This window comes from Nomia melanderi, chromosome 1 (genome assembly GCF_051020985.1).
Source record: "Nomia melanderi isolate GNS246 chromosome 1, iyNomMela1, whole genome shotgun sequence".
In the NCBI taxonomy this organism is placed as follows: Eukaryota; Metazoa; Arthropoda; class Insecta; order Hymenoptera; family Halictidae; genus Nomia; species Nomia melanderi.
The window spans coordinates 29542184-29686362 of record NC_134999.1 but is presented as its reverse complement, the minus strand read 5'-3'; the positions used below and the strand labels follow the sequence as shown (position 1 = coordinate 29686362).

Sequence of the window (144179 nt, the reverse complement as noted above, 5' to 3'; positions counted from 1 at the left end):
AATCAACTCTTCATCTAAAAGTTCCTTCATCCCACAATCCAGCAACCACTTTCCATCTTCTATTCCACATTCTAATTCTAGATCGTTCGCAAATTTGGATGTCTTCTCCAATCACTGCTAGCTCCTCTTCAAATTCTTCAATTGCATAACATATCAAACACTTCTTCCAAACTCCTGATACATTCTTCTTTGACATGCATTCCCAAGCGGTCGGAATGTTCTTGATATACTAAAGAATATCGTACTACCTCCGAAAAGCTCGTACAAATAAATCTGTATCAAAGTCGATTGCTTCGGTGGTTTGTGTGAATGTTGTTTTGAAGTCATGAGTCTCAAATGCTAAAATAGCACCCTGATCCATGGATTGGATGATAGCAGTTGTGTTAGGTGGCATAAAAACCACTGAAATATCCAGATGAAGGTCGCCCAGGTGAGGGGGGGTGGCTAGGGGCATTGTCCATAATCAATAAAATCTGGAAAGGGATACCTCTCTCCGCACAATATTCACGAGCCTGGGGAATGAAGCGGTCCATGAACCAGTCCTCGAACAATGCTTGAGTCATTCGAGCTTTAGGGTTTGTATGGTAGTAAACCAGCAGCGCATGCTTGTCGATGTGCTTAAATGCACGAGGGTTTTCCGAGTGATAAATTAGAAAAGGCTTCAGCTTAACCCTTTTAGTGCCGACCGAAAGAATTGCATCTAAGTGAAGAATACCGAAGCAATTTGACGTAATTTAGTAAGGATTGAAAAAAATCATGATATGTAGAAAATTCAAAATGGATCACATTATGAAATAAAGGAAGAATGAATTAACCCTTTGCACTCGGAAGTTTCTCACTAGAAATATTTAACATTTTTTGATAAGATAAAGATGGCATTCTTTGAAACTAACTCAAAAGGAAATCGTTGAAACTAACTCGAAAGGAAAGTACGTTGAGGAACAATGCTATTTTATTCCAATATTTCACGTATCGGGGTATTATACAAAGTTCAACATTAAGTATCAGATTTTATAGCTTTACTGCGTCGAATCAAGTGGTGACTGAGAGTCACCTCCCGAGTGCAAAGGGTTAATGTCAATTGTATTTCAATATTTGTTGCAAATCATGCTAATAATATCCATTCAAAGTCATCAGAATAAATGAAAGAATTAGTTTTTTTGTACAAACAATATTTGCAAATAAGAATTATTAGTTTGATGTAGGTCACGTAGTATACAGCATAAATATTGCATTTTCAATATTATAAAATTACTTACAGAAATAACTACAAAATGATTTGTAGCAAATCAGCATGTGTCGAATTTCTACTTTATCGCTCTAGCGTATACACAATCTCGGTGTCAATCATCGCGAAATATAATGAAAAGTTAAAGTCAAATACTTTTTCCAATTCGTGGAGTATCTCACATAGGGCTTCTGAAGAGAAATTCAACCATTTATAACGTTTTATAAATTTATTTTAAGACAGAGTTCTCTAGTGATGCAAATAGTGAAGCGCCATCGCATACGCAACGATATATCGTCGTTGACACTTTACGCAAGTGTTGCTGATAACGACATATCGTTGCTCGGCGTCCTTTGCCAACTGTTCGATCCTTCGAAGATTGTTGAAAGTGTACAAAACCTTCTGCAGATTCTGCTAAGTTAAACAATGAATGCTTAAATCATAGAGTATAAGGAAGCTGTGTACTAATTACTTGCTGTTCGAATAGTCAAATCATTAATTCGCAGCTTCGTATTGCAAACATGAAAGTTTGATCTCAGCAAAATGCTGACATTCGTTCGCAAACGGTTAAAACCCGAACCGTTAACGCCAAGTAACAAAGTGAACCTATTCCTAAAAGCCTTGTTTCCATAAGAAGCCGGTTTTGCCTACGTTAAAAATCTGTTCTGGCAAATTACTTTCTTCTTCGGGCTCCATATTCATCTACATTTCCTGCTTCTCCTGTGACGCAGATTATGCAAAGCAAATCTTCTTTTAAAACGCATAAAACACCTTAAACCACGCTATCATGAAAATCTTGAACGTAATCGTCTCCGGAGCGTGATGTTAAGGTCTGAAAGAGACATCTAGCCTTTGCTCGCACCGCGAGAAAGCTCATGGGAATTTTTGCCTGCATTAAATCTTCCATTCACGCGAATAACAATTACTCCATTTCGTGAATGGATCCCAGTCGTTGCTTGGTTAGCCCTTTCAGTCACCAATTGATTTCATGAAGGAAAACTATAAAATTTGATATTCAATATTAAACTGTATATACTGCATCGGTGTGTGAAATATTCAGATAAAAATGCTTTGTTTCTCAATTCACTTGCGATTTCTCTTTGAGTTACTTTCAAAAAATATCGTCTGTGCCTAGTTGGAAACTGTTAAAATTTAACAGTTACATTATATATATTTATTTATATATACTTAATATTTCTAACGAAATACTTGCGAATGTAAAGGGTGAAAATCATAGACTGCATAGGCGCAGAACCATACACAGCTTCACGAATTTCATCTTTGTCCTTGAGTATCGGCGAAACTGTTGAATGCGACAACTTCAAAGTAACGCGCTATTGTATTAACCTTCTTCCGCATTCGTGCTACCGGATAATCTTCATTTTACAGGTTAAATCCATCACATTCCCCGACTTGTTACCTGTCGCATCTACCGATGAACGTGTTTTCCTTCTACCTCTTATTTCAGGGGTAAGTAAGTATGTCAGATACAATTGCAGCAAATCCACACGCAACCGATGCTTGCAACCGACTAACAAGTTGCAGACAGCGCCAGCCAGTGTTATCGGATCTGAATTTTTGTTTATTTATTTTTCGTGGCCGCAAGTTGAGGATTAACCTTTTAGCTACTATACACGGCTACAATGTCTTTCGTATATATCGTCTTTTTGAACGATACGCCACTATAGCGGCACAATTCTCTCTCCGTAATCGATAGCTGTGCACGTTATAGTCCAATCTAACGTAATTTCACTGTAGAAAATTCTATCAGTCTCAAATCGCAGTGCTATATTCATAAGTCGCTCAGAAGCTAATGCGGTTAAGTCTATTTTCAGATATTTTCTAACTTTCGTCAATTTTAATGGAATGAATAATATTCTCCTTAGTTATTAAAGGATGTACTCGTCTCTTCGTCTTTTCTAGGTCAGAAAGCTCTTCTATCTACAGCTTCCGAATATGTTGTATAATAATATCAGAAGCCAAAACATTAATTTTCTCAATTTTTCTTTCCTACATTGTACCGCATTAGCTCTGAGCAAATCATACGCAAACCGCGTCGAACCTCGCCATACAAAGTATAGCTTCGCTAGTCCACAGTAACCAAAAACATTAAATAAGAAACACCTCGCGTAAAATTTCACGTTTCGCTCGCAGAACACAAAGTAGCCAGGACAAGTACGAGACAGGTAAAAACGGAACGAACAAACAGAAAGTAATTTCTGAAAGCAACAGTCGATCGATAGACCGAGGAAAGTGGTTCCCGGCGCGAGACGAGCGAGAGAGAGGGGCGACTCTATGGCGTAGAATTTATTGCGGGTACGACGGTGGACCACATTAAAGGAAGAGAGGGGCGCCGGTACGGGAGTGCATAATTTATACTCTCATTATGCGACAACCAAGATTCATTACGGCCAACAAGCATTGTCGCGCCGATTCGGAGATCGATCGCAGCTCGCTAAATAAATGCACGAACGATGATGATCGGATACCAGCTCCGGGAAGGAATGAGAATAACAAGAGAAGGATCGGGAAGGGTTGCGAAGGGGAGAGGGGTGAAAAGAATTTACAAAACGCGGTCTTATTACCGTCTGCAAAAAGAACGGAATATATTACGGGAATGAGGGATCGACGATAAGTCGAAACGGTGATTAAACGGTCTCGCTCTGCTCTTTTTGTCCCGTTTCGAGGGCGTAATGACGCGTTCGGTCCTCGACAACGACGACGTCGCGCGTATCGGAGCCGCAATTTTCACTTCCCGCCGCATTCCACGCACATGTACGCCGATTTATTTCTCACTTGGCCCGGCGTCCCTGCCGGCGACGCAACGCGGACGGAATATATTTAATTTATCCGATGGCTCGGAAAGACGCATTCAATTATCAGCTCCGGATTATTCGCGTGTTAAATGTTTTATCTCGATGGGCCGCGGCCTCGGTAACGCAGTTATTTTCATATCGCCGCGGAACGACCGTCTAAAATTGTGATGTTCGAGCCGCGGGAATGCGGCGTTACGTTTATTCCGTTTACCAGTGAATTCTTCGAGCAATCGACGGTGAGTAGCTTTTGGTACTTATTATAGGACGCTTCTTAAACTCTTTTCATTCGTGAGCCGTCTTTGTCATCGATATCATTTCGCCACCCCAGATTTAACCCTTTGCACTCGATTTATTTTCTATGCTGTTGGGTGTAAATTTGTATTTATTTTTAGGAGAATGAAATGAAGTAATTTACAGCCCTACAATCCGTTTTATGTTTATTTTATTTATTATTATTATAATAATGTTTAGTTTTGTTAAGCTTGTAAAGTGTGGTATTTTTTAAAATAGTTTCCAAGGTTCTCTAACAAATTTGTGTCGTCTCTAGCATGACATATGAGTGCAAAGCGTCAAAATGACCCATTTCTGGTTTCTTCATTTGCGATTGTTGAAAAGATAACAGGTGCTTCTCTGAGGAATTACGGAAGAAATTGATTTAGCAATACGCAAGCCGAATTGTAAATCAATTGAAATCTCAATAGATGCGCTGTTGGAGTTTCTATAGGAACATTTTCGAAAGTCAATTTGACTGCCTGGTAGTTCCAGTGTTAAATATAAAATAAAGATATAAAAATAAATATTTTCCGAACGAAAGCTGATCCTGAACTTTAACATTAGGAATGATCTTTAGAGGCCGCTGTTTATTATCACCAGACTAAAATCTCTTTCAAAATCTCTTACAATTTGTTTCTTACATTGACTATCTACAAAAGTAATCTATATATTTTAGTTTAACAATAGAACTACAGTACCTGTAAAATGGCAGTTTTCAGTTTTCCTATTTTTAATTACATAAGTTCCACTTAAATACTATAATGAATATATGAAAAAACCGAAAGAAATCTATTCTTATTATTTGCATAAGGATTATATATTAATCAGGTTAAACGCTCAGTAGTTTTAGTGTTAATAAAGCACCCGGTAGTCATGTATACATAACCTCACTTATTTCATATACTGCCTTTATCGATAACACGAAATATGTTGTACATAGTTAATATGAAATCAAATGGTATTGATTGTTCCGTAATTTAATACGTAGGAACAATTTGAACATATCGAGTTCTTATACTACACATTTCGCATGTGTGCAGTTATAACTCTATGATGTCGGCGACGGCGCCATGCCACGCATTGAAATCACCCGAATGACGATCGATATTATACAATACTACACGCATTCCCGATTTTATGCTGCAAAAATCGTTCCCGTTCTTTCCCCGGCAAATGTTGAAATCTTTGGCTTTCCGTTTGCGTAATAAAAATTTTTTTAGCAGCCCGAGAGCTATTGTAGTGGAGATGGAGAACTATTTCGTATCAGGTTCGCCATGTTAAAAGCAAGTAGTTCAACGTTATAACGTCTCGCGCAATGTGAAGCACAACGTTCTTGAATCTAATATTAGCATACGCCGCTAAACAAAAGTATCGGCGCACCGTGATTGTTCAGATATAAATCTTTATAGCTGCTAAAGAAACTGAATTGAAGCACACGTTTTTTTTAACGTGTTTATTATCCGGCAAGAAGCTGTAACGTAAATACAGTGATAGACAAAATAAGAACGCTATTGTACTTTCAAATTATTTGTAAACTATTAAATATTCTATAACCATCGAAACTTTTGGATAAAAATTCACTAAAGATTCACGAAGATAAATAAAATTATATATACAATATCAAATTTTGTATAATGCGTTAACACATAGAACATTAAAATAAAACGACTCTGTTCCTTAACACTAAAACCAGCATACAGGTTCAAAATGAACCATTCTCGATTTCTTCATTCTACAGTTATTAAAAAGATAACAGATGTTTTCCAGAGAAATTATTAAAGAATTAGTTTCATTAATACGCAAACTGATAAATCAAATGAAGTTTGGATAAATACACTCTTGAAGTTTCTACAGAGGAATTTCAAAAAGTCGATTTAACTGCTCGGTAGTTTTAGTATTAATTCATGCATGGTTTCTTTGTCTCAACTTTCAACGTTAGTGACATTTCATTAGTGGGCCTCGTATATTTATAATAAGAAAATTTGTCAAGTACGAAGGTTAAAAAAAAACATTACAAAAATGCGGACAAAATGTTTCTTATTATAAATGATTTATTCTAATTAGAACAAGCACAATTAGAAACTAATTTATTTTAACAGTATGCACGTTGAATTTATTTTTCGCGTGTCTCATATATTGATTAAACAATTCTGATCTGGCCGTGATGAAAGAGAACTATGTAATTCCATATATTACACGATCCATAATTTTCCAAACGAGTCCTTGCTTTCGAACATAACCATTATCGATAATCGTAATCGTGCCTGATTAGTTGATACGGGGGTGTTAACCGAAGTCGTTTACATTCATTCAAGATGGAAAGTAATATCGCGTGTTTGATACCTGCCGATTGCAAAGCTACCCGGGACGATTAATCTCTTTCGTCTTTATCCGTCTCGCGGCGCCGTGTATCTCATCTCTGCATCGAAAGAAGGTTAGTCCCTTCTCCGCTCGAAAATTCCCACTTATCGCCTCAACCCTTTAACCAGTGATTAATTCCCTCGTGTCTATACTTAACGGAGTATTGAACAGGTCTTTTTCTGATGTCTCTTAAATTACAATTAAAAAATAGTAAACCTAGAAATTTCGGAATACGCGTGCATATATTTATATTTCAAAAGTATGTAGTAAAATTGCAGCCATTTTTATGAACTTTCAAGACCAAAGAAGATTTTGTAAATTTTTGTATGTTTTAAATACAAATTTACTTTTGCCGTTACAAACTAAGGGAAATGTATTCTTCGTTTTGGAAAACTGTTTACGTCCTGTGTAACAACGAAAATGAAATTTGTAAATGTTAATTTTTGATATTTTTCACAATGGTCATACTATTTTTGAAAATTATTGTAATTCATTTGGCTCTGTTGCTAAGTGTACGCGAGCAACGAAAATATTTAGTCGTTACAAAATCGTTGTAATAATAATTAAATGTAGATGTGCACAATTGTATCTTGGCATTAGATATTTGTCATGCAGGAGAGCATCTGTCGCACACCTTGTTCAGCTAATAAAACACTTATAATAGGGGTCGAATATTATTCCACGTACATAATATTAATTGCTATACTGGTTCTTATTCATTAGGTAGTAAACATTTTCGTTTCCCTAACTTTAGGCTGTTTGCTGAAATATTTCGAATTACATTTTTCTCGTAAGCATAATCAGCCCCTATGTAGGCAACCGGGTATCCGTATACCCATTCCTTCCTTAATAAGTGCTCATGCCTTTCTGCAAACATACAGTACATATTATTATATCGATTCATATTTTCAAAATGGAAATTTATGTAAAATATTCATTGTGTACGCAAAATATTGGTTTCACGAAAACCAGCAAATTCCATTAAAAGGTGCATATATATAACCAAGTATGGACGAGTTAACTTATTTTCCTTTGCTGACAGATGAAAAGGACGTATTAAAAGAAAAACAAAATTAATTATTATTATATATAATTGGAACATATGCTCCGTTTCTTCATTTCATTTTGTTCGTACATGCAGTTCGTTCTATTAAACGGAATAAAAAATTATCGAAATTCACAAATGTCACCAAAATTCGATTAAAATAGATGAAAACGAGTATATTCCGACATATTATGTTCCTTAATATGTTTGCATATTGCTAAATATTTTAAAAATTTTATTGCATATATACACCATGAATGCAACTTGTTTCAATAAACAGCAATATACGGTATAGGATTATTTTAATGGCAATTTATTTCCTACCGTGCTGTTCAAGTACTTGTATTCCTAACTATGAATTTAAATAAATATAAATAATTGCAGTAATTTGGGACATTTGTGAAATAAGGAATTGTTCCGAAGATAATAATCACATTCGTCGATCAAAATGATTAACCTTCAGTTTTCCCTGAACGTTTTAACGTTGAATCGCCAAAAATAGCTTTCGAAGTCTATAAAAATGTGTAGTGATAATGATGCACGAGTCGACAAGCACGGTTTATTTATTCTGTTTTCTCAAGCTTCCTTTTGCATCTTATTACCTTGCCGTAGACACGTTCACTGGTCTTTCTCCCTGCCCTTTCTAACAACCTTGTCCTGCAAGAATGTAATCGATCCCAAGGATGCGGCGAAGCTGAAGAGGAAGAGGTCGATAGGTTAAGAAGGTTAAGAACGATAGAACTAATTGCTCGCCGAGCAATATCTCACAGAAATACGTACAGTGTGCCGACAAGAAACTAATAAAACTCGCGTAGTCCGTTTGCGCAAAACCGTGCAGGCAAAAACCTCGAAAGGTATTGACTCAATCATGTTTTCTATCGTTTAATCCGTGCTTCAGACGCGGCGTGTTGCTCATTAAAATTCGTTAGACGTAGCAAAAATAATTATTTATCGTTGCACGTTTCGATGCGCTATTTTGATCTACGAGTGATCTACGATAAATATCTTTATTAATCCTTATCAAGAAACGAATGAAAAAAGAAATTCATGAAACTATTGCAAGTGAGAAAAAATTAATTAAATCTAAGTGTTGCATTTGCAAAAAAAAGAAATTAAATGTATATAATGCAATTGCAAAAGAGAAATAATTAATGGCAAATATTGCAATAGCAAAAAATAAAAGATTAATTGCAAATATAAAGTATATGCAAAATTAAGTTTCAAGGAATCACAGCTGTTGAAATAAATATACCTAAGAATGGTACACTGAAGATACAAGAATTCGAGCGATTTCAAACATTGTTAAAACACAATGAAATATTCCTGGCCATTTTTCCGTTCCACGAAAGAATATTCATTTGATAAATGAAGTGATTTTAGAATGCCTATCACGCTTCCACTTGTCAATTCATATTCAGAAATGTCCACTAATCGTTCCGAATTCGAAAAGTCTCTTCCATAAATCTCCTACGTTTTCAATTGCGATCGTTGTTTTCGAAGGACCAGATTAATGCATAAATAAAAATAGAACGATCCTCTTGATGCGTTAAAACCCAGCTGGAACCGAGTTCATATTTTATGCATCGACTTTTCGAAGATCAAAGGAACCCACCACGTGTTTCCTGTTCGTGCAAGGCAGCGAGAAAAAAAAATTAGTTTCATATCGTTAAGCGAAATTTACGGTACGGTTTCTATAATAGTTCCAAAAGGCAGCTTCTACCTGAGTTGATAAAACTGCGGCGAATTTGAATTGTAGATGAAGCAGCTACCGGTATCAATACACCGTTTTCAGAAATGGTATTCGCATAACGCCGACGTTTATGGTACTCCTAATATGTTTGGTCGCAATTTCAGAAATCCGTAAATAAAGCGGCGCTCGCCAACTTGGAAATCATTGTCGTCGTAACTTCTCCTTATTACACAGTCGATTACATTTTATATTACAGCCTACACCATACGCATTACGGTGTAAAACAGTGTAATTATTAAATGACATTCTGCAGAATTATTTTGAAGGCAAACTGTACTGTTTCTATATTTCTGTAACCCACGTATCGATATTTACAAGTTTAACACTTAGTTTAAGAAAGTTATTCTCTTGTAACATTTAACTATTGCTACAAATACCTTCAATAGTTACAGTAAATATAATAAATACAAGAAATTATGAAAAATCATTGCGACATGATATTAAGGAATTCAATATGATGTATAGATATAAATAGAATATTTAAGTGATTGATAAGGGTTAATAAATCTGAAATAAGTTTGTTTCTTTTCCGTCAGTTTAAACCTGTTTAATATATAGCAGCGTTGGGCAAAAGTTATTCGAAATAACGAATAGAGAATGGCGAATAAATTCGATCTGATTGTTACTTGAGAATAACGAATAATATATTTATCATTCATATATAATAAATAAATTGAATTTAATTTTTATTTTTTATTCGTTGTTTTGAAGACCTTTCAATCAACGCTGCATATAATAATATAAAAAACGTGAATGGTATTCCCTTGCTATCGACCGAATCTATAAATTAAAATAAGAAATAGCAAATAGTAAATAACGAATAAAAGTTTCCTACACGAGTAACAAATAACTTGAATAACAAATAATCGAATAACGATTGTGTATTCGTTTTATTCGTTTTTAGATTCAATTTATTCGTTGTTGTTACTCGAATAAATTTTTATTTGAATAATACCCAAGATTGATCGTGAAATTCAGCGAAGTGTAGAAAACTGAAATAAGAGGCGAACTTGGTGCTCGTGTTCGCTGGTTCCTCGTGTCGATCGCTGAACGCGTAAACTGTGAACCGCGAGGCAATTAGTTTTTGCTTTCTTATTCCATTTAACCTTACGACCTCCTCTTCTTCGGCATAGTTTCAGGAAAAAGTTGAGAGGAAAGGTCAATACGCGCGCAACGGTGAACCTGTTCCAGCCGAAACACTGCTCGCAACACTCTCCATCACTTCACTGCGCTAATTAGCCTAATGAAAGCCTGAAAAAATTCCGAAAATAAAAGCTGCTTATTTATTTCGCGTGAAACTGGATAAATTAACATATAATCAGCTATTTAATATAATCGAATAAACCTTTGACGTTTCGAGATTTTCAAAATTAAATTTTTAATACCATTAAGAGGAAGGGAGAAATAAGCAAAACTGATTTTCCAATTTTAAATATCGTTAATTTACTAAAAAGATGCCTTTTGTCATTTTCAAAGATTAGCCTACGACAAAATTCTCAATAATTCAATTTTGTTTCATATCCCAAATTAACATTTCAAAACACATCCAATTCAACGACTCCACGATACCACTTGTAAACTACTTTCATACTTAACATCCCTAATAAAAGAACTCACATTAATCCCTTACACTCGATTTATTTTCAATATCATTGGATGTAAACTTGTATTTATTTTTAGAGAAATGAATTGAAGTAATTTACAGCGGTAGAATTCAACGTTTCATATTTATTTCATCTATTATTATTATAAAATTTTTATTTTTATAATCTTGTAAAGTGTAATACTTTTTAAGACAATTTCCAACGTTCTATAACATATTTTTATTGTTATCCACACGACACACGTATTATTGTATTGTCATGACACACGAGTGCAAAGGGTTAAATTATCTGCCACAGCTTTATCTCTATAAATTCGAAAACTGTTCTAGTTCTCCTGTTTCTGGACCCGAATCGCCCATAACTTCGAGATCACGGGACAACGGATTAAGGTAAAAATATTAATTTATTACCGCTGCGACGGTATTGTCCATGGTTGGGTAATCTTATACGAAGCCCGCATCTAAACGACGCGAAGGGGGTAACTCAGTACGAAAATTGCGCGGCATCGACGACAAGAAAATGGCGCACAGGCGGGGGCGGCGCGAAAAAATCGAAAATCTGATCCGGACGGCACCGTGGTAGCGAAGGCACGGTCGAGGTCGTCATTACCCGTCATTATCATGGCTTGGCCAACCACTGTAATCCGTATTTCATTTTCTGCCGGTTTTTTCTTCCCCGCCCTCCTGCGACGATGTGGTTACGGTGCTAGATTACAGGCGTTGCAGGACGACGACCGATAGTTTCCGCGATAGAAGTTATCCTCGGATATACTCGGCGGTTTGCACCTTCCACCCTTTCTTCCTAACTTCTTCCACGACTTGTCGTCTTCCAGTCTCTGCGAGAGGATGTTTCATTGAAAGCTCCGATGAACGAAAAACGATGCGCCGTTCGAGGAGATGTAGGAAAGCGTCCAGTCGAAGTAAGTTCACTCTGATGTCTGCAGCGTATGTCCTTTTCCTACACCTTGTATCGTACGGTATACTTTTCTGTAATTAAATATACTTCTAGTATACCTTTCTGTAACTAAATATACCCCTAGTATGCTTTCCTGCAATTAACACGTTGAACGCCGCATAATTTCATAGAGCAAAATACACATAATGGAAAAAGATATAATACTAAATCATTTGATTGAATTGCGTTATTATTATTGCACGTTCATCAAGCTGAATGTCACTGTATTAGGTAGAATTATTTATAACATAGAAATGTTTCCAATTAATCATTGTTTCATTGAGTGAACATAGTAACTGGATTTGATTGGGGGTCACCGGTGATCCCCATTGCGTTCAACGTGTTAAATATACTTCTAATATACTTTTCTATATTTAGTATACTTCTAGTATAGTTTTCTATATCTAGTGTACTTCTATTATTATACTTTTCTATATCTAATAACCTTCCAGTACACTTTTCTATATCTATATAGTAAACGTCTACATAGTATAAGTCACTACTAGTATACTTCAGTATATTACACCGATATATACTACATTTTAACTGGCAACCGAGTGGTAAATTTATTAATTTCAATGAGTGGTAATATGAATTAACCCTTTACAATTGAGAGGTCACCGCTTGATTTGATATTTAAATTGCAGTCGTATATCTAATATTAAGGTTTCTACAATGCATCAGTATGTGCAATAATGTGAAATAAAATAACATTATTTCTTAATTTATGTATACTTTCTCATTAGTCAGTTTCAAAGAATGTCGATTTTCACTATTCTTTATAATAATTTATTGGTATACTAATATCTATTCTTTAATAAAGACGAATGATATTGAAAATAATTATTAATAATTTGGTATCACAGTACTCATATTATACTATTATCTAGCTACTCGTGTTACTAAATATTTCCATTTAAAATCAATTTTTTTACTATAATTCAACAATTTAAAAGCCCCGGTCATCGGTGATCACTGTGGTAGTCAACACGTTAACTTTAAAACTACAAAAATCAAACAAGTTTCGACAAAGAAATTTCCGATGGTATCCCATTGTGGAACGCGATTCCTTTGTTGCCGTCGCATCAGGTGTATCCCGCGATTCCCCGATACCCGCTTCGAAACGGTCAACGGGCCGCTAAATTTTCTGCAAAACGTGGAAAAAGGGGGGCGGCGATCGGAGATCGGACGGTGTCGGAGGCGGCGCGAAGCGTCGGGAGACGGGACACGACGTGCGAATGCGAACATAAATCCAAATTAGCGGCAACATAACGCAACCGTGGCTCTATCGGTGCTACGATTCAGAGGGTTCTATCTCGGTGCTGCGCTGTTTCTCGCCGAGCCGATCCGCGAATGACAGTAAATTGTAAGCGGGATTATCGGTGCGCTCGATCGGCCAAAGACGAACGCTCGTTTCGCTGTTCCCGGTGTCGGTGTTCCCCGTTAAGAAAACCGTCTCGATACCGCCGCGATATCACCGTGTTTCTTTGATTGCACGAGATTCTTCCTGGTTCCCCGCCGTCAGATATATTAGTTTTTGTCAGGCTTGCTATCGTGTATCAAAAGGAGTTCCGATGAAAGCGTGCACTATCCACGAAGAGCGAAAGATATTGCCACACACGTTGATAGATTGCCTCTTGATACTTTTCGTCTATTCTCTTGCAAGATACCTATTGCCAACCGAACTTCTTCTATTTGTCGTGGCGAGGCTTGCTTCTGATTTGATTCCAGGAGGCTGGATGATCGTGATTGAAGTGGACTATTAGAATTTTACATTTTGTTGTTGAGAAGCTTATCGAATTCATTAAAAGGAAGAGTTAAGGATGAAATCGGCAATAGTAATAGTAATAAATGGTGATTGGAAATTTAATTTAATTTAAAATTATTAACTTAATGATGTATTAACATCGAATAGCTTTTGTAAGAATGGAAATTCTGATTGATTTTGTTTGTATATCGTTCTTTCAAACGTAAATATTTCGTAATTGTGTAGGTAATTTGATATTTAAGAAATGGAACAGTCTCAGGAAAGTTGGGACATTAATCTAAACTCAATGGAAGGTATTATTGGATGGTTAAGAAATTCTTAATAATGCTTTATGACAAAATACAATAAAATAACAATTTCTTTTTGCAACGAATTTTTAACTTCCAATCGACCATCTTTAGCGAAACTTTTTAAAATCTATCGATCCAATTGGGTTGAAATTTTTCGACAGCTTCATTTTGCATAAAAGCAATAATTACAAAAATAACAAAAATCTTGAACATTTTGTGTCCTAACTTCTAAGTTGCTAAAAGTCCTTCTGGTAAAAATTGTCCCCATGCAAAATGAAGCTGTGGGTAAAAAAGAGGAATCCAATCATAATATACATATTTTCAAAATTACAAGATGTGATACTAAAATGATAAGACGCTTTTTTGCATAATTTTGCATCTTATTAACTGCTGCATCACCACGAATTGCTCTCGCAAAAATTGTTTTTATTTGCAAAATTTTGTCTCCATCGAATTTGTAAAGTTTTCGGAAATACAGACACACTTTTTTCTGTTATTGTAAGTATATTTTCCTACTTCTTAGTATACCTTTTAATTAAAGCAATCAAAACCACGGACTTAAGAATACAGACTATGCAAATAAACACCTACAATGTATTTTTCTGTTTACTGTTCTGAAATACCGACGCTGTCAAAAATGCCCTAATACACTAGCGGACTCTGCCTGTCTCAAACGGTCAACTACTGAACTATATAACACCACAACATGAAAAGTGTATCTTAGGAGACTAATTTTTACAGTATTACCGGTTCTAAAAATTACGTTGTTTTCGACTCTGGCAACGAAAACGTTCGAGTGACTTGCTTCTTCAATCAGCTTGCCTCTTAAGGCCATTAACACGTTAACTGTCAAGAGAATTTCAAACGTTTTCTGTAACAATACATATTCTTTTATAACAAAGGCAAATGGTATTAGAAATAATTATTAATGACTTGATATCACAGAACACGTGTTACACTATCATCTAGCTGTTTGTGTTACTAAGTATTTTTATTCGACGTCAGTTTTCTTATTGTAATTGTATTTAAGCAATTTTGAATACTGCAATTTATTTAATTAATTTATTTATATTTACTTATACTCGGTTGGTAACTTTGTAAGTGATATGGAAATAGTAAGGGGTTCATATAACTTCTGACCGTGGGACAAAAATTTACATTGCATGACCAGTCGACCTCATATCTCGTCGGTGATACAAATCTAACACGATAAAACAGTGTTAACATTTTGGGTCGGTAAGGCAAATAACTTGAGCTGTACAAACACATTAGGTGTTCAATCTATTCTTATACGGTATCTGTGCTTGTACGTTGTGTAGTTTACTGTAGATGACGTTACGAGTATATTCAACTGTATTTATTATTATATATGAAATAAACAGAATCGTTAGATTTGAGTAAAAATTTATTATTATTCCAATTCGTAAAATTAAATAATCTGTTATCATTATACATAAAAATTAGGAAATTACTATAATTAGTTTTAATTGTATACTCATATTGTATTTTAAATATAACCTTATACCTCAAAAAGTCTATGTAATAAACATTGGTTTTTATTGTGCTTTCGAAAACATTCTAACACGTGTTTTAATACATTTCTCCAGTGCAACTCTCACGTCTTTTGTCTTGAGTCTCAGGACGTAAGCAAGAACTGCACTCTATGCATATAAACATAGTCAGAATGATACATTATAAATGTAGACAAAGTTTTTATGCTTCTAGTAACGTAAAACGGTTCGAAGTACCTGACAGCAAAGTGCCATGGAATGTCGAATTTTTAAATTATAAACCAGTAAAATATACCGCTTCGGTACTTGTAGGTAAACCTTGGGCGGATCCGGAAATTGGAGAAAGTTCATTCGAACCAAAATGGAATTCTCTTGATGGTGAGACATTATTGCAAACATATTATATTTATGTATAATGTATTTTGTTTTCTCTTTTAAATTCTTCCAAGAAATTAAACCTAACCCAAAAATTTTTCAATAAAATTCAGGTTCTATATTTTATTTATTTAATATGTCAAAGTTATTGTCAACACTACACATTTAATGTTATAATATATTTTTGTCAACATACTCCTCTGACAAATTTATGAAAATATAGTTAATACAAAACCTTAAAATTCGTAATGAAAAAGAAAGAGTTTTTATAAAATATTATGATGAAATTAAATAATTTTTCTGAAACATTTAGTACTTTATAATTACACTATTCCATTTTGTAATATTTTCCACCAGTTGTTCAAAAAATAAATTTTAATTTTTTAGATATTAGTTATTTCATACGTAAATATTACGTAATAATCATATCCGATTATTAAATATGCATAATCATTCCATAACATTGCGTTATGTACTAAAGTTAAAACATAACCACTTCTCTTATATTTCCTAATCCACCTCAATATTCGTAGTGAGAAATAAACTGAATGCCGTGAAGCTTTTGTATGTAAATTTCCTGTTAATAGGTCATGTCAATCGTAAAAGTTTCACTGGCAATTACATTATAAATGAAGAGGGTTATCCTTTAAATCCTATCGGTCGTACCGGTATTATTGGACGCGGCCTCTTAGGACGATGGGGTCCAAATCATGCAGCAGATCCAATTGTAACACGTTGGAAACGAAATATTTCCGAAGCGTTGGAAATAAACAAATGTTCAAACAAACCGATTTTGCAATTTGTTGCAATACAAAGACGAGATTCTGGAGAATGGGCTATACCTGGTGGTATGGTTGATCCAGGAGAAACTATATCGACCACTCTTAAGAGAGAATTTATGGAAGAAGCCATGAATTCTATGGAAAAAGATAAACCATCGAGAGAAGAATTGGAAAGATCCCTCAAAGGTTTTTTTGAGAAAGGGGAAGAAATCTATACAGGATATGTAGATGACCCTAGAAATACAGACAACGCATGGATGGAAACTGTAGCTTCAAATTTTCATGACAAAGATGGTAGTATTCTTGGACAGTTAACTTTAATTGCTGGAGATGATGCACGTAATGTTAAATGGATGGATATTGATAGCAAGTTAAATCTGTATGCTAGTCATAATGACTTTATACAGAAGACAGTACAAAAACATAACGCACATTGGTGAAAATACTTAGTATTTTACTTTCATTAACAAAACGTGAACTTTGTTATTTATTTTAGATGAATTTATTTTTATACTTGTATTTACAAAGATTAATAAAAAATGATAATACTCAAAAAGTAATATTATGGATGAAAAATGATTTTTATATTTAATGGAAAAACAATGCAATCAGTAAAAGATAGATTAACTTTCAATGTCATATAATACATTTCATTAATTGTACAAGTTATATTTGTAGATTACATGAAACATAAGCATTCAATGACTCATTTTATGATAAATATATATCTATATACATACTCTATGTACTTATTTAATCACAGACAACAATCCCATTCCCAATGGAATTATATAACTTGAAGTCATCATTAAAATATAGATACCTTTGCATCAAATTATATGTATTTGAACAAAGATAATATGTCAAAGGCATGACAAATATGTTTATGAAAACAATCTAAATGAGTTTGTCTCTTTTTATCGAATGTAAAAATCAAATACTTTTTTACATGTATGTTACGTTTACAGCATGATTCTGTTTTGTAAATATTTTTAAAAACGAATATTTACAAGGAAACTATAACAGATAATAAATAATTCTATAGAAATACTGTATATTTTATGTATAGATCTTATCATAGAATTAGTACTTATGGAAGTAAAAATACGAAATACAATTTTGTTTTTAAATTCTCGTTATCGTATAACTCGTATAATTGACAAAATTCATAAAAAAATATTTCATAACGTATAGATTGTAACTTATTTGTTATCGTATTTTCACTTACTATTTCTTATGTTTTAACATGGCACACTAAACTTATCTCTTTCCAATGAAACAGGTAATATATTTGATTCACTTATACCCAGCAGATCTAAAAATATGTCTGTTGAATTCTTAGCTTTTGCTCCATTTTGCTTGTAATCAGAATTTTCTACAGTTTCCATATGTAAATGCGTATTTAACACATTACTATAATTAGTCAATTTCTTAAGAATATGATTTATATCCTTAGTATTTTGCAAACATTTAACGGTATTTTCACTTTCGTTTCCATATATTTTATTAGATTCATTTTGAACTGACTGATAATGGCGTTTCTCTAAATCTAGAGCATGCTGTGCCTGACTTTGTCCTAATTTAGCTGCTCTAATGAAATAATTACGAGCTTTATCAGAATCTACTGGAAAATTGCCTCTACCTTGTGCATAGAAAACCCCTAAATTATATATAGCATCTGCATGGTCTTGTTCTGCTGCATCATTGTAATATTTTGCAGCCTACAGAAATAAATAAAATGTATTTAGTTGATACATAGAAGTTGCAATAATCTTAAAAATATGTTTAATAGCTGATATTAATATAAATTAAGAATATTGTACCTTTGTTTGATCAGCTAATGTTCCAAGGCCTAGTTCATAACATAAACCCAAATTAAACATACTAGCAGCAGACGATAACTTTGCACCAGCAGCAAAATGCTTCATTGCATCTTTGTAACGTTTTTCTTCTAAAGCTTTAAGTCCATAAAAAAGTTCGAATTCACCAGTAACTACTTTGTGAGTATTAGCAAATTCTTCAGTGGCTTTTTTGAGGGCCTGAGAATAGGTATAAAAAATAAACACTCCATAAAAAATATTACCAAAATCATAGCATTTATTTAAATAAAATGAATTATATTAATTTTCAATATTGCACAATTAAGTAACTTGCATCAAAGCAATGTTTTCTTCTAATTATTGTCTTATCAATTTACAATTTGAAATACTTTTAGATGAAAATATTTAGAACACAATATATTTTACTATTCTAGAAAATATTTCTTAATTTCATATTTATGATAATAAATTAGAAGTGATTGGACAGAGATTAATTTTGGGAAGGAGATGGAAGAAGAAAATTTTGAATTTTATATACCATTCTTTTTTACCATTTTACACGAATATATTGTGCAATCAATTTAAACATTTACAATACAACATTTAGAGTTACATAAAATTTCTATCCCAAGAGAAATACTAGAAGCTACAAAAGTGTAATGAAATACACCTGACCCTCTATTTATACGGACTTTTTTTACATGGTGAATTAGAACACTATTTTCACTTTACTTTTTATGTGTAATCTGAATTTAATAACACAGAATAAAATGTACTTTTCTTTTCTGAAGTGTCATTATTATTATTTCTTTTCTTTGGCTATGTGAAATAAATATGTATTTCTAAAACTTACATGAGTTGTTTTTTCTAATATTTTGTTTTCTCTTATACCAACATTAAATCAAGAGTCAGGTGTAATAAAATCAATGTATTTTCTATTATTATGGGATATAAACTATATTATCAATTACTAATTTCTTTTTCATTATAAATTATAATGCCTACAGAACAGCATTCTCACCTCTTCAATGGTAATCGGTCCAAATGGTTTATCTGTTTCCCATTCTGTCTGTGTTTCTTCTTGAACATATTTCTTTTTATTGTCTCCAGCACAGTTAACAGGTAGAATATGTTTTGGTCTTAAATTTAGTACTTGATCAAGTAGATATGAAACGCGTGTTTCTGAGTACTGATATAGCTTGTTTTTTATAGGATCTGTTTCCTTCTCAAAAAATCTTCTACGAAGACATAATGCTTCGCATACCACCCATCCAATAGCTAAAACGCTGGACTGTTAACAAATTATTTATTTAATGTATTAAGTACAATTAATATTATATTTATAACATAAGCATTTACATTTATTTTGAGACTAATCTGATTACTCACATTTATATGAAGATGAGAAAAGTATACAGTAATAAGAAAAACTGAATTAATCACATTACTGATATCTAATATTTGACTAACAAATACAGTTCCATTACTTTTTTACAGACGATTATTTAAGTTAATTTTTAAACTTAACAATAGATTTTTCCTTATGAAAATAACTTTTAAAATAATAAGCTGTAGTTTTACCTCATCTTACAAAAGTAACTATAAATTCAAAATAATATGATGCAATAGTTTTTAAAATTGGATTTCAATATAATGGAAACAAAAATAAATAATCAAATTTTAAAAATATTATTGAAGCACTATTCTTAATGTATATTAATTCTTCTCAGTGATTTTTGTTTCTAGTTTCATGAAGATTATAGTTGCCTTTTTATGTGATTCTCTATTTTCCGAAAACATTTTAAAAAATGTCATCTTCAAGCGTCAAAATGTATTGTTAATTTGAAATTATTGTACTCTTTTCGAGAAACTTTCTACTTTTAAATTTATTTGTGTAAGCACTCATTGAATATTTATAGAAAAACTCTGAAGATTAACAATACATAACAAGTTTTAAGATATTCTATGTACTGAAGTTTATAAATTTAATTGACTTTGAAATCATAATTTATACTTTATACTTTATATGATAAAACATGAGCAATCAATCAAATCAAAAATAAAGATAAACAAACGAAACGCAATTTACCCATCCTACAGCTTCGGTCCAAGTATGTTTTGGATTCCACTTGGAATCTTCATTTTTGTCCTTAAAATCATTGGCTTTAGTGGATCCGCAAAATCGTTTACTAAAAACCGAAATGGTTGGTGTAAAAAACTTGTGATTGCACGTCAAATTGGTTTTAACCTCATTCTTTGTATTATCTTGCGATGTTTGTGAATAAACATTCGTACGGCATGCACGACGTTCGAAAGTTTCGCGAATTCCACGAGTAACGAATTTCCACATTTTGTAAACAAATTAACCGAAGATGTTCAAATTTAAAAATAACTATGTTCAATTTCACCGCGATCTTACTAACGCCTACATGCGCCCGCCTGCACCTCACGAAACAAAGCGGCACACTGAATCTCGAACGCACAGTAGTAGAATTTCAAAATTTGTCCAGCAAATCATGCGCAATCGCCTTTGATGTTAATTCAAATGTTATTCGTTATTATTAGTATTCATTTTATAACGTTAATTTTAACATACGACATTGATGAATCACATATTCGATAATTGAAATTATTTATAAATAAACTAGTGCAACCAAAATGTTGAATAATATTATCTTTATTATTCAATAAATAATAGTATAGTTACTTAAAAGTTACTTATAAATATTCGTTGTTTACATTTATAAAATATTTGATGGAAATGAAGAAAATGAAATAAAAAAATGTATTTTCAAAAAGTAAAAATATATTATACTCCCTTAAGGAAATTACATACCATAACAAGTATTGTAATACAATTCTGTTTTTGTGTTCTACTATAACTAGGTTGTCTTCATTATTCAGATGTTATGAATACACAGTTGGATACAAAAAGTGACAGAAGTTTATCTTTGCAGCTTAAACATATCGTAAATATCTATAATAAAATTTTTACTACAATGTACTATAAAAGATACATTTGTATTTCTTCTTAAAAGTATAAACAATGCATTTATATTTAAATAGATTAACAATTAAAATTTTGTATGCAGAAATTACTGTATAATGCCGTATAGTGTCGTGTACGGTTTAAATAATTGCATCTTTGATATTTAAAAACTGAATGCTTCATAGATATTTGCACCAAGTGTTTTAAGTTCATTATTTGCTACTAAACGATGTAACAGATCTGTTTGGAAAGCTTTTGGCATTGATTTGTCTGGTACTTGTCCATTTATGATTGGTATTATTTTAGCCATTGGCATTGACACTTTATTGATGTTAACAAATGTATTGGGATTCATTTCTGTGTTACTCTTTTCCCTCCAACCCATATGGTTTTGGTTTGATGTTCCCGGTACTGAAATACCATTTGGAGTTTTGCCATTTTCCTTTGCAGGGGGACCAGTGAAAAATTCAGACATATGATCTATTAACAAACTAAATCCACTTCTGATATTACTTTGCGTTATGTTTTGTACTTCTTCAGTTTCCAAAAGATCTAAAGTTTCATTAATCAATTTCAAAAACATAGGATCTTCTTCACCATTGTATTCTGTTTGAAACATATATGTAGTGAGATTCTTCACAGGGTCCCTCGAACTATCCGTAGATATAGAGGACGTAATGGCCCAATATATTTCTTCCACATCTCTTAGAGTTAATTCATCTTTCAATGAAATCGAAGTTGTTATTTCTACAACCTTGTCTTTAATAAGTGTACACAATTTTTGTATGCCATCACACCTAAAATGACTTGAAAGAGACATATATTTTGTCTGTACAATATTTTCCGCAGATGCACCATTGGAGTTTTGAATATCCTTATACATATGACCGCCTATTATGTTAAACTGAATCCTTATTAAAGTAGCTGCCATTGCATACGAATATATTATAACAGCTGATTTGGCAATCGCTAAAACTTTCAACTCATTCCAACATGCTACTTTATCGGTACAACCATTTCTGAGTTTATTTACAATAATTTCAGTGTCTAAGATTTTAATTACAGTATCTCTTAACGTTGACGCGAGTGTCAGTATCATCTGACCACATGTTCTTTCAATACATTCAAAGTACTGTTGCCTCTTTGTTCTTTCAAGCATTTCTCTGATCTCTTTTTCTTGCCATTCTCGAAGCTTACGCTGTGTATATCTTATGAAAATAACACTGCCAATAACAATACCTCCCACTATGAACTTTCGCCTATGACGGCTTACAAATCCTCTGATTCTTGATAACATTTTTCAATATAAGATATTTAACACGCTGTACGTCTATAAAATGCTACATACTTCGTATCGTAAACGCTTACAATAGCTTCTCTTAGATTTTACGAAGTTTTCCTGATTATGGAGTGATTTATTCCATATCTAGTTCTGAAGAACTATTTACAACTACACGTTCTAATCTATTTGTAATAAAATTTGTTGTATCAATAAATCTTTCTACACAGTTTACAAGACACTTTTCTATCTTAGCACTCAAACGAGGAGAAGGTTCATCGACACAGATGTCCCAACAGATGTCAGTTAAATTATATACCAATTCCTGGAAAAAAACAATTACATCTAAATACATATTTAAATACATGTATCTTTTATGACACATGTAATGAATACATAACGTGGCATATTTTAAAAGATGCATTTATTACTTCTAAATTTAATTAAGGAGATTGTATAAAACACTGTTAAAAGGTACGGTTTCGAATACTAATTCTCATTTACAGCTGAAAAATTATGATTAATGTAACACTGGAAGCAAAGTCAATGAGTACTTTTTACATTTCCTTTAGTCGTAATATCATATTGTACTAAAACTGTGTATTCTATTTAGTGTTAACGAACTAATAAATAATTTGATTAGAAGACATTTTCACATGATCGAAAACAATGTAAAAAAAATACCGATAACAATTCGCGAGCTAACCTGAAACTGTTGTTTCTTAGCTTCAGTCTCTATGAAGGCCTGAAATCGCTCATCGACCGCACCTTGCGACCTTTGCTCCTCCATAAAACTCATTCTTTAATTCCCACCGTACTTTTAACACTGAAATAATGGAAACATTTGACCTTTAGACCATTATCACTCTTACCTTATTTCAACTTTATATGCGCTACCGGCCACTGAATAGTGGTCTAAACTATGTACGCATTATTTGTTTTTATTATAAAAGATGAAGTTAATGAGAAAAATTCTACAATAATAATACTTTACATTAGTATGATATATTCTATAATTTTAACTTGAATATTAAAATTATTCCACAGAAAGTAAGATGTAATTTGTGATCATACACTACCGACCTCTTCAGGTTAATATTGGATACCGTATAAAATGCAGTGTTCTTATAGTCGATAAAATGGTCTTATCATTGTACACGTGGAAAGGATTCAAAGTTCAATTTACGATATACTTGTTTTGAAAATTTTCAATACGAGAACTGGCAAAAGAGTATGTCAAACTTTTATGAATCTATAAAACTGTATATCGAATAATTCAAAAACTTTTATTATTATTTATAAATATCTTTTTTATGGTGTCACAGATGATACACTATAAAATAGAAATTGAAAGCTTACGAGACTCGATGTCATATGTTCTGAATTATCGACCGTGTGAAAAATCAGAAATTTTGCTCTGCCCTCTACACCTAGAGAATGGTTAATAGGAAAACTACATCAAGCAAAATGATCGAAGTTGACCAAGTAGTAAATATGGTAAACTAGCATACAAACGTATCCATTATAACGTGTTATATCTTTAAACTCTCTCTTTCTCAGGATCTTTGTGTCACAGATAAGAGGTGATGACTAGATATTTCAATGGAATTATTAAAAATTATTCGCATAAACGTTTTTCCTATATAAAATAATACTATCAGTATATTTACAAATTAGAACACAAATAACAGAGTGTGACACTAAAATGATAAAACACTTTTTTGTAAAATTTTGCATCTTAACCTTCGTATTGCCGAAAATCTCTCTCGTAAACATTGTTTTTATGTAAAATGAAGCTAATTGAAAAATTTCAACCCCATTAGATTTTTCAGATTTTCAGAAGTTTCGCCGAAAATGCAGATGTCTTAATATATCTTCTACAAGCAAGGTCGTAACAGTATAGTTTTTACACGATCGGTATTTCAGACTATCGAATACAAAGTCCATTCTACTTTGCGGCTGTGGTTATATTAAGTACTTATAGTACAATTGAAGTATGCAGTATACTTTATTTATACTAATAAGTTTAATGTTTGTTTTGTCGATAATATCAGTCGTGATACTAAAATGTCACGACGATAGTAGAAATCCTCCGAGTCCTAGACAGAAAATGCTATCACATAGGATATTTGTATGAACTTCAAAATTGTATATTAGAATAACGAAAGAAATTAATTAAAAGTATAGGAAAAAATGTCTATAATAATTCATGAGATTAAAAGTTTATTTTAAAAAATGTACCATAAGTATAACAATAAAAAACATAATATTTCTTTATACTATTAAACATGTACACGTTTATTGTCTAATTTATGTAAATTAAAGTAAAATAGAAATTTCATTACCTCCTTTCTTAATATTTATATCAAGTTTCCCATAAAATAAAAATCTACATCTTATTAAGCTTTCTAGTTGTAATATAAATTCATAACATTTTTTTTTATACCAAAATCAGTATAAGATGAACTAGCAAGGCGTTTTTACTATTTGACTCGATAGTAAATTATCTGTCACAATTACTTCAAATTTTTGTGTGATTCACACGTGTACCACGGTTACAGGATATTAAAATGAATTCCAATTAAGAATGCTTTAAACCAATTAAACAATGTATGCAGAAAATTGCCAGTTTAGCACGCGCTGGGTGTGTGCATATGCATCGATTACGCGATAGGAGCCACGTGGAGACATTGCAAACGACCCTGATTGGTTGCAGGTCATCGTGATCTTTGTTGGAGAGGGGAACAATGTGACGGCCGAAAGAGGTCGGAGGACTAGAAGGGTTGGGAGGATTGGTGAAGGACGCTCCTTTCAACCGAGAGACCAGCCAAGAGTGGGGAAGTTGGCTACACGTGCGACTTCCTTCCCCTTCTTTTTTCTGAACTTCTCTCTCCTTCCCGATTGTGACGCCAATGTTTCTTTTTCGTTCCTGCCTTAATTTGCTACACGCAACCCAAAACCATTATGCACTTCCCCCTGTTGCCTTTGTGGAACACACTGAATTCATTTAACCAGTTAACGTTTCAACAATTATTTATTTATTTCTTCAAATGAACTTATAATTCTCAATAATTTTGTTAGAATAGAAAAAATATATACATACGTATCAGGTGCCATTTATCCTGTGTTCGAAGCATATGTTCGTTTTTAGTTGATTTTATTACATATCCCACGAGATTTTTAAAACTAAATATTACAGTTAAATGGTTAAAAGGTCCCAATGTTTTGCGATGGCTGTTATGAGAAAAGGGTTTTACAATTAGAAATATTTCGATTAATATGTTGACTGCCACGAAAAATTTCAATGTTTTACGTAACACTTATTCTTTTGTAGTGAAGGATAATATTCTAAATGTGTTATTTGATTGAAACTAAATTGGCTCTTTCTTAAGATTTCTGTATATCCTCCTCGCGTATTGTTCCACAGCATTGTCTCCAGTCGCACAAATGACACAATGAAATTTCTTGTTACGCAACACCGGTATCTTCCATGAAACGGGGAAGAGAAGAGCAAGAAGGAAATGGTTATTTTAATTTCTATTTTACTTTTCGTAACGTGTGAGATCTTTCGGCTGAACTATTAGCCGCGTCAGTCAAAGAGAAAACATTTAAATTCTATTGTAAAAAGAATATAGCACTTCAATGTTGTTTCTAAGAATAACTAAAGACACATACGATGTGTCGGAAGAAAATCTAAGGGAAGAATCATTTTCTTATTATTGCTTCATAATGGGTTGCAAATAAACTGTTTTTTATTCATCCTGAGTTTCAGACATTCTTTTAAAAAGGAAAAAACAATAATATGTTTTGAATTTTAACTATTTATAGCATAATGCTATTACAATATTTACAATACCAAAAGTTTCGATGTATAATTGAGTTTTTTATACAAAAAGTTTTTAGAAGTTCAAAAAATTCTTGTCTGAAAATAGTTAATAATTTTACTAGTTTATCAATTTATTTTTAATTATTTAAAGGATTAATAATGTCCATAAAAAGTTAATAATGTCACCAATTTATTAAAATTACTTGAATTAACAGTTTCATTGAAAATCTAAAATTAAAAAATAATTTTGTATGTAAAAGGTTAATAACGTTAATAACTTATCAAAACGAATAATATATTACAAATAAAAACATATAATAATGAGTATACAACCTATAAAATGAAGTATGCAAAAGTAACGGTTGAGGAACATTGTAGGTAATGTTCATGGTTTTTAAAGACAGCTGGTTTGTGGTATGGTCAGGTGCGTATTAACGTTGATCGTCTCGGAAATAACAGGAAAACCTGTCGACAGTTGATTGCTATAGTCTGTTTTCCTAAAAGAAGATACACCGACAGTCACAATAGGCCACTTCAGTTGGAGCATGTAAATGATATTAATTTAGAATATTTGTGGTAGAGTGGGCAGTTATTCTGGCCATTGATACATCTTAGGGCACTTCTTTCGAAAAAACAGACTATAATTTACATTTAGAAAAGGAAGCCTGCACAGCGACAGATCCATCTGCCTTAAACGGCCTTTTCCGTGCGTCATCGGAATTATACAGTAAATCTCACTATAATACCCGTAACTATTTCATACCACGTGTCCGTGGTGAAACTCTATTCCTTTGCTCGCTTTGACATAGATTTCGCGTCTGATTTAGAAATCATTCGATGACATTTATAACGATTTATGAGATCGACCAGTAACGATTGCCGTAAGTCGTTACAGACTTACTAGTTTCTGTTTTATCTTACAGGTTTATTGTTTAAATTAATATAATTTAGCTCCGTGTAAAACTATTTTATGTATCAAATTTGAATGTCTAATATAAATTTAAATAAACGCTTGTTGCCTTAAATTCCTTTCATTTGACGGTTGATTATATTTACCAAAGTTTGACCCTTTTTGTTTTTCTCAGACTGTAAACTTATTCGTACCGCCATACGGGTATTTTAATATTTATCTTGGCATTTGTAGCTCTTCAAAATCCTTAGGGAACATTAAAACATCAAGTTTAAAAGAATTTACTATAATTCTATTTTATTTTTGACCTGTGACCTAGAAAGAATAAAATTTTATTAGATTCTACTTTCTCTAAGATTGCTTATAACAGTATTTATATTTATAAATTTCAGCTGTATTGTAATTAGGAGACTATAAAATGTATAGAATTTTATCAAATTTCGCATGATCAAAGCTTTCATATATTTTAAAAAGTTTCTTATAAGTACATAATCATTCGCATTTTTGCAACTAAAAAATTCAATAGAACAGGATTCATTTTACGCGATTATAAATCACATACTTTCTCAATACAAAAGAAAACAGAATATTTAAAAAACAGCTAGTATATGTTTTAAAAACACATATTTATTTCACATAGCTTAACAGAAAAATAACAATAATAACATCTCTGAAAACAAAAAGTAAAGTTTATTCGATATCGCTAAATTCACATCGCGTGAATCGATATCACGTGTAAACAGTAATTAACACTAGAACTACCGAACAAAATTAATAAATATCCACATATGGCTACGAATTGACAATGTATTCAATAGTTTCAATAATTTCATCAAACGAATATATTTTGTAACTTTCAAGTTACAATGACGTTAAACTTTCACGCCTGAGCGTATAAAAGTTTAAGTTAACTGATTACTTAATTTTATTGACCACTTCGAGTGCAAAATGAAATAAATCAACAAGATGCCAATATACTAATATGCGACTTTAAAGTTACATGGGCCTGCAGAGGGTTAAAGCGGAAAACTTACTCCGAAATTATGACACATACTTTTATTACCACCTCGCAGCTATGTACTGACTCTGTGGTGTACGGTGCGAAGAGAACAAGAAAGAAATTCCACGAAGCACGTTTCGCTTCGTTTTCCCGCGGAATCTTTTACGGTATCCCATTCGAGGTGGGGATACACGTGCCGCGGCTTTTGTTATCGGGATTGTCGTAATATCGAAGTTGAACGCGGGTATAACGAGAATCGTGCATCTACGCACGCGTGACCATGTTCCGCGCGACCACGAGGGGGGATAACATGGCGGCACCGGATCGCAGTTAGTTGACGTACAGACGCCGGTGGATTTAGATCATCATTCCAAGTCGTCACGGCGACCAATCGTCGTGACTGGAAGTAAACACTTTTGTTCAGGCGGTTGTAACTTCGCACACTGACATGCTTGGAAACGTGTGGTTCTGTTAAGAAGAAAGGCAATTTCACGAAACCGTACGATCGCTTTCGATTCACGTGCGTTTACATGCGACAAGTGACATTTATAAAATTCCGCTGATACGGACTTAAAGCTATCGAGATTCGATCAGCGAAAACGTTTCGACGGTGATTCGCGCGACAGTACGTTTCTGCGATTGATCGACTTTTTCGTAGACATCAGAGTGATTGACAACTGAAACAGAGAAGACGGCATAACTCTGTGAATTTATTTCGAGAGCTGTGCTGGTTGCTCGTGCACGTAGCCTGCGAACCGGTAAGTCACATTGCGATATGGTTTACTGTTATATACTTATATTTTTGAACGAATCTGTGTATTATTTATCCAATAACTGAACATTGATTGTTCATTGAATGTATCGATTTTTTATTTGATATTTGAATGTGATCAAAAGCTTCGTTTCCAGAATCAATTTTGTAACACAATTTTCCATATATTATTTGCATAATTGTTTCAACTGTAGCAAAATTTTAAAATATTTTATGAATACTCGTTGACGATGTTTTATGAATTTAAGTATAGTGTTTTTAGAAATTAAGCGTGCATATAAAACCACGTTGCGTTATTTATTTCTTTCGTAACACAAAACGGGAATGCAGATATCACATGTGTTCGTTTATTATTTGAACATAGGCATTGCATTAGAATCGCGTATGCAGATTGTTGCAAATCAATTTAATACTGAATAAATGGACAATTAGCGAACATCGTTATTTCGTCTGATGTTGCGCACGTGTTTCATTTGCATCGGTTTCTTATTGCAAATAACCATTCTGCACGCTCTAATTACTTATCAAGCATTACGACATTATTAAGCAATAATTTTTTGCGGTGCATGTTCATCCATCATTAAACGTAATGCTTGACGTATTAACGAGTTTTGCAAGTTACAAGTTTTAGTTGCAATCGCTGGAAATTTATAAAATAATAATTTATCTATTCAGAATACTTAATTAAACAGTAATAACTAATCGAAAAATGACAATTTCATTTCATTTGGCCAGGTGGCGTGTGATTTAAAAGAAAGTTTTCAGTATACGAATTGTTACAAATTTCAATCTTCTGAAACATCACTATTGTCTTATTTATTAATAACAATTTTGTCATTTGTTTAAATTATACATTTTTTTACTGTACTTTGTGACCACTCATTTTACAAAATTCTGTAAATTTAAAGCTTATTGTTAACAAATCCTTGAATTTACAATACACTCACTTTCACAAATTATCGCAAACCATCTTTATTATACATAAAACACAACATAACCTAAAATTATTAGTCTTTAATATTTAACAATTATTTGTCGGTTAATTACTCAATTATTTTATTTCACAACATGCTCTAATATTACATATAAAAATAAAATAATGTTTAATGAATTATACTCGTCAGAGTTTGTAATAGCAATCATTTTTGCAAAAGAACGATCTTCATCCTTGTTCCCGGAAGTGCAGTTCGTCCGAGGTAGCTTATCAAGAAATATTAATTGCCAAACCTTATCGAACTACTATATGATCTTATCGGAATTTATTCGTTAATTGTGCAAGGAATCGGCAAACTATATATGTATGTAGGATAATTTATAAATGCATGTTTATACATACACACTTGAAAATATTAATACATGTCTTATATATCTTATTTTTGGAATTATACATTTTTAAAGAAAACGTTCACACTTTCTGCTTCGTGCCTGAACACACTGGACGCTTTAAAATTGATGAGCCTACACTTTGAAAAATACCAGGTATTCCTCGAATATCTTTGATGCATATTGTTTACAAACATTGGATAAGTGGTAAACATATAATATTGTCGTAGTATTAATAATGTAGAATATATATAGGTTGTCTGATCTTAATCTATAAATACAATCTATTTTTACTTTAAAATCTAATCATGTAATTCTTTTTGCATCAATCGATGCAACAGATCACACAAACAAGTGTTAGTCTATTTGCATCGAAGACCCATAAAATAGAAAAATTCCATTTAAAATAATTTTCAACGTTATATTTACAACCACTTATTGTACAATTAGTACTTTATATATATTCTGCAATTCTATACTATATTAATACTATATTCTACACCTTAAAAATTAGAGGTCCAAAAATAGACAATTAGGATACACATCCACATATTCGTTCTAGTGGTAAACTAATTCTAGTTGAACGTAGTATTAAATAAATAATGCATTTATAAATTAAAATAGGACATCGTGTACAGTACACGAATTTATAACACTTGTTTCACTTATTCTCACGTGTAGGTTCATCGCCCAAAGTATGGGCATGCATTTCTGAATCACCCTGTATAATTTCCGCTCTAAACTTACCACACACGTTCTACTGGCCTATACATCGATCAAACGACGGCCGAACGTTCTGAAAGGCGAAGCCCACGCCTGATTTCACCTAAGTACTTATTTTAGCCCTGACTTGTAAAATGTGTGCCGATATATACGTGTTTCGCACGTGGACGACATTTACACGTGGAAGACAACGAGGGCTGGAATAGGTACTTACGGGAAGGTCAACGAGATTTTCAATCCGCGGGGTACGCCGATCTCTTTCCGTAACGCGACAAGGCGTCCACGGCGCGCAGTGAGGACACTCGGCCGCTTTGGCGTCGAAATCGAACAACTTTTAACGCTTTGCACTCGGAAGTTTTTCACTAGAAATATTTTAACATTTTCTGATGAGATAAAGACGATATTTTGTGGAACTAACTCGCAGAGAAATTATTTGTCATTGATTTTTGTTAAATTAATTAATTTAAAAAAGGTTCGTTGCTGTGTTTTAATTGTATCAAAAGTTCTTCGATTCATTTCAAATTCTTTAATTAAAAGAAAAGCTAAAGTATCGTGGAATAAGGGGAACAAGCGTAAAAAGCATGATGAATGGTTTTGGTAAAGATTGTTGAGATAATTGCTGAGAGATTTGAATTGATTAAAAAACGTTTGTAAAATATTATCAGAAAAAATGTTTATGTGTATATCTGGACTTTCTGAAAATGTATATCTGGATGTTCTGAAAATCTTCCGGTGCAATATCGGGATGTACTTATTATTATGAATTTATTTCTGATACGATGTTTGGTAAAGCTGAATGATCATTCAAATTGTTTATTGCCCCAAATATTGCTTTCGCGGTTATAAACATTAGATTCTTTAATATGCCTATATGAATTCAATAAGTTTTCAAGTTTTAGTAATATTTTACCATACGATTAGTTAAACTTGCTTGTCACATTTCTTGTAATCGTGCCTTTTTTTGCATATCACTGTCGTTGGAAATGAACTTAGAGATAAGGTTTTGTGCTGTTTTAAACATTATCGGATAGGTTTAAGCGAGCCATAAACCGACGTTTCAATATATCATATTTTTGGTGATGTCAAAAAATGAACTTCTACTATTTTGAAATGCGGTTCAGATTTTTTTAATTCCACTAGGTTGCATTGCAGAATGCACTACGAATTAATAATTCTATAAAATTAATATTATATTTCTAATTTTGACATTTTATAATAAGAATATTAACAATAATAGTAATAATAATAATGGTAATAATAATATAGAAAACTTAAAACTGGTAATATTGAAAGATTATTGGGAAGATACAATACAATGTAAAACGTTCGATCCTCCAACCTGCTCCAATGAGAGGCGTCGAGAAGCAAATCTGAAGATACCTGCACTCGGTGAACCATGCCCAAGGACTCCCGGTCCCAAGATTACTAGCCAAGATCAAGGATCTCGATTCTCGGGTTCAAGATCCTCAGATTTAGGTTCCTATGTCTGGGGAGTCTGTATCGTGGATTTATGGGTCCATCAGTCCGCAGACTTGGGTCACTAATTGAAGGGTTAGATGCAAAACTAGTCATCTCCATTTCCATTAGTTTTAGATGACTGAGAAAGAACTATTTAGAAGTAATTAGAAAATTAAGAAAATGATAATATATTCTTTATAAATGCCTTAAACATTGCAGAAAAAATTGCAATTTTCAATACTTATATAACAATACATGTGCTTTGGAGCCACCTGGTTCTTGAATCAAACTTTAAATTAATAAAGTTTTTTGTTTTTTGTTGCTGTACTTTCAATAGAAATATATTTTTGTAAACAAAACGTTTAATCAATGTTTTGAATGGTGTAAATATGAAAATAACGAAGGAAGAATAATCATTATTATAATTACAAAAATATTTTTAAAAAGTATGAAGTTTATATATTGTACTTCCTTTCTTGTGGATTGTTTAATGCTATATCCAAATGATTCCATTTTGACCATAACACGAAAGATAATTATTAGAAACCCATGGTTCTTGCACCGTAATGTGGGATAATTTTTTTCTTGAGCATATAATACAATCTCAATATTGACAAAATATGGAGTTGCCTGGTTCTTATGTACAACCTTTTAGTTGTAAGTTTTTAGCATTTCTATTTTGGGTAAATACTTAAGCTTGAGAATTTCGAGATTTGATATTTTATAATATTTTTCGGTTTAACTTCATGAATCTCGAATTCCTGCCGTTTGAATTGTTTCCAGCTTATTTGGCTTCAACTGAAATTGAGATTTATGCAGATTGAACTTATAACAGAGTTCAAACTTCAATTGCTCAAAAACTTATTAAGATTCGCGTACGCGATAGATTTTATCGCAAAAAATTCGAGAAATAATTGGAGGAATATCGTTGCATCGTTGTACACGTGTAGTTTGGCTAATTAATTACTCAGATTTTCTGAGATTTTAATAATATGCAAATGCTGATACATTACGGAATTAGGTATTCTAAAAAACATATTCTACAGAACTTTCTAAAATGTGCATAATTATAAGATAAAATATTGAAATTTTTAGCAATTATAAGGTGATTATTATTATAATTGTTGACAGTTATTCCACTATAATTATCCTAAACGATTCTTATTAAATTCTTTAATCGCATTCCTTTTAATTGATATTCGATGTAATATCATCCAAAATGAATTACGAATTTTGTAAAAGCTTATTCTGTTGCTGCTTTTCTATTTCATAACATTAAGAGAAAGATAATTGAGAAGCAATCTTACCGATAACATATATCATACGCATAATTGACATTTAATCAGACAATCTTCATTATCTTCACATAAATTCTAATAAACATTTTTGCAAGCCAAATAGATTGCCTCTAATTACTAAAATCATCACATCCGAATCTCTTATTCATTTTCCTAATTAATTTAGGTTAATTGAATTAAAGAACACGTAAAGTTAATCGATTCTCATTGCTTTGCGACTTCTGTTTGACTTCTCTGGCATAATTAATATAATACCATTAATCTAAACGAACATTGCGCGTGTATCACAGTTTCATAATTGGCAAGAAAAATATAATTCTTGTTTCTGAAGTGTTCCCAATCTCTTTTTCATTATGGTTTCAAATCATATTCGCACTTATCGCTGTTGCAGTGAATCATCATGTGACGTTGAATCACTCGTACGAGAGACACGCGCACGCTGTACGTGTCATAAACTATGCACGCCACGTGTAGGTATCTGTTGCATCAGAAGGTATAAATTGGATGCGTTCTAACCAGTTTCAACAGGGCAGCTATAATCGATATTAATTATCGTCACTGCAACATTTATCAAAATTGCAAGCAAGCAGAGTGAAAGTGAGTCACGTACTCACTTATGTGCCTGTAAAAGATTCTGATAATTGTATTTACATTGCTAATGAGGATTCCGACATTTTTGTTTTATAAAAGTTCCACGTGTACATCTACTTTATATTTTTGTTTATCAAGACCACGCACAAGTCACTTATATTATATGCGCTTTGTTTTTTAATACAAAGCACAAGGATGAAAGATCAAATTATGTTGATATATTTTTTGGATGAAATTAACTTCAAAATCAGATATTGAAATCATTGATGGTTTGTTTATAATATAAGATACGTATATAATTGAATGATACAAAATTGATGTGTAATTAATGTACAGGGTGTTCTATATTAATCGATACAAACGAATATTAATAATATTTTCGAAATTATTAGTAATATTAAAAAATGTATCAGGCAAAAGCTAAACGGTTCCGAAAGGTATTATCTGTTACGAGTGAAGTTTTCCTATGTGGAGGCGCAGAAAACTTATGAAAATTAACTTTATCTTTTTTTAATGAAATTATATATTTTTCAATATTTTTTCATACTAAGATATTTTAATTTCATAAGAATTTATTAATTTTATTAATTCTTTTGCTGCAATAGAAACATAAAGTAGATTAGAAAACCATAATTTTCTAGAAAACGAGTTGGAAAGTTTCAAATCAGTATGCTACGAAAACATCTTCTTATATTATTCAATTTTAACCAAATTTTCTTAGGAAAAAGTGAATTATGAAATCCAAAAATTTACTTCAGACCGACTAAATCTTCAAACATATCTACTTCGAAATTTCTTATTAAAACAACGTGTATTTTCGACTTCTGTTGATAATAAACAATAAAGAACGATTATACTACACATTCCAACTATAACATCACCATTCCTTGATGTCTAACAATCAAAGGACCTGAGAACTGGGTTGTTCTTATAGCTCGAATACAATTGTTCCAACCGAGTCAATCCCCTCCCGTTTAAATGTCAAGATGTATTACCGGGATTCGAGGAAGTTGAGAAATCTCCGCGATTCTCCGTCGCCGTTTCTTCTTCCTCGTCCTTTTCCTTTTTCTTTATCTCGGCGTGCCGTGGTGGCTGGCGATACGCAAACCGTGCAGACCCACGTGACCGAGCGTCGTGTGATCGCAATTGTGACCAACGTGAGTCGGAACGTAACCGCTCCGTCAGATATCACACGCAAAACCCAGCACGTTCCTATCGCTTTAATTTCGTTAAGTGCTTGAAGCATGTAACCGGCTGATGCCACCGTATCCGGGCATCACGTGTACCTCTTTGTTGCCGGAAATTCGATCACGTTTCATTTTCGGGCCGGTCACCGTGATTAAGCTTATTCCTGGTGTACGAGACGAAAATTAATATTCTTGGCCTGATTTCACGAACAGAGACACACGAATGGCAGTCCACGTTCCGTTGCTCGGTTTTCCAAATTGAAATCTGTTAACCCATTACTTGCCGGCAGCGGATCGATAGACGTCAGTGTTCGACGATTGGGCAACTAGAAATCTCCCTATATTCTTGAACGTTCATTGTTGTATTTGTTTAATGTTTTACAAATCTTAATACTAGAACTGCTGGACAGTCGAATTGACTTTTTCAGATTCTTCTGTAGATACTACAAGGGTAATATTGAGATTTCTATTGATATTATTCAGTTTGACGATTGGTAAATCAATTTCTGTAGTAGTTTCTCAGAGAATCATTTGTTATCTTTTCAATAATTGTAAAAAGAAGAAATAGGGGAATGTGTCATTTTGATTTTTTTGGTAGTTCTGGTGTTGATATTGTCTAATTCAGGCTTAATATTTTTGCTTACTCTGGGTCTAACACCTTGCACTCTAGAGATGCCTCTAGATTTGACTGCAGCAAAATTGTAAAGTTTGATATTTAATATTAAACTTTGTGCAATGCATATTCGGTCCACAGAGAGCTAAATTACCTTTTGTACTATCAATACTATGATTACCGCGAAAAAAGTGGCGTAAAAACTATGGTGGCACTAATTCTTTGATCAGGGATTGTAATTCTTGCAACAAAGCTAACCCACACCTCGGAGATAAGTATTTAACGTGACAGTGATTATGAACTTCAAAAGAATCATGAGCAACTTCAGAATATTTTACGCAAAAGCGATGAATGGTTACTATGTAAGCATGATTAGGAAAAAGATGTTTAATATGTAATGTGTTAATTATGAATTAACTAATTGTTTAATTTCAACTTCGATTCCCAGTAATTCTTCGTCTTCGTATTATTTGTTAGTATCGATACAAAGTAATAGGCAAAGTAATTGGCAACTAAAATGTCTGCACTTACCCCAATTTGGCGCTACAATATTTTTATGTGATTTTCTCTATTTTCGAAGCAAGAATTTGAGGTAAAAATATTGAAAAAATGGAAATCTAACATAATTTTGTCAAACTTCCGCGAGAACAAATGAAAATATCATAAAAGGAAGTTTCAAAATGAGTACTTAGTTGTTGATATAAGCATTAATGCAATCATGTGATAGTTAATCAATACCGTGATTAAAATATATAGCTAAAGAAAGGGAAATATTCACCATCTAAATATTAGAAGAGTAAAATATGATTTGAAATATTTCGACGAAAATTGTGACAAATTAAAAATGATAGACTTCAAATCATCTTAATGAGTTTGCAAATGATTTGTACCAAACAAACCTGATAAGGAAAATGCGAAGAAAAAGTTCATATAATCTAGTTTTAATGGTAAAGTATAGACTAATAAGAAAATATCTCCACGTGTTCTACATTTCTAAACATATTAGAAAAATTCACTAAATATATTCAAAAAAATTATGAATTAAATGAAGAAATCTATCAAAAAAGAATCTTCTTAAAAATTCAAATCAGAATTTTTTTTGCAAATACGTTTCTATATCTGTCGATGCCATCAAAGATTTTGGGTTTTCTCGAACTGTATCAAACTGATAGGATGTGGTTTATTCATTGATATTAAAAATGACAGTAAAATGTTGGAAAGAATTGAAATGAAATAAGGTACTTCACTGTTACGATACTGCTAAACCACGCATAGACCATAAAATATCTACAAATTTTATGTGAATTTAATTGGACATTTTCATGGTACTGACCGTCTTACGTAACTACTTATCTTGCTTCCTTATGATCGCATACTTTTCTTGTGTTATCTATTTTTTGTACATTTTATACACGAAAAGATCTATTGACAGGAAATGTGTACTTCAAGTTAGGGAACTTCAGAATATTTTGACGAAAACGATAAAAAAAATGTTAATACTAACCTTACGATGGTTTTGTATAAGAGCGGTATGCTGATAATGTTTTTTAACCACTTCCGTCAAAATAAATATAACTTATTACTCGCGTATATATAATAAGTGAGAGATAAATAACTACACTTAGTAGTATTTGTATTAAGAAAGAAAACAATAAGATTAAGAAATAGTAACAGTAAATAGTCCCAAATTAACGTTCACAAAACTCATTAATATATTTATTCGAATTTTATTGAAAAATTGCAATCTTCAAGCTGAACGAAACTGAATATCTAATTTTGAAAGTTACAGTAAACTTTTATTCATTCTAGTGTATTATATTCCGTTGAAATATATTAATACGAGAACAATTACAAGAAAAAAATAATGATTTAAAAGTGAATCGCTATGAATATTATTTTGTCGAATAATATCATTGTATCTAATGTATTCACATATCAATAATTAATTTACAAAAATAGAATTTTATTTTATAAATTTTTCCTAACATTATTATGAAATATAAACAGTTAATACAAATAAATAACTATAGAAGTAATCGTACTATCTTCTCGTTAAGTTGTTTTACTATTAATTAAATATCATTAAATATTAAAAGAACAAAGCTCAAGTGGATTTCAAAACTATGTTGCTATTACATTGAACATTTTAAATACTATTCTGATAATGGGTGTGTAATTCATCGGACTAAAAAATAAGTATACCTCCTGCAGATGTTTGTTTATTTTGGTACCACACGGGAAGTCCTAGTCGAACGTTCTAAAAACAAGTGATCGTAAACGCAGCATTTTCAGGGAACTGGTGTTCCATTTGATGGCCCACATTATGACACACGAATATAAATTCTAGGAAGTTACCATTAACCTCGGATTGAACGATGAGGACCAAACTTGTATACAATCTTATCAGAAAGAGTAACACGCGTTTAATATACGATATATACTCGGTTGATGCAGAAGTTTCGACGTTTTTTTATAAGAAATAAAAACAAGAGTTTTTAAAATATTTTTATTGACTTAATCTATTATATAATTTCCATTGGTTTCTATTACCCTCTCCCATTTTCCTATAAGTTTATTTATTCCATCATTTAAAAAAGATTGTGATTTTAAAAAAAAGCGATTCCAGTGATATTTTCAAAAAATGTAAAAGTTTTTGCATCAGCCCAATACTTAATTACGTGACGAAGACTGTATCATTTCGTTTATTAAAATGCTGTTTACCCTTTGTGGTCGGCAGTATTCTCGATTTTTTACTTTCAACGTTACTTTATTTAATTACTGTTTAACCCAATTTTTACTGCTCTTTTGTATATTTATTTTTACCAAGAGGTATTGTAGTAATATCTACTAAATCACTTAATATAATCTAACAAATACTTTCATATAAACTAAGAATAACGTATAATATACAAAACAGAGTCAATTGAGAAAAAATAATTTTAAGTCATCATATATCAGTTAATACTAGAACTTAATGATTTATAAATTACTTATAATTTGTATGATAACATTTAGAAAACGCTAAAATTGAATATACTTATATTTAATACGATTATATTAATTATAAGTAAATTATCATCCAGATTGATTAGTTTGTTTCCTTCATACAAATGATAATAATACATTTATCGATATTTATTTACATTTTAGTTTATTTCCTTCATTTACAGTTTAATATGCGAATGCACAAATTAACGTTTTTTTTCATAGTATTCAAGAAACGTATTTTTATCTTTATAAAACTCGTAGACAAAAAATTCCAAGAAAGGTAATTTTGATATATCTGATGATTCTAACACTGATATACTTGAGAAGAAATAGCAAGTAAAAGATATAAGTTTGTTGGGAAGTTCCACATGCTTCAACACGTGTTCCCGTTTACGTCATCGAGCAGCGAAATTCTTATTTACGCGCTGGCGCACATGCAGTATATAGATACATTCGTCTGCACGTTACCGCGGGTCCACGTTTCTGCTATTGCTGCCTATTATTATTATATAACGCGATAATTATAGGTCAAGAGGTTAATTTTATTAGACGTTAACATACTTTGATTCCTCTGTTACCTAATTTGCGTTTCTATTATTCACTGATTTGTCGCTCTTTGTTGTGATAAACGAATCATTCTTACATATTTTATACCTAAGGTGTACAAACAGTGTAGGATGCCCGGAATTTGCATATACTCTTCACACAAATGTGGACTATTAACATATTCTGATTTTAAATTAAATATTTATTTTATTTTTTAGTGCTTTTAAATAATGAATTTTTAAAGTTTAATTAGTACTGTTAAGAATCGTTTGATTAAAAAACTGAATTTTTACGTATCAACTAAACTTTCGATAACATGTATGTGTAGTTGAATGTTTTGTATGTTATATATTTATATATAACTGTGGATATAGATAGACATAGTTCTTACAGAAAAACTGGTTTGATTATCTCAATTAAAAACCAGAGCACAGAAAATTAATAATCCAAGTAAAAGGAAATTCAAAAGAGGTAGATAAGACTACCCATTTAGTTATATAATTTCTGTTTAAACTCGCAAAACGACTGATAACGTATTTCAATTTCAAATTTCATTCATTTTGCAGATACATAATTCATTTCCCTAATCTCTCGCATTTTGATTTCAATATATTTATATGCAATACTATTACACAACGCAAATTACAAAACACGAAAGACAATAAGGAATGCAGGACAATTGTGTAATTTGAATTGCGACAGCGCATGCAATATATCATTTTTTTTTTGTAACGAGAAGTATGCCTACGTGCCGGCACTGGACATTACTCAATGAAACCCGATATAAAGATTCGCCACTATCTCGATATCGTTGTTTTGCTACGAGAACAAAAATAAACAGTCTGCGACTAAAAGAACACTGAAAATAGTTTATTGCAAAACGTTGAGAAATAGTTAAATTAAAAATAATAAAAACTTAACGCTTTATCCTATGATTCCTTTCACAACTGGGTTTCATGAAACTACTTTATCATTAACAATTTAGTAGAAAAAGAAAAGAATTTGGTACTTGTTCTGTGCTATGTTTATTCTAATGGTGACAATTAATGTTTCATTTATATTGAAAATAGATAAATAACATTTATATAGATCTGTCGAATTCGATTGTAAATGTTCATCACGAGTCTGGCACGATATTACAGGAGAAGGGGTTGATAAAAGCAAGTTCAACCAAAACATGATAATTTAAATCTAAACGAGTTGAAATGATTCTTATGCTCACGACATTGCACTCGATAGGAGATCGAAGTTTGCTCGAGCACCGATATACTTATTCTCTTAAGTGATTATCTCACACAAGATGAACTGGATAGACACTTATGGGAAGTGATAACATCTTTTGAGGAGAAGAGTCCACTTTGCGTGGATATGTTATATGTATTGAGGAAGTGGCTGGTTCCATAGAAAAACGAAGAAAACCACGTAAATGTTGCCAAAATGGTAACAAGTTAATATGCGACGAGCGCGTGCAAACGATTACAAGATGTAATAAATGTAGGTTATTAGTCCAATAACTAAATGTAATTTATATAATACAAAATTCATTTATATGTAAATAAATAATTAATATGTTAATTAGCAAAAAGCAACTTTTTTGTTTATCAATATTCGACTTTCGTCATTATCATTCGTCCAATAGGTACTCGTTAGTAGAGGATATGTTTCCTTTAAATTCTTTAACTTTTCATTTTTTACAAGAATCTTTATTTATTACACGTGTGTCAACTGAAAAATGAACAAAGAAAGAGTATCTAAAAGGATTTTCAAATATTCTAACCAGAACATAATCACTTTCCACTTTAAAGTGGAAATGGGCACATGCGTTATTGACGTGAGCCAGTCGGCTTGCGGCTCAAAAATAAAGAGGGGCAAGGAGACTCAGTCAGTAACAAACACGTGTCGAAACTAATTCTGTCATTATTATCGGGTTGAGCGCCGCAAGTTGGACGTCTCCCCTTGCCCTTCTTCACTTTTAAACCACAGGCCGGCTGGGTTCACGTCAGTAACGCACTGCACCCGGATACCTGTTCGTGAGTAGAACATACGTTTAATTTGAACTCTCTAAATTTTTATTCTTTACCAGAATCTTTATTTATTAAATACGTCTCAACTCAAAAATATCCGAGGAAATAATATCTAAAAGGATTTACAAATATTCCAACCAGAACATAATCAATTTTCACGTTAAAGTGGAAATTGGTGCCTGGGTACCCGATCGTGAGTAGAGCATATATTTCGTTTAAACTCTGTAAACTATTATCTCATACCAGAATCTTTATTTATTAAACGTGTCCCACTTCAAAAATGCCCAAGGAAGTAATATCTAAAAAGATGTTCAAATATTCCAACCAGAACATAATCAATTTTTACGTTAAAGTGGAAATAGGTGCCCGGGTACGCACATAAGGGTGAAGCGGTCACCACGATCAAAGTGTGCATTATGCACCGGTGATCCTTTCTTTTTTCCACGCTTGTTTCCCCATCAAGAATCGAAAGTAAGGTTCAAAAAGGATGAAGGAAACTGCGCGCAAAAATAGTTACGACGATAGGACCGCGGGTAAGCGGACGGATGGAGAAAGGGGAGAGACGGGAGGAGAATAAGATCGTTGATTGCAAACTGCAAGGTCCTGCTTGGGTTTGACGGTAGTAATGGGACTAAGCTTATCGAGACGGTCTTTAGTGAACGTTTTAGATAAAAATTTATTATATATAACTATAAAAGTTACATAAAATGAAAGTGGTTATACCTTCTAACCCTTTGCGGACGAATATCGACGTCTCGGCGAGATCAAATTTTCATATTCAGAGTACTAAGTCACAAACAAATGAATTAATTAGTCAAATAGCAGGAGATCAGTATGTAGTTTCACTTTTTTAAAATTATTTAAGCAACCGATATATAATTTAGCTTTATCTGCTGAACGTTTTGTATATTTTAAAGAATCTTCGTTCGCAAAGGGTCAAATTACTGTACATACGTTTAACCCTTAGTACGATGTCTTTTTTGTTGCACTTATAAACATTCTTATTGATGTACTTTTGTTCGCATGTTACTATAAAAATATGTAAACTATTCCTAACAATGTTTTATTGAAATGGACAAATTTGAATATAACGTTAGTGTTATGTCATGTTGAAAATGTGTTATAATGTTAAGTCATTACACGTTCTTCATATAATTTTACTGTTATTTACTATTAAATATATAGCTATCGTAAAGTTTCCTAACAGTTAAATCAATAGCGAATGACTGGAATGAAGAACCTTCAATTACAGCACCAAGAAGTTGTAATAATCGTACAATCCAATAAAAACACTTGAGTACTTAGAATAGGGTGGATTGCTATGATAACTCTCTGATATACCTCGGAAGTTTCCTCTCGATAAATAAGGTATAACACGGTCGAGAAAATTTAGTAGAAACAGTGAACCATGTGCAGACATATTATCTTTCATAGGCATGCGCAACCATATAAGTTTCATACTTAAAAGTTTTATTGCATATTTTAGATTTAAACTTATACAATGAATAATTCTCTTTACGATTGTACTAAAAACTTTTTATTATTCTTTGCATACTCAGTTTATACATAAATATAGATATGCTTGTTAAATTAACAACTTTGGAAATATCGATTAATAACGTCCTACTTGCAAAGATTTATTGTTCAAAATTTGTTAAAATTGAATATTACAAATGCAAATTGAAGAAATCGAAGATCTGTGAATAAAATAATATTAAAGTTAAAGAAAGATTCAAAATAAAAATACAATTTAATATGAATTTTTTACGATATAGTAAAAAGAAATTAATAATAATTTAAAATGTAAAATTACCGTGATATTAAACTGAATAATAATAGTCATGTAACGAGTTGTGTACGTATGCATGTACAGCCGTGGTACACATAACTTATTGTAATTATGAAATGACGTAACATTATCATAACGACAATCAGCTAGAGATATGAAAATGACTAAAAAATACGTTAGCTGCAGTTAGGTATGAAGTTATAAAACTTAAAATGATGTAGACTACAAGTGCTGCTAATGTGTTATTAATGAAAATGCAGTTTGGGGTGACGTATAAAAAAATCGACAGGCATACATTAAAAGTATAACTCTTGAAAAATGTACTTCTAAAATTTCTGAATGACAATAAAAAAAAATTGTTGACTGATGTCGAATAAAAATGTTTAATGGCGTAAATAAATAATAATGTAACTTATGGACTGTGGTACCAAACAATTAATAACTAATTCGAATACGATTTGTCTTGGTTACGAAAAAATAAATAATACCATTAAAAATGTTGTCTTCCTAAAAGTTAACAAAATAACTTTAATTTGAATACAAAACGCTAACGATTCTCGTGGCAGTCAACGTGCTAACCTTTAAATGCTGCAGTCGGTTTCTCAGACCAATGAATTTTAAATTACCGCTAAAGCATACATAGAAAATTACCCATAATTTCAATGATCAAACGTTACAGTGTAATCGATAGGTATATGAAGTTTCAACATTGCAAGTCACGCATGAAAGAAACAGGAGATGAATAAATATTTTGTGTAATATGACAAACCTACTGCGGCAGTTAACACATTATATACCAGCAGTTATTGAACAATTTAGCAAAGACTAATAATAATCAATGTCTAAAGATTCCTTAATAAATCTTCCAGTACCAATAGCGATTGCAATCCCGGCTCAATGAAATCATCTTGGATAACATCACTTCAGCATTTTTCGTTGAAAATATTATTCCAAACAAGAAATACTAATATACTATACAGTCATCAATCACAGTTATTAATTACAACAAAGAACTGATGTCAAATCGAAATGAAAAATTCTCGCACCAGTTAACATGTTAACGCTAACACTACCAAGCAATTCAAGTGACTTATTTCTAATTCTCCATAAAAATTAGAACAATAAGATGTACACAAATACATAAATTTATTTTACAATTTGTCGCAAAAGTGATTTATAATTTAAATATTTGCAAAATAAGCATTTTGAAATGGCTCAATTTTACTTGCTTAGTAGTTCCATTGTTAATACGTCCCATGCCACCGTAAATTTCAGTTATATTTTCCTTATAAAGAGTATTAAATAAAATGTTAAGTTCTATTTAAGTTTTCGTTAACTTTCATATATTTCAATTTCATTTCTTTACGCTCCACCTGTTTTATAACGCATACCGCTATTCGTCGCCGCGTGTCTTAAAAATATTTTTTTAGAAAAATTGGCATGTAGCGTACAGGATATTAATTTCAACTCGAGCACCTAAATGATTCCCGCCATTATTGAAAGTAAGAAAAAATGATTAAATAGGATGACCATCGCAGGATTTCTTTTATCACCATCAGATGCACGCCTTAAAACCATGTACACCCTATTTAGTCATTTTTCCTTACTATCAATAACAGTGGAAATAGTTTAGGTGCTCTAGTTTGAATTAACACCCTTTGTATGGTACACGCAGCACTGAACAGCGTTACTCTGTTACACAGTAAGCGCCACGAGAATCTTGAACGATTATTAATTATTTGGCATCAGAATTCTTACATCACACTGTTGTTAACTTATTTATGTTATTAAATATTTTTAATCGACAGCAGTCATCTTGCATATTGTAATTTTCTTCAAGCAACTCAGAAGCGTTGACCATCGCTGACCGACAGGGCATTTAACGTGTTAACCCTTTGCGGTCCAACGTCGAGTGTGGCTCGAAATAGATGTTAAATTCAAGAATTATAGTTAGTTTAATTATTTCTGCACGCCAAACAGCGATTGTCGTATTAACGAGATCACTGTACATCGTTGTACAGTTTTAGAGTTTGTGTGTTTTTATTAAAATTACTTGTTTAAAACTGAGACAAAGTTCTTAGGTATATAACAAATTGATAAAAGTACAAATTTTATTCGGACCACACCACTAGGAATAGGAAAAATTCATTAAGACCGCAGAGGGTTAACCCTACGGACGAAGACTCGTTAAAGTACACAAAACTTGCAGCATACGAAGCTGAATTATACATCGAACGTTTAAACAATAGAAAACAACGAAACTATACACTGATCTCTTGCCGTTCAAGTAATGAAATCATTCGTTTACAAGATAGTATTCCAAATATCAAAATTTCATTTCGCCAAAATGTCGACATTCAGACCACAGAACGTTAACCCTGCGGACGAAGATTCTTTGAAATATACTAAATGTTCAGCAGATCAAGTTAAATTATATATCGATTGCTTAAATAATAGAAAGAAAGGAAATTATACACTGATCTCTTGCTGTTCGAGTAATTAAATCATTTGTCCGCGGCTTACTCTTCTCAATATGGAAATTTGATCTCGCCAAAATATCGACATTCGTCCGCAGATGGTTAACCCTGCGGGCGCAGACTCGTTAAAGTACACAAAACTTGCGGCATACGAAGCTGAATTATACATCGAACTCTTAAACAATAGAAAAGAAGGAAACTATACACTGATCTCTTGCCGCCTGACTAATGAAATCGTTCGTTTGCAACAAAGTATTTCAAATATCAATGCCTCATCTCGCCAAAATGTCGACATTCAAACCGCAGAGGGTTAAAGGATAAAAAGAGCCGATTTGCTCGAGCACTCGCGACCGACGAGCGTCGAGTAGCCATCACTACTCCAGGGAAACGTTGCCAGACGGCAGGGTCGGTACCTTTTGGTCGGTGGGTTGAGGTGGGGTGGGCAGCGGAGGTGAAGAGGAACAAGGGGACATCGTACGCATCCCCCACCGGTACATCACCGAAAAGCAGCGCTGCGTGAGGACGCACAGCCGAGAGGTCGTCGAACCCGGCAGCGGTGGCCACGTGTATCCACGGGGAATATCCCATCCTTTTACCGCGAAGGGCGTGCGTAGCGTGAGATGCGATCGGGCTGAGTAGTGGGGAACAATAGGCGCGCATTGGCGAGCCACCAAGACGGAGAACGCCGGTGGAGGAACGGCTGCACGTGGCCGCTCCGTTTCCAATCGTAAATCACTGAATGCAATGACCTGCAATTCGCCACTCTTTTCGTTCTGTTACGTTCTCCTTTTTTTTTCTCATTTTTTTTCTCTCCTTTTTTTCATTCTTGTGTTCTTTTTTTTATTGATACGGACCCCCTCGCATGCGAACACCCGTTATACGGTTGCCTTAACGCTAGGTTTACGGAACGCGTCACTTTGACGCAGATTGAATTTTATAAATGTTGCTTGCTCGATGTTTACATCGATTTGACATGCAATTGCACGAATACGCATCCTGATTGCCTATTTTTGAATCTCTGACGAGGTCTAAATGAAGGAACATTAATTGTTCTAGGAAGAGTAGAATAAACTGTAGAATAAATGTCCTTAAAGATAGTGCTAATGTCTGGACATTTGTTCTTCGACTAAAGTGTCTCGTAATAATAGATGGTGGTAATGAGTGTTGGTTAACTGTGAATATTGCTATTTATGAAATTTAGTTTTGGGCGTTTTGGAAATGTTTTAAATTGTTGGTGAATGGTTGGAATATATTTTAATTGTACTGTTTGTGACTATAAATTGTATTTTATTTGTACTGATTTCCTTATTTCGTTTTTCTGTTGAGAAACTCTTATGCTGCAAGCTTTTGGTTGTTTAAAAATTAATGATACTATAAATATTCTAATGTAAATCATAAGAAATTTCTTATATTTTAGTTCTATAGTTTGTCTCTGTAACAACGTCAAAGGTCTGATACGTTTTGTCCTGAATTTATATAAAAGAGAAAATATAGTCTTAACCCTTTGCACTCGATAGTTTTTCACCAGAAATATTCAACATTTTCGGTCCAGATGTCCAAACGATATTGTTTGAAACTAATTTAACGATAATTCACAGATAAATTATGCAACAAAGCTATTTTATTTAAATATTTCACATAGCAATACGAAATTTCATTTAAAATACTAAATATTCAACTTCGTAATTTTGCTACGGTTCAGTTTGCAATCAATAATTGCACACGGGTCATCAGGTTTCATTTGAAACAAACGTTTTAGTAACCCGAGCCCATTGTAATTATTGAAGACATAGCAGGATCGTTTTATTACTTGCGGACGGTTCCCTTTCAGATTCGTATTTATCAGTGCCGGTGTGAATGAACTTATTATATGTTTGGTGTGAGTGACAAGTGTTTGGGAGAATTCGAACGAGACCGAGTGACTGTGTGCAATCGAGGTACAGTTTCGGTTGAAATAGTATCTGGATGGATTCTGAGGTGGCACGTGATGTGTCAAGCTTTGAAAATACATTAACCCTTTACCTATTATTTTCTTTTGCTACCAAGCTCGCGTAACTTTTTATTATCAACGATTATATATAACAAATTATCATATAACAAAGAATTTTTCATGTTATTGTAAGTGCAAATTTACTTTGAACATAATGCATTGATAACAGCAAAATAATTTTTACCTTGATCCATGCACAATGAACAAATAATTTGTTTTTTATTTAGTTATGATATCGCAAATACAAATACTCGTATATTTATTTAGCAAAAGGTATACGATATTACTGCATTCCATGTGTAAATTTTTAAATATGTACGAATCTTGGAAGTCTTTAACATTAAATAAAATGATAAGGGACAAAATTTGGACAATGTGGATTGATTTGTCCATTCAGTAGCAGCATTTGATATTTTACACGTGTTTCAGTTACAAAAGCAATTGACACCGGGCGTCACTGCGACCTATGCAGTTAAAATGATATTGGAAAATAGAAAATTGAATACTGGTAACGATTTTCTTGTTAATTCACGAAGCATAAATTAAAAATGAAAAAGATCTTCAAAAAAACAAGATGTATCGAAATAGAAAAAAGTTGAATAAACATGTTGATACTCAAAAATTGAAAACGTGATTGTACTGGAAAAAGAATGCAGTAGTGTCAAAAGAAGAGTAATGTGTATTGCGAAAACACGCGAAAAGTATGTTTATAAATATTTATAAAAACAAGTTATTCTCTTTTGAGTTGTTACTGTCAGAATTCTGACTTGTCTTGTAACTAAACCGCAAATATTTATGCAAACTTACATTCTTAGAAAGGTATTGGTCAAAGAAAGGATTAAACAGAGATTTACACCTTCCGGTGGAAAATTTGATTAGGATGAGAATAAAATTTGAAAATTATTAAATTTTACCTAAAATTTCACTTTTATTGTTTCGCATGTTTAACATTACTTATTTTATATATTCGTTTATTTATTTAACATTAGTTTTTTTACATGTTCCACGTGTAATATTATTACAACGAAGTAATGAAAGGCATCATTGTTATTATTTATAAAATCTATTTATTAAAAAGAATATTTCCTACGTTCTTTACTTAATTGATATTACAGAATAGATGTACACACATAAGTGATGAAACAAAATGCATTAATATAAAAGCATTATTAACTTTTATTGAAATTGATATTGCATTTCTATATTTATAAATACTTCGTTTAAATCTTTTGTAATATCTCAGCCTTCAAAGAACGCAATTTAACCCTGTGAATGAACCCTTTTCTATGTACAATTGTTTTTGTCAATTCTTCTGAACTTATTTCTTATTTTGTTACTAATAAAAAACTAATAAAAATTTCATTAACTTTAATTCAAAGTTGCAAGTGTTATCACTGAAATATACATATTTTTCAGCAACCACAAGTTTTGTTTAAAATTCTCTATCAGCACTTTTCGTGAGCATAGAAAAATACCCAGTGGCACTCAAGGGGTCGATAAATGGGAACATTAATAGATTCTAGATTAAACAAGTTTGACAAGACATTGGGCAGAAATGCAACTTTCGCAGATACTAATTTCGCTATTTCTACATTCTCTGTCTACCATTTACGCCCTAGAATTCTATTTCGCCCTACTACTGATCTAACCGTTACTCATATTTACACCGATAGACCACGTAGACCGCTGTAGACGTGTTAAGCACACCTAACGATAATTTTTAAGTGAACACGTGGACGCCAGTATCTGCGCCGTATTTATTATATAAAATCTCTCTTTATCTTGATCCGTTGCGTACACATTGAGGTCGCAAAATTTTGCTGTCCTAGTTTATCCGCTTTACCTTCTTTGTGGAAACTTGACTCGACCGAAAGTAATAAGTCCACGAGAAAGTTTTATTGCCTTTTGAAATGATAACTATCGTTTTCTACGGTGATAGTCTATTCCTCTGATTACTTATCGCTGGAAGCTCTTTCATTTATTAGTGACAATTAAATGAGGATGGAAATGAATTTTGTTATTGTAAAATCTAATAGACGATTCTTTAATATAAATAAATATTAACTAATAATAGAAAACAAAAAGTTTATAGTTTTTATAGGTGTTTTCACATCTTATGATGAAAATTATATTTTTTAGAGATTCTAGCGAATATGATGTATTTCATGTAGATATGTATATTTCTTAAGTAATTTTAATGATTGCAAATTTATCTTATGAATACTTTTTTCATTATTTTTTAACATTTCTATCTAAATTTGAGAACCGAACGTGCAACTTTTTGTATTCGTGTCAAACTAGAATACAAATTGTACAAAAAGTCCTAGCAATAATGAACCAAAGATACGAAGCTACGTCAATCGTTTCCTATCAGACTAGTATATTTTAGATGTTCATTATCTGTACATTACAAAATTGGAATTTCTCGTTTGAACTTGCCAACCTCCTTTTTTCACGCGGCAAGATCAAAGGCGGCGAAGTAGCCGCGTTGCTAAAGACGATGTTGATAAATGAAGCGAGTGTACACACACGTGGTCTAATTTTCTTCAATTTAACCTACATATATACAAACTCTATTTATGGCTCGTAAATGTTATTAACTCTGTTAATGTATTCAGTAGATTATTCAGAAAAATACTTTCAGTCGCCGCTTGGTTCGTTATAACAAAATTATTAAGTTCGATATTTAATATTAAATATAACGCATCGATTCGTAAAATATTGAAACGAAATAGCCTTGGTCCTTAACACATTCATAACCGGAAAATTTTTCGCTTTTCTAAAGGGCTCCCATACACGCTAAAATTTGCGACGATGCAGGCATCGCAACAAGCGATGGGTTCGAGCTTTTTTCATTTTCTGTTTGAGTGCAACATGTATCATGAAACCTTGGAAAACTCAAACCCATCACTTGTAGCAATACCTGCATCGCTGCAAGTTTCAACGTGTATGGGCCCTTAATACTCATTGTCAATGAAAATGAAGAAAATCTTAAGCCAATTAACACAAATTCCTGACGTTGAAAAAAGGACAAAAATAAGAAAATTTTATTTGGAATATTAGTCTTGTGACAGTCTGTTATTTTGCCAATGAAAACGAAGAAACTATTAAGCCAATTGACGCAAATTCCTGACGTTGAAAAAAAGGACAAAAATAAGAAAATTTAATTTGAAATATTAGTCTTGTGACAGTCTGTTATTTTGCCAATAAAAATAAAGAACATCTTAAGCCAACTGGCACAAATTCCTGACGTTGAAAAAAGGACAAAAATAAGAAAATTTTATTTGAAATATTAGTCTTGCGACAGCCTGTTAGTTAGAATGAAAGACTTCCCGTTAAAGAAGTCTCAAATGAAAAAGAGCAGAATAATAAAATGTTTTGAAAATTATTATATTTGAAAAGATAGGAATTCGCACCAGTCTTTCGCTCTCTCTCGCTCTATTCTTTTGATTGCTCTTAGTCAGTTAGTCATGAGTCAATCAGTCGATCAGTCAGTCAATCAGTCCAGTCAATCAGTCCAGTCCAGTTAGTCACAATTTACACTTGTTCATAGTTGTTTACATGTATATCTTCCCAAGCTAAAAAAATCAATACCTAAATAGCATATAGCACTGATTTATAAGTGTCTCAAGGACTGTGCATACTCGTCGCATCAGAGACTTTTTTGTTTCTTACTGAAACTGTCGATACAAACTCTGCAGAAGATAAGAACGTCCCGAACAATCTAATGTCTCAAAAAAGTCTCATGTCCGTCAATACATAAGATTATTCATAGTCGATACTATAATCTACTATACCATAGACAGTCCATAATATTGAGCAACACGAATATCTCCTCTTTTTAAAACTAGAATTTGTCTAAAAATAATATTAGTAAACTAAAATTAATATGTAATGGTTACTATCCAAACTAAATTTCGGTATACAGGTTTCATATACAATCTTGTCTGTTTACGTAGCAGAAAATTAGAAATCATTGAGATTTTTCTAAATTCCAATTTTTTCATCGACAGTTTCTTTAATAAAATTTAATTCACGAACTCTTTGTGACCGAGTATTTTTAAAATGGCTACAAATCTGTTACATGTAAAAGCAAATTCAATGTCGAATTACTATATTACTATAATAATACGTAATTAATATTAAAATAGAAATTACTATAATACTAATCTTTGTTCATTTGAATAATCAATTTTTCAACTGTAACTTTCGATTCTGGATATGTAAACCTAATATGGTTTATACATGGATATAATTAATATAATACCGACTTCCAAAGGGTTAAAGGATAAAACATGAAGACTCGGAATGGAAGCCCACGATTTTAGTTCAGCGAAGAGATTACGTATGATTGTCATACGATCGTTTCAAGAATGATAAATATAGAATGTGTCTCGTGTAAGTTTTTGAACAGCTCGTGAAACGGTAATAAACGATCGATAATGTTGTCACGTGGCCAATCTAGTAATTCTTATGAGCTTCTGATATCGACAGCCTCAACAGGCTTGAACGGAATAATAAAATTCTTTTTCTCAAAGCGTTCGACACGTGGCACGGCACATTGCGTGTACTAGGCCGTTGCAGATGTCTTGATATAATTTTCATAAGGTTAAAATAAATGGTATTATTATGCAACGTAGCTTGCTTTATCGGTCGCAATCTATCTTGTTCTCACTCTTGATATTTCGTTACGATGATATCTTTGAAATTTATTGTAAACTCTTTGTAATACATTGCCGTTGCAACGACGAAATATTTGTAGAATCGTTTATGAAACGGTTTGTTCATCGCTGATAAAATGGATTGAGTGAAATAGAGAAATATACATTTGATTTAATTTTTGTAGAAGATCACTAATTGGTAAATAGCAATTTAAAGTAATATTTTGTATAAATTCATGAAAGTTAATTAACGTTTTTGGGTGGCTTTAAATTAAAACTAAACTAAAATTAATGAATACTTCTACCGAAGGTATCAAAAGACACTTTTCGAAATTTTAACTGAGAATTATCCTCCAGGTTTAATCGTATCCTTTAAATGAACTTTTCGACATTTCCAATAACGATTATAATATTATCTATAAAAAGTATCCAAAATTCAACCAGGAAAAAACTATTAAACTGAGAAAATAATTCAGTTAAGATTTCAAAAAGTGTGTTTTTACGTGTTCGGTAGAAACAGTGTTAAAAAAAAACATAAACTAGCAAATCGATTCACACTGAACACGGAACATTGAACAAATTTATAAGTCGGATTTTTAACAATTAACATACATTTAATAAGTGCCGTTGATCAGGTCCCGTTTCCAGCGAAAAGTGCGTGCGTTCGTATCCTCACGCAATCATTATCGTAATAATGTTATTTTTAACTGATAGTTTTTCAGAACGGCGACACGTGTGAGCGTCGCGATCGCCGATAACAGAACGAAGAATCGTGATCGTTCGCACGAAAGTTGCATTCCACGTGTAGCGATCTGGGAAGGCCGCGAATAGCCGGGCGTCGATAAATATAACCAACTATGCCAGTGAACTGTAAGCTCAGCACGTGTATCGGTGAAATTTTTATATTCTGCAGCAACTCGATCGAACTGTTATCCCGCATGCATCGGTTCCCATTTCAGTCACGCGAAAACCGGCGGTTGCCAATGCTCGCGGCCGCTGAGCGTTGCTGATTCGTCATTCCAGTCATCGACAGAAAAATATTTCGAAACGACACGTGGACAATGTGGGAATAAATTGTGTACAGATATCTTGGAACGCGTTGTTTGCAATTATAATTGTTTAATACTTTGACTGCCAATGTCACCGATCACCGGAGCTTTCAAATTACAAGAAAATAATTATAACTTGATAATTGATTTCGAATACAAATTTTCAGTAACGTAAATAACTAGATGATAGGGTGATATAAGAATTTTCGTACCAAAGAATTAACCTTTAGCACTCCAGATGGTTTTGTAATTTATCAGCAACTGTAACTAATTTTTATGGTATCTCTAGTGAAAATGGAAAATGCTATAACATTCCTTCGATATTTTATTTTCCTTCTCAGCACAAAATTTGGAAGCGTGGAAAATCTAATAATTTTAGGGTAGATTTGATTCATTAAAATATTTGATTTATAACTGGTGCAATATTGGAGCCTACAGAGTTCAAAGGGTTAATAATTCTTGCTTTGCATGTTTACTATAGAAAGGTTAAGTGATACATAAAACGCTGATGTTTTTCGTGGCAGTCAACGTGTTAAGGGATGAGGTTTGGAAATACTAGATAGTGATGATTTTGTAATGAATAATTCATTGAATTGAGAAGATGAATTAAAATGAAATTTTTAATTCAATAAAAATTGAATTATTTTTACGTATATTATAATTGTAATTTATATATTATATGTAAATCAATATAATATTGTATTAACTTAAATATTATTTGTTTTATCATTTATAATTTAATTTATGAATTATAATTTATGTATATAATGTATTTATTACAATTAATCGTTTCATTTTTATTTTTAACATATAATTTTTTTCGAAGCTTTATTTTCAAATAAATCAATGCCAACATTTGGCATACTGCACGTGTATGCTTGCCGAAAATAGATATAATGAAGTAGAAACAGATTCAGTAGCCAAGTTCTGTCTAATAACACAGGTACCTTGCTAATATTGAAACTCAATTATTTTCAACATATACCTGCAACGAAGAATATTCTACTGTTTCGATTTACCTTTTTTAGGTAGATTCAGTAGTTTTCTTATAATAAGGAAACACTGCTATATTTCAAATTCGACAAAGGAAATTGCAATGAAGAGTGGCTTTTCCTAAGAAATATCATAAAAATCATTATGTTTTAGTTATCTTACAAATTTCTTCTTATCTTAGAGCATTCTGTGCAATTGTGCACTTTCATATTCCCCAAAACGCATAAAAATCGATAATCTAGTAAAAAGAGTCCCTTCAAATCTCTTCTAATTAATATACCCTTAATGCACTTTTTCAACTAATATACTTTCCCAATAAACCCTTTGCATTCTAAAACTTAAAATTTGATACTTAATATTAAACCTCGTGCGATGCATCGATTTGAGAAATATTCAAACAAAATAGCTTTGTCCCTCAATGTAAGTGTGATTTCTCGTCGAGTTAGTTTCACAAACTGTCCTCTCTATCTCATCAGAAAATGTTAAAATATATATACTTTCTTATAAAAATTGGAAGAGTATATTAACCCTTTGCACTCGGAAGTTTCTCATTAGAAATATTTTAACATTTTCTGACGAGAAGTCGTGTCGACTACTCGATAATTCCAGTGTCAATTTTCTTTCTATCTATCGCGATTTTATTTATAGCATTATACATTATGTATACGTGGACAGAGTAGAAAAAATTTATTCGAGTCTTAATCCGCTCGGTTAGCAGACGGTGCAGTGTAGATGAATCGAATGTATAACGGCACGTGCGCCCTTACTCAAGGCCACTCGACCCCCCTCACCCCCCTTCTTCTTCCCTCAGTGCAACCCCTCTGCAATTCCAGAGTTCCTGGTTTGGTCTTCGTCCCCACCGCGGCAAGTTATTCCTGACGGATGTCTGTATTGTTCAGCCACCGCTTTGACTGGGTGCGAATATATCGACACATATCTGACACCTACGATATATCACGGTCGCTCCCCTCGTGAATTATTGCGGCGCATCCGTCGCGAGTTAAAATTACCGTTGGGTCGCCATTGTTCCACGCGACACGTGCATCGGTGGGATGCATTAAATGTGGAAAATTACACGAGTAAATAATAGATTATCTCGGAAATGTCCGTTGAATGGAACATTATCTTGTCATGTATTATTTATGTACACCTCTGTGCAATATAAACAGAAAATATTATGCTCGGTTAAATGACTATTCTGAAGCTGTAGAATGCTTCTGTTATTTCGAATATAAATTATATTACATGTTTTATATTAGATTATATAATAAATTGTATTATATAAAATTATATTATATTGTGCAAGTTATATTATATAATATCTTCGTTGTCTTTCCTCCCCTATCAATATGATAAAATTGGATCATTCGTCACGCGAAATTACCAAATTTTTCGCGCTAGGTTTAATTAACCCCTTGTCCTGCAATATCGTGTCAGGCTCGCGATGAAGATTTCAGATAGAATTCAACAAAGATGAGTATTATTCAATTACTTTGAATGCCAATTACATATTGTTCCTCTGTTATTAATGATTATACCGTAGAGCACACGTCGACATACATTAATATCTATATCGCATAGATTGACACACAATTTTCTTCTTTTCTAGTGCTCAACACTAGTGAAACTATTTATTCTCAAGATCATTTCGAATATTCAATGCTTCAAAGATATCTATAATTGCGAAACAAAAAAGCGAAACCAGTCATTTTGACTGGTACGGTTGTTCTAGTGTTAAGAGCTCGATGGATTTTCAGTGTTTTTATGGAAAAAGTTTCTAGAAGTTCAAAAAATGCTCGTCCGCAGAGGGTTAACCTCTTGCACTGGAAATTAATTTAGAGATTTGGCAAAGTTTTGTACGATGAAGTATCTTTTTACCCATTCTACGTGGATATGTACACTAATTTCGTTTACTAATAATGTTGTATAGAGTGATACATTTCAAAACAATCTGGTATGTGTAATGCAACAAGACTATCGATGTGTATGAGATGTCATTGGCAATTTTAAAATAAAAACATCTCGACACGCGCGGCACGTCTTTCCAACGCAAGAGGTTAATCCTTTGCACTTGAAAATTTTCCACTGGAAATATTCAACGTTTTCCGGTAAGATACAGGCGACGTTCTTTGAAACCGATCAATAAGAAAACTTCCATAAATCAAGAAAGAAAGCTATATTCCAATATTTCACATATGTATGCATTATACAAAGCTTAATATTATATATGAACTTATAATTTCATTACAACAGTAAAACTATAAAATTTGATATTTATTAATTAACAGTGAACGAAAAAGCTCTGTCTCTTAATTTACTTGTGATTTCTCTTCGAGTTCATATAAAAAAATATCGTCTTTGTCTAGCCAGAAAATGTAAAGTATTTCCAACGAAATATTTTTCACTAGAAATATTTTAACATTTTCTGATGAGATAAAATCGATATTTTGTGAAACTAAGTCGACGAGAAATCACGCGTGCATTGAGGAACAAAGCTATTTTATTCGAATATCACTCAAAATGATGCATTATAGGAAATATAATATTAAATATCAAATTTGATAGTTTTACTGTATGAAATCAAGTGGTGAGTGAGAGTCACCTCTCGAGTGCAAAGGATTAATACAGTTCGAAGAGATCAGCGACGATTCAACTATCGCTCGGTTCGCGTTGCATCCCGGAGGCTGCGTTCTTACCGTTCTTACCGGCTACCGACCTTAACCGTTCCCCCGTTGCACCGTTTATCAGTGTGCTGTTTCACGGGCGCACGTGGTGCGACAAAATCCGAGGTCAAACCGACCGAGCGGCGGGCAGCCGGCCGAGGGGGAACGAAAAGTCGCGTCGAGGCTCTCCGCTGCCTTACTCCAGGGCAGACACGTGCAGCAACGTCCATAGTAATCAGGTCATCGCCTGCATCGATCGCGTCGCCGACCGGTACGAGGGTGCACACGTGTAATTCATAGCCGAAGACACAGGCTGCATGCCGCTGTTGTCCCGCCAGATGTTACGGTGTCCCGTCACTTCGATCGTGTAAGGTCAAGCTTTCTGCTCGATACATTGTTGACCGGCAACTTTACGCAGAAGCTATCCCGTGTCACCGGTTATTATTCCGTAATTAATCCTGCGCACTCGGAAACTTTTTACTGGAAACATTCGACGCTCCGATGAGACATAGACGACACCGTTTGAAGCGAACTAATGAGAGAACATACGTAAATTAACACTAGAACTACCGAGCAGTTAAATTGTCTTTTTGAAATTGTTCTGTAGAAACCTGAACAGTGCAATTATTGAGACTTCAGTTGGTTTGCAATTCAATTTGTGTATTGCTAAAACAGTTTCTCTAGTACTTTTTCAGAGAAGCATCTGTTATCTGTTGAATAACTGGGAAAAATGAAATCAGGAATGGGTCATTTCGACCCATCCGGTAGTTCCAGTGTTAAGAAACAAAGCTATTTTATATAAATATTTCACATATTGATGCATTATACAAAACTTAATATTGTATATAACACTGTAATTTTGTTATATCAAATCAAATGGTGACTGAGAGTTACCTCTCGAGTGCAAAGGGTTAAATGAGCCGCTCGGAAACCAAAGCGGTTAAGTCCAGAAAAGGAGAAATGAGAGAATGAATGTTTTAATAATCATTGGAAAATGTCGAATGTTTCCAGTGACAAGCTTCCGAGTGCAAAAGGTTAAAACTTCCCTACAATTCTGTGACCCTTCCAGAACCACTGGTCCTCTTTGATCGTCACTGGCGGACCAATATTATTCCGTTTTTACGCCTTCAACGTATCCCCCGGTTCACTGAATATAATCAAACCTCTATACAGCGAACTCCCTCTCGTACGATTTCGCTTTAACTCATTGATGCCAACGCTGCAATTCACGTTTTTGCTCGTCTAACGATGACAAATGGAGAAACCGATTAATCGGACAACGCAAGGATTGGTATAAATTTAAATTGATGAAGGGAAATGCAGAATTTTAAATCAAAGTTTAGAACTGGTCATTTGATTGGTTGTGATGGATTTACTAAAAAGGGGTTAACCCCTTGCCCTACGATTTCTTTGCCAATTGCTCTCGACAGAGATATTTTATTGTTGATAATTCATTAGGAAAAGACTGGACACTTATTCTATGTCTACGTGTACTCAGAAGCATTACAATTGATAATAGAAAAATAATAGAGATTCGGACTCGATAGAATTAAGCGATACTTATATTTGTTTCTATTCGATATTTTTACCACGAGTCTAGCACGTTATTATAAGACGCTATTATAAGACAAGGGGTTAATTGCAGATATAAATGCATAGGAACGATGACCAGCTCCGTAACTGCGGAAGCGAAGTGCCACGAGACACGTTTCGAAGAGCAAAAATAGGCCGTGCCCATCCGTTTATTAGCGCGGAAGCATCGCTTCACCCTGCTACGAGGGAATTATTTATAAACGACTATCTCGGAGACGAGACTTTCACTTGTAAATATCTAATAATATCGCCACGAGCCAGTATTTCACACCTTGACCACAGCGCACACGTGTCTGCCCCTGCAGTCGACTATCTCGTGCGCGACAATGATTTTAAATCGTTCTAAAATCGTATTAACGGACAATAAAAGGCAAAGTACGACTGCGTCAGTTTAATTTACGGACATCGCTGATCTTAAGATAGCAAAAACTCACACCAGTTCATCACGTTCGCTACCAGCGCTTATTTCGATGACGGTCTCCTCGATTATATCTTCTTCAATCCAATGAATCTAAACAAAGTATCAGAAAAATGAAATTGAAACGAGTCATTGAGTTTCTAAATATAATGTCGTAGATTATAATCTCTAATAACAATATCTATAGGATTAATTTCATTTTCATTCTGTAAAATATAGGATTACGGCCGTCACGTGACGTTGGTAGCGAACGTGTTATAGGCTAGTTTATAAAACGTTGGTTTTAAGAATCTTTTAAAATTATATATTAGTTTCTTTTATCAATGGGTTTATTGGATGAAAAGAGGAATGAAGCTGATATTAAATACAATTAACTAAAGATATACATTTATCGTTAGTACTCTAATAAGTAAACATAAAGTGAATTTCTGTAGTCTTCTAACAATTTTTGTTCCCTTAATGTAATACGTTTATAATATGAATGTTTTATTTGGAACATTTATTTGGCGTTGAAATCTGGAGAAATAAAGGATTAAATATATAAATCTTATTTTTGTAAATCATTATTTTTCTTTTTTTTTAAAGAATATGTCTTTGAAGCAGTATAATCATTTTGCAACGTAAATAAAAATGGGGAAGGTTAATATATCGTGTTAAAATGATTTTTTTATTATGGGCATTTACTATTTAAATTAAGTTAGTTGAACAAATGAAACAATTTATATTACAGTAAGAAATGTATATAAATAAATAAATCGTATATAAATAAATAAGAGAAGGAAAAATTATTGGCATAAATTACGAGAAAACTCAAAACTGACTATATTCCCCAGTTACTATAAAGTGTCGCAAACAATACAGAGAAAATTCGAAGTTCAAAGTTCAGATCTATGGACACCCCGTATATAAAACCTGCTAAACATAGTTTATTTGCCTTGATCGTCGAAATTTGAAGATTTACGCGACGGCACTTTATCCTCTAAAGTGTACGTTATACTGTTAACACTTCTCCATTGTATATCAGCGAGCAAACAAAGAGAACACCGACAACTGTTTCTGTTAACATTTCCACTTAATTGATTTGATCTTCAAATAAACAACACCTTTGGTTACCGTGCCCTTCTCAAGTCGATACGTAATTCTCTTGTTTTCATTGTAATTGATGTTAATGAATATTAATTCCGAGATTCGTTTAGTTATGTAGAAATTGGAATTTTAATGAACTCGAATTAAAAATAATCGTAACTCATGTTTTTTTTTTATATTTCTTTAATAAAGTCAACATGTTTGAAACTTCATTCCTACGATATGCATTGTTTCAGTAGAAAATTAATGTCTGCTAAATTTTACTGCTTCAAGTGTACGTATATGTTACTGGCAATGTGTTTAACGTTGGCATTTTGTAGAATGCCCGTTCGAAAAGACATTGTGCAATATGCCCGTAACAAGTTTCGGTCAATCTATAAAATGTCCGGTCATTGTACAGAATGCCTAGAGGGTCGTGGTCAATGTATTGAAACGCTCTGATAAGGAAATTAAAAAATGTGTTTTTTATTGAGACAATATATCCCTTGGTCAAAATCAACATACAATCATTATAATCATAGTTAATCATAAGGATCATTTATTGGAGCAAGACAAAGGACTGTGGCACTCGGAATTACAGAGCTGACCGGTAGCTCTGCACTGTAACCAAGACCTAACCGCGGGCATTATATAAAATATCCAGGCCATTTGTGAAATACCTGCCCATTATGTACATTGCCCAAAAAATTGGGCATTCTGCAGAATGCCCGGTCATTTTACAAAATGCCCACGTTAAACGCATTGCCCGTAACATATATACCTAGTACTATAGGTATATACATTTCAAATTAATATTTCTCTTGGAGTTCAGCCACGTACATACTTCTCTATTTCTATTAATATTAAACGACTTACCTAATTATCCTAGAAGAATATTAATACCCAACCCAGACATCGCGTTTTTAAATGGTTCGCAGGCAAGCTTTGTATAATTACATAATAGACCGTCTACTGTTCATCGATGCAAATGATTAACATCATTGTATAGATCAACGATGAAATCATTATCGAATGGAATTTGGATGAGACATCCATGAATAAATATTCAATTTTATATTTGAAGCTGTATCGTTGAGACGATATCATCAATCTAATAAGATGAAGCTATTGGACTAATAGATAAATGAAATCGAGAGACAATGTACAATGAAAGTTTCTTAATTAGGAAAAAGAAATAGAAGATAATGTTAATATTAACCCCTTGCCTATAATATGATTTACTTTTTAACTGCGATCGATGCAACTACTTTATTATTAATAATTTATTAGGAAAAAAAGAATTTTGATGCTTGTTCTATGTCTATGTTTCCTCCAGAGGTTAACGATTGATAGTAGAGAAGTAGTATTTAATTTATATTTAAAGAAAATAAATAACACTTACATTTTTCAGACTCGGTTTAAAACTTTCATCACGAGTCTGACACGAGATTGTAGGTCAAGGAGTTAATATTAAATAACTTAATACTAATATAAATAAATAATATAATATCAATGTAAATATTAGATATTATTATTTTAAACTGTATATAATCCGATTCAACGAATATCGACAGCAAATTCCATTAACATGTTAAAGAAAGAAATACGATTATGCCCTACAACTTTTCCTCTCTTTTCATCGCAGATCTTCATCGCGAAATGGCCCCAACCATTTGCCTATCGGAGATTCCAGTAGTGAGAAGACCGACAATCCCATGTTCGCGTAGACGGCAAAGGGTTTCTTCCACCGGAGCCATTGGGAAACATCAAAGGCTAGAATTGAGGAGAATAGAAGCAAATCCGATGGCCTGTAAAGAATCATCCTTAACGTTACTGGAGAGTTCGGTTTGGGAACCGGAACGCCGTAATGACTCGTGCGTCCCAACGGTCGTCAGCTCTTCCTCGCCGAACGTTTCTGCCAGAGTTCCAACGGACACGGAACAACATTGGAAAGTGTTTCTCGCTCGGCGGAAAGGTGCGGTTTCTGTGACATTAAAACCCAACGGAATTAACCCTTTGCACTCGAGAGGCGACTCAGACGCCATTTGAATCCACACGGCAAAATTATAAAATTTATTTGGTTATTTCTAATATGAATTACTTAGCATTAGAAAATAACGTGAACATATATTTTGTAATCTCAATTAACGCATATATTTAATTTATACAAGACTGAAATAAACAGAAATTGTTTCTAATATAATATTTATTGTGTTGGTATACTGTCATTACACATCGGGTGCAATCTTTTAATACAGCAAACACTATTTATGTTTATATTAATCATTCAAAATTCGATATCAAGTTTTGTGTAGTGTAACAACACGTTGAACATCGAAATAAAATAGTTCTGTTCTTTAATTTGTGCAAGACTTTTGTTTCTGTTAGTTGCAAAATATTTCGTCAATTTTATTGGAAAGTAATGAATATTTGTAATGAAGAATATTGTGGAGTGCGAAGGGTTAATGTGAACGTCAATCACAGATGAAAAATATTTGATGCAATTGCCAACGGTTGTCCTGAAAAGCGCGTCTTATCGATTTACATGAAATTTTGATGGAATGGGAAGGAGCGAAGAGGAGGGAGGGGAGGACAGCAAATTTTAGGTTCGGATTTTTGTTAATTTAGAAGATATTAATGACATTAATGAAACACTTTCGTACAATACATTGAATGCTGCCTATACAGACGGCAACTGGTATAGTGGAACTCCCTTTATCCGGATTCCATTAATCCAGATTCTCAGTTTATCCGGATTATAAACCGTAATCACTATTTTCTTTATTCTACTAATTACTTTCAATATACTGAGTCTACGTTTATATTAATGCATTCGAGTCGCCGTTTTCTATCTCACATCTCATTCTTTTTCCAATATCTTAATTCTTTTACAGTAGTCTAATTAAAATCAAACTTATACTGGTTGTAGACACGTATGTTGGTTTATACTGTAAAAGTATACAAAATTTGTAATAAACATATCCTTAACACTAGGTTTACGGAACGCGTCAATTTGACGCAGATTGAATTTTACAAACATTATTTGGTAAATGTTTCAATCGGTTTTCGTTGATCCAATTACACGAATATGAATCCTGATTGTCTATTTCTACGTCTACAATTTCCAAAATCTAAATGAACGAATATCAACTTCCCCAGGAACAATAGAATAAACTGTACAATAAATGCCCGTAAACCTAGTGTTAACAAACTTTCAAATTGGGTCCGGTACCATTTGTGTCGGAAAAACAGAGTTCCACTGTATAACCGTCTTCATTGTAGGAATCTATGTTGCCGACTGTCAACAGTATTATCTATAGGATGTCCGACCTAAAATTAATTTCTTAGATATAGAAATGAGATTCATTTATATACAACAGAACCTGCTATTAATGGGGTCAGTTTTTTCGGGATAGAGATGCAGAGAGATCTGTTCTACACGCACACTTGTACTTCATAATTACCAAAAATCCTTTCAGTCTGAAACCATGATCTTAGGTGACTAAAGCTGCAATAACCGATTTTTCTTGGAGCACCCTATAGATAGTGAGTCCTAATGATTCACCGATGGTCTTTGCTACAGCAATGACTACGGCATAGTCATATCTGCATAGGCAAAATGCAATGTATTGTACCAAAAGTTTATAATTAATATCTCAGGGACCAATAAATAAAATAAAAATTGTATACTTGCGGTCTACCTCCCATCTCCTACAGTTCATTAAAATTTCATGTTTGTTGGCGAGAGATGCTTTTCAAAACAATATTTACTAATATAAAAATCAGTAAATTATATTTGAAATAAAAATTAAAATGAGAATTTTAAAAAATGTTTATTATCCTTGTGGCGTCTACTTAAATATTTTCGTGAGCGACTATTTGTATATGGGATAATTTAACCGTTAACATAACATTTTTCATCTATGTGAAATAAAATAAAGTTAAGTAATGTAAGTACAACTTCGAATAATTCAAATTTCTTTTTACAATCCCGTAGGTCTTTTAGACATTGTCGTGCGTACAATAGCTCTGATCAGGCGAAACAATATCCTCCAAGAAAGAGTGAACGCACTCAGCGCAGAGACACGTGACTTCATTCACTCGGTGCTCAACAATCCTGAAAACAAGTGCGCACAACAAAGATTGGATACACCGAGTTCCAAAGATGAAAATGTTTCTTCCACAACAGAAAAAACAAATTCGAGATCACCATCTCTTCCATCAAGTCCAAGCTCTTCCTGCTCTTCATTAGATGACATCACATTCAGTTGCAATAATAGTGAATGCGATGAACAATCTTTCGACGAATTCTCATCGTCTGAAAACGATGAATCGTAAACCTCACATTCATGTACATATGAAAGGTAATCCCGAAATGGTACTGAAGAAAATTATTAATATAGAGTATGCTAACTCTTAGAGGACACACGAGCTATAAGAGCGTGCAGTGATTTCTGTAGATGAGTGGAAACACGTAATAAGAAATTAAATAGTATCATTTTAATCTAATAATTGCATGGGATCACCTTTAAAATAAATATTGAAGTTCATATACTTAAAAAATAAGATATAACGAACTTGTCATTTTAGCCACTTAAGAAAACTGGCTTTAAAGGTATGATGAAATTTCGGGACTCCAAGTATTGGGTTTCAGTACAGCTCTAGACTATTCCCATTTCAGAAAAACTGATTTTAACCCTTAATGGTCAACAATTTTCTATTAACTCTTTGCGAACGAGACTGTATTAAGCTTCTAACATTTCTTTTCATAAAAAAGTGAATTATGCATCGAAGTCTTAACACATTGAGCGCCGGCAACTTAAGAGTAGCAACTTGTATCTGATCAATGAGTAGCCAAAAAAAATATTCAAAACATTATACATTTTCGCAAAATAGTACATTTTAATTGCATATTCGTCATATCCAGAAATGGAAATCCAGAAATCCGCATTATTGCGAGGCCGGCGCTCAAGCGATAGACTCAAAATCCCGCGTTTTCACGGGGCCGGCGCTCAATGTGTTAAACACTAAAAGAAAAAAAAACAACATGTTAATCCGTCGTTAGTTGAATAATTAAATTATTCATTTGCAGTTTTCGATTTTAGATATCGAAGTTCGAAGTTGCCGTTGCGGCGACATTCGACCGCCAAGGGTTAAAATTTAAAGACATAAAATCAGAACTCCGTAAATTTCCTGTTTCAATTTTCTGTAATATAGATTATTTAGCACACGAAAAAGCTTTTTTCCATTGGTTACATAAACTTACAAACTCGCTATATCTCATTCACTGACTATAATCTAAACATTTTTCTAAAGAGAAATTTGACATTCATTAATGTTACCTTTTAATATTGCATGTAATACAGCAGTTTCTATATACCTATAATTAACTCATATTATAATAAATCAAAGGATATAATTTCTAATCTGCTATCTAAAGATGATCACTTTAATGAAGAGACTATTTAGTCTCTATTTAGGAGGTATGCATAAAGGAAGTCTGAAGGCAATAGCATAATTTAATATTAAAAGTCGTAAATTGATATAGTTTTTACATGTCAAACAAGGTAATGTTTCAATATAAGATATAGACATTTGATTAGTTATAACAATAACTTCCGTAGGTACATAAAATTTACTATATATTAGCATATATTATTATAACCAGGAATGAAAGGTACGGTGCTTTAGTCATTTGACTATGAGATATTGAACGACGATACAATCGCTTCTTAACTATTTGAATTAGATATTAGAAATGAAGCTAAAATACATTTATTGTGATTTTAATCAAATTCGCTTTTCTAGTACAAAAACTTCAAAATATTTCGTTTTGAGTTAACTGAAATAATAATTTATAATCATTATTGTTATTGTCTCATTCTTTCTTTATATATTTCGATTAACACTATATGAATTTAAAACGAAATAAATTCTAAGCATAAATTAGCAATCCAATTACTTATAATATATCAAAGAATTAAAGTAAACTGTTAGGAAAAAACTTAATGTCTGTCTATTTCTAATTATTTATGTAGTCACTATAATTTCTTAATAGTTAATATTTTTTCAAATCAAAGTTTTTATTTTTATTAATTTAAAATTTTGTGATTCACGTTTCCAAAAAATTTCATTATGAGATCTGGAACTTATTTGCTGTAAGAAGAACTTAAAGATGAAAACGTAGAATTTATATTAAAAATTAGACAAACAAGTATATATAATATATATTTTAAAAAATTCTGATTTCACTTAAAAATTGATGATACTTCTTTTTAAGAAAGGTATTTACAACAGTAGCTTATAATACTCTTTATTAAAAAAACAAAGAGAATTACTTAGTAACACCTGTGAGAAGCTATTTTTATTTGTATAGTTTCATATATTCAAAATATATAATAAATATAAAACACTAAATGATACTTTCTAAATTCAAGAAGTTTATATAAATTCAAATGATGTAGTTACTTAGAACAATAGTCAAAATATCAATATATTAAAACAATACAATTTATAATGCGTTGCAAAAAAGTAGAATTCATTCAATTGGTGAAATATTAATATTAATATTTTTATTGTGTGGTCCATTCATGACAAAACATTAGTAAAAGATAAAATATAAAATTTTTTCAATTTGTCTTCACATTGAAATTTTTTATTTAAAATTTTTTACTTTAGAGCATTCTTTGAGGATATTGCTCTACAAATTCATGGCTGTGAAATTTTGTATTTGAATGTGTTGTAATTTTGTTTCTTTTCTCGTTTGCAAAATTTAATTATTATTAAAGCGCTATAAAAACATATTTACAATACCATTGTAAATAAATTTATTTTTAATTTATTTATGAATAATATGAATTGAACATAAAAACATATGGATTTAAAGCCATTATGACTTTCGAGATTTAAATATTAAACCCCATCAGTTTATCAATATAGTTGGAACAAATTGTATACAATACTCGCTTACATTCATTTATTGTAGTTTATAGATATTGATATATTAATCAGCATACTTAATAACTTGAATTTAACACTTTAGATGCATTTAATGTCCGTGAACTTACACGACGCGAAATATAGTGCAACTTTGATGAAAGTTTAATACAAATATTTTTCAATCAGCAAACAATGTCATTTATTAACAATTATATGTGGTTTGTAGCTTCACATACATATTTATCCATGATTATCAAATCTAAAAGCAATGTATTTCTAACAGAATTTGTAATTGCGTGATAATCATAATGTTTATTGAAAATACAATTTACAGATCCTAAATGAATAATATACATATATGTGCGATATATATGTGAAATTAGTAACTCCTTCTGATGTAGCATTGTTATTTTAATGTCTTTGAACTATCTAGCATAGCAATCATCTCTACTTTTTCATTAGTTATTAATATCAATTGAAACAATAAAAATAGAAAGGTATATTAAATAACAATAAAGTATATTACTCTATTCCTTAAATCTTTTTATCAAATGCTTATGAAAAAGAAAGATTAAATTTATAAATTATCGAAAATCAAAACGCATTTATTACAAATTCAATTTTTTCAGAAATTCCGTATGACATCTTATTATCTTAAAATATATAAACTTCACAGAGGAAAATATATTTAAACACATTTTATTGAAAAAGGTTTAAAGAATAGAATAATATGTATATCTCTTTTTCAAGTAAAGTAATCACTTTATACATATTTTAGTGGAAATAATGCATTTAATTACCAGAAACTAAATTTAAATTTCAAATTATTATCCATTATTATAATATCGAAATTATACTATTGAGAAACCATTACTTATCTTTCAGAAATCTAATTATCAAATTTGTGCCTAAAGACCACGTAGGTAATATGTCATCATTATTAGAGCAATATCCATAGTTGATTTACTCTGCTTAAACATTATTTAAATTATTGCATGTAATAATTTAAGGACACAAATTGTAGTAATAGTATTTACGTAAAGGATTCAATAAAATTCTTTATAATAATTTTGTGAAATAATATTGCGTTTCTGTAAATTAAATGAATATTAATATTGCGCCACCTTCGTAAAGGTGTGATATTAAATTGTAAACCATAATCATTTCGTTCCTTTCCTAATTTTTAAATCTATTAATATCTTCTGGTACATATAATTACATTTATCGAATAAAACATATCATACTTTATCACTGATTAAATATTCGTGAGAAAAATAAACAGTAATACATTTAAACTTTATTTTCGCACATCAATCATATCAGATCTTTTCTTTTATTAATGTAATGTAAAACAATGTAGTAAAAAATGTGACACTGTACAATCACAATAGATTATACGGTAGTACAGATTACAATATACTTCGATGTTTTTGCTTAAGGAAAAATATATATTATAAAAATATCAATTTAAATCGCTATCGAAGTACTTGTTAAAATAACTATCAGTTTTATGTTTCTGCTAATTATTCTTTCAATATTGTGTAACATTATACCATTATATTGAATTTTTAAATTAGAATTAATATATTAAAAATATTTCTAATTGCACTTATTTATTACTTTTTTTTTAATACTATTACGCATCACAATATCCTTATGAATTATTTACAACTGTTGCTAAATTGTATCATGAAATACACTGCTATTTACATCACTAAATTAGGAAATAAAGAGTATGTACGTTTGAAAATATTTAATGCAAAAAATTTGCAATACAATAAAGTATTCATTTATTTACCTTTCTCTTTAGAATAAATTTTGTTAAATACATTATGTTCATCACCAGTATAGTATTAGCAGTAGTATTACTATATACTTTTTTGTATTGTGCAAAAATAAACAATAATTTAAATAAATAAGATATTTCATCTATTATTAGTTGTAATATAATAATTACCCCATATATTAATAATAAATTCATAAAATAACCAAAATGATTCTAATTTTGCTAATATTATTTTTTAAATTGAAACGATTAAATACATTTAAAAATATGTATTTACTTACACATTTAAAAACTTTTTAATATTCTACATATAGTACATTACTTAATTATTTAAAAAGAGTATTTAAAAAAAGTAACAATTATATAACAGTAATCTATACAACATGTTATTACAATATTATATTTACAAAAACACTTTATATATGTACTGAAATATTTAATTTTTATTAAACTATATTTTTTGTGTCGTAAATTTAAATTACTAATGTGCCTCTGGTGACTGTGATAAAAGGACTACCAATACCCAAAATTGCAGTAATGCCTGTAAAAAATTAGTAAGAAAATAAGAACTAAGTTTCTCTTAATGAAGAGAATTGAAGAGACCTTGCTCCTTTAAATGTATATAAAGATAAGATATTTATTTGTAAAAATGGATTTTAGTATTTTAAAATGTTTAAAATTTTAATATACTATTAATGGAATTTCATGAAATGATAAAATGTCCAGATAATATTATCTTAGAAGGGACAATAGAATAATTTTTTATTTTTTCAATCAGAATCAGAAGCAAATTACAAACAACAAATGTATCGAGAGAAACAGTGAAACTATGTTGCGGGAAATGTATAAACATATCTGCGACAAATTAATAATTGAGTTGTGATATATATACACCAATTATATAGTATATAGAAACCAAAGAAACTAACTCGTTTCCGTATTTAAACATAAATATATCTCATAAGTTAAGTTCACTATATGGTCTCAATGAGTTAATTAGATTATAATAGAATAGAAATGACTGTAATAATATGCTTATTAACACTTACCATATAGATTAATACTAAAATTCTTGCAAGAGGGTATCTTCTTAAAAACACTCCTGTACGAATGCTAATTGCATCTAATGAAGAATAAGCTCGTTTCACTCTCCTGGTAACGCCAGTATCAAAAGGAGTCTCCATTAAAAATGTAGGTACTTGAGCTTTCGCATCATCTGTATCATTTGCATTATAGGAAATATTACGTCGACTATTTCTATATTCGTGCTGTGAAAATAAATGCAACATACCTTTTAATACCAGTACTATTTATTTACGAACATGCGTTGACTTACTTCAATCTTTTCCAATTGCAATCTCAAAGCATTTCTTTCAGTAGTTAAACTTTCCAATGCCTGCTGCTTTGAAACTAACGTTTGCGTGAGAGTCGTCAATCTCGATTCCACCTCGCTATTTGGTGTTGATGTTGCAGATAATTGCATTCTAAGTCTAGCAATTTCAGACTCATTCTTTTGCAGTTGTGTAGTATAACCATTACGTTGTCGAATTAATTCGTCTTTTAAAGTTCTTATTTCCTAAAATAATATATAAATCACATACATTATAAACGCAAATAAAAATTATATCGAGCTCTTATCATTCTTAATTTAATTATAATAATAATCATGTAAATCATACACTCATAGATAATTATTACTCTACTTGTGAATGTAATCTTGCATCTTCTTCTACATCTAATCGTCGACGTCTCTCCGTTGTGAGAATTTCTTGAGTTTGCATATTTGCTTCAGCAGCTTTTTGCCTCATGTTTTCCAATTTAACGTCAGCATTCATCAACTCTTCTCGTACCATTCTCAATTGTTCGGACACTTGTTGATTTTCTTCTCTAAGCATATCACGCTCTTGTCTACGATTTAATGCAACATAATTTAAAAATAATTAAATACTTGGGATGTTGATATATATAATATATTCACCTCAACTGATTTAACTCCATAATCATTGTATCATCCACTCCTGTGGACTCATTACTTCTTAATTCTGCTATTAATTTTTCTTTTTCTTGCAATGTTTTTAGAGCTCTAGCTTTGTGTTGCTCTAAATCAGATCTAGTAGAATTTAATTCTGATCTACTTCTTTCTAAAGTAGACTGCAATTCTGCTACTTGCTTGGACAACTGTACTCTTTCTGTGTACAAGGACTGTAACTTTTCGTTCAATGCTAACATCTCTTTTTGATGATCCACTTCCTGTTTTCCCAGTAATTCATTCTTCTCATCTAAATTCCTTTCTACTTCTTTTAAATATTTTCTTATATGTTTATCATGAGATGAATTTGGTTTATTAATATGTGCTATTTCTGACCTCGATTCGTATTCATATTCTGCTGATGATATAGCATCAAACTGTTTATCAAGAACATTATGCTCTGAAATAAAGAATATTACAGACATAAAAATCTATTAAATTTATATAAATCGATTAAAACTAAAATTCTTAGTACCATGACTGATCATAATTCCAGAAATTTGTTCTCCTATTATTCCATTATGTAATTTATGTGTTATATCAGTTTTATAAAGATTCTCATTTCTTGAATTTACATCATTGTCATCTGGAACATCCACTGATGTATGCATAAGACTCGGACTTGAATGACCACTATGAATTGATAATTCTGACACTGAATCGGTAGTATCAGTTGGATGTTCCACCATCAGAGATGAAGGTGTTGGTGGTGATACTGATATCTCTGCCACAGTTCTTTTCGGACTTGAATCAATTGTATTTAAAAAGGTAACAAATTCTTCATCTTTAGATCCAATAGAATTTGTAGCTAATGAAGAAAGACTTGGTACTGAGCGAATGGAAGGAAATTGCTTTGGTGATTCTGAAGGAGATTTCACAATCGTGCCTTCCTGTGTCTTAGGACTAAAAGTAAAATCTGCTTTAGTATTATAATTAAATAATTAATATATACAGGTTATTGTTTTATTTTTTTTTTAAACATAACATGATCTTATTTGTATCCAAAGTAACATTTAATTAGTTTATAAAAATAAATGCGCACAAATGACGAATATTTAATAGCTTTTTTTACCGTAATTCAGGTGGAGTCCATGTAACTTCTGTTAGTTGAGATTGTGATATTTCATATTTATCCTTATTTAAAACTGCTGCTGTATTTTTATCTATTTTATTTAAAAGATTTTCTGCCTTGTCAGCGAGACCTGACAACCAGGCCATCGTCACGAAAAATTAACACAGAAACTTATTACACATGTGATGACGTTTAACAGTTGACAAAATTCATGAATCCTCAAATCACACTATCCTAACCTAAAACAGTATACATCTAACGTTTATGTATAAAAGATATTGTTAAAATTTATTTCAACGAATATTTATCAATGTCCTTATAAAAATTCTTGATGTAAGTGCTTACCAACAATATTATAACACCTTAGAACAATGAATAATTATATTAAATAAATATATGAATACATTCGCACATACAGTTACTCTCACTAAAAAACGTAGTTAAGTATCTACACGATACATCGAAACAAATGCTGAATTTATACGTATGAGATAAGGGTTTGATAAAAAAGAAATTACATATTTTTAATTACTTTTTTTTATGTCAGTGCATAATGACCACAGATAAACTCTAACATTATTAACATAATTTCAATTAAAATCTTTGTCACAAAACTATACATCAGAGTTTCTTACAATTTGTTTTATACGAGTTTTATATATACTGCACATAGTGTATCAGTATATCTACTATTATTTGCTATAGTAAAGTATAAGATTTTAGATCATCTTCAAAGTTATAATTTTAATAAAGGTAACATTTTATTTACATGTACATATAAATATTATAAATTACCAAATCTAATATATATTTGTAATATAATCAACAATTGAACTTACAATGTATATGTATGTATAATAGAAGTTTCAACTACCAGTTTCATACTAAACATATTTTTGTAATTTATTAAAAGTAAAACATACTACAATATGCAGAAAATTAATATTACATTAATTAATAAATTAACAAAAATAAAATAGGAATATTTAAGTTTTCAATGACTTTTATTTTTTTCGATTATACAATTTATTGATAAATAATTGTTTAATAGCAGTAAATATTTAATGGTCTTGATTATACTGCAAATTATGTACTGATGTTATTTCTTTTTACAATAGACTAATTCAAATGTATTAATGTTATTTCTATTTTGTCTTGTTCAACAGTAGGACTTTATGATCTTACAGCAAGAGCCTGAAGATCTTTAATACATTGTTGCAAATTGGCCTTTTCCTGTTCTGGTGTAATAGATTTTAACACACCATTAATAATCCATTGTACCATATGTTTTTGAGCCAGTCTGCGTTCTACAGAGTCTATTTGAGCATTGAAATCAAGACGTTTCTTAACCTGTAAAAAATACAACATACAATTGTATATAAAAATATAATTACATCTATAAGTTTAAACTTTCAGTAGTTTTTATTCCTTTCATATAGAAGCATATTACCTCGCTATAAACTTGCATCATTCGTTCTCTATAAACAGCTTCCAACTGCATAAAAATATTTTCTTTCTTAATATCGAAAATCATTTTCTGCCCCTCAGCCTGTAGTTTTTGAAGTTCATAATGTTTTATGGTATCCTCATATTCTGCAATTTCTTCCAATCTCCCAGCATTTGCAGTTTCTTCTACTTTATCGATTTCTTTATCCAACATATTTGCCACAGTGGGGCCAAATTTCTTTACAGCATAAACACAAATTGTAATTAGAGAGAGTGCATTGTAGAATTCATGTTCCAGAACATACCACTCTTTAGATAGTAAGTATGTTCCCAAAGCACCCGCAAATATGTATGGACCTAAATAAAAAATATAACTAATTATTCACAAATTCATGAATGTATGAACTTAAGTTCGAGAAACGAACCGTGATGCTTTTATAATCCCAAATTATAATATATTATAAAATTGGGTTTTCGAGATACGAACTTTGGACTGGAACAAATTAAGTTCGTAAGTCGAGGTACCACTGTACTTTCTACTAATTTTCTATGCAATGTGAACCAGAAAGTTCTTTTAATGAAAACATGTAAAAAATTCTATATTTAAAAAAAAATAAAAATATGTATATTATATAAGTCATTAAATTACCTGATACTCCAGTTTTAGGGTAGAAAAATGTGAACCACTCTTCTGGAATAAACCCATACTTCACTGGAGATGGATTTATCGGACGTTTTTGACGTGGTATATCACTCAATGCTGGTGCTGAAGTTGTAATTCCTCGAACAGCCACAGAGACTAGCTGGGCTTTAAAATAAAATGGAAAATAAAGAGAATTTTTCGGAAAGTCTATATAATATGTTATAAGGTAACAAATAAAATCATGTTTAACTATAACAGACGATTACTTAATAATTATTTACAAACAATTATTTTATGTAAGCAAGGTATTTTATAAATGTGAAAATCTCATAATCCACGACTGCGCGGCTATTTTTTTAAGCCAAATATCGAAGAAGTAACACTATATTATTACATAATGGGAAATAATCGATATGATTTTGACAATGACAGTTGCAATATATCATTAACAAATCTACTACTAACAGCGCATAAGATTTTGTTAATAATAAATTTGCTTTTCATTTCATTTTGAATTTTAACTTACCATTACGAAAAGCTAATCTTGACAACATCTTTCTCTCCGTAGCACTTCGTACCTCGCTCTGAATAAAAGAATGTACATGAAGTTAGTCGCAAGGTTAGTCTCCTTAAAATACGTAACATGTAGACTGTGAATATGTAAGTACAAATAGTCGATATCATGCACATAGAAATATAAAAATGAATTGTAAGCTTAGCTTTTAAAGGAAGATCCCTAAATTTAATTGAATGTTCGTTTATGTATGCTCTGTAACACTAATTATAAAAAAGTATGAATCACAATTTTAATACTGTTGTAAGTTATAGGGACATTCACCTTTTTCAGATAAGTAAATTAATTTTATGAAACTGTTTTACTTTATCAGGAGATTCGAAATATAGGAAAGTTATGACAACTTAAATTTTTATTATTATGAAAATTACATAAAAAATTTCCAATGCGTACTCTTGGAAAGTAAATTTTTCAGCTTTATAGGATTGGTCGAAAGGGTTACATACGCGTGTCAAGCGCATGCACAGCCAAAGCTTCCTCTTGTTCCTATGCCGTTCCGCCCGCCATCTCTTCAACAACAGTAGTTAATACAATGTAAATATTGAATTCATGTTTTTAAATGCATTCTAGTGACACACTATTTACTTTGAAATAACTAGAAAATTTTGAATTATATTTAGTTGAATATCTATTTCTATAACTGTACTGTGATACGATATAAAATATGGCGGTAATCCCGCCAGAAATAGGATCAGTCGTATCTAAGAGTATTCGCACATGAACGTTGTTTGTAGTTTATGTATTATTTTGTAAAGTAGAAAGTGAAATCTAAGGTGAGTAAGATGTAAATTAATATTTAGTTTAAAATTTAACATATGTTTTATATGTTTTGTAACGCTTTATTATTATATTTTAATAATATAATAACAGATACAATTTTACTGACATGAAAACAGAAAAAGCGTCTGTAATAACAAATTAGAAACTTAAACATATTTTTATACTGGAAAATAACCTCCCTCTTTCATGCTGAAATACTTATAACTATGTAATATAATGCGAGTATATAAATCAAATGATTATATTTGCATTTCCACTATGAATATTATTTATTTCCATGATTAATCTTAAAAAATTCAATACTTTATAACAAAATTGTATATATTTACTTTCTGTATTCGGTAGAAAATAAATTTAAATTACTTAAAATAATCTTAAATATACATTGCACGCACATTTTCTATATAAACTGGTGAGCCATGCAAACGAAATACTGTATTTAATGTAAATACACTGTATGATACACATTTGGGAAGGATATTCCTATAAATAAGTAAAATATTTTAATCTTTTCTTGACCTTCACTTACTTTATTTATGATTATTATTACTTCTTTAACTTTCATTTATGTATGAAAAATTTAATTTTTATATTTATAATTTTAATTTATCGTTATTTTTTGTAGTCGTTATACAAACTAATATTGTATTTATTGAAAAGTAATATTGTTTATTATATTATTTGTGTTTTAAACAACTTAATAGAAAACTTACAAAAATGGGCGACAATCAAGACTCAGAAGGAAAAGGAAAAGGAAGAGGAAATGTTATCTTACAAATGATAAAGAACAAAGAAAAAGCTGATGCAGAGAGTTCAGCAGCCACCAGTACACCTGTAGTTCAACATGAAACAAGGAATATGCCACAAACCATTAACTTTTCTACGATGGGAAGAGGAAGAGCCAGTTTATTAGATATGGTTAAAACAAAAACATTAGAGTCTTCAAGCACTAAACCACAAATTATTCCTGGTCAAGGTAGAGGGTCTATACTTAGCCAAATTAAACATAGGTATGTAAATCTTATGCAAAATGCTATGTTTGGTTTATTTATTATGTTTCAAATGTTTAAAAATTATATGAATAACATATCACATGAAACAATTGCAAGGAAGACACAGCCCATGGTAAGGGTATAAAAAAAGTAACCATGGTTACGAATGTGTTAATCTTTATGGTGCCATGAACCAATATATTACATAATATCTGAAGATACCAAAATGTCGTCTCTAATAAAAGGGCTTTCCTCCAGTTTTACAACAGACTTACAAAATCTCAACTTATTGCGTAAAGATTATTATATTTATAGAATGCTTGTAAAAAACTTGAAAAGTGAGTAAAATTTTGTTCATAATTTTCTCATAGTAAACTATACCATATGCATTAAGATATTCAGCACCAAAAGGGTTAAATAAATCATTATTTTATATACTTTACTATATTCAATGAATTTTTGAAATTACAGAAGAAGGAATAGAAAGACCTAATTTATGAATAATTGAAAATAATTAATATATTATGTAAATGTACATATACTAAGATTACACACTACTATGCATAAGTATTTGGACACTTAATATGAACTCATTAAAATGTTTATGTCTTTAATATTATTACTTATAATTAATATCAGCATCAACACTATAATAAGTGATTTTAATGAAAAGAATTACTTTAGTAGCAATGCAAAAGTGTCAAAATACTTATGTTTGGCAATCTAAATACATAGTTTTTTTATATGTGTATAAAATTTTCTATTTTGTAAAAAACAAAAAGATTATGTACTTAATATTTTACACAAAAATATATTCCAAATGGATCAACGTATATTTTTATAGTTTGAGTGCACAACCGTTTGAACGGTCAAATATTCCTGCACCATCTGATGATACTGCAGGAGTATTAGGTAAATTATCAGATATGACACTAGACAGTTGCAATACATCTAGTGCATCATTCCAAAAACCTAAATTGATTCCTCAACAGGGAACTGGGGGAAAACCGTAAGTTAATATTTCAGAATAATTTTTATAACATTAATTAAATTGCATTAAATAAAATAAATTACAAATTAATAATAAACATTCAGGGTGCAGTTAAGTGCAAATTATATAAACCTCAAATTGGATGCTGGGAAAGGATTATTCAATTATGAAGTTAAGTTTAATCCTGATATAGACTCTAGACCTCTTCGCAGAAAACTTCTTAATCAACATTTACAAGCTCTTGGACGAACCAGAGTATTTGACGGCGTTATGCTCTATTTACCTCAGAAATTACAGCAAGACGTGAGTGAAAATAATAGCGAATAATAAATATAAATAAATATATATTTGTATGACATGTGATTTTCAGATTACCATTTTCAAATCTACACATCCTTTGGATGGGACATCAATAATATTGACTGTAATATATAAAAAAGAACAAAGTATGACGGAAAATATTCCATTTTTTAATGTTTTACTCGGCCGCGTTATGCGAGCTCTTAGCTTAGTTCGCATTGGTCAACATAATTTCAATCCTAAGGGGATACGTTCGGTACCGCAACATAAGTTAGAGGTGTGGCCTGGTTACGTCACAGCTATCAGTGAATACGAAGGTGGTTTAATGCTGTGTATAGATGCAAAACATCGTGTTATGCGTACAGAAACAGTACGTGATATCATGTAAGAATTTAAAATGAGTTTTCTATGTATTATTTTAAAAAGTAACTAATTAATATTATAAAAATATTATGATGCAGGATTAATCTGGGGAACAAACCAAACTTTAGAGATGCTGTTATGAAAGAAATAGTTGGTTTGTCTGTATTTACAAGGTACAATAATAGAACTTACCGTGTCGATGATATTGCGTGGGACAAAGACCCATCGTATTCTTTTGATAAAGGAGGACAACAAATAACATTATTTGATTATTATAAACAACATTGGAATTTAAAAATACGAGATCCTAAACAACCGCTATTAGTTCATCGTGCGAAAATGAAATCGCCAACGGGTGAAGTGAGCAATATTTTTGTATAAAGATATAAATTATTAGTAAAATTTAAGTCATGACTAATTAACATTATTTATGAATTGTATACAGCCACAAGAACAGTTGATACTTTTAATTCCGGAGTTATGTTACATAGCAAGTTTAACCGATAGTATTCGTTCAGACTTCAAAGTAATGAAAGATTTAGATGTATTGACTAAAATGACACCTAACGCTCGTCGCGATGTATTTAAACATTTCGTACAAGAAGTGCAGAATAATGATATTCCAAGAGAAATATTGGCTGAATGGGGTTTACGACTGGAATCAAATTTAATTGATTTTACAGGAAGAGTTTTAGAACCTGAGGAAATAATCTTTGGTCAGAATAGGAAATTTAGACCACCAAATCATAAACCTGCAGATTGGGGTTCTGTAGTTTGTAAGAATTCTATGTTACGAAGTGTAAGTAGTTTTGCGCATGGAATTTGATAACATTGTTTTCAAAACTATTTATATTTTTAGCCAAATTTAAACCAATGGTTCGTATTATTTTCTCAAAGAGACACAAGGTGCTCACAAGAATTTGTTGATATGTTTAAAAAAGTGTCAAAGGCAATGGGAATGGTTGTCAGAGATCCACAGATTATTTGCCTGAGAGATGATAGGACGGAAACGTACCTACAAGAATTACGCAGAAATATTCAGCGTAATATAAATTTAATGGTTATTATATTTCCTACAAATCGAACTGATAGATATTCTGCTGTAAAGAGGTCAGATATTGTTTTGAAAACTTTCAAAATTATGTTTCTCTATGATAATTGAATTACTTATTGCTTAGAGTATGTTGCGTAGAAATGCCTATACCTTCTCAAGTAATTATGTCGAGAACTATCTCTCGTGGTGATAAGTTGAAAAGTATAACAGAGAAGATTGCTTTGCAAATTAATTGCAAAATAGGCGGAGCTCTTTGGGCATTGGCTATACCAATGGTACAAACAATATTTATAAATTCTTACTCAAATGAACAGAACATAAATTCTATATTTTATTCCGATAGGATAATTGTATGATATGTGGAATAGATGTGTACCATGGAGGTACTAGTCAATCAACAAGAGGAAGTGTTGCAGGTTTTGTAGCGAGTCTTGATAAGTTACTAACAACTTGGCACAGTAAAATTTGTCTACAAAGTCGTCATCAAGAGTTAGTAGACATGCTTCAAATTTGCTTGATTTCAGCGTTAAAAGCCTATTATAAGGTAATCCTTTGTTACTACTTTAACAGAATTACTGTTTCACATGCTTAATGTCTTAAATGTTTAATGTTTATATTATAGCATAATAAACGTTACCCAGACCGTATTATTGTTTACCGAGACGGTGTTGGTGACGGTCAAATCGACACTGTTGCTAAATATGAAGTGAAACAATTGTTAGCAACATTTAAAAATATAGAACCAACTTACCAGCCAACGTTAACTGTTATAGCAATTCATAAACGTATTAACACACGATTATTCGCAAAATGTGTAAGTTTATAAATGAAAAAGCAAATACAGTAAACATTGGATAATTGCAACATTGAACGGGACCGGAAGGTTGTAATTATGAGGAGATAGAACCGAATCCACCCCATGAAAGGTTTTAGCATGGCGGACGTAGAGAAAGACAGTGCAAGTGAAAAAAAAACGGAAAGACTAAGAGTCGACGCGTTCGGTAACATTAAAGACTCGCGAAAAGGACTTAAATTTTAAGACCTTTAACTCAAAAATCAAACTTTATTTTTGATTTTTAGTAAATGAAATGTTCACCGCCATGTTTGTTATGTTTTTCTGATAAAAATGATACCAAACACGATAGAATTACGATCATAATTGCTTGTATAATAAACGATTGAAGTTTCGGATATAGAAACGAACTGTGTATAAAAAAGAAAAAGACATTAAATCGTCGAGTTCAACAATAGTCGAATCGTGTTGTACCATTCAACCGTGGCTAATTGTCGAGTGCTATATTGTGTTAAAAGGAACCTGGTGGAGTATGGTGGGGATGACGATGTTGCAATTATCCAATGTTCATTGTAATTATAAATTATGCTGTTTAATCGTTCAAACGCCTTTTTTTAAATTATAGAACTCAGGTTTGGAAAATCCGCTACCGGGAACAATTGTGGATACGTGTATAACACGACCTTCTATTTACGATTTCTTTTTGGTGTCACAAAATGTACGAATGGGTACAGTCTCACCCACACGTTATATTGTTGTTTATGACAACAAAAATATGAAGGCAGAGCATATACAACGATTAACGTACAAGCTTTGCCACTTGTACTATAATTGGCCAGGCACTGTAAAAGTTCCTGCCCCTTGTCAATATGCTCATAAGCTTGTTTCTCTTGTTGGACAGAATATACAAATAGAACCACATGAAACTCTTTCTGATACGTTGTTCTACTTATAAGTTACTTTCGTTTTTGATATGATATGAAGTTGTTATTAACTCTTTCGTTATTAACTACTTAGCTCTCGAATTTAATAATTCTAATTAGACTTATTTTGATTATTTTGGAATCTATATCTTTATAATTCGCCAAACATATATTAAATGAAAATACCTCGCATAGAAAGCTAATAATTTACATACTACAATTAAGTAGCAGATGTTGCAATCTATTCATGATGAAAGTTTCATGTGTCATTTGTTTTGTACTATAACAAATTTTTTATCGCCTAATAGACCTAATTTATATTACGTAAACCTATACAAAGTCAAGATACATCTTTATATGCATATTTTGCAACAGTACTGAAGCATTTGTATATACAGGGTGAGGCACCTATCTCGATCACTTCGAATAATTACTTAACGGTACAGTTTATGAAAACGTTGAAACGTGGGATTTAAAGGTATCAGAGAGTACATCTTATAAGCTGTATTTAGCAGTGTTTAGCTGACATTGTTTATCAATATGTTACGTACTCTTACTTTGATAGAGTCGTCTACGATTTCCGTGATAGAATTACGGATAAATAACGTAGTAGAAGTATAATCATAACTAAATTGCTTATGTTAAACATTTTAATTTTTATCAAGTGTTTAGATACTCAAAATGATGGTCGAGAGAGCTGCCTCACCCTGTATAATAACATTCCTTAGGAGTATAAAGAACAACAACTTGAAGTATAAATTTATTTTCTATTTTTAGCAAGTACAAATATAAAATATTTTTATATTTATTTTGTGTTATAGGAGAAAACAGTAATCATATTATCAGTATTCCTTTAACCCTAAGAAGACGCAGGCTGTTGATTTCATAGACGGCGATGGCTAAGTCTATTCAGATCTTTACATTTATTTTTCTATTAGGTCGTGTAGTATGAAATATCGGATTTTGCAGAAAAAAGAAAACCATATTACCATGCTGCTTATTTTGCAAAAAAACATCACCGAAACGAAATTTTGTAAATCAACGCTGCATTGTTCTTTCATGCACAGTATTGCCCCAAATGCTTTGTTTATATTTCCAGCGATTTTTGCAGCATTATTTTCAAATTTGAATTCATATAAGAAAATTACGTGAATGTTGGCGATATTCATGTCTTCAAAAAATGATACAAAAAATAGTTATTATGCACAATTCGGAGACTTTTTTGCAAAAAATTACTTTGATAATCGACAATGAAACTGTTTAAGAGATTATATGAAAAACAAAGAAATAACAACAGGAGTACAAACGTTTATGAGCAAAGAAAATCCGACATTTTATATTACACGATCTAATGCTTTCAAACGCATTTCTTTGGAATGTGTTTATTTTCATGTTAACACTATAACCGTACCGGGAAACGGTCAAATAACCGAATTTAAAATGCTGCGTTTTCTTTCGTTCATTCTACTTTATATCAATTTCTATATTGTCCGATTAATCAGTTTTTCAATTTTTGTTTTTCGCTTTGTTTCTTTTTCCTGGAAGAAAATTTATCATATCTAACTTGTTTACCCTTATTTCGTAGTCAGTTATTTGACTAATCACGCTAGGAAAAGTACCGGTACAGTTAGCGTTAAAGTTAGCTATCAAAAGTTCAAAAGTTAAATGAAGTATGTCAAAAGCTGAGTAAAATAAAATAAATTTAGACGTCGCCGTTGGAGGTTTAAGATATAGTAAATTACTCGACAAATTAGATTTATTATTAATATTATTTTACACTGCCTCCAACTGTATATTTCTTAAAATTATATAAACGTAAACTCTATATTGAATATACGTTAAGAAAGATATTTATATTACTGTTACTATAATGTATTACCAAAATAACAACGTAAAATACTTTTTTTTTTTGTAAAAATAAATAGTTTATATTTTTATACGAAACAATTGCAATTTATTATTAAAATTTTAATATATGCGCATATTTTATATTAGGTAATAATTCTCTATTATCATTATCAAATATAAAATGAATATTTTGATTTTTACATCAATAAGCATATTGAGACTTGTTGTATGCGAACTTTGGACCTTGTGCAACTCGTGCTTCATCTTAACCCTTTAGGATTCAAATAAAAACTCGTGGAAAAAATATATTTATTTCCACAATATACGTTAACTAATTTATCATTTAAAAAAAAAATAAATATTTTTATAAAAAATACTATTCTAACTGTTGAAAAAATAAGTGGTTATTATCATATCGATTTTATACTGGTGGCTTTACAACTATCCCACTGTTCACATTTTATTGATATTGAAATATGTGGTTTCAAGGAACTGAAGGGTTAATCTATCTGTTATAACAGGATCTGTGAATTGCATAGGCTAATGATTTCAATCTTTGTCCTTTGATTAAATGTAAATGTAAAATGCATTTATATTCAGTTTTTTGAGTTGTTTAAAATTATAAATTACTGTAAAACACTAGATATTTCTTCCCTTAGGATATTAAAAATAATTATTATAATAAAATAATGTTAAAATATATTCGTGTGCTTAAGTATGTGTTTATAAACGACCCTACCGATGAGAATTCAATACCTAGAACGTCGTGAGCAAAATGCGTGTATCCGTAGTCGTCCACCTTGACTTGAAAGCACGCATATATGTTCGTGCAAGCGCGCGTCTCTACAACGCCCTATGTCAGTCTGTTGAGATATTAAAGAAAACAGTGGCGTAACAAATACAATGGTTGAAAATTCTGAAACTAATTGCCATACATATCTTCAATTAAGGTTATACTTCTACTATTACATGACTCATTAAATATGTTTGAAATATGTTGTTGAAATATGTTTATCATCAATAGCTTATCTTATTCTTTTTAACTACAAAAATAAAATGATTTTTAGATTTATAAAAATGACATTACTATTAAATTTTTGCAATAAAACTTGAATGTACCTTCAAAGTACTATCAATATTAGGTTGCATTCTAATCGAAAATACTATTTTGAAATATGAATTGTCAAATCAATGGGAATACATTAATATTTTCAATGTAATTTGAATACTTCAGAAGTAAAACAATTTTATTTCTGTAAAAAAAAAAAACGAAAACTGTGTTTTTATTTGTGAAAAGAATACTGTAAGAGTGCATGTACAATTTTTTAGTCCCTATTTTGAAAATCTCCGTTATAATAAGGAGGTGTCTAAGTTAGTCAGGTAATTAGAGCTGAGTAAAGGTGAAAATAATAATATTTAATAATAAACATCAAAATGACAACAAGTAGAATATTTTAAGAACAATGTAAATATTTCAGGAATAAATCTAACATTTCTTAAATGTAAATTAAATAGTAAAATAGTAAAAGAATAAAATAAATTTCATTTTTTTGTATCATTTTACTATGCCTATTAGAACTTATTACTTTGAAATACAAAGACAAATTTTCAACATACGGATATAAAATAAGTCAATTATATTCGAAGTAAATAATATATATATATAATCGTATTACGAATTTTACTAAAATATCAATTTATAGTCTACTTTAAATTTATCATTACCACCAAAAAACATTTTCAATGCAATGGTTATTATAAAATTAAAAGTCTAATATTCTGTATAGTTTTATCAAAGAATACAAATAAATTACTTTTACTTTAACTTTGCTAGAATTACTTGCAACATCTTATACACGTAATACTATAGTAATTATTTTATTTCCGACAGTTGCTTTTTAAAATAAGAATTTAAGATATCAAGTATCTTCTTAGTACGCGGTCATTTTAAAGAAAATTATACTTTTATTTCTATGACAATGGTAACGAAACCGTAATTCCGAATGCAGCATTCAAAAATTTACTTCCACGCAAATAGTGTTTTATTCTAAGAATAATGGGGATCAAATATGGAAATATCTTGTTTACTACTTGCACTACGTGAAAGGCATGTTATACTCAGCTCTTATCATCAATAACTTACGTTTCTCGAAAGGATGTAGCGCAACTTGAATGACCTCCGGGAGGATCCACCGCATTGCGGTGTTTAGTCGACACGATAGTTACGCCACTGCAAAGGAGACAACCGCATGTGTACGTAAATACGTTCGTACGTATGTGTATTTACGGTCGTGGCGTATCGCGTATCGAGTCGCCGCCGTCGCCGCCATTCGAGCGGTTAGCGCCTGCGTACATCTTGTTTACAACTGCGGAGCTTACCATACACATGACCTTTACAAGATGGACATGAGCGCCTATTTAGCTGTCTATGCGTGCGACGGAAAAAAGTTCAAAATACGTGCGTGTTGTTCGTGAACGGTGCTGTGTACAGGAGAAAACGTAGAGTCAAGTGAACATCAGTTCGGTTATTATGAAAAACAGTCAAGCCACAGGTCGTGATCACAAGTGACGCGGTATTTGTCGTTCGCACGCGGGCGGAAAGGGGGAAGAGAGGGATGGTGGGTACGAAAGGAGACCCAAATTTTTCACATCAAGCAGATGTAATTATCATGAACGGATTTTCGGTGTGTACGATCGGGGATTCGTGTTCAGGGCGAAACGTGCACGTTGCTGCGGACTCGTTAACTACACCGTGAACTCCATTTGTGTGTTCTTCCCGTAAAGTGTTCGGTATGTAGGGGTGTGGGAAGAGGAGTGCGTGTTCTCTCACATCGACCTGGAATGTCGCCGTGTTTTGATGTGCCTACCCATTGCGCATAAAAAAAATCCTCCTGCCCTTGACAATAGCCTATTTATCTGGAGCATACCGCCTTTACACCGCGCCAACCAACGATAATAAGGGTTCAACCACCCACCTGCGTGTGCGTCGCCTGCGTATCCCTCTCTTTCTCTACCTCTCTACGTATTTCTTCTAAACGTACTCGCAAACGAGCAAACAAACGAGTGGCCAGGAACGCGCGCGCGCGCGCTCGCGCGCACGTTTCCGCGTGTGTTGTGTACACGTGAACACGCCCGCGTGTGTCTGTCTCTTTCTCTCTCTCTTTTGTATCGTCGTCGTGTGTACAACCGTTTCTTTATATGTGGCTCGCTCGCTCGCTCGCCTGTGTGTACGTATACGCGCCAACCATTGTGGACCACGCAGTAAATTGTGTTATTCGACGCGATAAACAGGTGCACGAGCCTTGTAGCCCAGAAAAACAATTCTCGGAGGTTCAACCGTTTACCTGATAAAGAATATTCAGCTGACTGTAAAATACACGTAAACGGTAGCAAATATTTTTTTCACCTTAAACCGGGGACCGATTCGCTTTAGAGTACCAGAGCCCACGAATCGCTGGCGGGCTAAATTAGAGGAAAACGTGTGTGACAGGTGGAACACGGACCTTCGATGAACCACCATCGCGGAGAACCCGTAGGTAAATACATGGCTCGTGTTTCCCGACGGTCCGATGTACAATCGTTCACGATATTCGACGTATAAGCTGGCAGCTCCTTAAATTCCCAATCTTGGAAAACATACCGATTAATCGGTGGACACGTCTTCGCCCTTAGCACGATTATTGCGACGCCCTTAGTACACGTTGGGTACACATGCACCGTGGTGGCGTGTTATTGCTTATTTACCCCCGACACGTGCTTCCACCGTTAGCGTGCTTCGAGTACAACGATATCGACGACAACCTTTCCACGATAAAAGCAGGACGAACGACACGTTGTACGAAATAAAACAATACGATACAGAGTTTACGAGAGTTTTCTTTTTTTTTCTCTTTCTTTTTCAATGAAAGACCATTTCTCGAATTCCCGTCATGTGCGTGAAAGTGACGAAACGTCGCTGGATGGACTCGGATATTTTCGCTGTGTCTCTCAAGCAATAATCGTCCAGAACGGAAGTGTTTTCCCCGCACGATCTCCTTCGACAACGTGGATGGAGGCATACGTTCTGTTACGATGAACCGTCAGGGTATCATGTTCTGGCACAGGATGCGTATAACGAATTGATTATTAACGGCGCACCGTACCATGCGAATGGTACAAAATAGTGTCATTTGAGGACTCGCAAGATTCTTCGCAACGACGGCCTTTTTGATCGTTACCGCGGCGATGTCTTCGGGCAGGGGTTTAGTCTCCCCTTCAGGAGGCCCCATTGTTCGCAGCGGACACGTAAAGAAACTGAAAACCCAAAAGAAGAAGTACTTCGTTCTGCGAGGCGAGGCGCCGGGATTCCCCGCCTGTCTCGAATATTACGATAGCAAAAAGAAGTTCGACAACAGGCATCCGCCGAAGCGTAGCATCTTGCTAGACAGCTGCTTTAATATCAATAAACGCGTGGACACCAAACATAAGCACGTTATCGCGTTGTACACGAAAGACGAATGCTTTTGCCTGATCCTTGAGAACGAGAAAGAGCTGAATGATTGGCTGAAGGAGATGCTTTTACTTCAGAGCGGAGATGTACCCGATGGAGAGCAACCTCGGCCTATATTTGGTAATGCGCTATTACGGTTTGAATTAGAATTAGACCGCATACTGGAGACGAACGTTTCACGCACAGAAAAACTCGTTGGTATTTTCAGTTCGAACGGGTACAACGATGTTTCAGAATATGATCGATGTTTTGAGGTTTTTGGGTTTGTTTACCTGTTTTTGAAATCGACCGCGGAATTACGGTAAAGAGATCGAGGAGTAAAATAAAAGACGGTGTTTCTATCAATAAATGCGATAAATTTTCTTAGACAATGTCTTTTTGTTTTGTTACAATACTTGTTTGGGAATATTGATATGGTTTAACTGCAAATTACACATTCTTAGGCAGGTGCTTAGGAACGTTAATATTTTTATATATTTAATAATGTACATTGGTAATTGTTTTTGGAAGTAATTGTTGTTGAATATTGTTAAATATTTGCACATTAATTACGCAGTTTATAAATCTATTTTATGTACAAGTGCAATTATGGATGAAATTTAGGGAACAAAGTAATTATGATAGATTGTAACATGTTTTTTTTTATTATCCCGATAGAAAATTGTTTAAAAAACGTTCAAAAAATATATACTTTTTATTATGAAAGAGTGGAAAGAGAATTTCAAAATTAGTTTATGTTATCTATAAATATAAATACATTTTTGGTACTGCTACATTTATAAAAATATTCTATAACAGGGAAATATATCTATAATAAAAGAAATGAAGAATATAATTGGTTTCACAGCACTATGTTATATATTATCAATTATAGTGAGATCTAAACGTAACATTCTATTTCAGAACATGTATGGCAAGTTACAATGCAGAAAAAAGGACTTGGCGAACGAAAGAATATTCATGGTCCCTATAGGCTGTGTTTAACTGATCGAATATTAAGTCTGGTGAAAATTGGGGAAACGGATAGTTCGGATTCTCTTGACTTTCCTGTAAGCTCACTATCTTAATAAATGACATAGTCTGAGATTTATGAAGGAAACCTTTTTAATTTAAGAATCATCGGTAACAGTATATTTTTATTTCATAGCTGGTTTGCATCAGACGATGCGGGCGTATGGATCGTATCTTCTATATGGAAGTAGGTCGTTCAGCAGTCACTGGTGGTGGAGAGTTATGGATGGAAGCTGAAGACAGCAACATAACAAATAATATGCATGATGCTATCGTGAATGCTATGAGTAGTTCTAGAAACAACAAAGATGATGTGGGACCACAGCAAAGGACACGTAGCTATACTGCGACTGAGGCCAGCAAACCAATCTTTGTCTTGCAATGTCGTCATGCTGGGCAAAAATTTCATAATTTTTCACCGCTTGGTAAGTTTTAACGTTAAGGAATGTTTCACATATTTTGACGTATCAGTTATGGTCTACTGTAATAATTCCTTATCACACAAATGTTAACTATAAAAGTACTCTTTCAGTTATGTAAATAAGTTTATTGCATTCTTTTCCAAACACTTAACATTTAATGCAGAAGCATCACTGTACAGACAGAAATCATCCCCATACAAATTCCTTCTTAAATCCATGTGTAAGTTGTTACCCGAGACATTGGTTTTTGCAAACTATACCATAACTGCACTATATTATATGCTTCAAATATTTCGATTGAAACGCAATATGTACGATTAGAAAGTCATCTTCAGAATAACACATATGGGTTACGGGTATTACAGAGGAACAGAAGACCCACAAGGAGCAGGTGGAACCAGTTCAGGAACAGGAGCAGTCTAATCAGACTCAGAGTACCTCTTCTAGCAATACAGTCACGGGTCTGTTTCCTGTCATTGTAGTTGTATTGCTTTATCTTCTTGTGCGGGCATTAAAAGGGTGACAAATATATACTCGCAATTCAGGATAATTAGATTTTTCAGAAAGACATTATTTTATTAACTTATTCATGTGTTAGTCAGAGAATTAATATATATTGGTGCTTATGAAGTATTATCGTGGTTTCCGGCAGATTTTGTCATTCGTTTCTTCACTTCTGATCAAATAATGAAGTTTTAATTTTGTCAAATAATTAATGAAACATTTAGAATTCACGTAAAGTGAATTTGAATTTTCATATTTAGATATTTAATTAATTCATTCTTATATTAATATGCATTGAAAGTAATTTCACGACTGCATAAGATAATCACAGATGATGTTGTAATAGACCAATTCTGTGACTAAACTTACAGGACTTTATCGATTATCTCGTGTACGCGAAAGTTTCTAGTATTGCACAATATGATTCAATATTATTTACGTGAAATATACGTGCTAAGGATATTACGTAGAACAGAGTTATGACTTCTACACATTTTAGGAAATAAGATGTTCTGATTCGTTAGAAATCAATATTATTTGTTGCTGTAAAAAGATGTAGAAAACATCTTTGTTCTCGGAATTAATACCATCCTAGTTCTCCTTTTGCTGAAGATATTTATCGAATTTTAGTCGTTATTAACATCGCGAAAGTGAAATTTTATATAAATCAATATATAAAAAGAAAGAAGTAGTTGTATGCAAGTGAGAGCTGTATGGTTTGCAGCCGTTGCTGGTACCGGGGCTGGAACTGCTGGGATTGCCTCGACTAATATCAACTGTGCCACTACTACTAGACGTCGTCATTCGGTAGCGAGTCATCCCCATTCCCTCAATAATTCCCAGTCCATTCATGTCACAACAACAACTACAACCACAACAACTACCACTTCTATTACCATCACTACGACTGCTACGGTGACCACCACAACCACAACCGCGACAATATCCCATCAGAGAACCCTGTCGCTGCCCTTAGCTGCCGTTATTATCAATCAAATGCAATCATCTAAAAGATCAGTTTTACGCTGTATGTATTTTTATTTGGTCATACGATAAATCAGCAAAAGATTATTTGTTTCTCTTTAAGTGTCTCTGCCTCGTTGTTTCTTGTTTTCTGTTCCGCCCTCTCTTATACCTATTTCTTCATCCCTCTGATTGGATTTGAAAATCGCAGTAAAGCTCTCGGCAGACTCGAAACTATTGCTGCTTCATTATACAACCTTCTGGTCCTTCGCGAGTTCCTCGGCGTTCTGCAGTAGATATGCCGCGTCAGACGCTTCTACTCGCATGCCATGATCAGTTGCACGTTATTTCATAACAAAGTTACGCTTTGTTTCTTCCGTTTCTTCGCTACGGAAAGTGATCAGTGGAATATACTTCATACCGTATTTCCTCTGAGCAATATTTACTGCGTTACATTTATTTTTTCTCTCTTTCTTTTTTTCTCTCATTCTCTTTCCCTCCAATTGCGATACTCTTTTTTCTTGACATGCAATGCATTGCGTATCGGTTATATTATGTCTGATTTTTCCCGCGATTTTGGAATCATCTTTTTTTATCACTATCCATTGCTTGTACCCAAAATATATGTATAAATGAATAACAAACTATATACATGATTATGCATAAATATATACGAACTTATATATGGAGTCATTTGGAAATGCAAACAAACTAACCGCTGCTATGCTGGGAGGATGGATGTTTTTCAAATTTTTCTTTTTCGGACTGTAGATATCGAGACTATGTTTCTGACTAATATCGTTTTAGGTCCAAACGTGCGTGACAGAAGCGACAGCTTACCGTCAAGGGCCCGCACTACCAGTGAGAGTCATCCTACATCGGTGCAGAGTCATCCTAGGAATGCTCATTTTGTACCTCATATCCTGAGACCCCACTCAATGTATGTGAGAGGAGGCCTTTCCTATTCACCACCGATCACTTCGATGCCTACTAGTCCCGGTTCTGTAGCCTGTTCTACGGATTCCGCGGGATCATCCCTCTCGATGGACGACGGTGGTGAAAGCGCGTTAGAAGAAAGCGCGGTATCGAGATATGGACATTCGTTGACGCCTGACGAACCAGTCATATTAGAGGAGAATGGCGATGATTATGCTCCATGGTGCGTGTCGCATTCGCATAATAAATATTCGCCGAACTTTAAATCTCATTCTCCTTCGCAGGTAAGTTGGAGACTTGTATACAGTGCAGTTCTCACGTTTATAGCAACGACCTTAGGTTTAAAAGTGCACAGAGACAAGGGGAGATGTCCATTCGCGTCGCTCTGCCTGATAGTTATGGGGGCTTGGCTTCGGCACCTCCTTGTTATTGGTCGAGCCGCGAGCCTAGGTGGACTCTACCTCTGTGCACTTTGTCCCTATCTACTTAGACTGAAAACCCACATGTTGGTAGATAGCTAGTAGAGCTTTAAAAAGGAGCTTGGCGCTACCAACAGTCTACTTCCACGGGACTCGTCATCGCCAGGAAGCTACGTTGATAAGGCTTCAGTGCACTTTTAAACCTAAGGTCGTTACTATAAATCTGGAAGCTGTACTGTAGCTTAAGAATTCATTACTGATAATTTAACGTCTACAATTCATTATTTTGGCAGCAGAGTTCCTATATAGATATGTACAGTCCTGGTGGATCGAGTCCTGGTCGCGGCGGAGCCTACATGCAAATGAATTTAGGAACAGGACATTCGCATTCGCGAGGGTCATCCTTAATCGAGGAAAGCAACACTTTACCAGAGGGTTATGTACCTATGGCGCCCGTTGGAAACAACGGATACGTCGATATGGATCCTTCGCATAGTCATAACGGCCATTTTCCTGACGATATGTCGCAACACGGTGGCAGTAGCTGTTCTGTTACTTCCGGTACACCTAGTACAGACTTACGGTTCTCCGAATATCATTTGGATAAGGTCACGAGTTTTCTACCTCCTGGAGATGACTTAACTAGACCAGTCAGAGCCTACTCAATTGGTTCTCGACCAGAACCTTCGAATAGGCATCGTAAAAATAGGTACGAATTTCTATACACAACACATTTTTTTTATTTGCTTCTTAAATGGGAAGCTTCTGAAACATTACAGAAAATGTTAGTTTTTTTTCGTGATAAGACTTCAAATTCAAATTTTTATTTTTTAATCATTCTATTCTGAAACTTTATTCATTTTGTATAGCTATAAATAACTAAACTATGTAGTATGTGCAAATTGAGACGTTTTTAATTTGGGTTTATTTTACATAGACTGGATATTACTCAACAAGAAGCCAGCAGGGTACGAGCCTTCTCTGTAGGCAGTAAATCAAGAAAACCTGAGATTGGAAGATTCGCGAGTATAATAAATGCATTACCAGTGGGTTCGGATAATTCAACTTCCAGCAAATCGAATTCAGCGCCATTATTGTCCAGTTCTTGGGGACATAACTCTGGATGTTCTGTAAACTCTGAACGAATGGAGGATTTAATGGAATTGGACTTCACGAAACCTAGTATTTCTACGACTTTCAATTCATCGCCTTCGTCATATTCGCAGTCGCAATCACAGTCATATTCTTATTCTACTGCCACTGACACCAGTTCCTATGTTGATATGTCTCCCGGACAACCGCCCTTATCAACCATTGCCCCTTATGTTGATATGAGCCGCATTAATAAGGTATCTATTAATTCAATTAAACTATGATATGCAAAATGGATAAAACGCTAGTTATAAATCATTATCATCATAGCAAAATCATATAAATACTAATTATTATTTTTAGACAGTCTCCATTAAATTTTAATATTTCCACTTTTTCAGATCAATCGTAATAACAATAATAATACAATCACTGCCAATCAAAATCATAGTCACATGCATATATCATCTTCAGCTTCTACACATAAACCTATAATTACTACTTTGAAGCCGGTGGAGGAAGCAGAAACGCCATATGTAAGAATGGATGGAGTAGTTGAAGATTGGTCTCAATCCAACGCGAGTCCTAAGCAGATTTCATCGCCTATGCAAGAAGAATGTGTGCAATCAAACGGACCACCAGGTATAGAAACATATTTATGTTCTGTTACACAGTTTTGCAGATTTATATTTATAGCTGCATTTACAGTGAAGGTTAGAAAAATGTTCAATATTTTCGAAGTAAACATGATATTTTAAGAAATTATATTTCTTTACGATACAAATGATATTTCAAAAAATATTCTAAAAAATTATTTTCATTTTTAATCATTAAAATTTTGATTATTCATTTGTATATAAAAATGCAATTATTTTTTAAGATGATTAGCAAACACCACACGTGTAATCGCACGAATCGAAAGTCGAATTAAATTACAATATTATGATTATATAAAAAGTATAGGAATTGATTTTCGTTGTTTTTAAGTTTTATATAAAGTAGCAATCTTGAGTACCACTTACATATTGTCTACAAAGCAAATAAATAGTCTTATCACTCGAAACTTTATTTTATCTACCGCTATGACTACTTTTCATGATCTTCATTAATGCGTTAAGATTGTTCTTACAAAATTAACAAAACATGATTTTTTGTTTCGTAAAATCACAGTTACTTAATTAATCGTGTTTAATGAATTTCAGGCGTAACGAGGACTGCACCAGTTGATCTTCCACGACGTCCACCTGTCGATTATGTCGATATGAATTTTAAATCCAGAACAATCCTAGAACAAGATTATATGAACATGGATATGAGTAATCGAAACAATCGCAAATCAGCGCGGACAGGTAGTCGTAAGGAAAAATCACGTTCTCAGCCGATTGCAATTCAAGCAGGGAACAAACCATTAAATACACCTAACTTCTTACCCTTAAATGGAAGTCCAGAATCAGAAAGTTTAGCAAGTACACCTGCATCTCCTCCACGGGCAACTCCAACAGGTTCTTCGGCAACTATTTTCCCTTTCTCTCTGAATAGTCCTCAGTCGCCGGAAAAGTCTTTCGGCCATCAAAAAAATAACGACGAATCGTCAGAATTGAGCATAACCTCCAAAAAAGACCGAGCGATTATGGAAACCGCGAATAGAGTCAATTCTATTCCGGTGACGGAAACGAACAATAGTTTGTCGAAAGTAATCAATGATAGACCATCTAGTCCTACAGGAAAGGATAATCGAATGATATCTAATTTATTATCATCGCAAGATAATATGTTGAATTCCGTAACGAAAAACTTTTCTGATTTAAACTTGTCGAAGCCTCGTTTAATAACTGCGTCTCCTAATACCAGTCCCACGTTGTCCGGGTTTAAGACAACGGAAAGTACAACAATTGAAAAGCAGTCTTCGTCATCGAAAATACCGGAGGAAACACCGACACCTACGCCTACGGCCACGTCAAGTCCATTGGATAATGAAATTTTGGATAAATTACAGTCTGATAAAACAAACTTGCACTATGCTAGCCTTGATCTTCCTGAGACGGGAAGCACGGCGCCTGTCTCGCCAGCGACTCAAGATAGCTTCAATTACGCTGAAATTGACTTCCAAAAACTTAAGCCAAACTAAAATGCCATCTTGGATACGAATTGTAGTTGTACGGTGCAACGTGTCATAGCCTTGCTCAAGCGCAGATGAATATTACAGGACGGAGGTAGCTGAACAGGATGGATGAACGAAACTATAACAAACGTTTGTAAACAGAAAAAGAAAGACAAAAAAGGAAATATACTTCTACCTACGTAGAGGAAGCAGCCAATGTGTTTCCCATATCTCTTCCGCTTTACGTGAGCTCACGCAATACAATCGTCATCTGCTCTTGATTTAACTAGACGTGTCTTGGGATGCTGGATTGACTCGTTGTTTTGTCTGTTGTTGGAGAACGAACAGACACGGCAATCGATCGTTCTAATATTGGCCGAGTTTTATGGACGAATAGCCAGGATGTCAAATACGAACTGTACATAGTAAATTTTTTTTTTTATCCCGACCTTGAATCATGACTGTTTTATCAATCGTATAGTCCTGACTTTTCGAGAGCGAGATTAGTGCCTATACTTCTGGTTATGCTGTATTTAATGTTGTATTTTTTTTTTACTTGTATGTAGCAGCCATGTTATATAGATTCATTTATTTAATTTTAAACGAACTTTTGAAGTTTTATTATCGGGATGTTGATTTGTTTCTTTGTTTATTCTCCTTTTTTTTAACGAATTATTTGTGATGAGAAATATTGATATTATTTGCGAATTTGAAATTTTATCTTGTTCTATTTGTTTTTTTTTTTTGCCCGAATGTTATCAATAGAATGTGACTCTTATGCAAACGGAAACAATTTTTGATTGATCGGATTTGAATAGTATTTATCGGCTATCGCGAATATATGTTTTTTAGATGCTAGAATGATTATCTTAATTGTTATTGCTAATCATGTTATATTTTAGTATATTCGATTAGACATCGTACGAGAACGATACGCTACCAGAAACATGAGTACTAAGAATACCACGGAGCGTGATGCAGCTCGCCAATGTTGGATCGATACAAAGTCACAAAAATTGTTTTTTTTTTCTTCGAACAGGTAGACGATACTCCTCATTGCGAATTATGAATATGTGTTATCACGCTTTTTCGTATAAATTATAAATGACCGCAATCTGATGTGCGTTCGCCGCGCGCTTACATGTCACACACAGACACATACACACGCATTTACAGGGTATTCTGTAAAAGATGGTACAACTGCAAAGAAAGGGGGCGAGGGAGAGAGAGAGCCGGAATGAGAGAAATGATTGGTTGTGTAAAAATGAAACTGTAACCAGTCTTATAATGTTGTTGCCGAGAGTAGAAGAGAAAATATTTCTTAATATTATCACGTTTTATGAGTTCGATTTTATGACATACTTCTCCTCGCATACAGTTTAAGAATAGTTCAGTTATAAATTATATCATATCGTGTATATACATATGCATTGTCTAAACGGATGCTGTATATATACATGTATGCGTATGTGTGTGAATTCGTATGCATATGTATATGTATATATATATAGCATTTATTAAGTATATTAATGATGAATAAAACAGTATATATTGCTGTTCTTCATTATACATATGATCCTTATGATGTGATTCCTTCTTTGAAGGTTTTCTTTTCTCGGAATGCGTTTATTGTACCGCCGTATAATATTGTTACTATGTGTACATTATCAGACTTAAGGATTATCATTTTGACTGACGCTATAACTAACGTAAGTTTTTATTTAATTCGCAGCACAATTAAAGTCGTCTTCTTTTCATTGCATATTAACAGAACATCCGTCCACTCAAAATAGAAATCGCGTTGTCCAATTGATTTTAGCATCTCGGTGAACAGAATTTTGTTTGGTTTTTTAAAAAAAAGCTATTAACAATGTGTAAATATAGACTCTTAAAAAAGCTTGAAGATTTGAACGATTTTATTTTACGAATGTAGATTGTATGACGTTATTGTTTTTACAAAATCTTCGGAGTAATGAATTTAAATATAATAATGTTACGTTAATGCTAAATAAGATACTAAATATCGTTGATACATGGAAAATCAGTATTCATTTTTCGTTAAAAGGTAAACTGCATCTTTTTTCAAAATGACGAATTCGTAAGTTCGAGTTAAGTAGGTATCTGCTAGCGCATCGTTTCTAGTATTGTATCTATAATTCCTAAATTAATGATTATATTAATAATAAAACACAATAATTTATAATTTATTTCTCAATGATAAAAAGTTGCTTTCAAAATTTAATATCCGAAAATAATCAGTGATAATTTTACAATTTATTTCTTGAATTCTAATTTGAAAACTAAACGAATTTAGAGAGTGAAATAATAAAAATAGAATTCTACCGTAAATATCGAAACCATAAATATTATAAAAATAATAATTACATACTTAACCCTTTTCTTTTCATTCCTCATATTACGTTTTCTATATGACAGTGATATAATATAATAAAATAAAAATCGGGGCATTTCAAGTAACATCTTAATACTATGTTAAACAGTTATATTCACTGTTTTATTAAAAATAGAGAAACATTTATATGTCTATTTATATAATTATTTTGTTTTAATATAAAATTAATTTTTTTTTCATCTTGATTTAATTGCTTCCAAATTATGATTTGTTTTTCTTCTAATGTTTTACCGTTAAGGAAAATTTGATAATAAAACCTCGCATACATTAATTCTTAAATGTATTTTCAAAACTGTTGGATAATATTTTTATGCACAAAGCAATGTTTCTATCATCAAACTATGAATTTATAAGATAGAATTTCATTTCAAGGAAAATAACAGCTAACAATCCATATAGCAATTTTCAAAAATATATGATGTACATTTTATTATTATTTGGTGACTAAAAATTATGTTCGTATGTAACATGCATATATTAGATAATTGGTATTATTTAAATTTACATAACATGAAACTAAATTAGTAAAGGTAAGTATATATAAAAGTACATATTGTGATTTACATATCTTCATACAATCTACAAATGAACAAAATTCTCGTACTCTTTATGATAAAGATCTTAAACTGTTATGTATCTTGTATTGAATCTTATTGTTGAAGAAACAAGTAAATAACAAATTGTATAATACATAATTAAATCTGATACAAGTTTAGAATTTTTTCAATTGTGGACAATTTCAAACTTCGAAATTAAATAAATTATTGTTATACAGTAGGAAATGAAAATTTTCGTATTACTATTTTTGAAGACATTCTATAGAATAATTATTGAATCAAAAATATTAGCAGATTAAGCATGTAAATTTTTCATTAACACTAGAACTACCGTGGTACCGGTCAAAATAACGGGTTTCAGTTTTCTTATTTTGCAATTAATGATATTTTAAACGTGTTCAATATCCATAATGATTTTGAAAATCATCTTTATAAGGATTACACATCAACCCTAAGGAATGCTCGGTAGTTCTAGTGTTAAACAGTTTAGTACTTTCTTAGAACAGGGGTGTCGAAACTGCCTCCCCTCAAACTAGTTACATAATTCCGCAACTCCGTTAGCGATTCCCCTACTACTTCTATCCTAGGAATTGCCCAAGATTGTGTGCTTGCGCAGTTCTATGTAGCGTTCAATACAAACAAGTGAAGGTAGATATGGAGAGGGTAACTTTCTGCAAGGGGAAGGACACTAGAGAACTAGCGAGCACCCAGTTCGACACCCCTGACCTATGTACAGTTATACTCATGGTGAAATCAAAGGATTACTGTTATACTAAGAACTTGCTTTCCTTTAATAACGTTGAAATGTTGAAATATTACATAAAAACGATAAAAATGACTCTAACAGCTGTAAAAATGAAACATATTGACATGGACCATAAGTTCCTATAATTGTATAAACATTAAAAACTATATACACAATAATTGATTGAAAGAATACATTTATAACGATATTTATACATAGAAATAAGAATGCCATCAAAATATCACCATAAATATCGTTACAAATGTAGTTTTTGATATTTATATAACTATAGGAACTTATGGTCTACGTCAATAAGTTTTTACAGCTATTAAAGTCATTTTGATCGCTTCCCTCCAAAAAATATTTTACATATATCAGAAAGAAATGGTAAGTTCACGAATTTGAATAAAGTAGAATTGTAGTATTCATTTATATACAAAGTTTTCCCCTTTACGATTAACTTGGCCATGAATTTTCGTCTTCATCAATTCTAATGGAAAAATGCGTTCAATAGTCCTCACGTTGTTATTACTTTCTCCTTATCCATCGTTAATGGATTAAAACAGAAATCTGCTCAGAATCGTTTAATCCGGACATCCAGGCAACATGTGTACCGTCTAAACATCGATAGCGCCGAAAGCCGCAATAAATTTCGTCCACGAGGGCGAATTTGCCGTGAATGTCGAGCGGTTTACGTGCCGGTAGGGCGAAATGAGGGATGAAGCGTGCGTGTTTACAGAAACTGTTAGAATTCTATACATTTGAAGTAGCTGCCCCACGACGTTTCCCTTATTTGCGCCAAATTGGCCCGTCCTCGCCGTCACGGACGCGTCAAGGTACTTAACTGCAGGTAAACATACCCTAAATCATGAGCCAGGATAAAGGAAAGAGAAGCAGGCCTACCTTACTCCTCGTAAAGTTGCCTGTATCGCGAGCATCCATTGTTGCATCCTTGTATAAACGTTCGCTTCTGTGCAGGGCACAGCTTTTGTACCGTTTGCTCTGTGCTCTTGTTACGGCACAGGTATACAGTTTCCCGCTACCCGGACGTTTTTCATAATCGCAATTGCTTCATCTTATTTACAGACGTTCCTTTCGATTACAATTTAATTGGCCTAGCCAAGTTGTAAAAGTTGAGGCTTTACAGCTCGGACTCTGTACCTAACTATTTCTTTTTTCGATCCTCGGAATCCGGAAGATCTAATTTACACGGAAACTGTAGGTTATAGTCTATTAGTAGGTATTAGGTAGCTAAAGTTTGTGAAACGAACTGGAAGGAAAATTTGGAAACTCGAAATTATCTAGGGTGGATTCATCGAAGCTTCCGTTCGCGTGAAATTAAAATTTAAATGAAAATGAGATTTCCAATAACTGGAAGCTAGCAATCTAGTAATTTTCACTTTAATGGTACTTTATAGGTATAGCATATTGGTCTATGAAAGAATTTATTATCAATTTTACTATCGATCTTCCATTAACCATTATGCCACAGCAAAGTATGTTTTACAAATAAATTTATTCTTCTGGTCTCTTACGATTGAACTAATTAATGAGATTCGGAGGAAAGGCTTATGGCGAAATCGCCTAAAATCAGATGAATTTTTTATTTCCTTTATGGAAGAAGCTTATTGCTCTGTTTCTGTTATTATATGTCAGTTATAATGATTTAAAAAAACTAATAGTAATTTATTGTCGAAGAAGTTACTATTATTTTCTTCTTTAAATTGACGCGTATACTCGGTGAACCCAGTTAATTGGTTAAGAAGCGCAAATCATCAATGAATCTCTATTTTCCCTCATCTTTTATTGTTCGAGACGCTGCGTCGAAGCAATTCGTGCAACAATATCCATTTACGAGAAGACGTAACCACCCTCGAATACGAGCAAGCTGATTGCCCCTGAGCTGATTAAGGAGCGACCCGTTTTACGAGGGTTTCGTTGACATGTCAACCACCGAACTTTTGCTGCGCATGTACGAGATACGTGGGTGGAGCTGAAGTAGGCGTCGCGATGCCGGTGGCCGGGCTGCTATAGGAACTCACACGAAGGGAGGAAAGATCGATTCAGATATTTTCAAGGAGAAGCGCTACCATTGCTACGGGTTCCACCATCTCACCCGTGAGCCAGCTAAGGTGTTCTCATTTTAACTTACAGGTCGAATATATCAATCATGTTAACGGAAATATTCGAATTTATAAAATTTGGAAAAAGATTACAGAAAGGAGTCTACAAATTGTATAGGAACAATTAATTTTGACAATTTCAGCGTTTACTGCTACTAAAACTACTGTACCGGTCGAAATGAGCTTTAGTTTCCTTATTTTGCAATTATTCGTATTTTCAAAGTATATAATATTTTTCTTTTGTCTCGGTATTTAGTCATTATGAGTATTCAAGGTTTTATTGTATTCTATTATATTTTCTCTGACATTGATTTTAATAATATAAGATTGATATGTACAGGCTGAGGATTTTCTCTGACAAAAAGTTCGATGTTTCGTTACTGTATTTCGAGATATATTTTTATATTGTTTATTTTGCTAAGTTTTTAACTTATCATTGCTGAAATTTTGCAGTATAATGGTTGAAGTATTTGAATGATTTATTTTTCTACGGGATAATGTCCAAATAATATTAGTAAATTTCTATGTACCTTAGCTAGACTACTTAAAAAGTAGTTGTTACAAGAATATTTGGGACGTATTTTTCTATCAGTCATGGTACACATGTAGGGGGTGAAAACAATCTTCGAAATTTGAGGTGAGAAACATATTGAATAGGATATCTTGAAAACAACCGGAGCCAGAAAAATGGCACACACAGCAAGGCTGCATATTTTTCAGTGAAAAATATAGCTGTGGATTTCTTTCATAAATCTCATTTTCTGAAACATGTTAAGAGACTTCATCTCATTAATTTTTCTAGTGAAACGTTAGTTTATTTTCTGTATATTTGTACGTCAAACTGATATAATATCAAAATACAAAGTACGAATAAACTCTAATTTTTATGATCCTTTATAAAAAGTCACGACTATACAACTTATAGCTAACTTACACTAACCTTATAAATAATTCTAATACATAATAAATATCTATACCTAAAAAATTAATTTCTAAATATTTCCTGGTTTCATCAGTTTCTGAGATTTTCCCATTTCCCAACTGACACTGTTTTCACTCTTACAGCATGCAGCATTACTGTATATTGTAAAAAACTGATTGAAAAATAACTATAAGAATAAAATCCTTCAGAAGAAAGTAATGCAAGTAGAGAAAGAAGTTGTATCAGTATCAAAAAGAAGAATTTAACACTAGAACCACCGAATGAGTCAAAATGACCCATTCCTGATTTCTTCTTTCCGCGTTTATTGAAAACATAGCAGATGCTTTTCTGGGAGTCATTAAAGAAATTGATTTGTCAGTACGCAAATTAAATTATGAATCAATTGAAGTCTTAATAGATGCACTCTTGGAGTTTCTGTAGAGAAATTTGAGAAGGTCAATGTCAGTGCTCGGTAATTCTACTGTTAACTGAACTTCTACTGTATCTCGAGGCGTTCGAATTTACCCGAGTAGTCCCCCCAAAAAAAAGAAGCCGAAAAGTTGTATCGAGACTTTTCACGAGCCGTTCAACTCCGACTGGAATTTACAATGGCAGCGCGTGGTCTGTTCCGCTCTATATTACTCCGGACAGGGTCCCGCTGTAAGAAAGATATGCTGGATCATTAGGGTACATCAGCAGGGCCCATAAGGCGAGCTGGCAACGGTACGCGCGGCTACCTTACAGGGCTTACGACCTTGGGGCCCTGCCGCCAGGCTAGAAAAGCCACCCACCGGCAACCGTTTTAATGAAAATAAGTAATCTCGCAAACAGGAATTGTACCATCGTAAACGGACGCGCAATGACCTCGTAAATATGAAAGTTTCCCGGCAGCCGCTTGCCCTTCTTTCTCTCTTTCTCTGGCCCATGTTTCGTTGCCCTTTCCCTGCGTGCCGGCTACTCTTCCTCGGCCTGTTGCAGTTTACTGCGACGATCCTCGTTGAGAAAGTTGGGAAAGGACGAGGCGAGGATCGAGAGAGCGAGCAAGACGGACGAAGACGGACGAGAAAAGGGGCTAGAGGAAGAGAGTCAAGCGAGGGTACCAGAGCATAAAGAAACGGAATGGGTATTCTGGGCCCCATTATAGGGCCCATAAAACACCTTCCTAGGCGCGTGGCTCCAAGGCCACGCCGGCACTCGGTCTTCCCTTTATTCCTTGGCAAGTTCGGTAGGTCGAACTTCTTGGGATTGCGGCAACCCCGTGCGCAGATTAATAACAGGGATTTCGTTTCGTTGGACATGTCCGGGTTTCCTCTTGAAACTTCAGTTAACTGCGTTCGATGAGTATACGTGTCATCTTGAAACGCAAAATGATACTAATTTTTTCAACGATAAATTATTTAGTTCTTCAGATAAATGCGTACTTCTCCGTTTGCTTTGATTTGTTGTTCGAATATATTATAGATTCATTCTGTCTGCGTTAGGCGTGTATTATTATTTGATTTTATTGCGCGCTCAATGAGAGATTTTTCAAACTAAATTTCACAGTTAACTGGATCATTGTCCACGTGGTATTCTTCGTTACATTCTAGGATGATATTATTTTGTATACGTCTCATCGATTACCTTGAAATATATCGTCGAGGTTGTGGACATCTTTCCCCTGCGCACTTTATATACTGCCACGCGACCATTATTTTGGAGATATTCGCAGGAAGCTTGAACAATTATTTAGAAGTTCCATATTTTCACAAATTTAGGGGATATTAAAGTGTATTGTTGAGGATACTCTTTTGAACAGCGCCTTCTTATACGGATAACCTTATGAATATTGTAACAATAGATTTTTCTCGGTTTCTTCAAGTTCGTTGCAGTATTCAAGTGAAACTATTTATTTTCCGAGTCATCTTGAATATTTAATACTTTTAAAATATCAATAATTGCAAAATAGGGAAACTAAAACCCTCTATTTTGACGGTTGTTCCAATGTTAACTCTTTGCACTCGAGAAGTGACTCTCACTCATTATTTGATTTGATATAGAAAAATTATTATTATATATAATATTATAATATTTATTATATTATATTATATATAATAATATTATAATATTAAACTTCATATAAAATATCAATATATGAGGTATTGAAATAAAATAGCTTTACTTTGTAATTTACACGCGTTTTCTTATTAATTTCTAAGAATGTCCTCTATATCTCATCGGAAAGTAGTTTCAGCGAGAAAGCTTTCGAGTGCAAAGTGTTAAAAGAATAAACGCGCGTCCTTGTCGGCATCGCAGGACACGCAACAAACCTGCACGGTAGTTGCTCCCTGACTTGAACATCTCTATAGACTTCAATCCGTCAATTTCCCGAAGGGCGTCGTCAGATGGGTATTATGGTGGCACTAAACAGATTCGTCAACGCCACGCGACCGTGTCCCTGAGCTCAGGGCCGACAAGAAGTATCCAAAGTCCCTCGAAGAATGTCCTCCCATGGAGTATCCGCTGTTCGCGTGCCGTGCATTCTTCTCGAGGAACGACAAGACCGGGTGACCTTCCGTGTTACACTTGTTCGGGATTCTGCGGAATGATCGTTAGACCGTTTAGATTTAGTCACTGATGTTGCTCGCCAATGGAAACGTTCAGCGAGGACTACCTTCCGGCGTGAGTTAACACTGGAGCTATGGAGCAAACAAATTGGATTTTCTAATTCTTCTATAGAGACCCTAAGAATGCACTTATTTAGATTTAAATGGATTTGTCATTCAGTTTGCGTATTAAATCAATTTCATTATACATTTCTCAGAGGAAGCATTTGTTACCTATTCAATAAGTGACTAAATGTGATTAGAAATTAATATGAGTTACGAAAAGGTTAAAACAATATTTCTCCCTAGTAATAAATACACTAAAAATTACTCAATTTATTATTAACACATTCCGTGCCAACGGAAATTTCGGTTATATTTCGTTTATAAGCTGCACTGATTTTAACTGATAGATTAAGTTACATCCAAGCTTTTGCTGATTTTTAAGATATTTTGATATTATTTCTTCACGTTTTCGTTGTTTCGTGACGTGTATCACTATTCTTTAAAACATATCTCACAAACGATGTTTCCTTACAAAATGATACACGTGTCACGGAACGTGTTAACCATTATAATCATTGAAAGTAATGTAATATGTTGCCATAAAGTCTAAAGTATCATGTGTACATATATTTATGGTATGCTATGTACGTCCCCATCACTCTTAACGAAATAAACGCAAGTTTCCGTTGATAAGTTATGGCATCAGCGAGCACGTGAAAATTCGAGGAAAAGGTCTCACTTTAGGAGGGAAAGTACCCGAAGAAGCGGTGATAGAGGGAGGAACTTTGGGGATGGGAAATAGGAGACACAGAGGCACACCGTATTCTCTGATCTCCGCGATTCCATCATCAATGACTCGGGGACCTAGGATGGCAGATAAAAGGCAATTGAATTTAAATCATGAATACGAACGAAGCGAGCGAGAAGGAGAGGGCCGAGCCAGGGAGAAAACGGCGGCGAGACGAGGAGAGGCTGCGAAAGCCCCGACGGCAATCTGGTGGTAGCTTTGTGACGGTAATAACTTCAACCCCTGGCCTCCGACCCCCGAGGCCGGCACCCCTTCTCGTTTACCGGTGAACACGCGACCCACACGCGCGCAACTTGCGCCGAAGTCGATTTACCTATGCGTCCAAGCCCTCGTCGGAACCTCTTTACTCGCGCTCGGCCTTTCCAGCCAGTAGGAAAATTGCGATCCAATGATTCTGGCTTTGTTTCATGGCGGAACGTCGCAATGTGTTTCTAACGAAGGACGTCTAGCAATTCGTATGCGATGATTCCAACGAAACTACAGATACGTACGCGTATAAAATACGACAATTGTTTTATGATGGCCGGACAAATAGCTGGTAAGAATTGGGGGTAAAAATTGATTTCCTGATGTATTTTAAAGATTAATAGGGTTAAAGTACGATGTTCAATAGACACAGTAAAAAGGTGTTGATTTGCAAGTGACGTTGATGTGACCTGAGTAAATAATTTTGTATTTTCTACAGTAATTCGTGTTGTTTACGTAGTAGACGATGCTGTAAAATTTCAAGCCAATAACGACTGCGATTGAAATGAAATTATGACACGAAATAGGAGAATTGAATTGGAGAATTCTAACGAGAACTAGCAAAAACAAGACAGTAGAAGTTTCCAAACAAAGCTTCAATGAGTATTTAAGGTAACAGCACCAGTAGTTGACCAGTTAAGTAAAATGTTCTGCGCGAATAATAGTAAACGCTTGCTCCTTTGTTAAATAGGGAGATTCTATGCGTAAAAATGCTGTTTGAACTTCTTACATTATCTAACAAAGCGAACAGTTTTTAAATAGTTCTGTTATCGAAAGGTTATTACTTCTAAAAACCTTATTTTTCACATTTTCCTGAAAAATGGTTGATTACTGATACCTTTACCGTAATTAAAGATGTTATGATATTTCTTGTTTTTTATACGCATAATATAACAATTTGCGATGATTGATTCTACCGTGTTCGTGTTGAATTATCAAAATCGGTAATTCCAAAATGAAAGGACTAGAACGCATCCGAGGGACCGACCATAATGGCCGTAGTGCGAGCGTGGCCACTCAGAGCTCACCATGTATCCACTGAATGTTTCAACTGCGGCATAGTTTACTGCACAGTCGAGTGACAAGGCGCAGATACCCCGCGAACAGCAACCATCCATGTGTTTTTAGCCTTTGTTCCTCGGCTACCAGAAGTTAGACGTTTTTGTTAACACCGGGCACGTTTCGTTACAGTGAACGATTTTCTGAAATCAGTCGGTTACTTTTTTTCACCGCATTTCTGCTGCATCGATATCTATAAGATACCATAGACACCATGGGATACCAATGACATCTCGAGTGGTCTTTGCTAGATAAACTTGAAGACCATAATCTTTGTCATATTGTATTTTTGTAATCTTTTTTTTTAAATAGCCAACCGATTTTGTATCGCTATGTACAATGGCGTTTTTTGGAATTTTATATAGACATAATCGAATGTAGAAAATCATCCACATACGTAAGAACGTGTTAAAATTTATTAATATGATATCTGTTAATATAACTGTAAAAAAATGATTAATTTAGTGCACTGGATAATTTTACTTACTATAAGTATTCATCCCTTTCTGATGAAATGTCGATAACATCTTTTGCCACAAAGAAATATCATGTATAAATTGAAGAACAAAATTATTTTATATTAATATTTAATGTATTAATGCGTTATGCAAAATTTGATATCGAATATGAAATTTTATCATTTTATTGCATTCGAGCACATGACGACTGAAAGTAGCCTATTATGTGTAAAGGGTTTAATTTGAGGATCACTGATGGTACTTCGTATCTTGTGAAACTATTTTACTTTTTCAATGAGGAGTAAAATCTGTGTTGTACCCTTCTTTATGGTTTTCAAACGAAAAGAGGCTGCGTTCGTGTGTGGTTTAATTCAGTCATTAAATTTTCATTAAAATCGTAAAGTAACAGAGGCCAGGCACTGCACAGAAGCATATTTCGGAGTAATGGCGCGTATAAAGCTTTTAACACGTCCAATATGGTACATACTGTGTCGTTTTTACTTTTTTTGAGACAGTTCTGAAAAGCTGTTATAGACTCTTCGAATCAATTGGACCATTTAGAATGATGAATTTAGAAAAGATTACTGAAAGTGGATAACGGATTAGTGAAATGTTATTAAAGAAGAAAAAACACGTATGTATAAAATTAATCGGAGGAAAATCCTTATAACAATTAGATAAAATCAATATTTGAAGAGAAAGTGTCAAAGGCTTTGTAATATACTGGTATTGAATGGAATTGATAATTGATCCATAGTTAAGTCTACTAAATACTACCACTTTGTACTTTGTAACTGTTAATCGATACAAGCACCAGTAATTAAATACACGGCGGTATCAGAGCGAAATTACGGCAAGCGAGTATACAAAAACCATTTATTAAAAAAGATAATAATGATGAAAAATTTGGAACATCATTTGTTATTTAGATTTTTATTATTATATTGTTAATACTACTTGAAATGTTAGTTAACTGTATGTACGTAATAAGAATCACTTTTATTACTGAAAAGCTACAAAGTATTTTATAAATACTTTTTTACAATATACTACACATACAACAAATAAATACTAGATAATAATAAAATAATACTAAACAATAGAACAAATAATACATTTCTTTTTAAATCACACATTCACCTTTGAACGAAAATTACGTTATGTTACGTTATGTATTACGGATTAAATGTTTCCTTTTAACTCAAAGAAAATAAGAAATACTCCTATTTATTAATACAAGACTATCGAGCGTTCATATAATCCTAATCAAAATTGTAGCAATAGATTTCTTCGGTTTCTTCATACATTTATTATAATATTCGAATGGAACTGTTCATTTCTAAAATCATTTGTAATATTTAACACTTTCGAGATGTCAATAATTGCGAAACAAGAAAACTGAAATCCGCCATTTTGAAGTGCGCAGTAGCTCTAGTGTAAACCCATTTTCAAATCTGCACGTGTCTAACCGTCAATGTTACATTATAAGAGACCAACGATAAGTTAAACGTACTTTCTGTTTCTCAAATTGCACATTGTTTCTTCTTTGATCGTTACACCTGACAATCCAGGTGACTAATTTTTATTAGTTTATTGCAGAAGTGTTCCGGAGCAGGGTTTTCACATGCAGGCACGTATACTTGACCTATACACACAGACCGCTGTACGGTCAAGTCGTATCGAGGAAATCTTATCGCTGTGCAAAGCACACGGTGCTCACGATGGCAGAGTTCTTCGGCACTTTGATGTGGGTGTGCTCGCCGCGATATTGCGGTAACGCGGGTTCCTGGAAGCGTTTCGACGAAAAAGAGGCCCGACGATCATTTATTTCCTTAGATAAACCGTAATCGGCTTCGTCGCACACCGATGATGTCAGAGCTCCCGTTCTGTCGCACAATTTCACTTGGATTCCCACCTCAGGCGACCACTGGTTTTCTACGGAGTTCACTGAAAAATATATATATATGAATATAAAATACATATATTTAATTATATATATACAGGGTGAATCATTTAACGTGTGACCTGAATTTCCTTGTAAAGTATATATCACGTAAAAAACTGTTTCAGATGAGAGTGATTTCGTATCAATCATACCAATCGTATTTTTATCAACCCTAGTTTCAGCTCTTGTTGCCAAACAACTTTTATCTCGAACATTTTTTCATTCAATAAATAAATTTTGGTGGCAAAAGTTTAATTCGCTATATTTTTTAAGGAATGTCACATAGGCTATATATTTATCTAAACTTTGTTTATTGTTTTCATGTGCTGAAGCCACCTCCAAAATATTTCCCATTTATTCCGCGACACTCTCTATATGTGTATGTATAATGTAAGTACATACACTTTTTCACGTTCACGTGCACGATTATCAACGATACCAGCCGCTATCAACGATTTTGTTGCTCCTTTTAGGTGACGACTTTGACTTCCTTATCGAAGTTCCCTTTTATGCTGATTGAAAGTTATAGACAAGTACCTAAATACTTAGCCAGACACTTTCTTAACTGCGATATTCATCTATTGTGAATAACAGTGTCGCGTGGAAGTTCCTTTGTTGTGCTCCGAGATTGTAGCAGATCTTGGATCGCTGCATATCAATTTTAAAGTGTTTTCCTTTATCATTGTCAGTTTTTGAGAAATTTTATTTTGAAGAAGGATTAAATTTAACGTGAAAGGGTTTCTGCATTGTAAAAGTTATGCAAACGTTTTTGGCCGAAAATAATCCTGTAGGATCTCTGAAATAAAATGATACCTATATATTTTTATAATATTATTATACGTTTGTGAAACGTGTTAATATTATTTTTGTGATGTGGTAGTAATATATTTTTATAACATTCAAAGGTGCTTAAGCAATTTTTAAAATGAACCAGATGTCATCATGTTGCAATATTTTTTAATATAAAGATTTAATTATGCAAAATATTTTTATTCGCAATTTTTATCAAATGAATTATGGATGAAGTTTAGATAAATTAAATACGTACACTATTATAAGAAATTATTCATGATGCAATTTCTATAGTAACAGTTATATGGAAAAACAAAGATTTATATTTATCCACATAGTATAGACAAGAAACTTTACTTACACTTTACGACGTTACTAAATATAAAGTGTAACGTCTATCTTAAGACAGTAAACACGGATATCTTATTTATTTATTTATTGTACGTAGCGAAGTTGCGTAAAGTAACGGAAGACGCGAAAGATAATCAATTATATGAAAATATTTAACCAATGACAGTTGTCTTTTGCGGTTCTCAGATATTTCAAACAAACATACGATTTCTTCAGCACACCTTTCTTCGAGTATTGTCTTCCTCTTTCATTTTCCCAGTAATGCGCAAAAGGAAGCAGTAACTCTATCTTAATCAAACGAAGCTTTTGATCTTTCTTAGTATTTTTACGAAGTTTCTATCTTTTCACTTCTGCGAAAAAATTCAATAATGGAGTACATTCTGTTCGGTCACATTTCTGACACTAAGATCAAAGATCGATCCTATAATTCATTAAGATCTACTCATTATATTCAATGATCAGTCGTAGTTTGTTATATGAATTTGATTTTAATTTTTTAGCAAACGTATTATTACTCTAATGTTAACAAAATTTCAAATTTTGTTAAAACCATTATCGTAATCAGGTCATCTGTAGGCCACTTTGTTACAGAAGTAAAAGGTATTTGTAATGAATAGATACAGTGAAAAAAATACAGAATATTCGTGTTTCTTCTTTGTTCAGATAATTGATTCTTAAAAGAAAAATGTCCGTTGATAGAACTATACTATACTACTACTATATATTATTACTACTACTATATGTATTATTAACGGTTCGTTTAGCGTACTCGAATAACGTAAATCATACTAAGCCACCTTCTTATCGTTTCCTGTTGGTTGTATCCTTCCTTCTCCAGCTTATCGTGAGCTAATTTGATCGGAAGGTACAGACGATCGATCGAGGAGGCTTTGTACTACAGGAAAAGCGTGCAAATAGGCAAGCGTGTCGTTCCTCGTTTTATCGAACTCCTTGTATGCGTCGCCAGGCTGGAGTATGTCCACGATTTATCGACGCCATGACAGTAATATGTCATTTTACAATTACAACCGGGGGAACAATCTTTTAGAAAATCTTGTTCGATCTTGCAATGGCTTTCAGTTCACCTATACAGGGTGCACCATGTATTCCCTATATTTGTGATTATAGCAAACTCTAATAAATTGTAACAAATTATAAGGAATCATAACAAATTATAACAAGTCATAACGAACTATAATAAATTATAATAAATTATAACAGAATGTCACATGAAAAGATTTTATTTTTTATTTTCAACTGGTTTTATGACAATTTGGACGAAACCTTTTTTCTAAATTTTCATTTCAAATCATTTTAGAAACGAACGTGACGAACTGTCCCATCGATTTCTCCACGAGTGTACAGTAACTTATCACTTGAACTTTTCTTTTGTTCGTGGATACGTGCTTCATAATCTTTCATGGTTCTACTCGGAACACTGTCGAAGTTTTTATTGTCGAAGAAAATCGTTATTCGATAAAGTGTATAGATCTGAAAATTCGTAACACGTATGATAACAGCGATCAAATATTGTTCAGTTTATTGCCCCACTGATAATAAAATACCTTCGATGTATTTCTCTTAATGGTTTTATTATTGATGTACAGGCGATATTACAGGGTGCAAAGAGCAGATGCATTTTATATAAAATTTTGCATTAGACGACGGTTTTCTTTGGTCAATATGATAATAACGTAGGCACACGTTATTCAAAAACAACCATTGCATCATGCTAGCAATAAATAAGTTGAGTGGACACTATTATAATAAAAAACTAGAAACATTTTTATTAAAAATCACATCATTTACTCAATGTAATAAAACTTTGAAATGTCTTAATTTTGGTGTTATTATTAAACTATTATTATTTTGTAGTATTTCCTTAGTAAGAAAAACACAAAATTGGTACAATCTTCTATCTAAAGTGAACATTTTTGAATATACTTGCCATATTTTTTATATTACCATTCGAATTAAACTGTATTTATCCGTCAATATGGCCGCTTTTTTAGTGTCCGCCAAAACATTCTCTGATAGATTTTGCATGGTGACATTCACACTATCTCTGTGGCGGCTCCTTTGAAGAATGTTTCGACAAAGGTTGGCAATCGGTTACGCTAACACGCTGGTGACCGAAAGAGTACATGGATTCATCTTTCTTAGAACATGAAACTTAATAGTTTGAACAAGAACAGAGACAGAAACAGAGAAGAACGTCTAAAAAGAAAGTATATTTAAATATTCATAACACTTTTAGTAAATTAAATATTACTTATTATATTAAATATTGTATTAAATATTAGTAATGATTTAATTAAAGTATTAAGTAATATATATTATTAAGTAATGTATATTACTTAATACTTTAATTGAATCAGTTTAATTTATTAAATTAACCAGCTATGCCTGTAGTTCTCCCACCGATGCGCTCAGATGCTAGCGGACGTCTTTCATAATCAGTCAAGCTCACGGATATAGAATTCCATGTTGTAGTAGCGAACATTTTTCACAATTATCTCGGAAACCAGAGGTTTCCGTGTATTATCTATAGAAGAAAATTTCTCCAGAATCATGTCCTTAACAACATAGTAAAAAATCATTGAACTAGAAGAGTCTTGGCTTATAAATTTGATACTTCAATATTAGCGCGGAACTTAATTGAAAAACAGCTAGTCCAGCTAATACTAAAGTACCTTAAATTTCGCTCAGTTCTTCTAACCCTTTGCACTTGACAGGCGACTCACGGTTGCCATCTGATTTGATATAGAAAAACTATAAAATTCAATATTTGATGTGAAATTTTCTGTAATTACATTTAAGATATTAAAATAAAATAGTTCCAACCACTGATTTGTTGCTTATTTCTATTGAACCAGTTAACTGCGTTCGGCGAATACACACGTCGTCTTAAATGGTACTAATTGTTGTCAGTACATCCTCTGTATTACATAATGAAAATGATTACTGAAACTACTTTCAGTAATGAACTGTTATTAGAAATTATAAACTGCACCATTATATTTAGGAACTCAATGACTCGTTTCAGTTTTATTTTTCTAATATTTTGTTTAGAAGATTTATTGGATTGAAGAAATATTATAATTGAGAATACCGTCGCCGAAATAAACGCTGGTAGCGAACGTATTAAAGGATTTACTCATTTCTTCGTTTTTTTCTAAATCCGAAAGCCCTTGTTTTCATAGTGTCTGAACATGTTATGTAACAATTTCAAAAGCCAAAGCATTAATTTCCTCAATTTTTCTCAACGTAACCGCATTGCTTCTCCACTGTCCAGTTGAACAAACTGCAAAGAAACATTGCAAATAAAAAAGCTCCCAAAGTCCGCACGGCATTGCGGTCAAAGTGTTAACCCAGAAAACCCAGAACGAGTGCGATAATCTTTGGCCCGTTCGCGAAAAGTGCAGCCCGTCCGGCCTCGAACTTATCCCCCGGTTGCAGCCCCGGTGGAAACGCGCAGGAATTTATACGATCCAATATCCGCCGGCGCAATATATCACGGACAGTTCGAAGCAGAGGCGGGCCGGCTCGTCTGTGGACGTGGTACGGTGCGCCGCGCCGGTGTACACACGGGGCACACGTACGAGAAATGACACGCGAGCATAAAACGGCTTTGCGCCGATAGCGGCGCGTTTGATGTGCCTTCGTTCCGACTACCTCCGGCAAAAAATCGTGAAACACCACCGTCTAGGTGTCGTACGTCATGCCGCGCCGTGTCGATCCGGCAACGCGAGCCTTACCTCCGACCTCTCTCGATTTCGCGTCCCCACCCCTGCCCTACCCCACCGCGATCTGTTTCGCGTTTATCTCGATTACCAGCGAGCCTCGACGTTCCGCGTTCGAGAAAGAGGGCGGGAGGGAGAGGGAGAGGGAATTCGATGATAGGTGGAAAGAACATTTATAGTTTAACGATACCAGGTCTTGGAAAGAATCGAACGTTCTTGGCGATTTATCTGTTCGCACGCAATCCTATGTTTTTATTGGCTGCTTTGTTTATAATCGAACTGCAGTGAGACCTGGTTGAACGGTGGCTCGGTGAAACTTTCTTTTTGTTTCGAATTCTATACTTTTCGGGAATTAGAGGCTTCCTTCGATCTTTGTATTTTTCTACGAGTAGTTTTGACGGTTCTTTCTCGAATTCTATATTTTTATTGAATTAATTGTTGGTTATTTTTCGAATTCTGTATTTCTGTAGAATTAGCTAGAGGGGTGTTTTGATTCTATATTTTTCTACAATTCACTGTTGGTTATTTTTGAAGTTCTATATTTGTCTAGAATTAGTTAACGGTTTTTTCTCAAATTTTATATTGTTCAAGAATTAACTGATGGTTATCTTCCAAATTCTATATTTTCCCAAAATTCGTTACCGGTTTTTCCTCGAATTCTATATTTTTCTAGAATTACCTAGCGTTCTCTTATGAATTCTATATTCTTCACTGATTTACGTTCGCGCAGTTTCACAAACCGTTATACTGATACAATACCGGGTATTATTATTCTTTTTTATTCCCGTGTCAGCTATCCTCGCGTGTTAAGATGCTCCTATGGCAAGAAGTTCGAAGTAAAGTTAAACACGCGAAGCGTCTCAATTGTTTGTGAGGGTTATATCGAGCTTACGATTTTGTAAATATGATTTTTTTTTCAGTACTTTGCACCTGTGTGCTCGGAATGGGAAGCGAAGATACACGATCAGACCGATAAGTTACTTTTTATGTGGATTATAGAAGTGGCACTCGGTTTATATCGTTGTGATACTATTATCGGAACCATATAATAATGGATCATGTTTATTGCTGTCTAATAGTTCCTTTATTGCATTTCTAATCTCCTTATAAAGTAGCACGTCTTCTTGGTTATCTCTAATGTTTACAGAAATAGGTTTCAAGTTTCTGCGAATGGAAATTGTTGAATGGTGGATATCTGTATTCAATAAAGGGTTATTATCGAGTTATATTATCTATTAGCGCATTGGCACACGCGTGGCTTCGCAGGTTTCCATTGAAATTGCACGTGTTTACGGCGACAACTTCTCTGTGTTAGATAATTAGTATTTTTATACAAATTCTAACAGAAGAAGACAAGATATTCTTCATTTTTTACTTAAAACAACTTGTTAGAATAAGAGATTTATTTAAATCTTCACGTTTCATTGTTGTACAGTGAATACACATCCCGAATTAATTCTCAATTCATTTTTATAAATCAAATGAAGCATTATGTACTCTAATGATTGGGATAAAACAACTATTTTCAATAAAAATTCATTTTGTGTTAAAAAAATTATTAATTAAGCTTACGTAAATGATTGATTGTAGAATTAAAAAGACGAATAATTGCGTGTTCCTCATTTTACAGTGAATTTCTCGAAAGAGAAATTTCCTTAAGATTGCGCAAACTCAAATGGAAATGGGATATTTCGGGTGACGAAACTCTTTTTATCAGTTACGCTGTCATTTTTTTCATGAGAACGTTCGGTACCCGATACGAATGTGTGGACTCTGGTCATCGTATCGGTAGTCCACATTTTCTCAGAAAGGTGTAGTCTAAATAAAGTCGGTATCGATACGGTAGCACGGATGCACGATCAGTGAATCAGCGTAGACGTGATAAGAGGCGATAAACGGAGTCACCCGATATCGATAGCAAATTTAATGACAAAGGCGTGGTGCCCCTCTCGGTGAGCAGAGGCTGCCGCCGTTCGTAGGAAAGTTTATCGTCGATCCAACGAAACGAAATAAAAAAAATTGACGGAAAGCAAAGAATTATCGAAAAAATAAAGCCAGCAATTGCACAGTGTGCAATTTTAGTACTTGACTCTTCGTTTCCTGTTTTATGTACTGCTTTAAGTTGCATACTAACGATCAAAAATGTGATTAGTTCATATGTATGTGATAGGAACATTTGACATGAGAAATAAAAATATTTACTCCACTCTGAAACCAAAAGTTTCTAAAAAGCTATTACCTATAATAAGTTAAGAGACCAAGCTATATTACAGTATCAATCTCTTCTTTGAACTGTTACTTTAACCCTTTGTGGTTGTATTAATTTTATGTAAAAATGAAGCATATGACCTGTTTCTAAATTTTTTATTTTAATACAATAATAGATCTTTATTTCACATCAATTATTTTAATAATAAATATTTCAATTCTTTAACCCTTTTCACTTGAAAGTTGTTCATTAGAAATATTCAATATTTACTGATGAGATATAGATAATTTAGACATATCAAATCAAGTGACGAAAGTGCAAAGGGTTAATTTCTATTTAGAATTTGTTTTTTTTAACAACGGAGGTAACTTGCGATCAATCCATTACTTTTCATCGGATTATAAGCAAAGGCGGTGACAGTAATGACCTTGGTACATTGCGTACCATGCAAAGCTAAGTCACTGTGAAAATGCGTGCATCTCTTTTATTTTTTAAATAAAGATAAACGAAGCTTTTTTTAAATCAATTATAATGTATTGATAGAGAATTAATAGATAATGAAGGAGAATATATTTTAGATTAACACTATACCTACCAGTCGGGTCAAAATGTTTCATTCTTGATATTCTCTTTTCGCAATTATTAAAAAGATAACAGATGGTTGTCGGAGAATTTATAAAATCAATTGATTCAGCAACACGCTAACTAAACTGTAAATCAATTCAAGTCTCAGTAGATGCACTGTCGGAGTTTCTAAAGAGAAATTTCAAAAAGTCTGCTAAGTAATGCTCGGTAGTTTTAGAATAAAAACAGTTATGTTTATCTCTATATTTAAAAATACCGGAAGTATAAAAACCGCGTTATTCCTGGAATGAGCCAATACATACTAAATAAACATTTGCTTGCCGGAATGAATGATCAAGCAATGATCCACAGTGTTGCAGGCGCGGCACTCATCTTAAGAATAACAAACTCGCTTAATTGATCCCGGTGCGAAGCAATCGAGAGGCCCTAATTTATCATCGTTCCGTGTGTATACACAAGCGTTCGTAAATCATGAACGAGGGCTGGGGACGCTGAGAGGGTGGGAACGAGGGTAAATCGTGAAGAACTCACGGGTAAGCTGTCGATTTGACGGCTATGTGGGATTATTTACGTGTCTCTCGAGAGCGACCCTTTTACCGGAAGTGGACAAATTTTCATGGTACCTCTTGTAAGGTACCTCTCAAATAGAATTTGTAAGGACTTCTCCTCCACGGATTTAGAAAACTTGGGACACTCTTCAGAATTCATTTGAGTGACACTGTTAAGGTGGTGTAAAACTTTGTACGTTTTTCTATAAAGACACCAAGCTTTAACGCTGAAACTACCGGACGTGCCGAATCGACTCATTTTCGAATTTTTAGTTTGCAAGTATTTCAATGTTGACAAGATTCTTGCGAAAAATTGGAAAATGAATTTGTGTACTTGTACAGATGCAATAATAAGGGACTTATCAAATTTTGGGAAATATATTGTTCTAATTTTTATAAAAACTTAGAAGTAAGTCACTCCAATTGCTCGGTAGTTTTAGTGTTAAACAATTATTTATTCGACTTATTTATTATTCAATATTCTTTCGGGATCCTTCATTGAAAATTTGTTTTTATTCAACCTGTAAAGATCTTTGCAATTTATTCAGTGGACATTTGGAGAATTATTTTATTGTGGTTTGAGTGATTCTATGTTGTTTTTTCTGTAAACAGCACTTCAATTTTCATTTATAATTCTTGTGAATATTTTCTTCTGAGTTTTTTAATTGTAATATTTGTGTACAATGTTTTAGCTAATAGGTTTAGAAATACTTTCAGTTATACGTAAAAGGAATCGAAATTTTATTTTTAACGTAAAATGTTCACGAAATAGGTAACATTTGTTTATTAATACTCGATGATATGCGAAAAAGGTATTGGTACATCTCCGGAATACAATGTGTTGAATGCACAAAGCTTCCGATAATTTTATCGAAGATCAAAGAGATCGTTAAAGTGATCGCAAATACTCGGCTCATGAAAAAAGCACGATTTTACCATTACTTCAGTTGTTATCGCAATCTGAACTGAAGATAAACATACTGCAATGAGTGAAATTGATAAACGGTCGAAGTCAAACAGGAAAGTCTTTGAAATGAGAAGATACTCGAACGGAAAAAACATTAGTATGTACGTAACTATGTTTCTTCATTCATTATTATCGTTTATTTTCTTCCGCCTCGATGGTGTATATATTTCTCAATTTAATTACTTACTGATTTACTTGTGCACCGCATTCTTTTATGCATGAAATATAAGTATAGATAACCGAAATGTGATAGATAATGAGTGGAATCTCATTTTACGTAATAATGTAATTTTCGGAGAGATAGTGTTTAAAAGTAAACAAGTAGAGTATAAAATGAACGAATACAAAATTATTAAATATATTCATTAATTATTCTTGTAAATTATACAAAAAATGAAAAGCGAGTTAGTTTTACTGGTTGGTCCTTTTATTGTTAGTATTAACAGGTTTACTCTCAAATTAACCCCTTAGCGTATTTACCATCATTAAGTTCGTGTACCATTTTACTATCGACGATTTTGAAGATAAAGAAATTTTTCATTCCACTATAAGTACTTTACTTTGAAAATAATAAATTGATAATAGTAAAATAATGTTCTGTTTTGATCCGTGGACAATGAGCAACATGATTTTTATTAAATTAACCCCTTGCCCTATGATTTCTTTATCAACTATAATACAACCTCTTCGTCATTAATAATTTAATGAAACAAAAGAAAATTTCTGGACACACTTTGTGTCTATGTTTGCTCTAAAGTATAATTATTTATAACAGAAAAACAATATTCGATCTGCTTTCAAAAGAATTCAGTAATATTTATGTTTGTTAAATGCCGTTTGAAATCTTCACCACGAGTCTCACTCGTGATTGTATAAGGGATTAATATTCATTAAAATCCCAAACAGTTGAAACAATTTTCATAACAAAATGGAAACAGGAAAATCAAAATTTTTCATATTGCTCTGTTAACCTTCTCCGAATGCAGGTGACATAGTAGTCAAAGTGTTAATCAGGATAGTCCATGGTGGTCGAGGGTATTTCGAATTTCGTCAAGATGTAAAACTCTTCCGAGGAGAGATACAAAATTTCTCATTGGCGACACTTGTGGGTTGTCGGAGCCCACGAGTGTTACATTCGTGACATTTTACGAAGTGGCCACACAGGCATCATGCGAACGAAGCATACGACACCCCGAGCAAGGAGAGCAGAAGCAGTGGGCGTCTGTTCTACCATTGAGACTAAACAGACGATATCTCCAGTAAACGCTTCGAAAGAGAAACAAGAAAAGGGCGCATGGCTCGGTAGAATAGCTTTGACAGCTCCTCGGGTGTCGTGTGGAATCCGGGAAAAATTATTACCTCGCCTCCACCGTCTTATCTATTGAACTTCCAACGCTGAGGCTTTGGGCGTTCGATCTTTTTTCGGATTTTCTTTCGATTCGAATGAAGGCTTTGTGATTAGTAAGCCTTTGCACTCGAAAGTTTTATCGCCACATACAATCATAATTTTCTATGACGATGTGAATGAAATGATGATTAACGCTAAAACTACCGAGAAATTCAATTGGCTTTTTGAAATCCCTCTATTGTGCATCTATTGAAGCTTTAATTGATTTACTTATTTAATTGATTTATTAATTTCTTAGAAAATCATATGTTTTTAATCATTGCAAAAAGAAGAAATTATGTCTTTTTTGTAAGTTTTATTGTTAAATTTTTGGTTGTATTAACCCGTTGCCCTATGATTTCTTTGTTAACCGTGATCGATACAACTACTTTGTCTTTAATAATTTATTAAGGACAAGAAAAATGTTAATGCTCATAAACCTTGATCGAACACACAGTTGCTATGAAATGTTAGTAACAATTAATTTTAAATAACAAATTGTATAGAATTATCATTTAGGCTAATAGAAATTCAAGAAATTTACTAAAATTACTTCGTTGAATACAATGTTTCATCATACGAGAATTTTTATAGATGCTTATTTGATAGTCAAAGCATTTGTCGAATTTATGAGAAGCAGAATTTCAATGGCTCTATGAGGTATGAAACTTTATTATACGTATAATTAAAAACTATAGTTCCAATCATAAGAGTGTCGACTACAAGAGAATATCACCTGTTTCCTGTATACATATACCAGCGTTTTTTAAAGCCTAGTGACATCTTTACCTGACATTAGAAATTGGCTTAACTTGAAAGCTACAAACGAGGGTAGAATCTTAAACGGTGAATTCAAATCCCTCTGACCACAAGCTTAAGTCATTGTATTTCGAGAAATAAATCCGGTTTCCATTATAACCTTGTGAAACATGCAGCTTGTAAAACAGTAATGCATAGTCTTTTAAAAGCATTAAAAAACTATGCAAGAACTTTTTTAAAGGAAACAACAAGCAAATTATTACGTTTGGATTTAAAGGAGTATTAAAAATTGTAGAATGTCTGAAAGAAGTGTCAAAAAGTAACTAAGGATTAAAAGCAACATTTATTGTTATTAATTATTGTACTTTTTTAAATGTAAATCAGTGAGAACTTTGGATTTGAGTTTCAAATATCAATTTGACTGTATCTGGTTGAATTTTTGTAGAATTTATTCACAAAATGGCATTAAGATTTTTGTTCAAAAAAGGGTTTCTGTAACTTGTTTATTTTCATCAAAGAAAAATGTTATAAATTTTATATCATTACCATATAGCATTCGCAATGACGAAGAAATGAAAAGTTTCCCTTCTCTAATAGTGAGAATAATTTGGAATTGCATCGAGTTGGGAACCACTGTTCGAAGGCGTAAGAATTGACATCGGTCTTAAAGTTTAATAGCGGCCAATAAAATTTGATTAACCCAATTTTTGTGTGGGTCAGGTAGGTAAATATTCAAACTGCGCCCATTATTTTTCAGGAATGGTACAGCATGTCGATGGGGTAGCTAAACGCTATTCAATGCTTAATATAATATATAAGAGAATATTAAGAAAGGTATCGTCAGTTGGTTAAATATGTGGGAACTCTTACCGATTTATTTATTTAGTGCTACAAGAGAAACATAATTCGTGTACCTTATAGTTATAGTTAACTGGAGATTTTGAATTAGAGGGATGAAATAAAAAATCTTTCTTCGAAATTCATATTTTCGAGAACCGCTTGAACAGTTAAATTTGTTGTTAAAGAATACTCAATCTCTGTTTAATCATTTATTCTCAAGATGAATCATTTTCAAGATATTAAGAAAATTATGATTTTCATATTCCACTTTGGAGGTTATGTTCACCCGTATCTATGGCTGCTCGCAGATACAACAAAATACATATCAAATATTTTTCTATAAACTCTCCGACATACAAACTTCATTAAAATCAATTTTCTTATATCGCAATTATTGATATCTTAATGATTTAAAAGACAAATAGTTTCAATATTATACTAAATCTATGAATCAACCGAACAAAGGTCTATTGTGGCAATTTTTATAAGGATTACATATTAAACATATTAAACACTCGGTACTTCTACTGTTAAAATAAAAATTCAATACAACATCATCAATGAATGAGCGAAGCCTCTTGCATTCTTCATATGCTAGAAGTAAGAAGCTTCAATTTTTTATTCACTAAAAAAGAATTCGGTCACGAAGCCGGACAACAGGGAAAGGCCATCTTGTTTAAAACATGGTACATTCGAAAGGCATTTCGGGAGGCGATTTATTTTCTATAGCTAGTGCACTAACACGCAAAAACATAGGTAGGGCCACTGGAATATTTTCACCGGTGTGGTAGTTCCGATCGGTAATGCCTTCGGTATGTTGCTAGGTAGGACGGGTTTTTACACTGTAATCCGCAAACAATGGTTTATGTATTTATGTTTATTATTTTTACGACTGTCCAGTAGGGGTAACGGGCTACCCAACGAAACTGCCCAGCTAGGATTTAATATTGGCCCCTTTTCCCACCGATCGTATTGCCGGCACGAGAGTCGACGGTGCAGGCCAAACTTTCCGTTCCTGCCGAACGTTTTGACCATTTCCCATTCACGTTTTTTAATGTTCCTTGACTCTACAAACAACATGTTTTTGTAGCTTTCTAACATAGTCAACAAGGATGTGATCCTATATATATATATTTTTATTTATTTTTTTATTTAAGGTAAAATCACCAATAGTTGACCAGTTAAAAAAAAAATATTCTATGTGAATGACAGTAAACACTTGCTCCTTCATTAAATAGACAGCCTCTATGCGTGAAAATACTGTTTGAACTTCTTACATTACGTAACAAAGCGAACTTTTTTAGAATAGTTATATTATCCAAATTTGATAGACATTTTTGAAAATTCAATACTCGCGTTAGAAGTTGACCATCCTTTAAAACGATATGTTAGTTAGCAGTTGGCTACTTATAGTAAAACCGAAGACACTAAAGGTGATTTCTTTAATATCGTTTATCTGCAGCGATTATGAGAAATTACAAGCGAAGGGATAAATACAAATGAAAAGAAGTTAATTCCATGTTGAAAATCGGAGGCATACAACGAACGTAAATGAAATAGGTTTTTTGTTTTTACGATAAATAATTTCATTCAGGTAAAAGTGTTTCGGAATTGGCTTGGTAGATGCTGCAACGTATGTATCGTGTCTTTATCGAGAGATTATTACTTTTAAAAGCTGTATTTTTTACGTTCTCCTGAAAAATGGTCAACTACTGATACCAGGTCAATTGCTGGTGCCTTTACCTTAATACGTTGACCGCTGGGGGCATTTTCAGCGTTTTGTATATCACTTTTTTGTAACTGAAGCAAGCAAGATTTAATTAATTATCGATAATTTGGTATCATGATTCTTAAATTACACTGTCAAAATTAAGTGAAAATGTAGAATAAACTTTTTTCTGGGGGATTTTGCTTAAAATTGGAGGTATGGTACTAAAAGGTGATTTTAGGTTTTAATTAAGAAATCATTAAATTAAATAAAATAATTTAATTAGTATCAATTTTAATTACGAATTAGTGAACAACTGCTTATTAAATGTTGAAACATCAGACTTTATATACTTAAAAGTAGGAAGATTTGACTTACGTTACTTTTCTAATAAAATATCGAAATTTTTTAATGAATACGTAAGAAACTATAAGAAATCGCGAAATAAGATATTAGAAAAAGTTGTTTAGGATCATGTCCTTAAGAACATATACGAAGATTACTGGAAATATTCACTATATTTATTTATAAGAAAAAAATATATATTATATATAATTATCTATAATCATGTATATTTATGCACAATAAAACGCAGAAATTTCTGCTATTTATGAATCAGGCAAAATTCGAAAAATCACGATTTCCCATAACGTGGACTCATACAATGTATAAAGGATTAACCGGGTTATACTAGGGTCTACTAACAGTGCAATAATTAACAGATATTTTTCTACCTCAAGAAAATGCCTGGCTTGTAGCGGATAATCGAACTTAAGCTTCGGTTATTAGATATTGTTGAGGCTGAATGGCTGATCATAAATGTGATTTTGTATGAATCTACCACTTAATAAACTAGTGAATCCATTCGGGTGGAAAAGGTTGCGTACTGATCCATAATGGGCACGTCCCTCCAAAATAGAAATTGCATGTTTATATTTCATTATGAATTTATATACGTTTGTCTAAAATCTGCTGCGTTTTCTATTATACGCTGTACAAGCTAGGAATGACAATGCATGTAATCAAGGTTATAGTTATATTTAGTCATATACCTGCGTATATACCTGTATATTGTATAATAGCGGTCGTTAAACTACCGACCGCGGACCACAGGGGCTGCAAAGTCCTTTCTTGAGGATCGCGAGCCATAGAAATGTAAGTGATTAACTCGCTTCCGGGTGTGATCCTCATCTGCGGAAGTATCAAATTCTCATTTTGTGTACTAAGCATACACCTTTTATGTACAACGCATAAATAACACAAAATTACGGTCACTAGCAATAAACACTAAAAATATTTAAATTACCAGTCATTATGAATAATGTATATTATATTGATTTCAAATAACTGTTATAAGTAATGAGAAATTTCATTGGTTACGCTGTGTGATTACAAGTGATCAAAGTATTTTTGGTTATATTATTACTTTTAAAGTTTCAAATGTTTGACTTTAAAGTTTGTCTCTTGAAAATTATTGTGCTTATTTTTGGCATTTACTGACAACTTTATCGATGACCGTCAAATTAAATTTTTAATCGAAGACTTTTTTCGAACAAATTTGGAAAATTATTGTTATTGTGTGTTCAATAGTTCTAGAGTTAAAAATTTAACTGCGTCTGACGAGTAAGCATGTCATTTTAAAGCTTGAAATGATACTAATTCTTTCAACGATGAATTCTTATGTAATTCTTCTTTGTTTCGGATTTTCATTAAAATATATCCTAACTGAAACTAAATTCCACAGTTAACAGATTAATCGGTTATCGTGTCTCGAATCAACAGTGCTCAAGAAATCGGTCAATCCGATCGCAAGAAATTTTCCTGTACGAAAACACCGTTCAACCTAGTAACCCAAAAATCCGCAGATCCCTAGCGCGGAGTAGAAAAAAGAAATCCGTCGAGCCATCTAAGGAGGTAGTACTCGTTCTCTCGTTCAGTAATAAAATCATAAAATGGTCGGTACTGTAATCCGGGTAGGCTGCGAGGATACTTACATCGGCTCGTGCCGCACCCGCTTCCGCTTGGTCTCTTGGAAGTCAACGGTTTAAGGAACAACAACGTGAAACGAGACGAGTAACAGAGAGATACAGACAGAGAGAGGGTGGCGGAAGGAAAGAGAGGGAGGGAAAGGCGGATGAAAACGGAGGAGACGAAAGGAGAGCGAAAGAGGAGAAGAAAATGACTTCAGGATTTCCGGGGCGACCTAGACAAATTTGATTTTGCTCGGCGAGCCCCGTTGATTTTCATGGAAACTCCGCTGCTAAGACAATATCCAATATTTTACGGGCAAACATCTCTTTCGACACGTCTCGCTGACGGGGAATCCCCCGCTTGTGTGAAACGGTGCCAATCCGCTCGCGACACGTAGGTGTATGCCCATTCCACCGGAATTCGCGACAGGTGAGGCGTTTATTCGCCACTGATCACCGACCAATGATTCAGGCATTTTTGATACAGTAGGATCCCCCATAACGCGATTAAAAAGTTCCGCGTTATAGGGACTTCAGTGTTTACAAATTTCGTGTCAAATTCCACAGACGCCGTTTGGATACTGATTCAACTTCTGTTTGTATTATTTTCGTATGAAGAGTCTGATTTTCATAGTTATTTTTTAGCAAATTTTTAATCGTACTGGGTCCTACTGTATTTTAATATTTTTTGACACTTTGACAGTTTCGACGTTTTTTGAGATTAAGTTAATGGGAGATTACACGTATATTGAAGAAAGAAACCAGTTCATTTTAATATTTCATATGGTGCGTTATGGAATGGTTGACATTGAGTGTTATACTTTGTAACTTTGTTATACCATGAGCGCAAAGGGTGAAATATGCGATTTTAATGTGAATAAGTTCGATTGGAATCGGAATTTAATTATAATTTACTGGAAAGAGGTAAGCGTAACGAAGAAGAAGCAACTTTTGGTTAACTGAATACGATTATTTTACTTTTCTATAAAAGTGATAGCACAAAAAAATATGCGAATGTAAGTATTTATGTTACGACTGAATATTTATGGATCACCATCCAATAATTCAAACATGTGTGGAATGATAATTATATAAATAATATAAATTATGCGAATAAAAACTATATGAATAATATCAAAAATTCAGAACTTAGTGCTTTTTGCAATGTTTCTTTATTAGGTAATCAACTGTATGTGGACATTTCTTTCCAAGGATTAGTATTATTTATTCGAAGAAAAGGGAATTGACAAATGTGTTGTTAATTGTTAAACAGCATAGCCTATTAATTAAATGGTCTACTAATATATTTCATCTGTTGGAATATTAGACAAACTGTTCGATGTTCCCTACAAGTGGAATTCATGTGTGGTCCAAATAAATTACGAGACAATCTCTTTTAATTAGTGAGACCCGAAGAAGGATCGTTGCCACTAAAAAGAAATCTGCAGAGAAACAGACAGTATTCAGGACGGTGGTACACGAGGCCGTTTTTTTGGTGCTTTCTACCGTAATTCGATTCCTGTGACTAGGGACGTCTGCATTGGGAACTGCTAACCAAAGAAATTTGAAAATATCACTTGTTTCAGGTTCCCGAACCCTGGCGCCATTTGAAAAATGTGTACAGACTTTATTTTACCGAGTTAATATAAGGTTACGAGATATCTCACACATAATGGAAAATATTTGTCAGTTTAATAAATTAGGGTGCTCTAGAAAATACGTCACAGATTCTAATCAATTATTATATTTCATTAATCTTATAATAATAAACATTAACCAAAGACCATATACAACAATAGAATTGGTTTAGATAATTGTCTGATAAAAGATTACACTTATCTTATTTCAATTATCGTAACATTTTACTATATAATAGAACCGAATTTATTACCGTTATCGTGAAATATAATTAAATATTGCAAAAAATACAATTACAAACTTTGACTCCATACTGTTTCATTGAACTATTTGTTTATCGTTATTAGATAAAATCAATTTGAAAAACATATAGAAACATCAGTGTTTAAAAAGAATGATTTAAAAAATGGTACCAGAATCAGCTTCGCAGGCGTGCATCGCTGCACCCGAAATTAAGAACGACAAGAAGCTAGCATCCCGTTTACATCCCTCGAGATAAACTTTTCAGTCCACCACGAGAACGGTGATTAGCCACGAAAGTTATATTACAAACAGCTTGTCATCCCTTGGCGCAGATATTTGAGAGCCTCGAGTGTTCCACGGCTTCAAGAGAAGCTGTGAAGAAGTGGATGCTCAGGAACGGGAGAAGCGCGCCTGCGGAGTCACGCTGTCTAGCTTTTTTTCCTTTTAACAGAGACGATTTTCAAATACTCCGTTCAATTTGTTGTTTTATTTTTATACTTTAACCCTTTACACTGGATTTATTTTCAATGTTGTTGGGTGTGAACTTGTATTTATCTTTAGGGAAATGAATTAAAGCAATTTACAGCGGTAAAATTCGAGGTTTTATGTTCATTTTATTTATTGTCATTATAATAAGATTGAATTTTTACAATCTTTTAAAGCGTGGTACCTTTTAAAACAATTTCCAACGTGACGTACGTGTTTTAGAGTGAATTAGTGTTGTCGGCACGACATACGAGTGCAAAGGGTTAACACTTAGACAACAGCCTAGGAAAACTACAACTGTAATTTTTTAGAGTTGCGCAGTGTAGTATGAATGATGAATTGTTTAACATTAGAGATACGGAGTATTTAATACGATACATATGTAATTTCTGTAAAAATTGTAACAATAGATTATTTACAGTTTCTGCGGATATTCATTATTGTATTCAAGCGAAACTGCTTATTTTCACAATCATTTTGAATATTCGATGTTTTAAAGATATCAATAATTGCGAAATAAGAAAATTGAAACCAGTCATTCTGACTAGTTACGGTAGCTCTAGTGTTACTAAATATATAATACATAAATACATATATAACATACGAATAACATACGACAGACAATCATAAATCGATAAAATGCAAAACACGCGAAATTCACTCGCAACACAGTACATCGAGTGCATTTTTATTCGTCCAAACACCTTCTTCATTAACTCTAATTGAACTCATTCAACAGGATGACTGGGAATTTTGTTCTGTAGAAGCAAGAAATTTGTAGTATTTTTACAATTATCATGTCACCAGTCAGAATTTGCTGTATCGGAAGTCCCGTCTTTCGTTACATGAGTAAACGATGTGATTACTACGAAAAGCTTATCGTTATTGAAGCATTGCTTAACGGTACCTTTCCACTGTGGGGGAAAATCAAGTAGGAAAAGATATAATTATAACATGTAACTCATTGTTGAACAAAGGAGTTGAGTTTCCAAGAAATCGTACGAACGCAATGGAAAAATTCGTAACGTACATAAAATATTTTCAAAATAACACACAAGTGTTTAACATTTAGTGTATCAACAAGTTCAATAAAGTCTAATGAATATTTTATTTCATAAATTTTCGTGCAGCTTAACACAACAAAAATTCCTTTTTGGTTCTCTTTTTCTTTTCTTTTTGATTTTCATTGTACAACGAAACCGTCATTATTACTGCTCATACCGTCAAAGTAGTCTATCTAAAAATATCCAACCAATTATGAAAGGAGCACGTAATTAAACATCGAATCAAACCGTTTGATATTTGTTAGTAGACTTAACGAGATACTGGAGGGACGAGGATACACGTTTGATCAAGAAAGAGAGAATGAGAGAGGGAGAGAGAGGGAGAGAGAGAAAGAGTAATGACGAGGGCGTACAAAGACGTTCAGGGATGACGAGGCTCAGGAAGGGGGTGCAGAGGCAAGCAAGGGGATGTGTCTGGCTGATGGAGCCTGAAACTGAATTAACCATCCCCGCCCGAGGCTCGTGATCTCGTCGCAACCTCATCTCGGCGACCATTATATTTGTCTTTGTATGCTAAACATTTTGCGGAATTATACAAGGCAAGTTTTGAAGTATTCTTTGTCCATCTTTTCCCCCACCCCGTCCTCTTTCCTCGGCTATCGAAGAACCGTTTACCCACGTGTAATAACAATGGAAATAATGACGTTATTACGGTGTAAACGAAAATGAGATTAATAATATTATAGGGGATATTATTTGTATTATTAAATGTACGGTAGTTTGTCAGATCTAATGTCTATTATTCGAAAACTTTAACTGTTGCAACGGTGAAATGTACTGTTAATCTTCCGAGAAGAAAAGAGTTATGATTCTGAACAATTATCTTATATTTCTAGTTACGTGTTCATTGTTTATTTACGTCACTGTGGAATTGATATTATTTTATGCGAGTAAATTGTGAATTTTATATATTTATAGTGTACGTGAATATTTACACCTTACTGTTTTCTAAAAGAGAAGGGTTCTATAAATTTTCGGTAGAGTTATTGAGCCCTTGCTTTATAATTTAACTTCGCAGTTGCATTCGTTAGAACTGTTTATCGTTAATAATGCAGTAGTAATTAAAAAATTCCATGCTCTTTCTGCGTCTAGATGTACACTAAATTATAGAAATTGCTAACAAGAAATATGTTTCATTTGAATTCAGAACAATTGAATGACATTTATATTTGTTACACCATATTAGAAATCTTCTCGAGTCTGACACATATTGTAAGACAAGGGGTTAATGAAACTTGTATTAATTGTTATTAAAAAAATTTGTATCTTATCCGGAAACTTACAGAAAATCTATAAATTGTTGTGATTACAATGCTCGTTTAAATTAAAACAGATTTAAATGAATCATTGAAACATTCGTAACATGTTAATATAATAATTTCGAGTATAATTTCACTACTATAACATTATACTTTCAATATTATATTCAATATTCCAACGCGTTCAATATAGGATAAGAAACATTGCAAATCTACCGAATCTCGTAGGTATTCGTACAGGTTTCGAAGATAAAAAATGAGTCTTTAATCAGTTAAAGGACAAGGCGATTCGCTAAAATTTGTGGTACTACCTATCGACGGTTCTGTTCTTTTACAATGGCGGCGACCGCCATAAAGGGGGAGAGCTCGGGGAATTGTAGGATGCGTGTGTTTGACTGTAAATCAAAAGATTCGTTCTAATCTTGCGAATACGTCGACGAGTTTGTTCGACGGTGTCACGCTGTCTGCACCGTCATAAATCGATAAGCACGTTACCACGTATTCTTATCGATAACGGCGTATTTACCGCGGCCGCGCTAGATGCGCGCCTTCGTTTCTTGCTCGGATAATATTGCGAATTGGAAAAATCTCTAAACAATAGCAGATTTCACAAATAGTCTATTATAAGCAATATCATCGTGATTATATAATATTTGCACGTAACAGTGATAATGATTATCTGATTTTTCTGATGACCGTTACAACTCTTCGTTTCTATATATTCCTATTTCACGTTGCACAATACGCTAACGTATTGTTAAATGTTCTTTCTGTAAATTGTTTAACCCTTTGCACTCGACTGTTTTTTCGTGGAAACATTCAACAGTTTCTGATAAGATATAGACGAGATTTTTTGAGATTAAGTTAATGGGAGATTACAGGTACAATGAAGAACAAAATTAGTTTATTTGAATATTTCATATGTGGCGTTATCAAAAGGTTGATATTAGGTATCAAATTTTGTAACTTTGGTATATCCCGAGTGCAAAGGGTTATATATACAATTTGTGTAATGAAAATTAATGTTATTGTGAGAAAGGCTGGTTTTAGTAGGTGTTAATGTAAATAAGTTCGATTGGAATCATGAACGTGTTTTAATTCCGACACGTTAATTATAATTTATTGGAAAGTCGTAGTTGTAATGAACAAGAAGCAACTTTGGTTAATTGAAATTCAATTATTTCAGTTTTCCGCAAAATTGATAACGTAAGAAAATATTCAATATATCTGAATGTAAGTATTTATTTTACGACTGAACATTTATTACTTTGATAGGTTAATAAGATTGGGGAAAGGCTTAATTTAGTATATACGGAGTCTGTTAAATAACGATTTCTGTAGAAACCTCGAAACTCGAATATGCCGTAAAATTGGCAAACATTGGAAATAATGTATTATTTTCTGAGATAACATTTGTCAATTTGTTCCGCTTATTAATAAAACAAACCGTATGAACTTTTTGTGTTCCGTGTCACGAACGTGGAAATATGTACATACATTGTTCATGAAACGAAGAATGAATTAACACTAGTGAAAAAATTGAGCATACGAATGAATAAATATAAATTTAAATTATTTTCAATGTAAAATAAAGTATAATATTTCAAGAGATATTCTAGAATAGTATAAAGTAATTGAAATATATGATAAACCCCTACTTTAAATAATTAATAATATATCGGTTTCGACTGAAACAGTTATGAAGAACTGAAATAAATCACAATTTTATTTGGTGCATCGGTTCTGAGCTATATCAGTTTCGGTTTCGTTCTTCAGAACCGATATTATATCGGTTATTACCTATAACTGTTATCCTTAGCTTTATGAAACAGTTCTGAAGAATCAAAATGAAGAACCGTAATGGAGAGCCGAAAAAGAATGTTCAGAACGTTTCTTTATTACAAAGTAATTAATGATGATATATACATTTATACATGTAAAGATATATATAAAAATGTACATAAAACACTTACCTAATACTTATACAAATATATATAAAATATGTACTAGATACTTGGTATATATAAAAATATTTAACAATTATTCTAATATATGTATATTTTAACACCTGCTCAGTCTCTAGAACTTAATCTACTGGTACGAAAAACTGAAACCAATACGTTGAATAACAATTATGACTTACTTCGATTCTTCATAACTGTTTCAAGAACTGAAACCGATATCACAACTGTTTTCAATTCATGTGTGATAGTGTTACTGTACATACCTACACTAACAAACACAATCACAATAAATTATAACTGCAGTATTAATTGCTTAATAGTGTACAAATTTCACTTCATAATAAAAACTAAAATAATACTAAATAATTAACACCAGAACTACTGCACTAGTTAAATTAACGGGTTTCAATTCCTTATTTCGCAATTATTGCGATGTTAAAAGTGTTAAATATCCGAAATTATGTTTAAAATAAATAGTTCCACTTGAATACAATTAAACGCTCATTGGTTCTAGCGTTAAAATCTATAGAAAAAGGTTCCTATGGTACCATAAAGAATTAACCTATTACGGACGAAGGTTTTTTAAAGTATCCAAAACCTTTAGCGGATTAAACTGAATTATACGTCGAATGCTTAACACGTACGTCGCACGATTTCATAGAGCAGAATACACAAAATGGAGCAAATGTAATATTAAATCATTGGATTAAATGGAGTTATTATCATTGTACGTTCATCTAGCTGAATGTCACCGCATTAGGTAGCATTATTTATAACATCCAAAATATTTTCAAATAATAATTAAATCATTCCTTTGCAATACAGTATTCCAAATATGAAATCTCGATGTGGCTAATATATCGACATTCGTCCACAAAGGGTTGAACGCCCAAAATATGAAACGATACGCGTGTATAATTGATATATTCGAATGTAAATGGCTTGTGCATAATGTAAATGCGTGTTCTATACTACCAGTAACAAGAAGGTGGTTGTAACTTTAGATGCATCGACGGAGAAAGAAAAGAAAACGTTTACTTTTGATGTCGAATCAGTAGCAACCGGCTCCAAAATATCACGCTGGGCAACATCGTTAGCGTATAATGAGATTACGAGGGCCAATCTCGACTGGAAGGTCAGCATATGAAGGGCCACGAAAGAAAGGAGGTGGCTCGTGCTGTCGAACAAGAGAAAAAGCTGCAGCACGTTCCAATTAATACTGTTGGTAACGAAACCGTGTTGCTGCCGCGGTTGAAGCTCCTTCGAGCCTGTCGATTTAATCGATTCTCCTTTTGTATTGTGTCCTTATTGATTTATGGCTATCTTCCGTGACGTCTGTCGGACATAAATTATGTCTACCGTTCGCGCTTTGTTTTAATCGAGGTATCAACGTTCGACAGCTCAGGGTAAATCTTCTTCGCGTAAATTAATTGTGAAGCTCTAATAAAATATGCGGACTGAATATTTTTTGTATATTCGATCGAGGAGATCGGAACACTATTTGATACTGGAATTTGGTGATCTAAATTTTATTGTTTCATGAATTTGCGAAGAAACGAAATGATTGGAGAGTTTGATCAATAATAGAGAAATAAATTGTGTGAATGTTAAGAAAACTGTTGATTATTGATAGCTATTAGAAAAGGTTAAATAGTGATTAATTTTACAATATTCATAGAATGAACATAATTTGTAGATTCATAAAATGAACATAATTTTTATGTATAATATTAAAATATTAAATATTATATTTCTTATATGTTCTTATGGACTATTCACGTCAATCGAAATTATGTGAAGTAACGAAAAAGAGAATAAGCAAGTTTTTTAAATTAATGTCTGATTAATATGTAGAAATTGCAAAAAAAATATTGGTATGGGCAGTGGAATTTACAAATAACTATCTGACAACTAAATTTAACATTAGAAGGCTGATAAAATACTTTATGCTACCAGTGATCGGCAGGGGGTACCAGAAAGAAATGAATCACGTTTTCAGAAATGATAATTAATCTCTTCGCCTCTGCAGAAATTGATTAAAGTTATTAACAAGTAAAGATTACCTGTTACTAGCGAATTGTGATTAAAAAATAATGTAACATTTCTGCGAAGCCTCATAGTTCAAAAGAGTTGCTCCAAATAGAGGTATCATTATCAACTGACGTATTTAAGTAGGTGTGTCATCTGCGTTATCAATGTTTCAAATATTTTTTAATTACAAAACAAGAATTATAAGTTTACCCTTTGTGGATGTCCATTTATTAGAAAAGTTCAGTACTCCTAATTGCTGAACTTTCGTGTTTACATATATTGATTGAAAAATGTCCATATTTATTAAGTTATTTATTAAATATTCTAAATTATTTATTAAATATATATTTCTATATAACACGATGTTGCAGTTGGAACGATTAAAATTTATAAAAATTAATCTTGTACAAGCTTTAAAACACGAAGCAACGTTCATAGCATCAGTTCTCCGTCACATTTTCTATTATTTTCTTATTGTTCCACCTTTCCTTACTTATTTCATTATAAATTAGCGAACACGTTCAACGCGTAATCAACACCAAATCCACGCGACCATCGCTACATTAAAATACAAAATATCGAGTAGCACCGAAAGCGTTACGCATTGAGTTCAAAAATCCCCCAAACATCAGTACAACAAAATAATTCCCAAAAATAAACGACCTAATTCCATTCTATACCAAAACCACACCCGATGGAACTCTAGTACTCCTAAATCATTGCTCCGAGTTTCTCTTTAAAAATATAAATCCGCGAGTTGTTTCGCTTTAATAAACGACCGGCGAAACAAACAGGCGAATTAATTCGCAGAGCGCACGACTGCGGGCTACAGGGCCGCGCGAATATCGAAGAAATTTCTCCGTAGCAACCCTTCCCCGCGCCGAGATCGCGGCCGGGGTCTCGTTAGCCACGGAAATGGCATTTCAGACATCCCCGGCAGCGCAAAACCGGTAAGCGGAATCCTCCGCGCCGGTGGAAGCTTAGAAGAGCTCGGCGGCAGGGTGTGCAGGGGACGTTCGCCGGTGGATGAGCGTCGCGACGCCCGGAGGGGTCACCCTGACCCGGAAGCTCCGCCCCTGTAGAAGTCGAGCCGCCAACCGGCGTATCCAGCGTTCAGGACACGGTAGGAGGAGCCACCGTGTCCCGTTGGCGCCTGGTAAGCGGCGACCCTGGAACCTCGACGACTGCCTGTTGGCATTTAGTACTGCGCCGACTCTCGAAGTAACGTCGTCTTCTTTTTTTTCCTCTGTCCTACGAGGTGTATCTTGCTCGGCTGTGCGTCGTCCTTCGATTCGGACACATGACAACAGTCCGCGGGAGACGGTTTCCGCCGCTGATCGTGATCGATACTCAGTGGAAAGAGGATTCAGCTAGGATACAGTTCATTTAGTTTCCTGAAATACATTCAAGGATTAGTCCACGTCGCGTGGACTACATGGAGGAGAAAATGGAGCCGTTGACACCCCCTCACACGCCGCCCACGTTGGACAGATCGATGCAACAGCAACAGCTACCGATGACGTCGTCCAGGTGGATGAGGTCCTCTCAGCAGCTAGCCGGGAGATTCGTGCAACAACAACCAGCCACTGGCCAAAACGTTGGCTATCAAGCTGCGTTCATCGACAATTGGCTGCGCGGAGCTGCACTCCTGGCTGTCAGGGGTTGTTGCCCCCAGACGACCGCCTCGCATGCTTATCAGCATCAGAGCCATCAGGGACTGCATCCCGCGTTTCCGGTACCGCCGCCGGCGTCGTTCCTCGCCAGGAGACTGCCGGGTCAGAGGCCTAAGAAGCAGTTCATCTGCAAGTTCTGCAACAGACAGTTCACCAAGAGTTACAATCTGCTGATTCACGAGAGAACGCACACTGACGAACGACCGTATTCTTGCGACATCTGCGGAAAGGCGTTCCGCAGGCAGGATCATCTGCGTGATCATCGGTGAGTTTGAGTTAACAAGTTCTTTTTATTACGCAACTGACGTTTGAAATCGGTTCTATAGTGGTGATCTTCTAATATCGCGTGGTTTCGATGATTTCGAAGACAGTTGTTAATTCGGATAATTGCAGCTGTTGAGAAAAGCAGTCAATTTTGTTTTAATCATATGTACACGTCGATGTAATTGTCTTTGATTTTTGGAAAATTGATGAAAGCGACTGGCACAGTTTCTGATTTCACTAATTTGAGTACCGTAAGAGTGACCATTCGAGTTGTAAGGAAAACTTTCGTCCGAATGTTTTGCAAACATGTCAGTTTCTTACACAAAGTTGTTAGTTCAATTGGCGAATCACGCTGAACATTCCAGCTTGACATTCGGTTTGACAGCTTGCAAGACGATCTATTAACACGTTAAATGAAACTAGACTTCAATCTACGCAAATAACGGTCCCGGCTTTGATTCTTTATATACTTTGTTTACACCCAGGCGTAGGCATTGTTACCTGAATAATATGTTTTGCTGTAAACACAACATAAACGTGAACCAAAACAAGCAGTTAACGCGTCAAGTAAACATCGTTTGAGTTTTGATTTGAAATTCGTTTATAATTTTTCGATATAAGCGAACCACACACATTAAAAACATTTTACTTTGGACAAATCAAGAACACGATAATAACAAACGTGTTCTGTTTACAGGTATATTCACAGTAAAGAGAAACCGTTCAAGTGTAGCGAGTGTGGAAAAGGATTTTGTCAAAGCAGGACTCTAGCCGTGCACAAGATTTTGCATATGGAAGAGTCTCCGCATAAATGTCCAGTTTGCGCCCGAAGCTTCAATCAAAGAAGCAATCTGAAAACTCACCTACTCACGCACACAGACGTGCCGCAGGACTTAAGAATCGAGGTACCGGCGACAGCGGAGCCACGAATCACCGCCCCCGCGACCGTCAAACAGATGGCGGATAGGGTGAGCGGCCTGACCCCCATTCAGAGGACCAGTACGAGTGCTCCGAAACTTGGGTTCACTATAGAAGACATAATGAGACGTTAAATACTTTTTTTTTCTTAATCCTCCGACGACCGTGCTTTAGGAGATCCCGTGTATACATACATACTTATCATTAAGGGGGATTTACACATGCTAGTAAAAAATGTTTAGTTCGTATGCCACTAAATACAGCAGTGCTCGGTTAAATTTGACAATTTCAGAACGTAAAACAGAACGTGAACCGAACTAAGTTTTGCTGACTTGACGTAAATTAATGAAATTAAAGCTTCATTTCTTCCGAATCGACAAATCTAGACCGATTTACGTCGTGTTCGGAGTGATTTTAATCGCAAGAATCTCAATAAGCTGGTACTACATTTGAAAAGCTAAGACTGAAGCGACTGAAACTGAGATTTTCATCACTGTATTCGTTTGCTGTTTTTGTTTACTGCGTTTAGATTACACTGACAGCGCGAGCTCGAGACAGTGAGTGGTAGGGGAAAGTGGGGACGGTTCAAAATGTAACCGAGAGGATAGTTTATAATTTAACCGAGCGGATTGTTTACAATTTAACCGAGCAGCACTATAGCATGCTGCGTCGAATGTACACATTTGCTAGAGACGTGGTTTTGTTTACTGCTCGTACACTGCCGACATTAGCACGCCAGAAATTAAATATTGTCCTTTTTACATCCTTTTTACAAGCTTCTTTGCATATAAACGCGCTATTAGGTATTTGATAGCCCCAGGCATGCTTTCATTCAAGTTACTAGCATCTGTAGTCTCGCCTTTAATTGCCGGGAAGTTTGGTTATGGGACGACATAAACCTTACATTGTAAGGGAAAGAAAGGTAGGTGTACCGTTGTGTTTTGTGTAATGCAACGGAATTTAGTATGTTTAGTTTCGGATAATCTCAAGGTAGAACTGTAAACGAAACACTGGTCTTAGTTAGGACTTTTCGTCCGACCTAATCGGTCCGACCATTCAGACCTCCGTTACTTTCATATGTCGTTTTTCCTGTAACAAACTATACTTAATTCAAGTCACAAGTGACTCCAACGCAGATCCCGATTCAGTTAGGATTAGTTTATAGATTTTTAATACATTTAGAAATGTGTACCAACCTGCGTGCTGCATTAGTACAATGGTTCTCAATATTCTCGCGTCATAAACTTTCAATTTTCTAGTGATCGTACAAACGTCACTTGTGACCCGTTATTTAGTGGTAGGGGTGCATCTCGAGCGGCTATAATAAAAAATTACTTTAACGTAATTGCCTGGCACACGGTCGCCGGAGGATTAACATTTCTATTTATTTAACACTGATCTAAACAAGGCACTAGGCAAATTGCCGCGCAATAAGATTGCCAGTTGCATTTTCTAAAGTAACTCCTACCATTAAACGCGACTGCAGCACGCAGGTTTACATCCTGCCGCGAGTCGCCTTGTAAATATGTTTGCGTCTACGTTATTTGGCTCGATTCCGTTCGCGACGAAAGAGAACACGAGATTTAACCGCGCCTGTATCCTCTCGTGATCTGTAAATAGCCGCGTACTTCTACTTAACTATAAATTCATAATCGTATCGCCGAAAAGCTGCTCCATGTTCCTTTCATCTCGTCCGAGTATCTTAGGGAAACGGACCGTTGGATTCCCAAGAATTCGTCTTGACATTTAACGCTAGAACTACCGTGCCTAACACGATTAACGCGTGACCTCTAAAAAATTGAGATTTATAAACAATTTCTTCGTATTTCCAACACAGTATGCAAGTGAAGCTATTCCTAAAATCATTTCGTACATTGAAGACTTTAAACACACCAATAACCGCGGAATAAGAAACTCCAGACCCTCCATTTTGTCGGACACAGTGGTTCTAGCGTTAAAATCATTTTTTACCTTAACAACGTTCCGCTGCGCGCGTAAGTCTCATATTTCTCTCAGTTTGTAATCGTTCAATCGCCAATAGCAGACTCGAACCATGGTAGATCGTAAATTCGATCACGATTTTGCGTCGCAACGCGCTGCAACGCTAGCTCGTCCGAAGAGCTTGCGCGGGACAAAAAACGTTCGGGGTTGTGGAGGGTTGTGAGGTGCCCCGAACGATAAGCCGAGGGAATAGAAGACGGACTTCTCGGGGAGAACCGGACTAGAAGCATTCTGGTCGCGGGACCGACCTGTGAATAACGAGGCATCGTTGTATCTCCCGAGGCGTCAAAATAATTGGTCACTCCGGACGCAGACAACGATCTGTGCCCAGGAAGCCGCAAGGTGTTTTCCGTTTATCGGAACGTAAATCGAGTTTCCTGGCCGTGTACGCGCGCCGCGTTTCTCTCGTCTCTACCGTATTTTCCCCAGAAAATTAGGAATTCCTGATCAGATAAGGGGAATAGGCGAGGGACACCTTCTGGTAGTTACCTTAGGCCCTCGCAGCTCCTGGACCGCTCGCCCCGCGCCAATCACCAGTGACCTGTAAATAGGCCCAAAGATCTTTTTTCCTCTTCCACTGTTTAAATCTAGAAAAGGTCTTAACGACAACGCAGACCACCCACGTCTTGTACATACGCATAGTTTATACCAAACACCCGTGCAAGTTGCGTTTCGCCGTATCGACCGGCGCGGGATGTCGTGACCCGTTTGCTTCGTTGCTGGAGCAAGTCCCTGCGGGTTTCAATAGTTCCAGATTATAGATTTCGTGGTTGTAAAAAAGACTGTGCGTGATAAGAGGTGCTTTTGAAAACTTCGGAGTACGGGAGAGTTGATTGTTTAGGTCGATTTTATAGCCCTCTTGTGGGACTGCTTTTCTAGACAGTATTTGAAGATTTCTTTTCTTCGAAGTAGAAACGAAAAGTTTTAAGTGATTCATTGTTTCTTAAGTATTTTATTGACTTTGTAGTTAGAGAAAATTATTACATGACACTGTCGCGCTTGTCATGGAAATTTTGTATCGACTAGTGATTTGATCTTTTTGAATTCAGTTTAGGTTAACGGTTCACAACGTTTATTTTGGTCATAGAATGTAAAATGTACCCGATCGTCAGGAATAATTACCATACATTTTCATAAAAAATCTGTCATCGTTGCAATATTTCTTTTTGCGTTCTTGTATGGTGTTTTCGCTCGCTATATGCGAAGATACACATTCGTCTACCGATTAAGTAATTATAGTATGGCGCAACGAATTCGACTGCCGGAAAGTTGATGGGTGACTGTATAGGGTGTAGATACGTGGTAAAGATACCAAATAAAATGTGGAATGAGATGATGATGACTAGTCTATATAATATATTTAAATATTGTTGTTATTAATTGGAAATAGAAATTAATTCAAGCAACATTAAACGCTGAGTACTTTATTACCTTTACCCCTTTTTTCTTTGTCTTTTTATAGTTTTATAGTTTTTAGTATTTTTCGCAGTTTGTTAATGATTTCAAGATGATTTCAAAATCTTTAATTTAAGATCTGCTTTCAAATGATCAATTAAATGATTGACATATCTTTTCCATGAATTTATGTTTAGTAAGATTGTTCTTGGAGTATACGATTGTTTTGAAAATACGTTTTCTAATTATTAGGTTCATTTTTATTCTGCAAGAAAACAATTGGAAACAATTGTTTTAATTCACTTGTTTGTTTGCATCAATAATTGCATGACAGTGAAAGTTGCGACGTATTTGATGAAAATTAATTATATTAAATTAATTGAGTCAAGGAAAATAATTAACCTTCAATGACTGGTTATATTAGTTATGAGTAATTATAATTATTTCAAGGCATGTGATGTTAATGATTTTTCATGTTTATTTTACCATTTGCTTAATGAATCATTGTATATCTATATTTATTTGAGCTATTTTAGTGTCAATAAGTTCTTAAAATGAAATGAGACTTCTATGTTTAATGTCTAAAGTAACAAGATAAAAGTGTTATTATTAGTTTAAAGAAAAATATAAATATAAAAATAAATATATATATAAATAAATATATTAATAAATTTATTTTTATATTTTCTTGTTAATAGTTCGTTTAATTTAAATTTTTCACTTTGAGCTTAACTCACTATTATAAGGGTTTAATTATTAAGTTGTTAATTTAATGACATCGTATCGAATTATTCGATTAAAAATATATTCATAGCAATTGAGCACAGCATATGTTATACATCAATTTGCAGTCTGCTATATATTATACTTCATTTTGTAAAAATCCGTATAAAAATGTGTTATTTGTAATTATTAACTCAACATATTTTCTATATTTTAAACATATTTGTTCAAGACACGATTTCGATTTTTCCGTAAATTTTCTAGTAACTCAATAAGACAATCAAAATAATCAGTATGTTCGATTCGTTTTAAATTATATTTTATTTATGGCACAAACACTTGTGAAACACTAAGGAAATAATGAAATCTTATAGAATAACTACCTTTTCATATAGAAATAGATATAAGATATCGACAAATACTGAAATAGTTATTTTAAATTTTTTGTATAAATATAGACTTACAGAAATATATAATATTCTAAATATTAGACTTCCTAAATATTATTTATATTCAGCATACGTAGCTGCTCCATGTCCTTTCAGAAATTAATTTTGCGAGAGTGGTTGATCCTTCGTGCATCGCTTTGCTCTTTCTTTTCAACAACCATTTATTTTGTGCACCGTTACCGTCGAGTTCTACTTGCCAGACTATCACGTTTTCCCAACAATGACCAGCAGTTAACCTGCTTGCTGTGCAGTTAGTCCTGTTTAACTTTAATTAATCCCTCCACCCCTCGGGCGACAATAAAGCATAATGAAAAACCGAGTAAACAACTCGGACTAACCTATATTCTTTTTCGTTACCGGGGTGACCTGGAATCATTACTGTGTCGCTCGTACCCTTCTCTCGGTTTGGATTGATTCATATTTTCGTTTCCATTTCTCTTTCGTATCGATAAGATGAGCATTGTACGATTATATTTGTATCGTATTATATTAACCCTTAATCCTTCGCCTTATCAATAATTTCTAAAAAAGGCAAAGAAATTTTAATAATTTTTTATATTAATTCACCCGGAATGAATAATATTGATTGTAATCTTAATTACTATACTAATCTAGAAATCTTCATCGCGAGTCTCAATCGTTATTATACGGCAAGGGGTAAAATATTCTATTTCTCGTATTGCAGTAATTAAAAAATTATTAATACCACAAAGATGAATTTATGTACATTAATAAATAATATTTTTTAATGTATACGCAATTCTATGCAGTATTCATGTAATTGTCATAGAACAAATTGACAAATTTGTTATAGAACGTTGAAGATTTGAAAAAGTACCATGCATTAAAAGATTATAAAAATTAAATCTTATTATAACAATAATAAATAAAATAAATATAAAACATTGAATTCTACCGCCGTAAATGACCTTAATTAATTTCCCGGAAAATAAATACAAGTTTACACCCAACAACATTGAAACTAAATCTAATGCAAAGGGTTAAACGAGAAAAACGAACAATGTGAAATAAAAGAGAAGCAGTAATTAGAAGCCGGTTGATGAATTATGACATCGATTCCTAAACGAAATCTACAGTCGATTACGATTTATCCGGCGAGGAGTAGTGATTTCGAAGCGACCGGTCCGCCGATTGTTTCTTTTCCGCAATTTCACAATCGTCAGGATTTATCGTGCCGCAATCATTGAGGGGGTGCGAAGAATAATTGCCGCCTTCTCGAAATTCTCGATAAGATTCCGCCAGGAGAAAGGATACAAAGAGATACATCGGCGATGCAGGTAGCTAACCGTGGTCCTAGCGAAGGCGGTCGGAAGAGGTGAGGCGGTGGAGGAGGGACGAGGAACCGAGACACATTTAGGCGAAGAAAGAGAATACGAAGCGGGTGGACGAGCCCTTCTGTACCCTTTACTGATGCCCGCAGGGACGATTTAATTACAATAATCATAACGTTACGGTTCCTGGTATCGCGGCAACTTCTCTATGACTTGTCCCACGGAGAGCACTAATCGTTTTCCTAAATCGAGGACAGACTCTCTTGGTCCAGGACCGCCTACAACTCGGTCCTCGGATGCTTATTTCCTAATGAAAAATTCAGGATCAACTGATTCGTAATCGAGGTTAAGCTTTCGCGTGAATATTATTTAAATATAATGAAACTTCAAATTATTGGCCCGGAGTCTTTCGAATTGAGATTATGTGATACATTCGGGGTTGAGTATTTAATTTTTAGAGAAACTTAATGGGACAGTGATTTGCAGTTGAGATTGGGTGTCAATTTATGCAGGCAAAATTCGATGTAATATTTCTTGCTCCTTGACACTACTTTGGAAATATTTAACTAAATCTTGTGCATTTTGGAGAAAGTTATTTGGTGAAGTTGTATTGCTAATTTAATACAATTATATGATTCTTGAAATATTTAAAAAAGTGAATTATTTCTCCTTGAATATTGTATGGATTTAACGCGTGAGAAAAGTTTCTTCTAAAAATTATTTGTGGATAATTATATTCAATTATTCATCGGTTAAGTAACAGTTATTCCGGTCAATTTCACTTTGATCCTACAATAATGACGTTAAAAAATAAATGACAACTTCACAACGTGCAGAATGCTACACGACAGATTGCAATTCTATTTCAGATACGCCCACTGATGCGACAGTGTTTATCACTTGCTGCGATCGATTGATCTAAACACGAATCTGTATGCATAACGATATTCCGTAATATCTGATAAATGTCGTATCGTTCGTGTTATCTCTAAAAAGACTTTGAGAATTAATTTTTTGGGACCTGCAGTGACGATCGCATATGTCCAAAGTATTTTTTGACGATCGGCTTCTGTTTGTAAGGACACAAATATGCACGCAAGTGCACAATTCCTCATATATGACAATTATTGTTTCATACGCAAATAGAATTTGTAACAGTATATAATTTGTTTAAAAATACGTTTCTTTTATTTAGAAATTATGTTAATTTAAGAACACGAAGGGATTATTTAATTTTTGCAGTTCGTATTTAAAAAGCAAGTGTAATAATCGAATTTTCATTTTATTCATTGTCTTCATTTCCCTTCTTTCATTTAATGTCATCAAGGTTAATCTTATTTACTTTTATAATGAATAAGTATCATTTACGTCCACTTTAATCGTATTTTAAGTGCTCTTATTTACAAATTAATAAAACTATTAAAGATTTAATGATTTTGTTAAAATTACTTTGTCTATTAACATTATCCTTAACTTTTTGTTTTGATCTTTTTCTAAATATAGTAGCTGCAATTGATTACAAAGACAATTAAGTCGAACAACGTTTACGTTCAGTTTCACAGAGAGTTTCATTGGCAACGGGGTCGATACTCTCTCTTAATTTCGTTCTCCAAAATAACAAAGGGAACAGGTATTCTCCATTTTGGGTGATTTTCGTTTTGCGGTTAGTAAGTTGCTGGAAACTGATGCTCCAAAGCGTTAGTAATCGTTGCAGTTTCTTCGGCAGCGAGAAATTCCCAGCCGAAGTGCGTCGAGACAGCAATGATGCGGCTAAGGGTGGC

The 144179-nt window shown here is 33.2% G+C and overlaps 10 protein-coding genes and 2 long non-coding RNA genes across 33 annotated transcripts; 5 read left to right on the top strand and 7 right to left on the bottom strand.

Moving 5' to 3' along the window:
- The first annotated feature begins 15450 nt into the window (after nucleotides 1–15450).
- Nucleotides 15451–17616, top strand: LOC116428544 (ADP-ribose pyrophosphatase, mitochondrial). The gene is made up of 2 exons (XM_031980295.2): nucleotides 15451–15978; nucleotides 16563–17616. The coding sequence occupies exons 1-2, from the start codon at nucleotides 15753–15755 to the stop codon at nucleotides 17195–17197; spliced, it is 861 nt and encodes a 286-aa protein (XP_031836155.2). The 5' UTR covers nucleotides 15451–15752; the 3' UTR covers nucleotides 17198–17616.
- Nucleotides 17381–21071, bottom strand: LOC116428542 (uncharacterized). Its single transcript, XM_031980293.2, has 4 exons — nucleotides 20667–21071; nucleotides 19599–19868; nucleotides 18581–18796; nucleotides 17381–18478 (listed from the first exon to the last, which is right to left on the bottom strand). Exons 1-4 carry the CDS (start codon nucleotides 20925–20927, stop codon nucleotides 17999–18001), a joined length of 1227 nt encoding a protein of 408 aa, XP_031836153.1. The 5' UTR covers nucleotides 20928–21071; the 3' UTR covers nucleotides 17381–17998.
- Nucleotides 21072–21337: 266 nt separating this feature from the next.
- Nucleotides 21338–22863, bottom strand: Pex3 (peroxisomal biogenesis factor 3). The gene has a single exon (XM_031980294.2). The coding sequence runs from the start codon at nucleotides 22861–22863 to the stop codon at nucleotides 21730–21732; it is 1134 nt and encodes a 377-aa protein (XP_031836154.1). The 3' UTR covers nucleotides 21338–21729.
- Nucleotides 22864–22981: 118 nt separating this feature from the next.
- Nucleotides 22982–23947, bottom strand: LOC116428545 (mitochondrial import inner membrane translocase subunit Tim8 A-like). Of its 2 annotated transcripts, none has more exons than XM_031980298.2 (3): nucleotides 23929–23947; nucleotides 23552–23671; nucleotides 22982–23170 (listed from the first exon to the last, which is right to left on the bottom strand). In XM_031980298.2, exons 2-3 carry the CDS (start codon nucleotides 23642–23644, stop codon nucleotides 22982–22984), a joined length of 282 nt encoding a protein of 93 aa, XP_031836158.1. In that variant the 5' UTR covers nucleotides 23645–23671; nucleotides 23929–23947. The 2 variants fall into 2 exon arrangements, with proteins under 2 accessions (XP_031836158.1, XP_031836157.1); XM_031980297.2 differs by having other exon boundaries at nucleotides 23840–23943.
- Nucleotides 23948–27005: 3058 nt separating this feature from the next.
- On the bottom strand, nucleotides 27006–28731 carry LOC116428603 (uncharacterized). 2 transcript variants are annotated; one of them, XR_004235286.2, is made up of 3 exons: nucleotides 28636–28731; nucleotides 27728–27896; nucleotides 27006–27168 (listed from the first exon to the last, which is right to left on the bottom strand). It is a non-coding gene; the product is annotated as an uncharacterized LOC116428603 (long non-coding RNA). The 2 variants fall into 2 exon arrangements; XR_012998722.1 differs by having other exon boundaries at nucleotides 28616–28647.
- Nucleotides 28732–28868: 137 nt separating this feature from the next.
- LOC116428578 (uncharacterized) lies at nucleotides 28869–67247 on the top strand. The gene is made up of 3 exons (XM_031980369.2): nucleotides 28869–29339; nucleotides 62448–62777; nucleotides 64800–67247. Exons 2-3 carry the CDS (start codon nucleotides 62462–62464, stop codon nucleotides 65138–65140), a joined length of 657 nt encoding a protein of 218 aa, XP_031836229.1. The 5' UTR covers nucleotides 28869–29339; nucleotides 62448–62461; the 3' UTR covers nucleotides 65141–67247.
- A 2615-nt stretch (nucleotides 67248–69862) lies between these two features.
- On the bottom strand, nucleotides 69863–73469 carry Golgin84 (golgin A5). Of its 3 annotated transcripts, none has more exons than XM_031980205.2 (8): nucleotides 72974–73469; nucleotides 72629–72883; nucleotides 72032–72459; nucleotides 71506–71956; nucleotides 71231–71435; nucleotides 70864–71103; nucleotides 70577–70795; nucleotides 69863–70068 (listed from the first exon to the last, which is right to left on the bottom strand). In XM_031980205.2, the coding sequence occupies exons 2-8, from the start codon at nucleotides 72772–72774 to the stop codon at nucleotides 70009–70011; spliced, it is 1749 nt and encodes a 582-aa protein (XP_031836065.1). In that variant the 5' UTR covers nucleotides 72775–72883; nucleotides 72974–73469; the 3' UTR covers nucleotides 69863–70008. The 3 variants fall into 3 exon arrangements, 2 of the variants coding, with proteins under 2 accessions (XP_031836065.1, XP_031836064.1); XM_031980204.2 differs by having other exon boundaries at nucleotides 72629–72867; XR_012999350.1 differs by having other exon boundaries at nucleotides 69908–70068; nucleotides 70577–70743; nucleotides 72629–72867.
- Nucleotides 73470–73613: 144 nt separating this feature from the next.
- On the bottom strand, nucleotides 73614–75413 carry ATPsynB (ATP synthase subunit b, mitochondrial). The gene is made up of 4 exons (XM_031980519.2): nucleotides 75244–75413; nucleotides 74724–74882; nucleotides 74079–74431; nucleotides 73614–73978 (listed from the first exon to the last, which is right to left on the bottom strand). Exons 1-4 carry the CDS (start codon nucleotides 75269–75271, stop codon nucleotides 73802–73804), a joined length of 717 nt encoding a protein of 238 aa, XP_031836379.1. The 5' UTR covers nucleotides 75272–75413; the 3' UTR covers nucleotides 73614–73801.
- A 273-nt stretch (nucleotides 75414–75686) lies between these two features.
- Nucleotides 75687–84050, top strand: AGO3 (Argonaute 3). Of its 4 annotated transcripts, XM_031980517.2 has the most exons (13): nucleotides 75702–75825; nucleotides 75912–76064; nucleotides 76776–77081; nucleotides 77908–78072; nucleotides 78159–78357; nucleotides 78425–78738; nucleotides 78816–79077; nucleotides 79163–79516; nucleotides 79577–79827; nucleotides 79896–80046; nucleotides 80115–80315; nucleotides 80394–80585; nucleotides 81190–84050. In XM_031980517.2, the coding sequence occupies exons 3-13, from the start codon at nucleotides 76789–76791 to the stop codon at nucleotides 81517–81519; spliced, it is 2712 nt and encodes a 903-aa protein (XP_031836377.1). In that variant the 5' UTR covers nucleotides 75702–75825; nucleotides 75912–76064; nucleotides 76776–76788; the 3' UTR covers nucleotides 81520–84050. The 4 variants fall into 4 exon arrangements, with proteins under 4 accessions (XP_031836378.1, XP_031836377.1, XP_031836376.1 ...); XM_031980518.2 differs by lacking the exon at nucleotides 75912–76064 and having other exon boundaries at nucleotides 75687–75825; XM_031980516.2 differs by lacking the exon at nucleotides 75702–75825 and having other exon boundaries at nucleotides 75832–76064.
- Nucleotides 84051–84073: 23 nt separating this feature from the next.
- On the bottom strand, nucleotides 84074–85619 carry LOC143174873 (uncharacterized). Its single transcript, XR_012999354.1, has 2 exons — nucleotides 85479–85619; nucleotides 84074–84198 (listed from the first exon to the last, which is right to left on the bottom strand). It is a non-coding gene; the product is annotated as an uncharacterized LOC143174873 (long non-coding RNA).
- Nucleotides 85620–85845: 226 nt separating this feature from the next.
- On the top strand, nucleotides 85846–97977 carry chico (insulin receptor substrate 1 chico). Of its 15 annotated transcripts, none has more exons than XM_031980506.2 (11): nucleotides 85846–85995; nucleotides 87105–87944; nucleotides 88728–88873; nucleotides 88972–89260; nucleotides 89623–89718; nucleotides 90486–90788; nucleotides 91532–91944; nucleotides 92373–92788; nucleotides 93017–93428; nucleotides 93573–93813; nucleotides 94374–97977. In XM_031980506.2, exons 2-11 carry the CDS (start codon nucleotides 87560–87562, stop codon nucleotides 95297–95299), a joined length of 3627 nt encoding a protein of 1208 aa, XP_031836366.1. In that variant the 5' UTR covers nucleotides 85846–85995; nucleotides 87105–87559; the 3' UTR covers nucleotides 95300–97977. The 15 variants fall into 15 exon arrangements, with proteins under 15 accessions (XP_031836366.1, XP_031836365.1, XP_031836367.1 ...); XM_031980505.2 differs by having other exon boundaries at nucleotides 85847–85995; nucleotides 87008–87944; XM_031980507.2 differs by having other exon boundaries at nucleotides 85894–85995; nucleotides 87244–87944.
- Nucleotides 97978–134879: 36902 nt separating this feature from the next.
- odd (odd skipped) lies at nucleotides 134880–139880 on the top strand. Its single transcript, XM_031980545.2, has 2 exons — nucleotides 134880–135621; nucleotides 136318–139880. The coding sequence occupies exons 1-2, from the start codon at nucleotides 135119–135121 to the stop codon at nucleotides 136670–136672; spliced, it is 858 nt and encodes a 285-aa protein (XP_031836405.1). The 5' UTR covers nucleotides 134880–135118; the 3' UTR covers nucleotides 136673–139880.
- The last annotated feature ends 4299 nt before the right edge of the window (nucleotides 139881–144179 follow it).

Bases quoted from the DNA above. Each gene is read 5' to 3' on its own strand.
- Golgin84 (XM_031980205.2), bottom strand. From the start codon at position 72,774: ATGGCCTGGTTGTCAGGTCTCGCTGACAAGGCAGAAAATCTTTTAAAT. The intron at 71,436-71,505 runs GTGAATATATTA...ATTAAATCGTAG, and splicing joins ATGGAGTTAAATCAGTTGAG to ACAAGAGCGTGATATGCTTA. The intron at 70,796-70,863 runs GTAAGTCAACGC...TTATTTTCACAG, and splicing joins TGCAATTGGAAAAGATTGAA to CACGAATATAGAAATAGTCG.
- LOC116428578 (XM_031980369.2), top strand. From the start codon at position 62,462: ATGGCCCCAACCATTTGCCTATCGGAGATTCCAGTAGTGAGAAGACCG. The intron at 62,778-64,799 runs GTGCGGTTTCTG...ACAATCCCGTAG, and splicing joins GTTTCTCGCTCGGCGGAAAG to GTCTTTTAGACATTGTCGTG.
- Pex3 (XM_031980294.2), bottom strand. From the start codon at position 22,863: ATGTTATCAAGAATCAGAGGATTTGTAAGCCGTCATAGGCGAAAGTTC.
- AGO3 (XM_031980518.2), top strand. From the start codon at position 76,789: ATGGGCGACAATCAAGACTCAGAAGGAAAAGGAAAAGGAAGAGGAAAT. The intron at 78,739-78,815 runs GTAAGAATTTAA...ATTATGATGCAG, and splicing joins GAAACAGTACGTGATATCAT to GATTAATCTGGGGAACAAAC. The intron at 79,828-79,895 runs GTCAGATATTGT...CTTATTGCTTAG, and splicing joins AGATATTCTGCTGTAAAGAG to AGTATGTTGCGTAGAAATGC.
- chico (XM_031980506.2), top strand. From the start codon at position 87,560: ATGTCTTCGGGCAGGGGTTTAGTCTCCCCTTCAGGAGGCCCCATTGTT. The intron at 88,874-88,971 runs GTAAGCTCACTA...TTTATTTCATAG, and splicing joins CGGATTCTCTTGACTTTCCT to CTGGTTTGCATCAGACGATG. The intron at 93,814-94,373 runs GTATAGAAACAT...AATGAATTTCAG, and splicing joins GCAATCAAACGGACCACCAG to GCGTAACGAGGACTGCACCA.
- LOC116428545 (XM_031980298.2), bottom strand. From the start codon at position 23,644: ATGAGTTTTATGGAGGAGCAAAGGTCGCAAGGTGCGGTCGATGAGCGA. The intron at 23,171-23,551 runs GTTAGCTCGCGA...GTTTTTTTCCAG, and splicing joins CTAAGAAACAACAGTTTCAG to GAATTGGTATATAATTTAAC.
- LOC116428542 (XM_031980293.2), bottom strand. From the start codon at position 20,927: ATGTGGAAATTCGTTACTCGTGGAATTCGCGAAACTTTCGAACGTCGT. The intron at 19,869-20,666 runs GTAAATTGCGTT...ATTTGTTAACAG, and splicing joins GGACCGAAGCTGTAGGATGG to TCCAGCGTTTTAGCTATTGG. The intron at 18,797-19,598 runs GTGAGAATGCTG...ACCTATTCTCAG, and splicing joins GACCGATTACCATTGAAGAG to GCCCTCAAAAAAGCCACTGA.
- ATPsynB (XM_031980519.2), bottom strand. From the start codon at position 75,271: ATGTTGTCAAGATTAGCTTTTCGTAATG. The intron at 74,883-75,243 runs GTAAGTTAAAAT...TTTATTTTAAAG, and splicing joins AAGATTAGCTTTTCGTAATG to CCCAGCTAGTCTCTGTGGCT. The intron at 74,432-74,723 runs GTAATTTAATGA...TTTTTTATTTAG, and splicing joins CCCTAAAACTGGAGTATCAG to GTCCATACATATTTGCGGGT.
- odd (XM_031980545.2), top strand. From the start codon at position 135,119: ATGGAGGAGAAAATGGAGCCGTTGACACCCCCTCACACGCCGCCCACG. The intron at 135,622-136,317 runs GTGAGTTTGAGT...TTCTGTTTACAG, and splicing joins GATCATCTGCGTGATCATCG to GTATATTCACAGTAAAGAGA.
- LOC116428544 (XM_031980295.2), top strand. From the start codon at position 15,753: ATGCATATAAACATAGTCAGAATGATACATTATAAATGTAGACAAAGT. The intron at 15,979-16,562 runs GTGAGACATTAT...TCCTGTTAATAG, and splicing joins AAAATGGAATTCTCTTGATG to GTCATGTCAATCGTAAAAGT.